General features: G+C 42.9%; 7 protein-coding genes across 11 annotated transcripts; 3 read left to right on the top strand and 4 right to left on the bottom strand.

Annotated features, from left to right (window-relative positions):
- Window positions 1-2,412: 2,412 nt before the first annotated feature.
- KLHL33 (kelch like family member 33) lies at window positions 2,413-10,725 on the bottom strand. Its single transcript, XM_057721362.1, has 4 exons — window positions 9,969-10,725; window positions 5,349-6,273; window positions 5,066-5,233; window positions 2,413-4,960 (listed from the first exon to the last, which is right to left on the bottom strand). Exons 1-4 carry the CDS (start codon window positions 10,723-10,725, stop codon window positions 4,408-4,410), a joined length of 2,403 nt encoding a protein of 800 aa, XP_057577345.1. The 3' UTR covers window positions 2,413-4,407.
- Window positions 10,709-28,121, bottom strand: OSGEP (O-sialoglycoprotein endopeptidase). Of its 3 annotated transcripts, XR_009051295.1 has the most exons (13): window positions 27,858-28,121; window positions 26,452-26,571; window positions 26,095-26,270; window positions 22,723-22,818; window positions 22,538-22,587; window positions 22,316-22,394; window positions 21,668-21,733; window positions 21,466-21,556; window positions 21,154-21,229; window positions 20,957-21,055; window positions 20,757-20,800; window positions 14,364-14,453; window positions 10,709-10,745 (listed from the first exon to the last, which is right to left on the bottom strand). XR_009051295.1 is itself a non-coding variant. In XM_057721366.1 (12 exons), the coding sequence occupies exons 1-11, from the start codon at window positions 27,970-27,972 to the stop codon at window positions 20,761-20,763; spliced, it is 1,008 nt and encodes a 335-aa protein (XP_057577349.1). In that variant the 5' UTR covers window positions 27,973-28,121; the 3' UTR covers window positions 15,320-15,360; window positions 20,757-20,760. The 3 variants fall into 3 exon arrangements, 2 of the variants coding, with proteins under 2 accessions (XP_057577349.1, XP_057577347.1); XM_057721366.1 differs by lacking the exons at window positions 10,709-10,745; window positions 14,364-14,453 and adding an exon at window positions 15,320-15,360; XM_057721364.1 differs by lacking the exons at window positions 10,709-10,745; window positions 14,364-14,453 and having other exon boundaries at window positions 20,600-20,800.
- Window positions 28,122-28,460: 339 nt separating this feature from the next.
- APEX1 (apurinic/apyrimidinic endodeoxyribonuclease 1) lies at window positions 28,461-31,204 on the top strand. Of its 2 annotated transcripts, none has more exons than XM_057721367.1 (5): window positions 28,461-28,582; window positions 28,887-29,012; window positions 29,353-29,540; window positions 30,090-30,282; window positions 30,425-31,204. In XM_057721367.1, the coding sequence occupies exons 2-5, from the start codon at window positions 28,955-28,957 to the stop codon at window positions 30,940-30,942; spliced, it is 957 nt and encodes a 318-aa protein (XP_057577350.1). In that variant the 5' UTR covers window positions 28,461-28,582; window positions 28,887-28,954; the 3' UTR covers window positions 30,943-31,204. The 2 variants fall into 2 exon arrangements, with proteins under 2 accessions (XP_057577350.1, XP_057577351.1); XM_057721368.1 differs by having other exon boundaries at window positions 28,490-28,594.
- Window positions 31,205-31,291: 87 nt separating this feature from the next.
- On the bottom strand, window positions 31,292-35,027 carry PIP4P1 (phosphatidylinositol-4,5-bisphosphate 4-phosphatase 1). The gene is given in 9 exon segments (XM_057721363.1): window positions 31,292-32,131; window positions 32,627-32,717; window positions 32,815-32,867; window positions 33,071-33,176; window positions 33,619-33,725; window positions 34,097-34,287; window positions 34,629-34,896; window positions 34,898-34,933; window positions 34,935-35,027. Coding segments are annotated over 9 exon segments (1,089 nt in total). The 3' UTR covers window positions 31,292-31,987.
- A 9,760-nt stretch (window positions 35,028-44,787) lies between these two features.
- Window positions 44,788-51,613, top strand: PNP (purine nucleoside phosphorylase). The gene is made up of 6 exons (XM_057719817.1): window positions 44,788-44,945; window positions 46,773-46,942; window positions 49,608-49,711; window positions 49,915-50,090; window positions 50,204-50,394; window positions 50,967-51,613. The coding sequence occupies exons 1-6, from the start codon at window positions 44,890-44,892 to the stop codon at window positions 51,182-51,184; spliced, it is 915 nt and encodes a 304-aa protein (XP_057575800.1). The 5' UTR covers window positions 44,788-44,889; the 3' UTR covers window positions 51,185-51,613.
- A 41,149-nt stretch (window positions 51,614-92,762) lies between these two features.
- Window positions 92,763-97,415, top strand: RNASE10 (ribonuclease A family member 10 (inactive)). Of its 2 annotated transcripts, none has more exons than XM_057723040.1 (2): window positions 92,763-92,861; window positions 94,520-97,415. In XM_057723040.1, the coding sequence occupies exon 2, from the start codon at window positions 94,525-94,527 to the stop codon at window positions 95,164-95,166; it is 642 nt and encodes a 213-aa protein (XP_057579023.1). In that variant the 5' UTR covers window positions 92,763-92,861; window positions 94,520-94,524; the 3' UTR covers window positions 95,167-97,415. The 2 variants fall into 2 exon arrangements, with proteins under 2 accessions (XP_057579023.1, XP_057579022.1); XM_057723039.1 differs by having other exon boundaries at window positions 92,764-92,853.
- A 21,668-nt stretch (window positions 97,416-119,083) lies between these two features.
- Window positions 119,084-119,705, bottom strand: RNASE9 (ribonuclease A family member 9 (inactive)). Its single transcript, XM_057720768.1, has one exon. The coding sequence runs from the start codon at window positions 119,687-119,689 to the stop codon at window positions 119,084-119,086; it is 606 nt and encodes a 201-aa protein (XP_057576751.1). The 5' UTR covers window positions 119,690-119,705.
- Window positions 119,706-123,917: the final 4,212 nt, after the last annotated feature.

Raw genomic sequence — 123,917 nt, 5'->3', positions numbered from 1 at the left:
CAACATGTATGGACCTAGAGATTATCATCCTAAGTGAAGTAAATCAGACCTCTAGCCCCCTAAATGCCTCAGCTGAAGTCCAGATGAATCCACATCCCTATCTCAGGAGCAGTGTTAGTCTGGAGTAGCTGGGGATAAACCTGTAACCGTCTGTGTGGCACTCACGGTCTCATAGGTGCTACAGCACGCTGGCCACCTTGTTTGGCATCATCTAGCTCACTAATCTAAAAAGATGTAGCCTAGAAACTTAATTTCAGAGTACCAGATACAATTTTTGATATGTGTGTAGAGGACTATCCCAAGTTCTGGAGCTAGTGACTATAATAACACTGAGGTTGATAGTACTGGTATTATCTCTATTTTATGGATTAAGATACTGGCATTCAAGGTGATTAAGAGACATACTCATGATTACCAAAACAGCAATTGATTTGGGGCTTGAGCCCAAGATATTGATTCTAATTCAGTATACTCTCAAGCTATACTTTTTTCACTATTCTAATCAGAAATACAGATTATTGTATCTTGAATATCAACCATAATAATAATACTGTAAACATCTATCTCTCAGAGAAAAAAAGACTATAATCTCATCACTAATGACATATACATGTATTCATGCTTGTATATGTGCATACATATGTATATATGTAATGTATGTATTTTTTTGTAGTTGTATTAGCAGGAGTTCTGGTAAGTTCACACTTTTCCACCTGTGATCCCTTGATCCCAAGAGTTAGCTAGGATTTGAAGTGTAGTCTGTGGCCCTGGCAGAGTAATTATGACTGTCCTGCCTGTAGACCTAACCTGTGATGCTTGTCCCAGTCAGTCTCTTGGTCCTGATGTTATATCACCTGGAGACTGCTCTCATTGAAAAGCCTTTCTCTTCATTATTCAGACTGTGCCACCTGCCTTGGCTTCCTACATTGTGTAAAGAAGGATTTGAATTACACTATCTCCAAAATCTCTTCATTCCGTGGTTCTATTAAACAATCTTTCTATGCAGTTTTTCACTCTTTTGGTTGGACATTGTTGCTTCTACATCCTGGACTGTCAGTCTGGATAAATAATGGCACTTAGTTTTACAGCTAGTAGGATTTTTATGTGGTTTTTACCCTTTTATATTTTTTTCATTTTTTAACCTTTTCTGTTATCAAGTTTCCAGATGTCCAGGGCATAATACATATAGTGTATTTGACAGGGGAAATATTGGGAGAAGAGACCAGTAAAGCTTCTATTTCAGTAGTTCAGAATTACACGACGAGTCAAATGAAGAAAAAGATACAAGGAGAACAAGCACAAGATAATTACAAAGCTTTGTGTCTAGGAAAAAGGAAAAATGATGGTGCCAACAAAGCATGATGAGTGAACTGATGACAGTCGTAAATCCAAGTGGAGGTTAGGGCTGCTTAAAAAAAAAAGAAAAAGTCCGACTAGAACCCAGGTGAGTCATTAAGACTTGGGATAGAGGAGAGGTGAGCTTTCTGAAGAGGAGCATGCAGCAATGCAAGAGAGCATGGACAACCTTAGCATAGGAGACTCATATAGTTCAACACACTTGCTGTTACTGAACCTGCACCCCCAGTCCTATCTTTGGAAAGATGAGAGCAAGTGTGTAAATTCCACCCTCACCCACAAAGGAGGTTGAAGGAAGAGTGAGGGGGCAGCTAGCAGAGGAGTATCTACAACACCTTAGCTCGTTATCTGATTTACCAAAGATAAGAATCCTGCACTCTAGGGATTCACCAGACTGTAGCCTAATCCCTGGATTGCCATGATTGCCTGCTCTGTAGGAATGATTTCTGTCCCAATTCCTGATTCTCACTCCACTTCCCTTCTGGGGTCAAAATACTACCCTGAATCTCAGTGTGCTTGCCCAGGGCCCCAACTGGTTGCCTGGCCTATGTCAGGCCCCTCTCACTGAAGAGTGGTCCAAGAGCAGGACCATTGTCCTGCTTCACATCAGAAACCTCCTCCTCTTTTCCCATGCTAAGCACAATTTAAAAACTAAGTAATGAAAGCTAGAGCCTTCTGCAACTAACTCCCCCCATTTACGTACTTTCCAACCCTTGGCTGTCAGCTTCACCTGGGATGGCACGATGCCCTCTTGGACACTATGATTTGACTTTCTGCCACCTTTTTGGATTGGAGAAGTAAGAGCAGGAGATTGTGCCGTCTCTGGAGCCAGGGAAGGAGAAATGTTTAGGGTAAAAGCCAATTTTCAAGGCAGTCAATTCCTGCAGAAAGATGAAGGAAAATGAGGATGCCTTAGATTGTTTCATTTGGTGAGAAGTAGGTCATGGTGACAATGAAGGAGGATGGTTTCAGTCCTGTGGTGGAGACAGAAACCAAATTACAAGGGATATTGAATGTTTTTTTTATAATAGAGAAACTCAGACAAGAATGATTCAATCATGGGGAAACCTTTATTTAAGCCTGTCTTTGCATACAAATCACCAAGAATGTGTTCTCAGAACTTCACCCTAAAGACTCAATCCTCATAGTTTCTCAGTGCTTCCAATTTCCTTCTTCCCTGTCTTCTTCAATCTTTCTTCTCTGTTCTCTTATATATCCTACTTACCCCTCCTCATTTTCAACTATGTTCCTAAACAGATATACAAAAAAACTTAACAAAATATTGAAATCTCCAAACAATGAACAAAAACACGTTAAGTTGCTCTTGGCCAGGATGAAGAAAAATGCAAGGGAGCCTCCCTCATCTCACCCTTAGCAGCGTAAGAATCTTAATAAGCAAGGGTAAGAGAAAATTGACCTATACGAAGAAGTGGCCCTTCTCTGCCCTAAGCTGCTCAGGGGTCAGAAGTGGAAACATCAGACAGGAAAGAGGTAGGGGAGTTGTAGAGGAAGAGAACATACAATTGTTAAGTGAAAGCCATTGTCTTCAGGAAGGCTCCAGGGAAAAGAGTAGGCTGGAACAGCCGCAGAATTCTCTGAAGAATCCCTGGAATACTGACTTCCCCTTTGCTAGGGAGACACAGGGCACCCCATGCCCGACTTGCTTCTCTCCTCTGCCTGGAATGCCTCCCTCCTTCTCTGACCGGTGAGCTCCCAGGAAGCCTTCAAGATCCAGTTCAATCTACACCCATCTGATGATGCCTTCCTAATAGAAGCCTTCCGTGGGCAGAGTTCCCTCCTCCATCCTCAGGACTCTCATACCTTCAGGACTCACAACTACGAGGCATGTGATGTACGTGGCTCCCGTCAGAGCTGTGAGGCAAGTGTCCATACCTCTAAGTCCACCGTAAAATTGTATTTGCTTACACGTCTGTGTGCTGGTCAGGAGCTCCCTGACCTTGGAATCCTTAGTGGCTCACATTGTACCTGGCACACAGTAGATAATAAATAACTGTGACGGAGACAGGAGAAGAGAGGAGAAAAGGGGAAGGAAAAGCAGGGTGGAGGAAAAGAGAGAGGAAACATCTGACTCAACTTTCCCTGGCCAAGAAAAAGGGAAATGGATTCAAAAACCTCTGGAGGGACAGAGGAAGAAACCAGTTTTCTGGGTCTTCTCTGCCTCTCACTCTTCTCTCGCTCCTTCCTCTCACAACTTAGGACCTCACACCACAACTGTACTGTTTTCCCTCCTGAGCCCTCGACCCACCCCAAAGGGAAGGACAGAAGCCACTCAGACTCCTGACTTCTCCCACCCCGTGCCATCAAATCCTGTTTTATCCCTTTGCCACCATGGGCGCCGCCCTCCTTCGCCTCCTCATCTTCCCCACCTGCAGCACTCCCGCCTCGTCGGCCTGGCCCCTGGGGCCCCTGGGCTGTGTCGGGTCCAGACGGGAACTTCTTCCTCAGACTGAAAACCAAGAGGCTCTTGGGGCAGCCTGCGGTGTGCAGCTGAGGAAACGCTAGACTCGGTCTACAAGTTACCTGAGAAAGAACATTGTCAGGAGGGTTTGGGTGTCCCAGGGACTGGAGAGTTAAGAGAAGCAGCAATTACAGTCCTTCCCCCACACGCCTCAACTCTTTCACAGATGGCCCTTCCACATTTTTCTCCTTCATTCATTGGTCAGAATCATCATTTTCCCGACAGCCCTCTCATGGCCCCTACGCCCGGGCTACTGATGCTTCTTGACTGTCTTCCCAGCCAGATGCACTTTCCCCACCAAGAATAGTTCCAGGGTCCATAAACCTTGTAGAGTTGCCCCTGGGTGTCCTCTTCTTACCTAGGTATTCAGCTGCCTCTCCTTTCCCAGTGCTTTTTCCCTAGGAATTCCCAAACCACCTTTTCCCCAATGCAGATCACATATACAAAAGCGATTTATGAGTTTTAAAGCACTGTGCTAGAATGAATGAATCCTATCATAAATAAAGCCTTCTCTCTCGCCCTGCCCCCATCACCTCTATCCTCTCTCATCCCTTCCTCTGCTCACCCTCCCCTCATCCAGCAGGTTTAGCTTGGCACCATGCGGGAACCAAAGCTACGTGCTGCACAGCGGGCAGTGTCAGGATGCAGGCAGGCATCTCCGCCCGGGGCCTCGGCAGAGTTCCCAGGCACAGCCATCGGCCCAGGTCAGGGCAGTAGGCGTGGATCAGGTGGGAGGGGGCATAAGTACGGTGACTGTAGCCACCCAGCACCAGTAGCTCTCCCTGCAGCACGGCACCTGCAGCCCCCACGTGGGGGGAGGGCAGGGGGGTCAGGTGAGTCCAGCTGTCCGTACTTGGTTCATAGGCCTCAAAGCTCAGCAGGTCCCCAGTCTCACCTAGCCCACCTGCTACGTACAGCCGCCCACCCAGAGCAGCCATCACATGGCCAGCCCGAGGTACCCCCATTGGGCTCAGAAGTGTCCCTGGCTTCTCAAGTTTGGGGTCATAGTGCAGCAACGAGGCCAGGCACTGGCCAGTCCCGCTGCAGCCACCGCTCACGTACAGCCGGCCCTCCAAAACAGTAGCTGCGTGGGCAAAGCATGGTGCTGGAAGGGCAGGTGCTGGCCTGTGGGAGAACAGAGCACATGATCAGGCAAGAGTCATCTTCGGTTCTCCTCCTCCAAGACCCCTAGCCTCTCCCTGGTGCCTGAAACACCCCTTCCCTGCTCACCTCCAGATATTGAGTTCAGGGCTATAAGACTCCACAGAGCTGAGGGCAACACCATTGTCTCGTCCACCCAGGGCATAAAGCAGTCCATCCAGCGCCACCAGGGGGAAAAAGCTCCGAGCCTGGCACAAAGGTGCCATCTCCTCCCAGTCCTCTTGACTAGGGTCCCACCTGGACACAGTGGGACAAGAGATGGGAAGAGTGACTCTGGGAGTCTGTGGTTGGCTGGGCCAGCAACCTCCCGCAGCTGCCCGCCTTGGGACCTGCCACTCTTGGGGGCCCATACCTGAGAGTTGAAGCCAGGGTGTTAAAGTGGCCGTAGAAATCCTGTCCCCCACACACGTAGAGCTCACTTCCTGCTAGACTCGCAGCCCCGTGCCGGAAGCGCCCAGGGGCAGGCAGGGCAGGCAGCCGCCCCCACTCCACAGTCCGAACCAGTCCTATGCCGCAACGAAAGGCCCGGGCCCACCACACTCCTCGGGATGGCTGTCTCATGGCCATGTCTGATCTGAGCCCGTCCCCGCCAATCACTACCAGCGCCTGGTCAGGCTCCCTCCGCCTCTCTTGTCCTGGAACCTCAGCCTCCACCAGCAGCTGATGCAGCAAGTCCGGGCTCAAGGGTGGAGGCAGCCCGGCCGCCCGCACCCTCCTCAGCTCCCTGGTGGACATACGGCCAAAGCGGATGCATCGAAGCAGGGCCTTGGCCTCCGACTCCTGGGTGTCAGGGTTGGCCGCTAGCCAACGCCGTGCAGCCACAAAGGCCTCGAACTCCTCCTGCAAGTGTAGCTCATCGCTGTCCAGGAGCTCAGCCAGGCAGGCAACCGGTAAAGAAGGGAAAGTGGAGCACAAAGCCACAGCAGGCAGGTGGGTGAGGAGGTAGTGACGTGCTTTGCTCCAGAGCCTCTCCAACCCAGGGGCTTCAGCCATGGGGATCAGGGCCAGGCAACGGGCAGGGTTGAGGCCTCGTGCCAAGGCTCTCTGGCACAGAGCCAGGCAGGAAGAGCTCTGGTACTGCAGAGCAGCCTGGGCAGCTCTCAGCAGTCCTGGCCACCTGGCCCGCACAACCCCAGAGTAGGCAAAAGAGACGAGGAGTCGCAGGTCCTGGGCAGAGATGGTGTGCAGAGACACCTCTGTGCCCTGGGATTCCCTCATCCCACTCAGGAGCATGGCCCCAAAGAACTCACTGCCACAGGCGAGGGCTGCTCGGTGCACTGCAGGAGGGAGAAGCAGAGGGGGATCCAGAGTGTCGCAGACTGCTAGGCACTCTCCCGTCTTCACAGCCCCAGCTTTGGGCCAACCACCCAAGACCACAGGCCAGGCTGTGGTATATGCACCAGCACACCATGGGGTGCTTGTTACAATGAAGGTTTCACGCACCCACCCCCAGAGATTCTGATTCAGTAGCTCTAGACGGAGACCCTAGGAATTTGTGTTTTAATATGTTCAAACACCCTGCATGATTCTCATGTCAGTGGCCTGAAGACACTTTGAAAAACATTGCTGTAGTCTTTTTGATGCAGGCCAATTAGAAAAAGGGTCTTGATCGATCAACTAGAGAATACGCTACAGAGAACATTTACTAAGATAGGGTACAAAACAGACTGCAAAGACCAATGTGCGACTTATATAGGTCTTTCCGTATTGTGCACAGAATAAAGTTCTTTCCTCTATGACTATAAGAGACACTGACATCAGCCATTCTGCTAGTCAATTTTACTCAAAAAGTGGTACTACACTCAGGAATGGCTGTGACCCAACCTCATCTAACTGCCATCTCCTCTTACCCAAGACAGTGCTTGTAAACTGGAAACCTACAAAATCACCTACTTCAATTGCTCCTTTTATGATAAGGAAACTGAGTCCTAGAGAAAGGGAGTGATTTATTTTCTATCTCCATGCAGTGGCTGTCTGGGCAGATCGCTGTGACATGTCAGGCTGCAATGAGCATACTTGTGTATCAGTTCCCTGCTTATCTGCATGGCACTCGTGACACTGAAAATGTCCTATTAAAAAATATCATTAAATAATTAGACCTCATATGCTCCCTAATGTAACTCAGTTTGAGGTAGCTGGCATCAAGTATGGAGTATCCTGACCAAAATATTTAACCTAAGTGTAATCAAACCTTTAGATCTAAATTCAAGTTTATAGGAAATTTAGAATAAGTTGGGCTTCCCTGGTGGCACAGTGGTTAAAATCCACCTGCTGGGGCTTCCCTGGTGGCTCAGTGGTTAAGAATCCACCTGCCAATGCAGGGGACATGGGTTCGAGCCCTGCTCCAGGAAGATTCCACATGCCTCAGAGTAACTAAGCCCATGTGCCACAACTACGGAATCTGCACTCTAGAGCCTGTGAGCCTTGAGCCCACGTGCCGCAACTACTGAAGCCCACGCGCCTAGAGCCTGTGCTCCACAAGAGAAGCCACTACAAAGAGAAGCCTGAGCACCACAATGAAGAGTAGCTCCTGCTTGCCATAACTAGGGAAAACCTGCAAGCAGCAACAAAAACTAAACACAGCCAAAAAAAAAAAAAAAAGAACAAGTTAAACAAAACCATGAGGGAAAATGCTTACAAATCTAGAACATGGAGCATTGAATAGGACAACTAATCTTGTTTCTTCAATAAGTCATAAAAAAAGGGAGAGAGGACTGTATAAGAGTAAAGGAAGCTTAAGAGACATATATCTGAGTTTAGTATAAACCTTGATTGGCTCCTGTGTTGGACAAAGCAGCTCTAAAAGACACTTTTTTGGACAAGTGGGAAAATTTCAATGTGGACTAGGCAATATTAAGAAATCATTATTAATTTTGTTAGATATGATAAAGATACTGTGGTTATATGAGAAAATGTCCTCTTTTAGAGAGACACATACCCAAGTATTTGTGAGTGAAATGTCTGAGATTTACTTTAAGCTTCAGCAAAAAATAAATAAAATAAATGAAACAAATATAGTAAAATGTTAACTGTTAAGTCTGGGTGATGGGTGTTTGAGTGTTCATCTTAATATTCTCTTTTCTTTGCTTCGTGTTTGAAATGCTTCATAATGGAAAAGAGGGGAAATGCTGCTAGAAGTTCTCTCAGGCAGGTCCACGACATGACCTCCCAGTGAGGCTTATGAACCTCAGACTGCTTTAATCCGTTGTAGCATGTTCATTTCTCTCAAAGGGCAGGTGATGTCGGCATGGCTTTCCACTGTCTTTTTAACAGTAGGCAGTAGCACAGTGCTTCCCAAGCAGTAAACACTAGTGACAGCTTTCATGTATATATTGCCTGAGAAAATCTGCATTCCTTAAAGCAGGTGAGCCACCTCATCTTCCATATCATCGATCAGCCTATAGCTCAGAGCCGTGGACAAAGGATTCACAACCACTTGTATTTTGTGTCCCTTTTTACTCATCATTATTCCCTAGAATTTTAAGGGACAGGTTGTTTGTTAAGCTGGAATGTTTGTTAAGGAAGTGAAAGCACTGATATTGAATACAAGTATGTTTAAATTCCAAATCCTAGTGAGAATTTTATAACTATGAAATTTTAAATTCCCCCTCCATCTAGTGCTATCGGAAATGATAACAGACACTTTGGAAGTCTGTTATGGACAGAATGTTTGTGTCCCCCTACCCCAATTCATATGTTGAAGCCCTAATCTCCAACGTGATGGTATCTGCAGGTGGGTCCTTTGGGAGGTAATTACATATAAGAGTAGAACCCTCATCAATGGGATTAGTGCCCTTCTAAGAGGAGACATGAGAGAGATGACCAGAAAGAGGGCCCTAACCAGAATCTGACTACCTTGGCACCCTGATCCAGCCTCCGGAACCATGAGAAATAAATTTCTATTGTTAAACCACCCAGTCTACGGTATTTTTGTTATAGCAGCCCAAGCTGACTAAGATAGGATGCTTTTCCTTCTGGGAGTCCCAGAAGCACTTTGGGTCCCAGTCATTCCTCTAATGAGCAGTAGCTGTATAGCAAATGGAGAAGTCTTAAAGTCTGATTTCCTTATCAATAAAGTGTAAGAGCTGAACTAGATAATATCTAAACTAATCCCTTTTCATTTTAATGGGTCTGCACTCTGACTCCATTTGCCAGGTACTATGAGTCTTTGGTTTGGCTGCATAGGAGGCAATGCATGGCCTAGTGAGAGCAGACTGGGCTAGTGGATGTAGACTTGTATCCTGGTTTTCACCAGTTAACATCTCTGAGTCTAATATTTTTTATCTGCACCTAGGGATAATGATATCTAACTCACTAGTTTTCACTGAGATTAAAAGAGATGGCACGTGTAAAACAAATTCCTGGTACCCAGTACCTTACTAAATGTTAGTAGAATCTGAATAAATCTCAACTTATTCAACCCTCTTTAGCTTTCCTGGTGATCAGCAGAGTTAACTTCAAAGTGCCATGACCTGGTAGCCTTAAGATTCTGGCCAAACCATACCAGACCTTGCTCATTAGCGATAGGGTCAGCGGCTGCCATGGTGTCAAGCTCACTTAGGGGAAAGGAAACACTGTGAATTTTTCCACCGTGTTCCTCTGGCTTTTCCTGTGTCCTAAATAGAAGACGCCAACAAGGGCCTTTGGTTAATCTCTCTCTGAGTCAATCACCTCCTGCTTGTCCTACTGGCATGGACTATACCTTAGCTCCAGCCAGCTGACTGGAAATTTCTTGTTTCTGGGCACAGGAAAAGCCGCCACATAAATCTGTCAGTGTGCCTAGGAAAACAACTCAACTGCGCATGCCCCATTCTCTGTGGGTCAGGAGAGGCGCCAAAGGCCACCCCAGGGAAATTCTGCCTGCAGCAGGGAACAAAACCATTATGGTAGGGATGGAACCACCTGCTGCTTGCACACACCATTCCGCGTGGCATCTGCACCTGCGTTAACGTAATGCCCCATAGGCTCTCACCCCGCAGCCGGCAGCCGCCTGCCTCCAGCTCCAGGTCACACCCGATGCCTTCTTGGTACAGGAGCTCGATGCTGCGCAGGTTCTCTCTCAGTGCTTCTGCGTGGCTGGGCTGCTTTTCATCTTTGCGGCCGTTTCCAGCCCCCTTGCGTCCCCACTGGGCCGCGGCCTTCACCCGGGGTGCTCCCAGGGCATGGGCCGCGACCAGCACATCCCCCCGCGGGGCGGGTCCCAGCACCCCCTCATAGGCAAAGGTCAGCACGGCCTCCCAGGCCCCAGGGGTTACGTCCAGGATGAGGGGGGGCTGCGGGCCTCTGCCACCCAGCAGCCTGCCTCTGAAGAGGCTGCTAATTGCGGCCAAGATCACCCGATGCACCCCGTATACTCGCCCCCCGACTGACACCTCTTCGTCCAGCAACAGCCTCTGCTCTCGCAGCCGCTGTGCTTCCGCGAAAAACTGGCTGGGATGCTCCTCGCTGCACAGCCCCTCGGGCTCCTCTGCGTCTTCTCCATCCTCATCCTCTTCCTCCTCCTCTTCTTCCTCTAGGGACAAGGCTGGAGAGGGCAGGCTCCCTGGGGCCATGGGCCTGGGGCCAGGTTCTTCCAGAGGAAAGGGGGGCAAACCACGATCCTCGTCCGGGGATGGAGGCCAGGAGGAGATTCTCTGGGCGGGCAAAGGGAGGCCAAGGTCGTCCTTCTGGACAGGAAGAGAGACAGCTTCTGGGTCCGAGGGACGGTGTGCCGAGTCTGAGACGCTCATGGCCCAAGTTTGCTGGATTGCTGCAGGTAAGCAGAGGAAAAAGAAGAGAGGGTGAGAGCTGGACCCACAGAAGCCAGGGGAAGCCCTGCCTCCAGTCTGGTGATATGTCAGTCCCTTTTCCTACTTCAACCCCCTCCCCTCATCCCAGGGTTGGAGCATCTAGGCTACACTGCACAACTGTGAGGTTCCCCAGGTGCAGCAAACCGCACCAGAATCATGTGTAAAGATCCAGTACCCGGAACTGTGCCCTGCCTGTCTTGCCCCCATCCCAGTAGTCACCCTCCTAAGACACCAGCGTTCAGCTTGCCCTCTCACTTGAGCCTGCTCTACTTCTGATAGCATGGCAGAGGGAATGACACCCCCAAGCCCTGTCAGTGGGTGCACCCTGCTAATTATAGCTGGCGCTGGCAGGCTAAGGCTGGTCTCCAGGTGGCCAAACTCCTGACACCCAATCCCTTAGGCCCGACCCGAGATGACCTCCTTCCCCCTTCCACTTGTAGGTCATGTCCTGGTGCTGAGTGAAGCAAATTCGGAAGCCAGGGAGGATGCAGGGATCTGGTGGAGTAAGCCAGGCCAGACAGGCTTGCTTCACTGGACTAGGCTGGAGAGGATGGGTGAAGAAAGTCTAGACTCTGCATACCCACGGGAAAGTGGGGAGAAAGAGTAAAGCATGTGTTTGGGGTCGGTCCTGGCCTTTATTGATTTTTCTGAGCATGATAAAGCTGGGACCCTGGAGCAAACAATACTGGCGTGAAACTCAAATATAACCCATCTGGTCCAAGGGCAAAGGGGTGGGGGATGTGAAGGGGCATGGACCAGGGGGGAGGTGAAGGGGCATGGATCAGGGCTATCGACCATGGGTGACCCACCCTTAGCGAGGGGTTTCCTCCCTGTCCTAAAGTGGAGTTGGTGGTGAGAGAGCCAACCCCAACCCTCGTGCTGCACTGCCCCTAATAGGTCTACAGAGAGGCAGCCCGTGGCTGTCCTGGCCTGTGAAATGGGCAATAGTGACCATCCTCTGCATGGATCCTCTTATGGCCTCCTCTTCGCAAGACAAGGTGGCCAACACCTTGGGCCCCCATCAAGAAGAGGAGGAACTGCTATCTGGCAGAGACAAACCCCAGGTCCGTCTCTGCCCTCCCCCTGCTGACAAGGACAAGGACACTGGGCCCCGATCTGCGTTCTTTGCCAACCCATGGACGTGGGTCAGCTTCACCGCAGCCATGTGTCTCTGGAGGCTTTGCTCAGCTCCGCCAGGGTGAGACCCATACCCCACAGCGAATCCCCAAAAGTTGGATGAAACCTGCTCTTCTGGACCATCACCCACCCTCTATTAAACACCTTGGGACTGACTTCGCCCCATAGCACCTCCGGGTCCATTAGCCATCCTTCTTGGTGCTGACGTGCTGACTGGGGCGGGGCCTTGGCATCTCAGTCAGCAGACAATATTATTTCCATTTCTGTTCAGGATCCCCATGTGGAGCCACACGCTCAAGAAGGCGATTTGGAGAATTTGGGGGCCAATGCACTTTAGCTGGGTCATAGGAATTATGGTCAGAGATTGGTGCCCAGGGTTCGCAAAGGGTGGGGATGAAAGCAGGGAAAGAGAACTTCACTCAAGAGGAGAGTCTCAAGGGTACCTCTGAGGGTGAAAGGAGAGGGCTGAGGGTGACCTTGACTCCTCCCTCCCTCCCCTGCTCCCCCAGATCTGCTACATGCCGGACATCTGGGGCATTATCCTCTACCTGCAGCTGTCTTGGATCAGTGCTCAGGCAGGCACAGGTATGGGCTCCGCACTCTGCTGGATAGTAGGAAGGGATCTGGGCCTCGACCTGGGGGAACTGAAGGAGCCCCATTCCCATCCCACTCCAGGGCTCAAATAGCTCATTATCCTGCTCTCGGCTTCAGTCACTGCTGTCGCCAGCCTATCTCCGCCATCTCCACCAACAGCAAAGTCAAGGCTGGTGAGTCTGTTGTGACTCCACAACCTCTTAGGGCCCACTCTCCTGTCAGGAATTGCTGAGACCAACTGACTCTTCTTTCCTCTCCTCTCAGGTGGAATCTACTTCCTCGTCTTGCACAGCCTGGGTCCAGAGCTTGGCAGTTCCAGTGGAATCATCTCTGCTTTCTCCAGTGCGGTAGCCATGGCTCTGTATATGGTGGGCTTCCCAGAGACCCTTTCGGACCTGCTCTGGGTAATGCCCATTCCCTTCCCTGGTGTGCCCTTTTTTCAAGTCAGCTGTCCACCTAGCATGCACTTTTGTGGCTCCAGCCCGGGCAAGTCATTTTAAGAATCAGATGAATGCATGAAATCAGCTGATAAAGTTTTTGTGACCCCTACCTCCGTGTTCTGCCCTTCTAGGAGCAGGGGATGCAGCTACTGGACATGGGTCCTGAAAATGAGTTTCAGGTGGCGGCCCTGGTGACTGTGACTATCCTTCTGGGTGTGGCACTGGCAGGCATGGAGTGGGAGCCCAAGGCAGGTGAGGGGGGATTGAGTTGGGAGTGGAAAGACTAAGGGGATGGCGGTGAGAGACGGACAGATCAGGAAGGGGCAAAATGTGGGGAAATGTGGAATTTTGTGTGTGTATACGTGTGTGTAGTTGACAGAGCAGATTTCCAGGGACTGAGACCTGAAACTAGCTAGTTTTGCTGGGAGAGACTCCACATGACAGTTCTTAAAGGGAAAAGTAAGGAGGACTTCCTCTGAGGATCTGTTGGGATGAGCACTAGACAAGGACTATCAGATGAGAAATGCCCTGTTTCTTGCTCCCAGGTATTTACAACCTTGAGCTTCACCCCTCTAGCATGGGAAAGGACATTTTGCAGTTTGAGGCAACAAGGAAAAGAACTACCTATTTAGCCACATTGTTTTATGGAAAGAGGTTGTAGAAAAGGGAACAAGAGGGTTGGAGGGAAGAGTGAAGATGAGATAAGGAGAGAGGAGGGAAGGAGTTACTCCTTCCCTCCTCTCTCTCTCTCCCCCCTTATCTCTCTCTCCCTCCCTTCCTCTGTCTTTCTCTCTCTCTCTCTTTTTCTGGGGACACTCCTCCCCACAAACCCCAGCCAACAAGCCACTGGCTTCTTTGGGTACCAAGGTGAGACAGTGGGAAGCTGACTGAGAAATGTGTCCTCCTCAGAAAAGAACCCTCGATTTCTTATTCTGTATGTCATTCACAAGTTGTCCATCAGACCATTCAGAGTCCTGTAAATCCCTGGGCCAAAATTCTCTTATGCTTCCCAGCCTAACCCAAGTCACTGACCCTAAACTGGGTAGAGGGGTAAAACTTTGGGCTCAACGACAGAAGCCAGGGGGTGCTCCTCAAAACCTCATCTTTTCTCTCTGTTCCTTTATACAGGAAGCATTTTCTTGGAAAATGTGGTCCCACAGTGGTGGGCATGGTCCAGAGGGCAGTTTCCTTGGTATGTTTTCCATCTTCTTTTCCTCAGCCACTGGGGTAGTCACCAGGACCAATATCTCTGGGGACCTCAAGGTGAGAAGGATGTCCAGGCACAGAGCATACTCTCTATCGCTCCTCTTCTCTCTCCACTAATGGTTCAACTTTTGTTCCCAGGACCTTGCTACAACTATCCCCAAAGGAACCGTCCTTGCCATTACGTGGACCACATTTTCCTACCTGCGCATCTCTGCCACAATTGGGGAGGCCCTCCACTCCTGCCTTCAGTGCTGAATGACCTGGAACCCTGGTTTCTCCTTCTCTGAGGGGCTAGGTGATGAAATGAGCAAGAGGCATTCATCAATTATATTAAAAGTAGTTTGTATGCAGGTAGGCCCCCATCCCTTCCTTCACCAGTTCTCCCCACCCCTCATTTCACTAATGAATTGCATGGTGTTCTTTGATTATCGAATTTGGTCGTCCCCCCAACCCCATGCACACAGACTTCCGTTTCCCCCTTTGGCACTGGTGGTACCTAGACAGTCCTACTGCTTTGGGTTGGGGTTCTATCCCCATGGAATGTGTCTTAAATCTCATTTCCAGGCTCGTGTATGACTTGAGATATTTTAGGAAATAAGACTGACATGGGTGTGCAGAGTGGGAGCTGCCTAGGGTCAGAGTGCCAGGATGGCTGGTATCTTGGCAGATGTCAACAGCCAGGGTCTTGCCTCCATGGACTCTCTGATTACTACCAGGTGAGTGAACCAGAGGGGAAGATTAAGAGAGATAAATCTTACCTAGCCCATTGCCTGGCATAGAATAGATGCTCAAAAATCAGTAATGACTTAAGTGGATTCATGTTGGAGGAGCTGAAATCTGATGGAAGAGGAGTTTCTGCGGTGGGGGGTATTGGCTGTGGGATAACAGTGGCTATAGTCTCTACCTACATCTGAACAGATTTATGGTTACCAGTTTGCAAGAAATGCCAGTTAGGCAGCAAAACAGAAAAACTGAAAAGTGAAGAAGCCCTATTATCCCTAAATCCCCAAGGACAGAAATTTCAGAGGATGACATACTCTCTGTTCCCTGCTGAATCTGGGGTTTCCTTTCTCTGTAGCCTAAAGGCTTTTGAAGACTTGGTGGCCTTATATACGTGCAGAAGCCACCACCAAAGGGGGACCTGGCATCTAGCTCTCTCAACACTCTTGCTCCTTCAGGCTACATCTCTGAGCAGGACCTGCAAACAAACCGAAAGCAGGTAGGTACACAGGAAGAGGGCCATTAAAGTGGGGCAGGGTACAAACCGACATTGGCGCTCACCCTGTCACTACTCGTTTTTCCTGACCATGCAGTCAGAGTGGCGTGTGTGCCTTTATGAAGTCCTATGGCTGCCCTCACAATCACGAGTCTGGAAAGATTCCAAACTGCAGGAGCATAGGACTAGTCCAATGGCTAGAGAAGCTGAGGAACAGGTTCCATTTCTCACATTGCCTTCCATAATTGGAGCCTACCTGTGATCCCGCAGTCAGCCTGCCCCAGGGCCCTATACATGGCTGGAGATGCTGTCCAGGGGTCTGACATCGATCATTGCCTTCATTTGCTGAAATCAGCAGTACACACTGACCCTATACTGCTGATAAGAGACTTAGGAGGACAGCCAGCTAGGAAGAGGAGTACATAATTTAGGACTCAAGGAGCCATGATTTTAATCTCCTGGCTCCACAAACTTTGGGTCTATCCTTGGGCAGCCCAAAGCTTTGGACACACAAGGGTTTTACAACAGCCCAAAGCTTCCTAAGGAGAGATCACCCCTACTAAGCCATACGAACTGCGGCTATAGTGCCAAAGAAGGTCCTCGCTCCACAATCCATTCCACCCCATGATATTAATAAAAACTTACAAATAAACACCTGAGGCTAATGTGTAATAACATACTGGAAAACTCCCCAAGCCTAGAAAAACAGATCATTCCTGTTCTTGAATATATTCAAGAATTTATTTTCTAAATTCCACCCCAAAGTTTCCACTTTAAACCTCCATGCCTTAATGCATTTCAACCCATTTATGTCTGTCCTTTGTGAAAGAAAAAAAAAGTATTTATCATCACTTTCTATTTAGTAAATAATCAGAAATTTACTCTTTCCCAAGCTCATGTAATCCCAATTTTTAAAATCTTTTGGCCCAAGTCTTATTTTATAGTCCTTTATTTCTTTGGTTTAGTTCCCCATCAACTTATTCATTCATTCAGCAAATACTAATTGAATGTCCACCATGTGCCAGACCCTATTTTAAGTACTGGGAGATGACACGCCAATGAATAAAACAAGATACTCCTTCCCTCAGGGAGTTTATATTTCAATAAGAGGAGACAAACAATGCAAATAAGAAATACAACTATTAGATTACAAGTGTTAGGTAGAGAAATGAAGCAGGGAAGTGGGCTAGAAAGCACCAGAGGAGTACAAGTTTTTAAAAAATTTTTGCTCTTTTTATTTTCATTAATTTTTATTTTTTTTTGTTTTTATTTTTGGCTGCATTGGGTCTTCACTGCTGTGCACAGGCTTTCTCTAGCTGTGGCGAGCAAGGGCTACTCTGTTGTGATGCATAGGCTTCTCACTGCAGTGGATTCTCTTGTTGCAGAGCATGGGCTCTAGGTGCACGGGCTTTAGTAGCTGTGGCACGTGGGCCCAGTAGTTGTGGCACATGGGCTCAGTAGCTGTGGCACACGGGTTTAGTTGCTCCCTGGCATGTGGGATCTTCCTGAACCAGGGCTCAAAATCGTGTCCCCTGAATTGGCAGGCAGATTCTTAACCACTGCGCCAGCAAGGAAGCCTCCAGGAGTAATTTTAAGTACGGTTGTGAGGAAGTCCTCCCTAAAAAATGTTGAGCAAAAACTTAAAGACTATACCTCCGCGAAGAGCTTTGCAAGCAGAGGGAACAACAAGTATAAAGACCTCGAGGGGCAGTATACTTCCATTGTTTAAGGAAGAACAAAAGGCTGATGTTGCTGGAGCAGAGTGAACAATAAGTAGCAGGAAGTGAGGTCAAAGCAGTAAGTAGGGCAGGTTATGGAGGCTTTCACAGGCCTTTAAAGGACTCTGGTTTTTATTCTGAGGTAGGAGAACACAGAGGGTTTTACAAAGAGTGACATAATCTGGCTTCCATGTTAACACTATTCACTCTGGCTGCTGTGCTGAGAATTGACTGTAAGAGGGAAATAGTGGAAGCAGGTAGACCAGCTACTGCAATAATCTTGGAGACAGATAATTCTGCCTTGGGCTAGGGTGGCAGCAGTTGAAGTGAGAAACTGGATTATGGATATATTCTGAAGGTAAAGTCAATGTGATGTGATGAACTGGAGGAGACGAAAAAGAGGTGTCAAAGATAATACCAAAGCACTTTACCATGAACAACTAGAAGGATGCAGCTGTCATTAACTGAAATAGGAAAGACCACAGCAATAAGCTGGGGAGAAAATAACTTCAATTTTGTATATGTTAAATGTGAGATGCCTATTAAGCATCCAAGTCGAGATGCCAAGGGCAACTAGATATTCAGGACAGAAGTCCAGACTGGAGCTAAACAATAGGGAGTCATCCCGTTGAAATGCTTTAATGTATAACACTGGATGAAATCACTCCAGGTATGTATGTAAATAGAAAAGCAGTCCAAGGACTAAACCCTAGAGAGCTACTGAGATGAGGAGAAATCAGCAAAGGAGACTAAGAGTACTTGGTAAACTAGGAGGCAAACCAGAGAATATGTCCTAAAGCCAAGTAAAGACAATGTTTCAAAGAGGGGGTGTCAAATGCTACCGACAGCCTGTGTAAGATGAAGCAGAAGATGCCATTAGATTTAGGTGTGTGCATGATGGTGACCAGGATGAGAACAGTCGTGGTGCAGTGGACTTAATAGGGAATTGGTGGAGAGAAAGTGGAGAAGACTCTTTTAAGATGTCCTGCTATAAAACAGAGCAGAATAAATAAACTACAAGGATGTATTGTACAGCACAAGGAATACAGCGAATATTTTATAACTCTAACTGGCACATAACCTATAAAAATACTGAATCACTATGTTGTACCTCTGAAACTAATACTGTAAATCAACTATACTTCAACTTAAAAAATAGTCAACAGAATGTTTTTTAAAAATTGAGCAGGAAGGGACTTCCCTGGTGGTGCAGTGGTTGAGAATCGGCCTGCCAAGGCAGGGGACACGGGTTCAACCCCTGGTCTGGGAGCATCCCACATGCTGCGGGGCAACTAAGCCCGTGTGCCACAACTACTGAGCCTGTGCTCTAGAGCCCGTGAGCCACAACTACTGAAGCTCACGTGCCTGGAGCCCGTGCTCTGCAACAAGAGAAGCCACTGCAATGAGAAGCCCAAGTACCACAACGAAGAATAGCCCCCGCTTGCCACAACTAAAGAAAGCCCATGCACAGCAACGAAGACCCAACACAGCCAATGAATGAATGAATGAATGAATGAATGAATAAATAAATAAATAAAATTGAGCAGGAAAACTGGAAGCAATTGGAAGGGGAAATGGGATCAAGAGAGGCTTATGTCTTTGTAAGATGAGAAAAATGATAGCGTATTTGTGTGCTGATAGAATGCTCCTGGAGAGAAAGGGAAATACTGACCCTACAGAAAAGGAGGGAGAACTGTTGAGAGATGTCCTTGAAAGCTAGAGGGTGGGACTGGCTGCCCAAGGATTTGGATGGGAGCCTGGACAGTTTGTTTAGAGCAGCATTTCTCAACCTTGACACCAATGATATTTAAGCCCAGATATTTCTGTTGTGGGGGGCTGTTCTGTGCATTGTAGGCTATTTTGCAGCTTCCCTGGCCTCTATCCAGTAGCACCACCTCCCAGTTGTGACAACCAAATGTCCTCTGGGAGCAAACTCGGTCCCAGTTGAGAACCACTGGTATACTGTAACAGGAGAAAGCAGAGCTTACAGGTGTAAATACTGGAAGGTATGTAGGTATAGTGGTAGGAACTTGTGACCCTTTTCTGATTGTTTCTATTTTCTACCAAAGTAAAAGTGAAAGTGAGAGGGATGCTGGAGATTTGAGGGATCAGAAAGGAGGGCAAGTGGGGAATTCCCTGGTGGTCCGGTGGTTAGGACTCCGATTTCACAAGTCATGCACCACGGCCAAAAAAAAAAGGGGAGGGTAAGTGAAAGGACTAGGGAATACTGCTAGAGCATAAAGGACCCACTTAAGTTTCATGGTAATGAATTTAAAGACAAGTCAACCTGGATGTTTCTTCCTAGCCCTTTCAGCTGCATGGGTCTAGGAGTAAAGTCGGTGAAGAGCAGAGTACGACAAAAGCAAGAGAGAAACAAGAGAGATAAGGTGTTTACAACGAACTGCTCATGACTGGAATTTAGTTGGAGGAGGGAAATGAAGGCATGTGGAATAAACTGGAAAAATAGGAAGTAATGGTGGGAGAGTGGGATGTTTGAGATTGAGATATGGAGTAGTGGCAGGTCTAGAATATGACCAAGGGAATGAGTAGCTGAAGTGGGGTGGAGGACAAGATCACTGGAGGAGCAGAGAACTGAGACCAGAGTGTTAGAAAGATAATCTACATGGATATTTAAATCACCAAGATTTATGACAGGTATTGACTTGTGTTTCAAAGCTGAGGTATGTTAGAGATGAGAGAGAACAGTCTAAAATTAGTGTGAGAAAAAATGAGGACACCTACACTGCCTCCAGGCCCAGTGGTACAATGGGCGTGAGGGAAACCACCACCACTGCAGGTGGTAGAAGAAGCAGAATCCTCAGGAGAAACCAGGGCTCAGAGCAGGACTATGTAAAGGGAACATTCAAGAAGAGGTTGAGGATGCATGGGATTTTTGCTAATGACTGGCTGTGAACTTCAGAGGTCACAAAAAGAATTTCAAGAGTTAAGAGTGGGGTATGTGGGGACAAAAAGGGGAGTGGAGAGTGATAGTTATCTGAGTTTAGAAGATGAGAGGTGACTGACATAAACAAGGTAAAGCACATGATGAGATCGGTTCTGGTGGTTGTGGCAGGGAGGATGTGTGCCCGGCGCCCCCCTCAAGCCTGCCGGTGGAAGTGTCTGTAGGCCCAAGTGTGTGGAGGAGGCATAGTTTTACTTGTGAGTTATGAATCAGCATGAAACTCTGCCTGGCTCCAGGCTATTTTCAGGGAAATCCTGAGTACCTATACATCCAAGAATTTAAACGAGATGATGAATGCAAAGTGATCAGCGTAGGATCTGATGCTACAATCATATCCATGATAACAGCACTGCTGAAAGGAGGTTAGAATATCTAAGAGATTCCCTTCAATTTTAGCTCTAGAGCAGCAGCGCCAAGGCTACCTGCACAGTTGGCCAGGGTGCTGCTCTGACCCCTGCCTCCTTACCCATCACCCCATCAACAAGAATTTATCCAGTGACAACTGTGTCACCTTCCTGAACACAAGTTGATTGCCAACATATAAAACCAAAAATACTTTAATGCTGAGTCATCTTGAGTTTCAAATGATAGGAAAGAGGAGTCCATAGCCTTGCCAGGATTCTTATGTCATGACAGAAATTAAGGCCCAGGGTCCCTTGGGCTCCACTTAGGGCACCATCTACTCCAATTCAGTTAACCTTGTTAGTCCCTCCAGGTCACTTCTACTTCATCTGTCCGATACCTGTAAAAAAAAAAAAAAAAGGAAAAACTTGGTGACAGTTATCCCTTAGCATCTTCCATTCTTCTCTGCCCTCATGATTCTGGATCCTCTTCCCTGCTGATGATTTTTGCCTACCTCCCATTTAATCCTGTCTACCTCCTCCAAGGGGCTACTCACCTCTGTGTGACCCCAGATTCACTGAGAGGAGTCCTGTGTCCAGCCCGAAACATCTCCCAGCCAGCCTGGGCTATCATGGCTCCATTGTCAATGCAGAATCTGGGAAGGAAAAGAGGTATGAAGTTCATGACCGAAGGGTAGAAAAGCACAGTAATTGGAGGGGAAAATAATAATAAAGAAAGGGAAAGGGCCTTTACCTCTCATCTGTGGCAAAAAGCCGGGCTCCGCGCTCCTGGCACATCGTCCCCATCATTTCCTGTAACCTCATATTACCTACAGAGGTATAGGTATGGTTAGCTTATATTTAGCCACTTCTCCACAGTCTAGCTGTACACCTCATGTGCACTGACTTAGGAAAATGAAGTAGTGGTTCTGGGGACAAGGATTGGGAAGCACAGGACAAGAGATAAAATGAGTAATTTCCCCAAACTCTTAGAGACTTAGAGTATCAGGAGGAAGATGCACGTGCCCCAAAATAGGAAAGAGAAGCACAGTACAAGGATACATACACCCCACACCTCCCACGATGAGGGCCTCCTGGGAGCCACAATGTGCCATGGCTCGCTCTGTGATCTCTACCAGCATTGCAAACACAGTTTCCTATGGGGACAGACAAAGTGAAAACATCACAGGCCATCCCAGCTTAGTTCTGTCTACTATATAAAAGCTCTTCCAGTTCCAACTTTTTGTCCCAGCTTTTTCCTCCATTACCTGCAGGGAGAAACATAGATCCTCAGGAGTACACTCGCCTGTGGCCAGCATCCGCTGGGCTACATCCTGTAGTTAAAGGGGAAAACAGATAAAACAATGACTTGCGGTTTGGGGATGACATACAAGCAAAAAATGAGTGCATGTGGAGGATCACAGCGTTTCACTACAATTCAGCTCACCAGGACATCCCATATGACACCTTGCCCTTCACTAGCACTGAGCTATACAAAACCAGCAGCATTCTTTCAAGATTCAATAATTATGAACGTCTGCCCTGGCAGACATCCTCTATCCCAGTTAATTTTTCTCCAGAGCACCTGTCCCCATCTGACCCTTTTTATTTTATTATTTCCCCTAATTTCTTTTTTTTTTTTTTTTGGTTTCTTTTCCTGTCTCCCACCCCCACCCTATGAAATGCAAGCTCCAAGTAAACAGGGATTCGTTTTTTGCTCCATCTTGTATCACTATTGCCTCGAACAGCACCTGGCACACAAAAGATGTTCAATAAATATTTGCTGAACGAATTTATTCAGCATCTAACATGGGCCAGTACTATGCTATAATGCAGAAAATACAATGGTGAATAAAACACATATGCCTCATTAAAAAGCATGAAAGTGCCCATCTCCTCACCTCTCCCACACTCACCTCAATGAAAGACAAGATTCCCGAGAATGAGACGTCCATCCCCTTTACAGTGTACGGCAGCTCAACTAGCTTCTTGCCTCTATGTGGGAGTATATGAGGCACTTAAGCCTGTAGTCAGCTGGCTGCTCACCCTCCAAAGCCCTCCCAAACCTCATTAATACATGTACAGGGAAATCCCTGGCTCCCCACCAGTCAGCCTCCTTCCACCTTATTCCCCCTTACCGCTTTGCCATCTGTTCAATGTTATAGCCTGGACTTGGGTCATTGGAAATCTAGCAGAAGGAAAAAGACGATGAATCAGATATCCAGGAAGCCTAAGAAGCTAATTTAGTACTTTTCCCCTCCTTTTCCATGGCTCCCCGAAAATTCACTGACATCCTTTGTTCTCTGTAGCCTCAATGGCTTACCTTCAGCACTCGAGCAAAACGATCCAGACAATTACCCACTGCAATGTCGATGGTTTCCCCAAAGATGCGGTAACGATGTTCTGAATATGCAATCACCTAAGGGTGATGAGGATGTCCATGAAACCTCAAGTCTGTAAAGAGGAGCATTTGGCTTTGGGGAAGAACATAGCAGAGGATCAACATGGTCACTAGAGCTTCCAGTAAGCAAAGGGGAAAAAGTACTTTCCCAAACCCTCAATGGGTACTTTTTAATAGCGCTTATCTGAGAAGTCTACATATACCCCAGGGATTCCCAGAGCAGATTTCTAGTCTACAGAAGGTTGTCTAGGTCAGGGAAGAAGCAAATTATCATTGTGAATACATTTTTGTAGTTTGGAGGTTCCTGATATTCCTTTAAAAGCAGGACAGACAGTGTGGACTAGAGAAGGCTTTCCTTCTTGGAGACAGGGAACCAGAGTCCTTCTAGATTATCCTACCAGGGTGGTGGTGTTTGGTGGTGTTTTTAACTCACCAAGACAGAATTTAAAAAACTCATAAATCCCAGGGAATTCCCTGGTGGTCCAATGTTTAGGACTCCAGGCTTTCACTGCCGAGGGTGCACATTCAATCCCTGGTCCCCTGGTCAGGGAACTAAGATCCCACAACCCATGCAGTGTGGCCAAATAAATAAATAAATAAATAAAACACCAAAAAAAAAAGAAACACCTCAAAAAAAACCCAAAACTCAAAAATCACATACTGACTAATGACCCATCCAACTCAGCACTGACAACCAACTTATGTCCATTCTTCATATGTGACCAGCTTCTGGCACAGAGAGCAATCACCCACTGACACATGCGCTCCATACTTCTGACAGTGAGTACTTCTTAAGGCCCATAAGTCCCTTGTCCCTTCTGGTGCTGCTAGGAATTTTCTGCATTCTGATGTAGCCCTTATTTTACTGTCAAAAGCTGGTAACAAGAGGAAAGAAAAAATTCTGCCTTTCTACTCTGTCATCCACCCTTCCCTACCCAATCATCTTCTGTTTTTTTACACCTAAGCAGGCTTCAAACGGGAGGAGGAAGAGAGAAAATTCCATCATTGCTATCTCCATTAACTCTTGTAAGCTTCCATTGCTACTTTCCACACCCCAAGTCCCTAACCTGGTATGATATCCTTCAGGCCTCAACCAGCTACCTTTCCTCTACCCATTAAAGTTCCCATATCACTTTCACAAGCATGTGTGCTTCATCTTTAATAACTACTTTACAGAATGAAGTTTTAGAACATAACCCTTTCATAAGCAGGAGACAATGACCATTCCTGACAAAAATCCCATCAGGTGTTAGGTGGGAAAGGCGGGAGTTCTCCAATCCCAACCTAAAAAGATCTCATAAGGTATCCCAAACAACTCTGGCTTCACCTATGAATTTAAAATATCTTCTACCATTCATAAAATGTTTTTTAAATTACTTATATTTTCACACTCTTAGAGTAAAAACTTCCATATATTTACCACCAGTAACTAAAAAAAAACATGCAGTTATCGTAAAGAAACAAATGGGGGGCTTCCCTGGTGACACAGTGGTTAAGAATCTGCCTGCCAATGCAGGGGACACGAGTTTGATCCCTGGGCGCAGAAGATACCACATGCCATGGAACAACTAAGTCCATGCGCCACAACTACTGAGCACGTGACACAACTACTGAAGCCTGCGCACCTAGAGACTCAGCTCCGCAAGGGGAAGCCACAGCAAGGAGAAGCCCACACACTGCAACAAAAGTAGCCCCCGCTTGCCACAACTAGAGAAAGCTCGTGTGCCGCAACAAAGACCTAAGGCAGCCAAAAAAATAAATAAATAATAATAAAAAAAAAAACTAAGGGGCTTTTTAATTAATTTATTTATTGGCTCCGTTGGGTTTTCGTTGCTGTGCATGGGTTTCTCAGTGCGATGGCTTCTCTTGTTGCAGAGCTCCTCTTGTTGTGGAGCTCAGGCTCTAGGCATGCGGGCTTCAGTAGCTGTGGCACACGGGCTCAGCAGTTGTCGCACACGGGCTTAGCTGCTCCACAGCATGCAGGATCTCCCCGGACCAGGGATCGAACCCATGTCCCCTGTACTGGCAGGTGGATTCTTAACCATGCGCCACCTGGGAAGTCCTGCCCCTTAGTTTTAATTGCTAAGATACATAGAAAAAATAAGCTTCAAAATAATGAAAATGAAAATTCTTTATTTTGAATACTTCAATCCTTACCATTCTTTCCTTCTCTAAACTGGAAATTCCTCATCCCTATAGTCACATATATAAAGGTCACCTAATGTTCTAATCAGATTGCCCAAATATGCAGTATTACAAACTCTGTTGTGGGTTTTCTAGTGTATCACATTTTAGGTTCAGGTGAGCCCAGCTTTCCTCTTGCAGTTCCCACCACTCAGGTAGAACATGAAAGTTCTCGGCACAGTGCCTTAGAATTTAAGAAGGAATGGTGGAGCTTTGCTGCTGTTGTCCTGAGTGGTTTCTGTCAAAATGGGCAAGTTCATGAAACTTGGAAAGGTAGTGCTGCTCCTAGCCAGTCATCATGAAGAACACCGATGATGGCATCTCACTATTCCTGCAAAGTGATAGCTACCACAGGCAAGAAGAACACCACCAGGAGGTCAGAAATCGAGTCTTTTGTGAAAGTTTTTAACGATAATCACCTCATGCCCACATGGTACTCTGTGGATAGCCCCTTGGAAAAAACTGTTGTCAACAGGGATGGCTTCAGAGACCCTGCTCTTTTCTTTTTTTTTTGATTTTTTTTAATTTAAGTATAGTTGATTTACAATGTTGTGTTAGTTTCTGGTACACAGCAAAGTGATTCAGTTACATATCTGTGTGTATATATTTTCTTTTTTTTAGCGTTATTTGCGTGTATCTTTTTGTTTTTATTTTTTTATTTTTTTTACAATAAACTGCATATATTTAGAGTGTACAACTTGGTATCCCAACCTCCCAAAGTCATTCCCCCCCAACCCTCCTCGCTTTCCCCACTTGGTGTCCATATGTTTGTTCTCTACGTCTGTGTCTCTATTTCTGCCTTGCAAACTGGTTGATTTGTACCATTTTTCTATATTCCACATATATGTGTTAATATATGATATTTGTTTTTCTCTTTCTGACTCACTTCACTCTGTATGACAGTCTCTAGGTCCATCCATGAGAGACCCTGCTCTTAAACGCATGGCCCAACAAGAGGCCAAGGTCAAGTTTGAGGAGAGATACAAGACCAGCAAGAACAAATAGTTCTTCCAGAAGCTGTGGTTTTAGACCTGTTTTGTTTCAGTCATTAAAAATACCCAAAAACCTGAGGGGGGAAAGAAAGAAAGAATGGTGAAGTACTCTAAATACCTGTGTATTTCCTCCACTGACATATAGCACAGTTGGGCTGGTGGCTCCGGTGATGAGGCGGCCCATCTCAATGTGGCCGATACAGTGGTTAACACCCAACAATGGCTTATTCCACAACTGGGCCACAGTACGGGCCACAACAGCCACAGAAACCAGTGGGGCACCCATGCCAGGACCTACAGGGATAGAAATGGAAGTTAGAATCCTAAAGAGATTGGGAAAAACAGAGCTGGAGGAAGCAGGCAATGTCAAGGTCAGGTGAAGGTAGTGGTGGTAGCAGAGATGAGCTTCAGACTATTTTGACCTAGCCAGGCTCCAGGTATATTCTTCCATTGTTGCCCACTCTCCCAGCCGTACCTTTGGTGTATGCAATGCAATCAATATCCTTGGAGGTTAATCCAGCCTCTGTTAGTGCCTCCTGCAGCAGGTCCAGGATAACAGCTCGGTGGTGCCTGGCAGTATCACCTGGAAGGAATCCTAGGAGAGGGACACCAGTCAGAGATCATAGAGTTTTTCTATAGAAAGGTAGGTAGAAGTCAAAACAGACTTTTTAGTAGGGCAGGAAGAGTTCCTTTCTCTTTCCTCAAGCATCCTGTCTTCTACATCTTCAGATACAGTCTTTCCATCCTGTTCAGCTAGGTTAAACAGTTCTCAGAAATGCTCTTCTTCAAACAAAAGACCCATGAGTTTATTGTCCAAGGTGGGGGGAGTGGCATAATACTTCATTTTTTATATTAGGAAAGTAATTGATTTTCATTGTAGATAATTTGCTTTTTCTAACAATAAAAACAAATAGTTCAAAAAAAGAAAAAAAAGAAAGAAATGCCCTTCTTCACACCCAACTCCTACTCAGCACTCAATTCAAGTCATACCTATCTCACACTCTCTGGTGAACTTCTATGACCCTACAAACACCGTGCATGATAACACTACTGAATTTAACACACTATATGTAACATAAAATGACAGCATTATAATTATCCATACTTTTCTCAGTTTAACCAGGACCACCTCAAAGCATTGGCTATTTTATTTATCTTTGTAGTCTTGGTGCCAAAATGACAAGAGTGAGTGCTAAACATACATATACATTTCTATACGTATGTTCGTCACAACATCACCTGTTCAGGGAGGCTTTTCAGGTATATGCAAGTCAGTTGCCTTCTCCTATGTAAGCAGGTGTTTGGGGGCAGGGTAGGCAAGTTACAATATAACTTACAAATAACATTTACTAAAAATGGTAATGTGTCTGGTACTTTTAATTCTCAAGACCCAGTGACGAAGGTATTACCATTCCCATTTCAATAAGGAGCAGAAGTCCAAAAACAGCTACTGAATATTGCAAAGCCAGCCAGTTGTCTGACACCTAAGCTGGGAGCCTTCACACTCCTTCGCATTCTAGAATATTTTGATTGCATCTACGTTACACTATTTATCACACTGTAATGTAAAGTTCTGTTTACATGTCCAGCTCCATAGCACCCTAATACATCTATTTTCATATCCAGCAGCCAACTGACGATTAGCACATAAAAGATGCTCGATAAAGACTGAATGAGCTCAGAAGATCCAGATCCAAGTGCCTGTGACTCTTCTATCCATCAGCCTCGTGATGATAACACTGTCACATAATCTCAGAGACTCGGATCAAAAACTATGAGGGGACAACGCGTCCACGCCTTTCTTCACTAACGTTTAGGAAGATGGCAGGTGATGCGGTGCGGAGAAGTGCGCCGCGAACTATAAGTTCTCTACCCCCGTACCTGTGCCGGGAGGCGTGACGTAGGTCCGCCGCGGATTCGCCAGCACTATGCCATCCCGCACCACTCCCACGCCAACCTTGTTGGCGCTGCCTTCAAAACCCAGCACCGCCGGCATGGCTCCTGACTACCCCTGGAGCCGTTCAGCCCTCACCAGTCCGCACGGGGACGCAGACTCTGGGTCGCAGAGGAGGAGGACGAGCCCGTGGCTGCTAAGTAACAGCGCGCACTGGGACAGATACCAAAGAATTCCCCAAGGAAGCGCGCGGGCGCTGGCCCCAACACCTGTCGTCACGACGACCCATCAAGGCCCCTTCGAGGGCCTGTTCTCTTAACTGCCAGGAACGCTGAGCCGGCATCCGCTCCTTAAATTCCTATCTGTTCGTCTGCCTCTCTCCCATGGTCCAGCGCAGCCTTCTCCACTGATTTTGTTTTCTCTCATACAGCTTTGGGCTCTCCGGTCAGGGTTGCCTAAGGAGCAGTGAATCTGGCATATCGATAAACAGCCCAAGAATGGAGGGGTGGGGCCTTCAGTATCCCCGAGTCACGGACAGGGGCCGGAAGGCTGAGCTTTCCGTCACGTGGTACAAACAGACCAACCACCCACATTCCTCCGCCACTAGACGCGCATCTCAGATCACGTGACCAAGCCAGTTACCCACGTGGGGGCATAGCGTGCTCCATTCTTTGTGCTGGGTTGAAGAGGAGTCAGACTGGGACCCGAGCAGGTCAGCTACAAGGTTGCTGTTGTTTTGCCCATCGTAGGGGCTTCTCTGGACTTCCGATCCGCAAGGCTAAGTTGGGACTCGTAATTAAGTCCCTCGATTGGGCGGAGGGCCGATCTCGCGAGGAGGCAGTACTGTGAATTGATCTAGTCTTGAGGGTGAGGGGATGAAAGGCCGTTGGTGCACGGAGGCGGGGAAAGAATTCAGAGATAATACGGCTTGAAAGGCGGGACTTGGTGCGTGGGCGCTGGAGGCGGGGAAGTCTTCCCCAGCCCTAAGCGGTTTCATGACTTCTTTGCGTCTGTAGGGAACGCGATAAAAATACTGCTTCGGTGGACGACGTGGAACTGGTGCAGAAAGGCGTTCGTTACAGTGATGCCGAAACGTGGAAAAAAGGGAGCGGTGGCAGAAGACGGGGAAGAGCCCAAGATTGGTAAGAGAATGAAATGGGCTCCTCTACCTAGAAGCTGCGATGGGGATGTCTGTAATTCCCTCCATGAATTGGAAGTACTGACCGACTGTATACTTTTTTTTTTTTTTGGCCGTACACTGCGGCACGTGGGGTCTTAGTTCCGTCTGTGGAACCCTTGCCTCCTGCATTGGAAGGCGGAGTCTTAACCAGTGGACCGCGGGGAAGTCCCCTGTGTACTCATTTTTGCATTTTGTGAAGAAGTCACGGCAACTGCAGGCTCGCAGTGGGTCTATAGTTAACTCCGAATCAAAGTTGGATACTGCCAACTTTCATTACCACTATGTGTTTACTTATTTTATAGAGCCAGAAGCCAAGAAGAGTAAGGCGGGAGCGAAAAAAAACGAAAAAGAGGCAGCAGGAGAGGGGGCAGTCCTGTATGAGGACCCTCCGGATCAGAAAACCTCAACTAGTGGCAAATCAGCCACACTAAAGATCTGCTCCTGGAATGTGGATGGCCTTCGAGCCTGGATTAAAAAGAAAGGTTTAGATGTGAGTGGAATTAACGGGGGGGGGGGGGGGGGGGGACGGGGCTGGGCAGGGGCTGGGCAGGGGCCGATCTTGGGGGTTAACTACCTTTTCCCATTTTAGTCCCTAGCACTGTAGTTTTCTTGTGGAAGAGGTATAAGATTTTCACCAAATCATACCATTTGTATTTCTTAAGTGCCATTCGAATAGTTCCACTGCTATTATCTTATCTATTGTCCTCATCTCTTCCCGGAATGTGGGAAAAACCTTGTTACTGGACTTGTTCCATTTTATCTCCTGCGTATCCAACATTTAAATGACTGCTGCTTTAAAAAATCTTAACTGGCGATCCACTGCCTATAGAAAAAAAAACAATCTTCTCAATGTTACACGTAACACTTTTTCTTGCCTCCCTGCCACTTACCTAGTTTATAACTGTTTAAATATTGTGCTGCTAGATTTATACCTTTCTGCAGAGACTGTCTTACCTGTGTAGCTCTAGTACTTAGCATGTAGATTCTTCACTAAATGTCTGCTGAATGGATAGTACTGTTTCTTTCATTTCACTCACAGTGGGTAAAGGAAGAAGCACCAGATATCCTGTGCCTCCAAGAGACCAAATGTTCAGAGAACAAACTACCAGCTGAACTTCAAGAGCTGTCTGGATTATCCCATCAGTACTGGTCAGCTCCTTCAGACAAGGAAGGGTACAGTGGTGTGGGCCTACTCTCCCGCCAGTGCCCACTCAAAGTTTCCTATGGCATTGGTGAGACCCTATTGATTCCTAAAGCCCAACTCTTCCAAACCAATCGCTGTTACTCGCCTCCAGCCCCAATTCTTGATTCCATTATTCTTTGCTTTCTCTTTTCTTAAGCTTCTTTTTGCTGATTGTTTCATCATTTCTGTAGGTGAGGAGGAACATGATCAGGAAGGCCGAGTGATTGTGGCTGAATATGATGCATTTGTGCTGGTGACAGCCTATGTACCTAATGCAGGCCGAGGTCTGGTGCGCTTGGAGTACCGGCAGCGCTGGGATGAAGCCTTTCGCAAATTCCTGAAAGGTTTGGCTTCCCGCAAGCCCCTTGTGCTGTGTGGGGACCTCAATGTAGCTCATGAAGAAATTGACCTTCGCAACCCAAAGGGAAACAAAAAGAATGCTGGCTTCACTCCACAAGAGCGTCAGGGCTTTGGGGAATTGCTGCAGGCTGTGCCACTGACTGACAGTTTCCGACACCTCTATCCCAACACTGCCTATGCCTACACCTTTTGGACATACATGATGAATGCACGATCCAAAAATGTTGGTTGGCGCCTTGATTATTTTTTGTTGTCTCACTCACTGTTGCCTGCTTTGTGTGACAGCAAGATCCGTTCCAAGGCTCTGGGCAGTGACCACTGTCCCATCACCCTTTACCTAGCACTGTGACACCTCCCCCAAATCGCTTTGAGCCTGCGAAATAAGCCCACCAAACTAGCTTTAAACTTCTTAACCTCAAACTTCTTAAAAAACTGCTCTCTAAAGAAATCTGCACTGTATGTCCCTTCTAAACTATGAATCTTTTAACCAGGCTCTAGTAACAGATTTAAGTTCGCAAGGATTGGGGGGCGGGTTCATTTTTTACATTAAACAAAAGCTACTGATGACTTCCTTTGAACTGTCCGTGTGAAAATAAAGAGCCATAGTTTCACCTTCACTGTCTTTGTATTCTACCCCTTTGTGGGGCTACAAATTCCCCTCATCCTTTCATACACACAGATTAACAACTGGAAAAGAGTAGAGTCATGACCTTATTTATTTACAAGCAGAGGATGAGTCCCTAACCTCCCCCATGACAGAGCAACCCTACGCAGCCCAGTTAAATACTGCAACTGGGGGGTAAAGTTGAAAAGGAGGAATTATGCGAAATACAGGACTAGGGGACCGTACCCCACATTAAATAGTTATATACATCAGTTCCTGTGGTTCTGTACAGAGCAGCGGCTGACCCCACCCCCACAGGACACGGAATGGGGGGAGAGGAGACTGAGGGTGCTGAGACCAGAGCCAGCCCCTGGTGAAGTGCAATAGCAGCAGCAAGGTCCTAATGGTGCACAGGAGGGAGGGAGACCCCCAGGGCTACCCACCCCCACCCTGCCCTGGAATGTGTTAGGGACAGGAATGGCTCTCAGGGAGCACGTAGGAAGGGCAAGGCTAGAACCGTCTTTTAGGACCCAGGTTTAGGGGCAACTTTTCACCTACTTCACCCTAAACAGCAACTGTTGGAGGAAAGCAGATGGCCAGCAGTGGTCTTACCTATCCCTCCAAACCTACGTGAGGGCCTGGTTCCTTCCTGCCTCTCCACAGGGAAAAGGAAGGCAGCTGCTTGGCTCCCCTTATAGAAGCCCAGGGAGCCTTTTACCACCACTCCCTATATAGCGTCACTGTCCCCACCAGGGAGGAGCCAGGCACAGTCTGTGGCTCATTGTGAGGCTCAGGAGAAGTTCTGGACAGGGTGGCTGACCTTCATACAAGCCCAATAGAGGGCCCGGCCCAAACACAGCACAGCTAACAGGATGACAAATGCCCAGGCTGCATAGATGCCTCCATATCGCTGTGCATGCTTCCATGTGCCAAACTGATGGGAAGATAAAGAAGAAAAAGACAGAGGGGGTTACTGCTGATCTCTCACCACTTTCTAGGAGCCCTAGTAACAGTAACACGGAAATTCAGTCTCTGTCCCCAGTCCACATGTAGCCACCTTCAGGGACCTTTTAAAAGGCCCAGTTGTCCAGCTCCCTTCCACTAGGCAGGAACATACTCAAACAATCCCTGACATCTTGGTTTTTCTTCATGTCTGACAACTGAGCCAGGTTTCCTAATAGCAACTCAATCTAAGCCACTTCTCCACTGTTCTATCTTCTGCCTAAAGAAGATAGCTGTTTTTTCACTTTGAGAGTAACAATGAAGACTGTTTGTCAGTCTCCTTCAACTTCAGTTTACCTACATGTTAAAACAAGACAAACAAAAACCCTCAGTTTCTTTCACTTCTTTTTAGGATAGCCATTTCCCCAATCTTAGCCTATGGAGATGAAGCTGCAGAATGAAAGGGACTGGATCACAGGTTACTCACAGCAAGGCCAGTGGCAGTGACTGCCAAGAGTAAGCCAAGCAAGAAGCAGCAGATACATCTCTTTCGTGGATATCTGCGCCCAATAGATGACCTGTGGGGAGGCAAATAAAAATGGATACTTGCAATGGCCCTGTAGCTTTTACTCTATTAATTACCCAGCTCAATGATGCCGCTCTCTAAACACTCACACTTTCCTGCAGTGAGGGCAACGGGCCAAGGTTCGGTCTGTGAACTCTGTCCACTATGGAGAAAGGAAAAGAAAGAAACCAATGAACAGCAGAAGCAGGGTCATCTCCAGTGAGAGCCCTGGGGCAGTGGAAGGTGTGAAATGGGTCCTCATAAAACAAACCTTTTCAGGATTCATTACCATAACTCAGAAACATATTCATGACAACTTCTCCTCTATGCCAACCCACCCCAGGGCTTCCCAATACCTCTCCTCACCAGAAAAGTATTCTTGCAGTGTCCACAGATGACCCTGACACCCACAGGCTGTGGTTCTGGACTCAAAGGTCCCGGATGCACAGGCCCCAGGTTGATGATTCTTTTGCTGTACAGGAGAAAAAGACTATGCGTAAAAGTTTTTAATCCTAAGCATCTCTACATTATTCCTCCTTCACATCCCCCTGCCTCTCTAAGTCCCTCTACTTCTCTGTATGTTTAAGATACTCTGCCCTCGCACCCAGCCCTACCCCAGAGAATCCTCGAGGAAGAGCGTCGCTTAAATTGCAGGTCTCTAATTTCTGTTTTACCTCAGGATAATTCACCCAGTCTCTGCAACTCTCCATCTTCCTACAGGACACCACTTTTAACCCAATCTTTTTATTGAGAGATGAGAAAGATGGCTATAACACTCCAGAGGCACAAGTTCTTAGCTTTTTCTCCTTCTAAATAAGCAGGATCTCTCACCTTTACATTCTTGATAAACATTCATCCTTTTTCTGCTTTCCAATTTTCCCCACTAATTCCCTTCCCCAAATTATCCCTCTCACCAGTACGGCCGAGGGCAGGCAATCCGCTGGGAAGTCACTTTGCAGATAAGAAGACAGTTGCAGGGGCATCGAACATATTTTTTCCCTGGGGGTGCATTCTTGATTGGCTAGAGAATATTGGGGACATTGGTAAGCAAACCTCTAATCCCAATCCCTTCCACTTCCTCAAAAAACACCTTCTGAGGAGAGATCAGAGAGATAAAACCTTAGCCAGGACAGAGAAACGAAAGGCATATAACATGCGACGTGCAAGTGAAAACTAAGCTTAAGTATCCAAGATAGCTATGAAGGTGAGGGATGGTACATATTAGCTTCGGTGAGTGGCTTCTGGGGAAATGGCTGTGTGAGACTCCTGGAACTGAAACCTGGGTTTCGTGAAGAGCACTTGGCTAACACCTGAAGGTCAGGGCCTAGAATCAAGGAATCAGAAAGAGGATCCAGGAAACAGGGGCCCATTTTACAGATCTGTATAACTCACAGTGGCTTCATTGCAGACGCCACATTTGACTACATGCTGATGCATCTTGCCTTCCACGTTGATGAGAGACTGGCAGACTCGGCAGGTGATCATGGGAGCACTCCCACTGTCAGGGCTGGTCAGGGGTGAATAGGGGGGTGGGTCCTCCCCAGGCAACACTGCCGGGTGTCCCTCGGGGAACGGGGGAAATGCTGGAGAGGAAGGTAAAAAGAAGGGCTGGCATCACTTGCAGACACCCCCAGTGATGCTACACGGAGTAAGGCAACTCTTTCTGGTCCTCAACCCTTCTGACATGCTCAACGGGATTCTTCTGATCAGTACTTCTATCAGATTCCTCAGAACCCCCTTCCTCTCCCAAGCTCCTGTCGCGACTGCGGAGGGAAGCACACCTCACCCGGTCAAAGGTGCAACAGCTCCGCACCTGGCGCTTGGGCCCCGCCCCCGCCCTCGGCCCCGCCCCCTCCGTCTCTCAGAGCACCCCGGGGGACACCTCGGACCCGCCCCGGCTTACCCTGGGGCGGGGCATGTTTACCGGCTCCGTACGGTGGTGCGGAGGGGGTCAGGCCTCCCCCGGGCCCAGCCCCACTCCCGCCCGGCCCCACTAATCCGTTGCCGCCAGCGCCACCGTCGATGGGCTCGGAGAGCAGCGGCGATCGCTCTCCATCTGCCGCCATGGCCGCCACCGCCGCCTCCGGCTTCGGCCAAGGATCCGGCTCTCCGCCGCTGCCGTCGCCGCAGCCACCGCCGCCGCCGCCGCTACCGGGTCCCCAGGGCGCCTGCGCGCCGCGCGCCCAGCTCGCCCCGCAACCAGTAGCCTGCCCCGCCCCGTTCCGCCCCGCAGCACGTGATAGTCTATCCCCGCCCCCGCCGTGATATTATTCGCGGAGACAAACAGATTTCTGGTCCCGTAAAGGCAGCTCTTAGTTTCCATTGGGGAGCGCAGCGCTAACGTCAACTGTCACATGACTTCCAGGACGCCGCTGGGCCTCCGAAAACTGCACGTGACGAGAAGATCTTCGAGCCATTGGAAGCATGGCCCATCGCGCTACCTCCAGACCAGGAGGTGGGGCGGGGTTGCTTCACTGGTCACGTGTTGCAGGAAGCCGCCCGTCCTGTGTCAGTCTCCCGGAGCTGGGGCATGATCATTGTTCCTCATTGGCCCCAAAGACTTTTTTACTCTTTGCGGTTATAATTGGCCTCTCGTTGGCTGTAGGCTTCCCTTCCCTGGTCCTTCCATCCTTGGGGCGCACCTTTATTGGCCGGAACTTGGAGCCAGAACCCGGGGGCGTGGCTCAAGGAATAAAAGCGGGAGGGAGTTTGGGCTATTGTAAATACCAGGAGTAGGAACGGTAGGCAACAGCCGCTCTACTCAAAGGTGTGCCTGTAAAAAGTCAGAGTGAAGATGTGTCATGGAGGGAATGGATTAAAACGTTATCACCCCAGCCTTTCTCGGTGAAGTCACTTCTGGAACAGGACACAAGACCGGCTTCTCCAGGAAGCTGCCTTGCAGACCAGCCGCCCACCATCCCTGGTTAAGTTATGAAAATGTTTTTGTATTGAGTCTGTCTCTATCACTACAAGGATGTCTCATCGTTTTACTCAATTTTGTGACCTCCCTCCCCCCCCCCCCCAGTTGTAAAAATTCATGCATGATAAGAGTTTTTGGACGGAGTTAACTAATTAAGTCCAAAAATAGTTGTCACTTTGTTTGGTATGAGAGGCAGCCTTGTCTCAACTTTGCCCCCAGCCACGAGACTGCTAATGGAGGTTATTCTGACAAGTATTGGAAAAGATTTTAAGCAGCTCAGACATTTAAATATGCAGCTAACCCACCTATCCACTCTCCTGTTCACCCATATTCATCCATACTCGACTTGCATAGCAGATGAGACTACTTTTCAGATCTGTCAAGGTGATCTACTAAATGGGTACCCAGACAGAAATGAAATGTGTAGGGTTCCCTCCAGTGGCTGAATTTTTTTCTTTGTTATTTCAACATTGTTGGGTGTTCCAGGATAGAGCAGAGACAGACGGACAAAGTTATTATGCAATGATTTAGAAGGATTTCTTTACCCTGGGATTAACGATGGATAGAGTAAAATTGAGTCACCTTACAGAGATCTTTGTTTTACAGTTTCACTGAAGTAACTTCCTTTAGGTAAGCAAGTACAAGAATGGAAGGGCCTCGTCATAGAAGGGAGTATCCAGAGGTCAAAAGAAGTTGGTTCCAGCTCATGCTCTTGGAAACTATCTGACTGCTATGAGTGGGAACATTTTAGCTCTGGTCTATTAAATATAGGGGCTCCTTGACTAAGAATAATCCTGGAATGGCTGCCTTTTCCTGAAGAACCCCTCAGATGAGGGTTCTACCTTATCCTTTCCTAGAAACCAAAGGAGAACCCTAAAGGTCTATCAGACCTCTGAACCCAACCTTTGGGTGCCAGCCTCCTTCTCCAACCTCATGTGATCTTTACAGGAGTCTAAACTACCCTGTACTTGGGTTTTCCCCATGTCATAGGCCAAGCTGTGACTGTCTTACATCTGTGAGGCAACAAGGAATTAAAAAAACAACTCTGAGGACCATGACTAGTTAAGCTAGAAGCCTCTCTACTGAGCCTAACATTAGGAAAGTGTGGCCTGCCCCAAATATTTAATAACGAAAGAACCGCTGCTTTCCTAGCACTTGTAGCTGCTAAAGGGGCTGGAGACTTCATCTGGGTTCTGATTTTTAGATAGTTTTTCCAGGCTGGGTAGGTCCCACAGACACTTCAGAACTAAGGAACTTGTGGATACAAAATGGGGAAGGGGTAGTAGCTCTGCAGGGGGATAGGCCAGTCTGCTGTTTGTCCTGATGTTTCTGGCACACAGATGCTCAAGTGTTTAGGGTGAGTAGGGTTCATTATTTGCACCCTTGGTTACACATTCTGTTTCCTGTCCTTTTGTGACTCTCCTCACTGTCACCAAAGCCATATTTGATGTTCATTTCATCTAGTTTTATAAAAATGTGGGTGAAATGGAGAACTGGATACAGTAACAAGGATCCTAGAGGGATGGATGAGTAGAATGGCTTATTTTTTTTAGTAGTTTGGTCTCTTGGTGATGTTTTCATTGTAGGTTAAATATAGGGATGTGTGGCTGGAGAAATAAACAGAAAAGCAAATGTTAACCAACAGGAAGAATGTTCTCTCAGACTCATGTGTGAGGCACGGAAGGAAAGGTGTGATGGAATCATCCTGTTACGGATCCCTTTTAACGTCAGACTAGCCTCCACCCATGTAGGTGTGAGACAGAGTTAGGGGAACTACAGTGGCTCTCTAAGTGCTCTCATATGAAACTGCCTTATAATAAATTCCTTTGGGACTTGAGTTCCAAGACTCTCTTGGAAGGAGCCATTATGTACTCTGCAAATGGACTCAGCCCCAACCACCTACAGTTCCAGGCACAGTACTTTAGGAGAAATCTAAGATGAATAAATTGTCTCACCCTCAGAGACATTACTATCTGTTAGTGGTCAGAAGATAAGTGATCGTAGCAAGTCATAAAGCCTGCCCAGATTCAAGGTGTGGGGAAATGGACTTCAATTCTTGATGGGAGGAGCTGCAAAATGTTATGGCTGTGTTTTTCAACCTACTACAAACAGTAGAAGTTCAGAAATCAATACACCTATACACATTTGTTATGTCTTTGTGAAAGACAAGTCTTAAGAACTTAAACTCTGGGTAGGGAGGCATAATAATGTGAAAATTCACAGTATAAAACATCAACACTAGGGAATTCCCAGGCGGTCCAGTGGTTAGGACTCCACGATTTCACTGTCTAGGATGCAGGTTTGATCCTTTGTCCGGTAAATTAAAATCCCACAAGCCGTGTGGTGCAGCGAAAAAAAAAGAGAGAGAGAGAGGATAAAATAAAATATCAACACTAGTAATCTTTTATTACATGAAAAAAATCAATGCTAGAAATTCATGGTGCAACACGTTTCATAGGCAATGAATTAAACAGTGTACAAATTCAAGGAAAGAGGAAATCACTTCCAGCCAGAGCAGCAGAAAAAACTTTAAAAACATAAAGGATTATTATTTTATTGTGTATGGATAACTTGGATTTGAACTGTCTTGAGTAGGTCAATAGGCAGAGAAATGCAAAAAGTAATGATGGTAATATTGGTAATTTGCTCACAGTTAATAAGGCACTTTTATGTCTGTATTCATTTGATTTCAAAACCCACTGTGAGATGATTTCCCCAATGGTCCAGTGACTGTAGGCAGCAAGGGTTTGATACCTGCTGGGGGAACTAAGATCCCACATTGCGGGGGGCTGGGCTAGTGCAGAACAAACAAAAACTCGCTATGAGGTGGACAGGGAGGGCAAGACTATTTTTATTTTGCAGAATGGAAATTGAGGCTCTGTAAACTACAGTCACTTAAGTTAAGGGAGAGATTGAAATGGGATTAAAAGTCCAGGTCTTAAAAACAAGATCACTCCACAATCATGTCTGAACACAGTCATAACAGGAACATTCTCCAAGACACAAAAATCCCCAGTATCCTCCTCCCCCAGTTAACATGAATGACTGCTACTTCTTTACGTATTGGAACTTTAGCCTCTGTCTAGTCTTCTCTCCTTCTAGATAAACTATATTAGATACCCATAGAATTAGCCGACTTCCTGACAGCATCCAATCCAGAGTAAAATCCCACTTCCTTAAACCCCTTCAAAATCTCTTAACACACGCCCAATTCTATAATAAATTCCTTCTAGCACCCTCTTGCTGACAACACCTCAATTCTTCATGGCTTGTGCTTTCCCCTCAAATAGTAAACCAATTAAAAAAAAAATTCAGGTCTTCTAACTTGTAATTTGGGTTTTGTTTGTTTGTTTGTTTTTGGCTGCACTGTGCAGCATGTAGGATCTTAGTTCCTCAACCAGGGATCAAACCTCTGCCCCCTGCATTTAGAACATGGAGTCTTAACCACTGGACCACTAGGCAGATTGAAAAGGGCAGAAGTGCAGAGTTGGTAGAATGCGTGATATCTGGGATGGGGCCCTTTTGCTGCTCAGTGCCTGGCGCATAGAAGTTTCTTAATAAATGACAAGTTAATTACTTTATTACCTTAAGCCCTATCTTGAGGGACATTTGTGTGCTAAGCAATACTGTAGTCCTAAGCAGGGTGGATATTCAGCTGGGACACTTCATTGTGGCTGGTATCAATTGTTTATGGCTGGCATTGGTTCTGATTGGTTGGTTCCTGTACTATACAGGTAAATATTTTCAATATTACCCCCAGTACCAGCTATCTTACTTATGGGATGGGGGGCTTCTCACTTAGATAGAGAAAAATCAGGCTATGGAGATGTGTTTGTTTGCTAGGACTGCCATAATAAAATGTCACAGACTGGGTGGCTTGAACAATAAAATTTATTTTCTCACAATTCTGGAGCCTTGACGCCCAAGATCAAGGTGTCAGCGGATTGCAGATAGCTGCCTGTCCTTGGTTTGCAGATAACCGCCTTCTCTACTCTGTCCTCACAGGGCCTTTCCTCTGTGCGCAGATCCCTGCTGTCTCTTCCTCTTCTTAAAAGGAATTAGGGCCCTTTATGACCTCATTTAACCTAACTACTTCTTTAAAGACCCTATATCCAAATATAGTCACTTTGGGGTTTGGGGGTTAGGGGTTCAACATATATGAGTTTTGAGATAGTCCCTAACAGGAGGCTGTGAAGAAAGAAACAGCAAAGATTTGGAAGGGTTTTATCTTCAGGCTTCCAACCAAGTGGTAACTATCACACTGTGTAGATGGCAGAGAATGGGGCTGGAGACATCTGCTGGGCTTCTGCCGCCCAGTGTCCCAATTTGCTTTCTCTTTTCCACATACCCTATTTCTTCTTTACCCTTTCTTAAAGTGGTAGTTTACCACCCCTGTGAAACCAACACAGTTCTTTACTCCATTTCCAGGGCAAAGAATGTTTTTGGTAATATTCAGAGTGAATTAACCAAGATGGGGTGTTGGATGGAGTGGGGTAGGGTGTGGTCTAGTTTTAAGGGATTATTTCTCTTTATCATTCTGCACCTTTGTTCCCTTCTGTTCCAGGTTCTTGCCATACCCCAGTGCTTTGCCCCTTCCTTTAGGGTGTAGTCAGCTTCCTTATCTGGGAATTGAGGATATTAGGTCAGTCTGTTTATCTTCACTCTGTTCCTGCACTGAATGAGTCAAAGATAGGGCTGTCACACAGAGAAGAGAGATGAAAGTGATCCTTTTACCAAGGGGGAAAAAACTAAACTAAAATAATATTTTAATTTCAGGAATTGGAGAAAATGGAAGGTCAAGATTCTTGGTGATGGTGGAGTAGGTAGGGGAACATCTATCTTGTGGTCTGGAGAGAATGAGAAATTTCAGTCAAGAGGGCAGGAATAAAATAAACCTATTTTATTAAACCTGCCTAAAGAAACCCTGAGAGACTGAGCCTTATTCTATAAATGTTGCCATTGGGAGTCACTATTTCAAGAGATCTTTCTACTCCATAAGCCAATACTTGGTGACTTAGAACCTGCCGCTTCCATTCTTTAGTTTCTTTGATTTTGAGTGTGGAAGATGAGTATGTTACTGCATGTATGCCTGGATGTGGGAGTCCCTCAGAATTCAAAGAGGGGTGAGAAGAAGATAGAAAAAGGGTAATAAGGCAGTAATTAGCTGCAATCACGCTAAAGTTGATAATTATTTGGTTCCTGACTACAGGAACCCTACAAGTACAGAATAAATCATAGTTCCAGCTTTTAAAAATGTGGATACTGGGTAGCAGTGACTAGAAAAGATAAGAACAGCGTTGTGCAGTAGAGTTTTCTGTGATGATTGAAATGTTTCTGTGCTATGCAATGTGGTAGCCACTAGCCACATGTGGCTTTTGAGGGTTGAGGTGTAGTTAGTATAACTAAGAATTGAATTTTTATTTTTTATTTTATCTTTTAATTTTCTTAAATTTAAATAGCCACATTTGGTTAGTGGCTACTCTTTTAAACAATGCAGGATTAGAGTTGCTGTTGATGTGCTGGGCATAGCGCTAGTTTTTGTTCTGATCCAATTCGTGGTCAGGTGATTCTAGAGAAATCAAAAAGAAAAAGAGACAAAGGGGAAAAATAATAATAGTCAATATTTTCTGTATGCTTAATGTAATTCCAGGCACTTATCTAAACATTTAACTAGCATTTTATATAATCCTTGCAACAAGAGTGAGTACCATTATTATCACCATTTTACAGATGCGAAAACTGAGGTATGATGAGTTTTTTTACCTGTTTTGGATCACACAGCTGGTAGGTAAGGGGTGGAGATGGAATTCATTCACAGGTAGTTTGATTAGCACAACACAGATTCAGGAATGGTGTGGCAAAGAGTGCCTGGGGCCACAGTTCCCAAACTCTGTGCCAAGGGGCAAATTCACAGGGGTACCGTGGGATATTTAAAAATTTTAAGGGAAACAGCAATATTTGACATATCTTCTATACTATGCAAACTGCTAGCTCAAGGTAGTTCACAATTTGAACATTAGATTGTGCTACATTTGTTTAATGACAAAATATCTCTGCAAAGCTGGGTTTTAGGAGGTCCCTATGATAAAAAAAAGTAAGTACTGTGTGAAAATCAGCATGGAACAGGAAATGAGGGTAGCAGTGCTGGGTTCCAAGGTCTGAGAAGTTGGGCAGTGCCCAACAGGCACACACATTCCATTAGTAACTATTTTTGTGCTTATCTAACAAAAAAACAAAGAATATTTTTTCTTTCAACTTGTGTATGTTATTTTTTTTCAAATGTTTACTAAGTTGTTAGGCACCAACCACCTAAAAAGCAAAACTCTTAGGTAGTTCTTTGACCTAGGGGTGCTGTGAAAAAATTGCTGAGTTCCTAAGTGCCCTGTAAACTGAGAAACTGGGAACCTCTGGACTGAAGTATTGAAAACAGATCAAAATGGAGTACGGAGACTTGGCTTGAGATGGATTAAAGAGAAATAATAGACGTTTAGTAGACATTTCATAAAATGATCATTAAGTATTTGCTGTATGCCAGTGTTCACAGTGCCCCAGATAAACACACACACAGAGAACGCCTAAATGCATACCCTTTAAAGGTAAAAATCCTGTGAGGAAAGCAATGAGAGATGTAAACAAACCAAGGTTAGGGGTAGGATGGGACCCAAGGTAGGGCTTGATGCGATCTGGAGCCTGGGCCCTGTGTTGGACAGACCATGAAGATGTGTTCTGAGGAGGCCTGCTGGGCCTCATTGGGTAGCTCCTCATTGGGCCATTGGTGAATCCGAGATTAAAAAGATTGGGGGTCTAAATGATTGTGCAGAAGCTTGGTTGCTGAATTTGAATTCAGAATAAATTATATTGTGTGGTTCTGAAGGTTATGTGACCCTTGCCAAGGTGCAATCTGGTAAAGTGTCCTTGCCTTTCATATAAAAGTACATTTCTTTGGTGCCCAGAATGTTTATATAAATGGTAGACTCTTCCCCACATGACACGGGAGAAATGCTATGGAAGATTGAGCCTTGTTCCCCAGCTTTCCTTTTGTAGATTTATTGCAGGTTATCTACACTTACTTTAGACAGAGTCCATTAAAACTAATTAAGGGAATTCCCTGGTGGTCCCGGGGTTAGGACTTGGTGCTTTCACTGCCGAGGGCCTGGTTCAACCCCTGGCCAGGGAGCTAGGATTCCACAAGCCTCGCAGCATGACACTGCCCACCCCCCCAAAATTAATTAAGTTTGTGCTTTCTGAGATGTAATTATGTTCTACTTTTTCCTTTTTTAAGTTTAGTGGGTTTATTTTGGGGTGTTTTGGGGGGGGCTGGCCATGCAGCATGCTGAATCTTCCCCCCGGGGGTAGGGGTTGAACCCATGCCCCCTGCAGTGGAAGCACAGTCTTAACCGCTGGACCACCAGGGGAATCCTGTTCTACTCTTGTTTTTTGTGTAAACTGGATTGGATTTAGGGTGTTTAAAAAGAACCTTTCAGCAACATAATATTGATAGATATTACCCTTGGGCTGATTTATTACTTATGACTGAACTTATCCATCATTCAAAATCATGCTTTCAGTGTCTCAGTTGAACAGAGTCACATTACTAAGGTGAAACTTCACCTTTGTTCACCCTATTGTTACCTTTGCAAAAACTACTGGATGAATAAGGAGAATAATAATAATAATAATAATCCAATAATAACAATAGAATAAAGCATTCATTTGGCACTGCACTCAGTTCTTTATATATATGTTATATGTTATTTTTGTCATTACGTATATTGTCATTATTCGTAGGTCCCTAACACTTGAACAGTTCTGGTACATAGTTGATGCTCAATAAGTTATTTGTTACATGAATGAGATAGAAACAGGGCTGGGAAACTGGTTTGGGCCATGGTGTTGGGTAACACAGCAAGCAGGGAAGGTTAGAGTTCAGGAGGGTGGAAATAGGTGGAGGATTCCAATAGCTAAGCAAGGACCATTGGTTTGTGATTTGATGTGAATTTTGTTAAACTTGTAAAAGTGGGGGCAGAAAATAGCTAAATTCTTACAAAGACATTATGCTGTGTAATTCTTTCACAGGACTTTTCATTTTGGGGAAGAGTCCTTCTGTAATTACCTGAATTCCTTGGATCAAATATTGTGTAAATCAAGGAACTGTCTGCATTTCCCCATCCCATCCCCACCCTATCCCCATCCTTTGTCTGTGTCAAGGATCTAGGAAGTGTGTGTGTGTGTGTGTGTGTGTGTGTGTGTGTGTGTGTGTGCGCGCGCGCGCGCTTTTTTTTCCAATAAAACTTTTATTTACCAAAACAGACTGCAGACTGGATTTGGCTTGCTATTGGAATACTACCCAATAATGCTCACTGACATTCTCCAGCATGTGAATATCTGTTATAGGCTACAATTCTTTGTAAATACTGTTAGGTTTATTTCTTATTTATTTAACAGTTTTTTAGATATCCAAAATAATGAGTAAAGAATGTATAGAAGTAAGTATTCTATAAATAACATAATTTGGGGAATACTGGGGAAATTCCTGGAAATTCCTATTTCTCATTCCCAAATCCCAAAGCTTAATGTCTATAGGGAATTTGGAAACACCTGGAGAAGGGGATTTGCTGCATCCCCCTGCGAGGATCCGGAAATTCTTGCCTCTAGAACTTTTTCTTCTCCTCATCTGGGCCTGGATTTAGACCCCTGATATGTTCTCCTGAATCCTGTAACCTCCAGATCAGCATTATTGCTAGAGTCGACCCTTTTTCCCTATGCCCAGGAAGCAACTCAGACAGAGGCTCACTTAATTTCATTCTGGATTTGCACCACCTAAGGTTTAAATTTTTCGCTTTTCAAATCTGCTACGATTTGCTGTAGACATAACCAGATGGGGTTGCAGGTAGATGGTTCGGGGGCTCTCCTCCAGACTTCTACCCTCTTCCCGCACACGGTTCCGTGCCGGAAACTCCGGACCTGCAGTAAGGAATGGGTGCAGAGACGACTGGCTGGATGCTCCCACCCCTCCCCCACGGAGGGTAAGGTGAAGCTGGAGAAAGGTACTGCAGCTGGGAAGAACTCACGTTAGGTTTACAGCCTAGCCTCTGGCGTTTGAGTCGTGGCGTGTCACCATGGAGACGGGGCCGGCCGCGTACTCGCCTGCCATTGGCTGGGGAACTTCCCGAGCTGGGGATATAAGCCAGTGCGTCGCGAACAATGCACTAACTGTACGGAGCGCACCCGGCGACCGACGGTAGCTCGGCTCAGCTGAGGAGATATGAGCGGAGAAGGGCAAACTCATCGAGAGGGCGTCGGCGGGACCGTGGACAACGGGTGAGAAGGGCAGCAGGCCCAGGGAACCCCGCAGGCCCCTGGGGAGGGGAAATGGCTGTTATCGAGACCTGGAAACCCAGCACTCTGGGCCCCGAGGGGGCCAGGAGAGGAAGCGAGTGCCCCAGAGATGCAGAGAGGCCTGGCGCGGAGCCCGGTGTCAGGGGCAAGGCGGCAGAGCAGTGGGGCGGGGAGCTCTGTCAGGGGCGCGCGCGGGAATCGAGCAGGGGTGGCGCCACCAGAGCAGGAAGGGGACAGGTTAGTAGACCGTAGACAACTCGCAAAAGGAGCCGATGTGTGTGTGTGTGTGTGTGTGCGCGCGCTGCGGTGTGAGTGTAGAGGGAGCGCACTCCCCGACCCCCATGCAGGGAAGAGGTCTTCTCAACCCACGTGCTCGTCACAGAGCCCCATTCTAGAGTCTAGGTAAAGCCACGAGGTATTTTGCGTGCCCATATCTAGAGTTCCTCCTTCAGAGGAGAGATTGCTCACGTCCTCGCCAACAACTCTCTTCCCTCCAAGTTGGAAGTCCAATTAAATTGGGGATGGCGTATCCAAGGAGAGAAGGAAATTCTTATTCATTGAACTGAGCAACAGATCCTGCTCCTCCCCCCACCTCACCTTTGAAAACCCTTATTTCTGCTTTGGTCCTTGAAATCCCAGCCCAAGTCTCCAGCATTAGAAATCACACTGGCTTTTGGGTGCCCAGGGGTTCAGGACGTTCTTGGGAGACTGAGGGCCAGTGAGGAAGTCCTGTAAGCTGTGGCTAGATGTGCTGGGTGGCCAGGGTTTCACACGTATTTCCTTTGCACCTCTTGGGGATGCTATTTGATTAACTTTTACCACCTCACTGCTTCTCTCTTCTCCATCATCCTGTGACCCCAGTTTTATTGCCCCCACCCCATCCCTTACCCGCTACTTCCCTGAGGGTAGCCCGGTGTATTATAGAGTCATCTGGTTTCATAGGCAGCACTTTTGAAGAAAAAGATTTCTTCTGGAGGCTTGGTTAGCTGTGTTCAGCTCTGTCACACCTCAGTGTTCCGCCCCCCCCACCCCCACCCCCACCCCGGCATCCCTTATCCTTGTTTTTTCCATAGGTATGAGAGAATTGGACTGGAATTGTGAGAAAAATTCCCAGTTGATTCTTGGGGATGTCTGGGTTCTGAGTAAGGTCTCTGAAGGGCAAAGGACCTTGGACCTTGGTGAAGACAAGGAAAGGAGAAGACAGAGGTCGGGGAGGGGGGGGAGTTGTGAAAGAGGTTCAAGTTCTGTGGACCTGAACCATGATTTATGGAGTCAAAGGCCTTTGGAGCTTGTTAGCAAGTTTTTAATTCATTTTCAAACTAAGCCTATAGGATAGGTGAAGCTGATTACATTCCTTTGCTATACACTAGAGGAAAGAATTTGAAGCACAAGTTACTTGCCCAAAAAGACAAAATTAGGACTAGAATCCAGGTTGAGTTTTGCTTCCTCTAGACCAGAATTCTGAAACCTGGTCTTTGAATCAGAATTACCTGAGGTACCTTTGTAAGAAATAGAGATCCTGGGGCCTCTCTCCAGAATTTTCATTCTGTAGGGGTGGGCGCCAGAGTCTGTATTTTACACAAGCTGCTGCTGAGAAACTTATGCCGTCAGTTCTGCTCTAGCTGTTGACAAGCAGAATTGTGGCCTGGGTTTGCTTTTTTGTATAGTAGCTTGTCTAGCTCCTTGGCCAACTTCTCTGTCCCCTGTCACCTTGGTACCCCTGCCAGCCTTTCTGCACTGAAGGTCATTAGTTTATGATATCCTTGGGATGAGAGTGAAACTCACCTTGGTTTTCCTTTTTTTCCCCAGATTCACATATGAAGATTATCAGAACACTGCAGAATGGCTTTTGTCTCACACCAAACACAGACCTCAAGTGGCGGTGATCTGTGGTTCTGGGTTAGGAGGTCTGACTGACAGATTAACTCAGGCCCAGATCTTTGACTACAGGGAAATACCGAACTTTCCCCAAAGTACAGGTACTGGCAAGGGGGAGGAAGGATGGAACTGAGGGATACTGATGGGATTCTGATGGGAGGACAGTGCTTCTACACCTGATCCTGGCTATCCTCTGTAGCATTTGACTGGAGACAACTGTTGTAACAGAGGGAAAAACCCATCAGGAATCAGAATGACTTTAGAAGGAAATTCCCGCAGTAGAAATGTTTTAATAGACAGGGCTTGTGTGTGTCAGTGGTACTGTATGATGACATATTTCCTATGCTCTAATGACTCAACTCCTTAAAGCTTTACAACACTTCCCCTACACACTTTCCCCATACACATCATGGTCACCACATCCTCACACAGCTCTCTCATTTCTTTCAGTCTGCAGCCTAAGTGGAAAAAGCAGTGCCTGTAACCTCCCAGGACAAAATCAGGCCTCCCCTATCCTATGTGTTCCTGCTATTCCCAATTTCCCCAGCTGTAGCTCCAGTCCTAGGATAAGGGGCACGCTGGTGCACAGCAATAAATGAACACATAGACTGCCATGTTCTTGCAGACAGATACCTAGATGATACATGAATACCAAAACTTGATTCACATTGACCCTATGGAGGGGGAAAGGGCCCACTGTGCACAGTGGAGTTCTGAGGGATCTGAAGATAGCGTTTCTAGCATGCTAATAGCAGCCAAAAGCTCTGAGGCTGGGCTTCCCTGGTGGTCCAGTGGCTAAGACTCGGTGTTTTCACTGCAGGGGCGTGGGTTCAGTCCCTAGTCAGGGAAGTTCCACATGCTGAGGATGAGGCTTAGGGACTGGCCAGGTGAAATAGGGCCAAGTAAAGGACAAGGGTAGTTTATTTGGCTTACTTATTAATTTCTCAGATAACTGAGAAACTTCTGCTGGTTTAGTTATTAATTTTTCAGATTCTACTTTCCTTCCTTTTTTCCCTGGAGAGTTAAGACTTTTAACAGATATTTTTCATACCTTTTGGAGCAAGACTGGGAGACCAGAGCAGGGAGGAGAGGGAATGGGATTGGAGAAGAAAATATTAAAAAGAGAGAGTGCAAAGTTTTCTAAGGGAGATAGTAGTGACATTGGCTCCACCTGCCACTCCTACCCACAGTGAGAAGGGCACTGCACTAACTGATAAGTGGATTAATTTTTTTAAACTTTGCAACTTATTTTTTATACCCTGTTTGGGTTTCCCTAGCTGTGTCACCTCTGCTCTATTACTGTTAATTAACTAATTTATATATTTATTTATTTATTGGCTGTGTTGGGTCTTCGTTGCTGTGCGTGGTGGGCTTTCTCTAGTTGTGGTGGGCTTTCTCTAGTTGTGGGCTTTCTCAAGTTGCGGTGGGCTTTCTCTAGTTGCAGTGGGCTGTGGTGGCTTCTCTTGTTGGGGAGCATGGGCTCTAGGCACGAGGGCTTCCGTAACCGTGGCACTTGGGCTCAGTAGTTGTGGTACATGGGTTTAGTTGCTCCAAGGCATGTGGGATCTTCCCTGACCAGGAATTGAACGCGTGTCCCCTGCATTGGCAGGCAGATTCCTAACCACTGCACCACCAGGGAAGTCCTGGTAATTTTTTTTTTTAACAGACAGTAAACTGCATATATTTAGAGTGTACAATTTGGTATTTTTTTTCTTATTAGTAATGTATATATGGCAACCCCAATCTCCCAATTCATTGCCCCCCAACCCTCCCCACTTTCCCCACTTGGTGTTCATATGTTTGTTCTCTACATCTGTGTCTCTATTTCTGCCTTGCAAACTGGTTGATTTATACCATTTTTCTGTATTCCACATATATGTGTTAATATACGATATTTGTTTTTCTCTGACTCACTTCCCCTGCATTGGCAGGTGGATTCCAACCACTGCACCACCAGGGAGTCCCAGTAATTTTTTTTTTTTAATAAGCTTCTCAATCTCCGAGTATCCCTTAATTCTCCCTCTTGGTTTAGTCCCTCTCCCGGACCATCCATTCCCTAAGGGATAGGTTGGTCATGTCCATTAAAGGAGAAATGTTACTTGACAGAAATGGTAATAATGGTTACTATGTCTGTGTGGAGAGTTATCTCTGCACTCTCACGCCCCTGCATGCCTCATCCAGGGCATGTATTCCCACAGGACCATTTTGTGGGTCACAAGGGAGACTTGTATGGGTCCAACCTCAGTCCCTTTCCTTGTTTCTAGTCTCTTCAGGAAGCTAGAATATACCATGAGCTCCCTTTCAGGAGGGAGGAAGCATAAAGTTTAGCTAGGGTAATAAGAACATATTTTGAAAGTTTTGAAAACTTTGGAGAAGAGGTCTGTAATTATGACATTCACTGCATTCATTATTACCCACTTATTCTGTTTTTTACTTTTTTTTTTTTTTTTTTTTTACTTTTTTGTTCTCTTACAGTATGGCTTTCTCATTCTTTTGAAATTTCTTTGAAAAGAAGCTGATGTATGTTCACACTGAGCATCCTCACCCCCGTAGCTCTAATCTCAGCATGTACTTATATCTATGATTAATTTCTGTCTCTCCCGCCAGACTTAAACTTTCTGAGAGTGGAGATGATAATGTTCTCTTTTGGTTAATTATACCCTCACCTGTTGAGCACAGTGAGTTGGCTCAAGAGTAGGTGCTCAGTGGATATATGTGTTGTATGAAAGCATCATTCCATTCATTTCCCTTTCTTTTTGTATACAGTGCCAGGTCATGCGGGTCGACTGGTGTTTGGGATCTTGAATGGCAGAGCCTGTGTGATGATGCAGGGCAGGTTCCACTTGTATGAAGGCTACCCGCTCTGGAAGGTAAATGAGGGGCAGAAGCCTGATTGGGTCTGAAAGAAGGGGGAGAGAGCTCTTTATCCTATTTTATTACCTAGTTACCTAGGCAAGGTAGATTTTTCGTCCCCTTCTTACTCTTCTTTCCTGAGTATATCATGTTTATCTGCATGGGTGAATTGGTGACATTTTAAAGAACACTCTCTGATCTTTTGTGTTTTGCTTCTAAGGTGACATTCCCAGTGAGGGTCTTCCAGCTTCTGGGTGTGGACACGCTCGTGGTCACCAATGCAGCTGGAGGGCTCAACCCCAAATTTGAGGTTGGAGATATCATGCTGATCCGTGATCACATCAACCTACCTGGTTTATGCGGTGAGAACCCTCTCAGAGGACCCAATGATGAAAGGTACCTATCCTGCTCCTTTTTGTGTGGGTGGGTAGGCTCTAAGGACTTATATGGGAGTTAGGAGAGAACTCACTGTATACCATTAATCTGAGATAATCCAACCTGTGCCCTAGGTTTGGAGTTCGTTTCCCTGCCATGTCTGATGCCTATGACCGGGATATGAGGCAGAAGGCTCACAGTACCTGGAAACAAATGGGAGAGCAGAGAGAGCTACAGGAAGGCACCTACGTGATGGTGGCGGGCCCCAGCTTTGAGACTGTGGCAGAGTGTCGTCTGCTGCAGAAGCTGGGGGGGGATGCTGTTGGTGAGAAGGGGAACTTGGCTGGAGGCGTGAAGAGGAGGGTTCTGATGAAACAGGATGGAAAAGAGTAAAAGATTGTAGACCTAGATGATAAACTGGAAGAGGGTCTGACAAGGGAAGATTGAATGAAACTGACTTTAAAGGTGGTGGGAGGTTTGCATTGCAGCATCAACACCCCACCCAGCACCAAGGGCTGTAACCACTGTAATGCTAACGGCCTGACCGTAATCTGATGACTGTTTCTGATTATCTTAACAACTGTTATAGCCACCTTCTGTACCTCTGGCTGGAAGATAGAATTGCATCCTTAGAACTGACTTTAGAATGACCACAAACAGAGATAGAAATAAAGCATTGCAATCGTAATATTCATAAGAAATGTGTAAGGCCCTCTGAGGCCCGACGCTTTTAGGCAACATGGAACAGCCTAAGCTTGACACTAATTTAGCTGCTTCTTTGGATGTTTTCTTGATGCTAAATTGTCAATGAGGTGATTAATGGAGGTGAGGCTACAGGGTGAGGAAAAGAGTCATTTGTGGATCCTGACCGTTGGTTTCCCTCTTTCTCCACATCAGGTATGAGCACCGTACCAGAAGTTATAGTTGCAAAGCACTGTGGACTTCGAGTCTTTGGCTTCTCCCTCATCACCAACAAGGTCATCTCTGATTATGAAAGCCGTAGGAGGGCCAATCATGAGGAAGTACTAGAGGCCGGGAAGCAAGCTGCACAGAAATTGGAACAGTTTGTCTCCATTCTTATGGCTAGCATTCCACTGCCTGACGAGGCCAATTAACCAGCCCTGGAGTGGTCTGACCTCTCCTTTATGGGATCCAAGGAGATGCCACCTACTTTGGTCTCTTGCTAGAGTCACGTGCCTCTGCCCCTATTGTAGTGGCAGAAAGGAGTGTCACCTTCCATACTTCTCCCACCAGACCTTTCTGGTGCTGAGTCCTCTTCTGCTCAGTTGTCATCACAAAATGATTTCCGCCCCTATGCCTCTTCAAGAGCCGAAGCCCTACCACACATTCAAGGATCTGCCCAGAATTTGACTTGGGCTGTCGAAATTAGCACAGTAGCTACTGCTGGCTTTTTAAGATGATCCTCTCACATTCCTGGGGGCTCAGCTCTGCCTCCTCAAAGTGCTGAAGACCACACAAGGAACAGCCTATTCCTTTTGGGCTTTTATACTATCATATTTTGAGAATAAAGAGAAACATGAAATAATTTCTTCATTTTTGTGTAATTTGGGGTAAGGGTGGGTCACAGGCCAAGACTGGCATGAAACCAATCATGAGACCACATGCTTTGTTTGACTTTCTGCTTCTCAGACAGCTAAGAATTGAGATAGATGGTAGGTGAATGAAGGAAAGGCAAAGAGGTGAAAGAGTGTTAGAAGATAAGGAAGGACTAATTTCTGGCACATGGTGGCTACGTCCCTTAGATCAGTCTTGCTTCTGTCCCTTTGCTTTCTGGTTGGGAGAGAAACATCTCTCTCTATTTGCTCTCATGAATATCTGAGTTAGTTCACTGATTTCAGCTTCTGTTTCATAGTTGCCACATCTTTGTTTAGCCTAATTGTATTTCCTGTTGGTTTCTTTCGGATTCCCCCACCCTAACGTCTGCCATAATTTGTGGCAGCCATAACACTTCGCTCCATTCTGACAGTGCAGTGGCAGATACCCCTTTCTCTGCTGCCAGCAACTCAACCGCCCTGCTGATTAGAGTCCTGCCAGCGCCTGTGATGTTGAGTCAGTCTCTGGCCTCTTCTCTTGGAGCACCGCCTTCCCTCCACCTGCTTTCTTCCTGGGCCTTAGCCTCTTTCCACTGTTCTTGGTCAGAACCTCCCTGTGACGTGAGTCCAGGCATTATGCTGTGCTGGCTCACTGCACTATTTGTGCTTATCAACTTGCTTTCAGCTGGCTGGCATATTTGAAAATCATACTACCCCCACCCCCTCAGGCCTGTTTGCCTTTTGGGAGAGGATAGAGCTGGATGAGCCTCCAATACTGGTAACATTTCAATTAGTAGTATAACATGGAAGAGGCATTTTGGCAGAAAAGCTTTTGAAAACTCTTTCAAATCATCCTTTGTTTGATAACTGACCTGCTTAGCTGAGCCCAGCACAAAGAAAAAGCATCCTGGAATGGCCCTGTAACTACTCTTCCTTTCATCTGTTCTTTGTACCTTCACCCGCCTCTAAAACCCTACCTGGCAGTCTGCTAGCATCTGTCATTTGTCTCAGAGAGCTGGTGTAGGGTGAAGGCATGTGCATCCTTTAGATACATACACACAACTGTAACTTGTTCATCTGATGAGATGCTTATAGACATTTTTAAAAATTTGTTTTTAATTGAAATATAGTTGATGTACAAGATTATATGTTATAGATGTATAATATAGTGATTCATAGTTACATTTCTTAACATTCAAAAATCAAGTTTTGAATAGCTGTATAACACTCTTAGCTAAGAAAATGTTAAATTGAGAAAATAAAAATGGTCTTTTCCTCTCAAGTGCCCTACAGTCTTAAGAGATGCACATTTGTACAGCTATTGACTGTTCATATAAGGCAGTATAAAATAGGTACAAGTCACATGTTATGGAGCCCAAAGGACAAACTGATTATAAATATACACTGGACTGTGTGAGATTGGTTATTGAGAGAAAGGTTGGTTAATTTTGAGATTAGTCTTCAAGGATGAAAGGGAGGAAGAGGATTTGACATCATGGTGAGCCAAAGCACAGAGCAATGAAAAGCACTAGGCATGTTCATGGGTCCTTGTCACAACAGCTGTGACTAGAATAGAAGACACGGAGACATAGCAATTGGGTACTTGGAGGTTAGAGGAGGGCTGCATTTGGTGCTTGGCTTTCTTACCCTGTATCTGCCTTTTGGTGAGATAGATCAGGAACCAGAAAGGTGCCTTCTGAAAAATATGTTCCAGAGAGACTTGAGTGGAATATTTAAGGGTATTTCTAGCTTTTTAGATTTAGAAGGTGTCATGTATTTCATAATAGAATACTAGATTAATGAAGAAGATTGTGCATTTGATGTCCTAATTCAAGAGTCTAATTCCTTAGATCTAAGCATAAAAAGTGACTTACCTACTTTATATGAGTATATATTACTATATTCATGTTAGGACATTAAAAATACCCCCCATGGTGACAGAAAAAAATTATATATTCTTTACAGTACAAACTAAGCTATGACAAGGAAAGTAGCTACAGGCAAGTAATAGTCCTTTTAAAAATAATAATTATTTATTTATTTGGCTGAGCCAGGTCTTAGTTGCTGCGTGTGGGATCTTTGTCACAGCATGTGGGATCTTTAGTTGCACTATGCATGCAGAATCTAGTTCCCTGACCAGGGATCGAACCCGGGCCCCCTGCATTGGGAATGTGGAGTGTTAACCACTGGACCACCAGGGAAGTCCCTAGTCATTTAATTATACGTAACAATTATTAATTCTAAATTCACTAGAATTCTAGGTTCAAGGGGGTATGAGTTGGGGAGGAAAAACATGACCACAAAGTGTCTTCAATTTTTTTACAAAACAGCTTTACTGAGATATAATTCACATACAATAAAATTCATCCATTTAAAGTGTATAATTCAATGATTTTTAGTATATTCACAGATGAGTACAATCAATCAGCATCAGGGTCAATTTTAGAACACTTTCATCACCTCAAAAGGAAACCTGTACCTTTTAGCTGTCATTCTGTACTCCACCCCTACCCCTACCCTCCTTAGCCCCAAACAACCACTAATCTACTTTCTGCTCTGTAGACTGAACTATTTTGGACTTTCATATGAATAGAGTCATATATGGAATCATGTGGAATTTGTGACTGGCTTCTTTCACTTAGCAAAATGTTCTCAAGTTTCATCTAAGTTGTAACATGTATCAGTACTTCATTCCTTTTTATAACCAAATAATATTCCATTGTGTGGCTATACCACATTGGGTTTATCAAGTGTTTTCAATTTCAAAATGCCAACCAACCCAGCTCAAAATGAATGTGTCAATTGAGGTGAGCAAAAGAATAAAAGCACAAAGTCAGGGAGTTGGGTCTCAGGGGGCCACCTAGAGAAGGGTAGCTCTTGAAAAAAACTCTCCAGAAGGGCCTACAGAATGTCTAAAAACTGGGTTCAGTTTCTTGAGTCTCATAATATGTCTCAAAACACATACCCCACCAAGTCAAGTTCTCTTCCCTGACCCTATCATGGTCATCTTTACCTGCACCAATAATGTTATTAATCATGTACTTTGTATAGAACATTGTCTTAAAAACCATAATATAAATTGGTAATAAGACAAAATGCTTGCAATCTAGACAGGGGACAGGATGTATGCATAAAAAAGGAAAAACAAGGCTGAATTAGTTGTACCCTCTAGCCTACTTTTAGTCTTTTTGTGTTATATTGTAATTGTTTAGAAAAATTATTTCTGAAAGAGGAATACAATAATGTGTGAAAAATAGCATATGCTGAATGCCAGTGATAACATGTGCTACAGAGGATGGGGAGTGGGAAAAGGATTGGTACAACTCGAGTTAGGCTTTACAGGGAAGATAGGTGAGGAGCATGTAGCTGAAGGCACTACATGCAGGCAAATTCAGGAATGTCTAATTTAACAGACTGGAATGATTAAAGTGAAGAAATCATGAATGGGGGCAGTTGAGATAAGGTGGAGAGGGGCTAGATCGTTTAGGGCTCTGATTTCAGGCTGAGGAGTAAGAACTTTATTCTCTAGGCAAATAGCCAGCCGTTGAAGGCTTTTTGACTAAGGACTGATGGGTGAAAAATCACACTGTAGTAAATATTTTGATGAACTAAAGCCTAACTGGAGGACTTCCTTGGTGGCGCTGTGGTTAAGAATCCCCCTGCCAATGTAGGGAACATGGGTTTGAGCCCTGGTTTGGGAAAATCCCACACGTTGTGGAGCAGCTAAGCCCATGCGCCACAACTACTGAGCCTGCACTCTAGAACCCATAAGCCACAACTACTGAAGCCCTTGTGCCTAGAACTGTGCTCCACAACAAGAGAAGCCACCACAATGAGAAGCCCTCGCACTGCAATGAAGAGTAGCCCCCACTCTCTGCAACTAGAGAAAACCCACGCACAGCAACAAAGACCCAATGCAGCCAATAAATAAATAAATAATTTATTTTAAAAAAATAAAAAAAATAAAGCCTGACTAGAACCACAGAGGCTTTCTTTTTTTAAAAGTTTAGGTAGTTGGTTCTTTGTTGGCTGTGTTGAGTCTTCGTTGCTGCACATGGGCTTTCTCTAGTTGCGGGGAGCAGGGGCTACTCTTCATTGTGGTGCGTGGGCTCCTCATTGCTGTGGCTTCTCTTGTTGCGGAGCATGGGCTCTAGGCACGTGGTCTTCAGTAGTTGCGGCACACGGGCTCAATAGGTATGGCTCACACACTTAGTTGCTCCGCGGCATGTGGGATCTTCCTGGAGCAGGGATCGAACATGTGTTCCCTGCATTGGCAGGCAGATTCCTAACCACTGCGCCACCTAGGAAGTCCCACGGAGGCTTTTTTGATGGTAGAATTAATTTCACCTCAAATTAGCTGTGTAGAATACCATAATTAATGGTGTGAAGCATTTAATTTTTAATCTGGTGGAGATCTTTTGTAGGGTTTGAAGGAAAATGCTGTTATAAAATGAAACATAAAGGCAACTGTGTAAGCAATTTAGAAATGAAAGTATACACAAAAATATGTATTTTTATTTTTTCCTCCTATTATTATACACAGAGGTTAACATGTTATATGCATTGTTCTGCCCTTTGCTATTTTATTTTATCTTAATATGTCTTGGAGATCTTTTCACGTCAGTAAATTAGTATGCTTATTTGATGAATTAGGTCAGTGTTGTCAAGAATACATCTGGGGGACTTCCCTGGTGGCACAGTGGTTAAGAATCCACCTGCCAATTCAGGGGACACAATCCCTGGTCCAGGAAGATATCACATGCCTCGGAGCAACTAAGCCCGTGAGCCACAGCTACTGAGCCCAGGTGCTGCAACTACTGAAGCCCAAGCACCTAAAGCCCATGCTCCACAAGAGAAGCCACCACAAGGAGAAGCCCACACACCGCAATGAAGAGTAGCCCCTGCTCTCCACAAGTAGAGAAAGACCGAGAGCGCAGCAACAAACATTTAACACAGCCAAAAAAAAAAAAAAATACGTCTTTCACCTCAAATTTTTTAGAAGCAAAGGAAGAATATGCTTGGGGTTTTTTGGTTTTTGTTTCTTTTTAGCTATTTCCCAGTTCGCTTATTGATTACTGTTTAGGAATAGATACAAAGGGATAATGCCACCTACTGCCCCTTTAAAACAAAAAAGTGAAGGAGAGTGGAACTGTTTCATCTGTGCTGTGCCTTGCATCTGAATTTGATTTGGCTTAGATTTGCATTGCTCTCTTCCTCGTAATAGGCCTCTGCTTTTCATAATTATGTTTTGCTTTTAAGTGATGCCTTTTGAATAAACCCTTCCTATCTGCCTTGTTTTTCTGGTATTGTAAATTTGGATTTTAGTAAAAAATGAAAAATTTCCTGTCTTTAATCTTTTTGCCAGCGTTTTAGCCTTGGCCTAAATTAGATTTGATGCTGTTTGGGATTAGCTGGACTTTGTTCTCTTGTTTTGGGGTCAGAGACACCCCCCCACCCCCGCCCTTTGTTTTCATTTGCATTTGCATTTGCATCCTGAGTTTGTTCATTTAGGAGGCTTACTTTAGCTCCTTGCAAATAGCTTTTTTTTTTCTTGTTCTCTTTCCCTTCTCTCTTTTATTCATTTTAAAAAATGCCATTCTGTTTGTCAGCCAGCTATTTGGTTTCAGCCTTTGTCTTTCCTTTTCCTATTTTATTTTGAGCTGTTTATACTGGAGCTTCAGCTCTAATTTTATAATAAAAGATTAGTAGGAATATAGTACTACTTTATATGTAGCTTGACGTGTTCTTGTTCTATCCAGTATTCTTTTTACCCATCAAAGACTGACTCAGGTCAATTCCAGTTCACGCTATTAATCTCCTGCTCCCTCCAAATAATACTGTAGAGCTACTACCATTGTTAGTATCCCACCCACTCCATCAAAGTATGAAAATAATTGCCATCAAGGAATAAAGCTGATATTTGGCACAGTGGTTGTTTTTGATATGCTTGTTTTGGATGTGGGACGGTTCTCACTCTGGATATCCATTGATAGACCTGCAAGATTATGAATTTGGGGGGACAGAAGAAAGTCATTAGGTTTCCTTGCTGCTTCCCCTTCCAAATCACCCTCCTCCACAAATGGATAGGAACCACCAATGTTTAAAAAACAAATATGGAATTATGGTAAGGATAATTTTGGATATTTTCTGCCATTCTTAATGGGTATCCAGCTTCTAAAATATTTCCTACCTACTGACTCGTTACTCCAGGATAGCTCTATGGTTGGTCTAAAGGCTTGTTAGCAGGACTCCCAAAGATCTAGAAAACTGACCCCTGGTAAGCTTACACAATACTGGATTCAGGAATGTTCTCAGACCAGAATGTACTAGCCTAAAGAGTCTGAGAAAGGTGCCTTAAAGAACCAAACTGTACCCTGCAATAGGGCTGCACAAACCAGGCACATGAGGTGCTTCTTTTTTTTTTGTTCTTTGTTTTGTTTTTTTTTTTTGGCCACGCAGCACAGCATGTGGGGTCTTAGTTCCCAGACCTGGGGATTGAACCCACGCCTCCTGCATTGGAAGGCAGAGTCTTAACCACTGGACCACATGGGAAGTCCCACAGGATGAGCTTCTACCCGAGGAGGGACTCTGGGCACATCCACACTTGCTTGTGAGTACAAGTGGGCTAGACTGAGAAATACTGTTAAATTTCCATAGAGTCTAATATGATTCTCACTTCTGTTAGAGTTTTCAGTAATAATACACCCTCTGATAAAGTTGTTGGAGTCAAGATGTTTGTACTTTTCTTTTTTTTAAGAACTTTTATTGAGATACAGTTAACATACAATAAACTGCATATATTTAGAGTGTACTATTTGATATCCCAACCTCCCAATTCATTCCACCCCAACCCTCCCCGCTTTCCCCACTTGGTGTCCATATATTTGTTCTCTACATCTGTGTCTCTATTTCTGCCTTGCAAACTGGTTGATTTGTACCATCTTTCTAGAGTCTGCGTATATGTGTTAATATACAATATTTGTTTTTCTCTTTCTGACTTTCACTCTGTATGACAATCTCTAGGTCCATCCATGTCTCTACAAATGTCCCAGTTTCATTGCTTTCTACAGCTGAGTAATATTCCATTGTATATATGTACCACACCTTCTTTATACATTCATCTGTTGATGGAAATTTTGGTTGCTTCCATATCCTGGCTATTGTAAGTAGTGCTGCAATGAACATGGGAGTGCATGTGTCTTTTTGAATTATGGAGTTCTCTGAGTATATGCCCAGCAGTGGGATTGCTGGGTCATATGGTAGTTCTATTTTTATTTTGCGAGGAACCTCCATACTGTTCTCCACAGTGGCTGTTTCAATTTACATTCCCACCAACAGTGCAAGACCGTTCCCTTTTCTCCACACCCTCTCCAGCATTTACTCTTTGTAGATTTTCTGATGATGCCCATTCTAACCGGTGTGAGGTGATACCTCACTGTAGTTTTGATTTGCATTTCTCTAATAATTAGTGATGTTGAGCAGCTTTTCATGTGCCTCTTAGCCATCCGTATGTCTTCTCTGGAGAAATGCCTATTTAGGTCTTCTGCCCATTTTTTGATTGGATTGTTTGTTTTTTTGATATTGAGCTGCATGTACTGTTTATATTTTTTAGAGGTTAATCCTTTGTCTGTTGATTCGTTTGCAAGTATTTTCTCCCATTCTGAGGGTTGTCTTTTCGTCTTGCTTATAGTTCCCTTTGCTGTGCAGAAGCTTTGAAGTTTCATTAGGTCCCACTTATTTATTTCTGTTTTTATTTCCATTACTCTAGGGGGTGGATCAAAAAAGATCTTGCTGTTATTTATGTCGAAGAGTGTTCTTCCTATGTTTTCCTCTACGAGTTTTATAGTGTCTGGCCTTCCATTTAGGTCTTTAATCCATTTTGAGTTCATTTTTGCATATGGTGTTGAAGAGTGTTCTAATTTCATTCTTTTACATGTAGCTGTCCGATTTTCCCAGCACCACTTATTGAAGAGGCTGTCTTTTCTCCATTGTATATCCTTGCCTCCTTTGTCATAGATTAGTTGACCATAGTTTATCTCCAGGCTTTCTATCCTGTTCCATTGATCTATATTTCTGTTTCTATGCCAGGACCATAATGTCTTGATCACTGTAGCCGTGTAGTATAGCCTGAAATCGGGAAGCCTGATTCCACCAACTCCTTCTTTCCTTCTCAAGATTGCTTTGGCTATTTGGGGTCTTTTGCATTTCCATAGAAATCGTAAAATTTCTTGTTCTAGTTCTGTGAAAAATGCCATTGGTAATTTGATCAGGATTGCATTGAATCTGTAAATTGCTTTGGGTAATATAGTCATTTTCACAATGTTGATTCTTCCAATCCAAGACCATGGTATGTCCCTCCATCCGTTTGTGTGGTCTTTGATTTCTTTCATTAGTGTCTTATAGTTTTCTGAGTACAGGTCTTTTACCTCCTTGGTTAGGTTTATTCCTAGGTATTTTACTCTTTTTCTTGCAATGGTGAATGGGATTGTTTCCTTAATTTCTCTTTCTGGTCTTTCATTTTTAGTGTATAGAATTGCAAGAGATTTCTGTGTGTTAATTTTGTATCCTGCAACTTTCCCAAATTCATTGATTAGCTCAAGTAGTTTTCTGGTGGCATCTTTAAGATTTTCTATATGTAGTATCATGTCATCTGTGAACAGTAACAGTTTTACTTCTTTTCCAATTTGGATTCCTTTTAGTTCTTCTTCTTCTCTGATTGCTGTGGAAAGGACTTCCAAAACTATGTTGAATAGGAGTGGCGAGAGTGGACATCCTTGTCTTGTTCCTGATCTTAGAGGGAATGCTTTCACTTTTTCACCATTGAGAATGATGTTTGCTGTGGGTTTGTCGTATATGGCCTTTATTATGTTGAGGTAGGTTCCCTCTATGCCCACCTTCTGGAGAGTTTTTATCATAAATGGGTGTTGAATTTTGTCAAAAGCTTTTTCTATATCTATTGAGATGATCATGTGGTTTTTATCCTTCAATTTGTTAATATGGTGTATCACATTGATTGATTTGCCTGTAATGAAGAATCCTTGCATTCCAGGGATAAACCCCACTTGATCATGATGTATAATCCTTTTAATGTGTTGTTGGATTCTGTTGGCTAGTATTTTGTTGAGGATTTTTGCATCTAAATTCATCAGTGATATTGGTCTGTAGTTTTCCTTTTTTATAGTATCTTTGTCTGGTTTTGGTATCAGGGTGATGGTGGCCTCATAGAATGAGTTTGGGAGCATTCCTTCCTCTGCAATTTTTTGGAAGAGTTTGAGAAGGATAGGTGTTAGCTCTTCTCTAAATGTTTGATAAAATTCACCTGTGAATCCATCTGGTCCTGGACTTTTGTTGGTTGGGAGATTGTTAATCACAGTTTCAATTTGATTACTTGTGATTGGTCTGTTCATATTTTACATGTCTTCCTGATTCCGTCTTGGAAGGTTATAGTTTTCTGAGAATCTGTCCATTTCATCCAGATTGCCCATTTTATTGGCATATAGTTGCTTGTAGTAATCTCTTATGGTGCTTTTTACTTCTGTGGTGTCTGTTGTAACTTCTTCTGATTCCTTTCTAATTTTATTGATTTGAGTCCTCCCCCTCTTTTTCTTGATGAGTCTTGCTAGAGGTTTATCAAATTTATTTATCTTCTCAAAGAACCAGCCTTTATTTTTATTGATTTTTTAAAATTAATTTATTTATTTTTCTTATTGGCTGTGTTGGGTCTTCATTGCTGCACAAGGGCTTTCTCTAGTTGTGGTAAGTGGTGGCTACTCTTTGTTGTGGTGCACAGGCTCCTCATCGTGGTGGCCTCTCTTGCTGCAGAGCATAGGCTCTAGGTACATGGGCTTCAGTAGTGGTGGCACATAGGCTCAATAGTGTGGCTCATGGGCTCTAGAGCTCAGGCTCAGCAGTTGTGGTGCACGGGCTTAACTGCTCCGTGGCATGTGGTATCTTCCTGGGGCAGGGATCGAACCCATATCCCCTGCATTGGCAGGCAGATTCTTACCCACTGTGTCACCTAGGAAGTCCAGTTTTATTGATTTTTGCTGTTGTTTTCTTTGTTTCTATTTCATTTATTTCTGCTCTGATCCTTATGATTTCTCTCCTTCTACTAACTTTGGGTTTTGTTTGCTCTTATTTCTCTAGTTTCTTTAGGAGTAAGGTTAGATTGTTTATTTGGGATTTTTCTTGTTTCTTGAGGTAGGGTTGTATTGCTATAAACTTCCCTCTTAGAACTGCTTTTGCTGCACATCCCATAGATTTTGGATCGTTGCGTTTTTGTTGTAATTTGTCTCTAGGTATTTTTTGATTTCCTCTTTGATTTCTTCAGTGATCTCTTGGTTGTTTAGTAGAGTATTGTTTAGCCTCCATGTGTTTGTGTTTTTTACAGTTTTTTTCCTGTAATTGATTTCTAATCTCATAGCGTTGTGGTCTGAAAAGATGCTTGATACGATTTCAGCTTTCTTAAATTTACCAAGGCTTGATTTGTGACCCAAAATGTGATCTATCCTGGAGAATGTTCCATGTGCACTTGAGAAGAAAGTGTTATCTGCTGTTTTTGGATGTAATGTCCTATATATATCTATTAAATCTAGCTGGTCTTTTGTGTCATTTAAAGCTTGTGTTTCCTTATTAATTTTCTGTCTGGATGATCTACCCATTGGTGTGAGTGAGGTATTAAAGTCCCCCACTATGATTGTGTTACTGTCGATTTCCTTTTTCATAGTTGTTAGCATTTGCCTTATGTATTGAGGTGCTCCTATATTGGGTGCATATATATTTATAATTGTTATCTCTTCTTCTTGGATTGATCCCTCAATCTTTATGTAGTGTCCTTTCTTGTCTCTTGTAACATTTTTTATTTTAAAGTCTATTTTATCTGATATGAGTATCACTACTCCAGGTTTCTTTAGATTTCCATTTGCATGGAATATCTTTTTCCATCCCCTCACTTTCTGTCTGTATGTGTCCCTAGGTTTGAAGTGGGTGTCTTGGAGACAGCATATATATGGGTCTTGCTTTTGTATCCATTCAGCCAGTCTGTGTCTTTTGGTTGGTGCATTTAGTCCATTTACATTCAAGGTAAGTATTGATATATATGTTCCTATTTCCATTTTCTTAATTGTTTTGTTTTTGTTTTTGTAGGTCCTTTTCTTCTCTTGTTTCCTGCTTAGAGAAGTTCCTTCAGCATTTGTTGTAGGGCTGGTTTGGTGGTGCTGAATTCTCTTAGCTTTTGCTTGTCTGTAAAGCTTTTGATTTCTCCATCGAATCTGAATGAGATCTTTGCTGGGTAGAGTATTCTTGGTTGTAGTTTCTCCCCTTTCATCACTTTAAATATATCGTGCCACTCCCTTGTGACTTGCAGAGTTTCTGCTGAGAAATCAGCTGTTAACCTTATGGGAGTTCCCTTGTACTTCTTTTTGTTTGTTTAAAATTTTTATTGGAGTATAGTTAATTTACAATGCTGTGTTAGTTTCAGGTGTATAGCAAAGTGAATCAGTTATATATATACATATATCTACTTTTATTTAGATTCTTTTCCCATATAGGTCATTACAGAGTATTGAGTGGAGTTCCCTGTGCTGTACTTATTAGTTATCTATTTTATATATAGTAGTGTGTATATGTCAATCCCAATCTCCCAATTTATTTCCCTACCTTTCCCACCAGTAACCATAAGTTTGTTTTCTAAGATGTTTGTACTTCTGTCTGAATGGAAACATTTCTTCATCTCTCTGACTGAGCTGACTTTATTCTGTGCCCTTTGGATAAATAACCCTGTTTGATTTGTTCAAGTGATGTTTGTGTCAGGTCTTATCATCAGCTTTACCCAGTACTGACATTTTTCAACATAATGGTCACTCAGATAATTGTAACATTTACTTGACAACACTGTATTGCATTGATGTTTGTTCACTTTTTCCACATTTATTTTGAACTGTGTACTTTTTTAAAAAAATTAATTAATTGATAATTTAGGCTGTGCTGCATCTTAGTTGGGCTTCTTAACCACAGCATATGAACTCTTAGTTGCGGCACGCACGTGGGATCCCCAACCAGGGATCGAACCCGGGCCCTCTGCATTGGGAGTGAGGATTCTTACCCACTGGACCACCAGAGAAGTCCCTGAATTGTGTACTTTTGATAATCAGGCTTATATAGAAATACCGAAGGGTGTGTGTGTGTGTTTGTGTGTATATACAAGTGCATATATACACACATATATAGCATGCATATATGTATGCTAACCCCCCAAATTATCAACTTATAAACTGTTGTCTGACCATGAAACCTTGAGGAAGCTTGAAGCTTTTCCATGTCCTGGACAAGGGACTTGTTGAGTGCACCTTTGTAGGCTGCTGAGCAGAGAGAAAGATGATGAGCATGTGAGGAGGGTAGGCTTAACCATTGACTCAACAAATGTTCTAGGTATTGGGGAAACAGAGAAGAACAAGACAATATTCTTGATTTCAAGGCACTCATATTTAACTGGGGAGTCAGACTACAAATAAATATAAATGTAAAAAAAAAAACTAAGGTAACTAAGAAAAGATAATCAAAGTAAGGGGATGGAAAGTAATAGAGGAAGGAAAGGCAAGTTAAAACTACAATGAGATACCATTTCACACTCACTGTTATGTCTATAATAGATAAGACAGACATTAACAAGTGTTGGCAGGATGCAGAGAAACAAAAAGCCTTATACATTGCTGCTGGGAATGTAAAATGGTGTAGCCACTTTGGATAAACAGTTTGGCAGTTTCTCAAGAAGTTAGGTATAAAACTACTATATGACCCAGCAATTACACTTCTAGGTATCTACTCAAGAGAAATAAAAACACATCCACACAGACTTAACACGCAAATGTTTACAGCAACATTTACTAATGATGGAAACTGGAAACAACTGGCAAATGGATAGATAAAACATATGGCCATACCATGGAATACTATTCAACAATAAAAAAGGACAAACTATTGCCATATGCTACTGTAACCAAGCAGGACCCTGTAGGGCCTTCCTGGGACAGGCCTCCCCTCATATCCTCTGCTTTAGCTCCTCTCTGAAGTACCTAGATAATAGTATTTGATGCACATTTCCTGAGTTCTTTTGCAGATGTGAACCCCACCCCTCTCCAAATGGGAGAACTATTTGATGACCATGAACACATAGCCCCAGGCCTCCTGGAGCCTAAGGGCTAAAAATGTTAACCCCTGTGGCACAACAGGCTGCCTCACCATCAGCCAATCAGAGAACTGTGCACAAGCTGATCAGGTATCCTACCATCCCCCTCCCTCTCCCGGCCTTTAAAAATGCTTTGCAGAAACCGTTTGGGAAGCTCAAGTCTTTTCAGGATATGAGTCACGTTGTCTCCTTGCATAGCCCTGCAGTAAACCTTTCTCTGCTCCAAGCTCCGGCATTTCAGTTTGTTTGGCCTCACTGTGCATTGGGCACACGATCTTGCATTAACCTTAAGTCATGGATGAGCCTCAAAAACATCCTGAGTTAAACAAAAGAATGTGTATCCTATGATTCTGTTTATATGAAAAGATAAACTTATAGAGACAGAAAGTAGATTAATGGTTTCCTGGGGCTCAGAGTAGAAAGGGAGATTAATGTAAGTCGGCATAAGGGATCTTATTTAGAGAGTAAACTTTCCAAAACTGATTTATGGTGGTGGTTGCACTACTGAGTAAAGTTACTAAAAAATCATTGAATTGTATGCTTGAAATGGGTGAATATACCTCAGTAAGGCTATTAAGAAAAAGAGGGCATTCCCTGGTGGTTCCAGTGGTTGGGACTTCGAGATTTCACTGCAAGGGCCTGGATTCAATCCCTGGTTGGGAACAGATCCTGCAAGCCATGCAGCATAGCCAAGGGAAAGAGAGAGAGAGAGAAAGTAATAAAGAAGCAAGCAATGCCAAATAAGCTAGTGCTTGAAAGGTTTCCCTGTGGAGCTGGCATTTGCACAGACGCCTGAATAGAAGAGGGAGTGAGCAATAGAATGACTAGTGAAGAGTGTTCAAGCAGCTAGCATAAAGGTTTTGAGGGAACGTAGCAATTTAGCAACAGCAAGAAGGCCAGTATTATTAGAGTACAGTGCACAATGGAAATAGTGGTGGGAATAACAAGGTTGGAGATGTGGGCAGGTGTTGTAGGTCACGGTAAGAAGTTTTGACTTTATTTTGAGCATGAAAAGAGGCTAATGAAAGACTTTTTAAAACTGACTTACCCGAAACCACAGCAATAACAAACAACTCACTGCCTGCTTTGTAGAAAATCCATGGTATGGGGCAAAAATTGAAGTAGGGAGATCAGATAAGAGACCACTGCAGTAGGCCAGGTTAAAAGTTGGTTTGCATCAGTAATGCTGATGGAGGTGGTAAGAAGAGGTCAAATTCTGGAGATATTTTGAAGACAGAGCAGGCAGAACTTCCTGATATATTGGGAAAAGGTATGAGAAGAAGAGAGGAATCAAGAATTGCTCCTAAATTTTTGCCCCAATAGATTAGGTGAATGGAGCTGCCATTTACTGAGATGAGACTCTTAGGGAGGATCAGTTTGCTTTAATAGCTGATAAGTTTCAAAGGTCTAGACCCCCAGGTGGACATGTGGGGTATGCATTTGGATAAATGAGTCTGGACTCAAAGAAAGGAGATTTAAGCTAGGTATATAAATTTGGAAGTCTTTAGCAAAAAATGGGGTTAAAGCAGACAATGTAAGTGATACTATGCTAGGGGACAGAAATCAGGATGTGAGGAATGATACAGCAAAGGAGTCTGAGAATGACCCATTAGTGAGGTAAGAGGAAAATCAGAAAATAGGATGTCTTTGAGGACAAGTGAAGAGAGCAGTCAAGGTCACTTACTGCTTACCTTGACAAGTAGTCTTATTGGAGCAACAAGAATGACACTGATACCAAGCAGCACCCTGTGGAGCTCCTGCGCACAAAAACCTTTCTGTGTCCCCACTTCTTTTTTGTTTATTGGCCGCACCTTGCAGCATGCAGGATCTTAGTTCCCTGACCAGGGGTCAAACCCGTGTGCGCTGCAGTGGAAGCACAGAGTCCTAACCACTGGACCTCCAGGGAATCCCCACCCCCCAACTTCTTGATTACGGGAAATAGACTTTATTCAGCCTCCTGACCTTCCCTGAGTTCCAACGGGCAGGTTCAAACAGTTGCTAATTTGGGAAGGGAGGGGATGCTGAGACAAGGGAGGAGCAGTCAAGAAACAATAGTGCAGCCTTGGGGCAGAGTCCTGGTTCCACCCCTCAAAGGATATACATAAGGATAACTTTGAGCTGTTTCTGCAGATATTGAAACTCCCACTTAGTAAGAGAAGTTAAAGGTATGCTGCCCACAAGCATGTAGACCCCAGACTGGTTGGAACCAGAAGGCTGATGATGTTGTCTCCCACTTACCTCAACACCAACCCATCAGAAGAATGTCCAGGAGCTGATCATGCCCTCTTTGAACCATTACTATAAAACTCCTAACAACCCTCTCCAGCTTGCCTCAAAACACAGCTTTGAGACCATTAACCCTCTGTGGCCCTCTTTGCCTGGCAAAGCAATAAAGCTGTTCTTTGCTACTTCCCCCAAAACTCTCTCTGAGATTTAATTCGGTGTTGGGGTACAGAGGCTGGATTCAGCTTCAACACATTGATTAGCCTGGACACTAGACAGAATGAGAGATGAAGAAGTAGAGACAGCATACACAAACTACTCCGTTTGAGAAATTTGGCTACATAGGGAAGCAGAGGCTGGAGGAAAGATGTGAGGTCAGGGAAAGAGGCTTGAGCATTTTTTTTTTTTTAATTTTTTACTGACATCTTAAAATAGAGAGACCCCAAGAGGGACTTGTCTATGATATGAGGGAGAGACAAGATGGGAGTTGTCTTTGGGAGTTATATGGGACTTTTAATTGATTATTGATGCAGTACTCTATGACTTGTTTATAGTACAGTTACAACTGTGCCTTGCTTGCAATAGGGACTCTTGATAATGGAAAGAAATGAGTCCACACTGATAGCTTTGACTTTGACTTGATAGCTGTCCATAAGAGGGCAGCAGAGAAAGAGGTTGTCCCTGTAATGTTATATACACTTCAAAGACATTAGAGGGACTTGAACTCTTCCTTCCCAGAACCTCAATGCTAAAATTCAGCTTGGAGACCCCAAAGCCTCCAGACTTTGGGATATTCTTGGATAGTGTGGCCAGGCTTTGAGATCTGGAAGTAAGGAAACAGGTAAGGAAGCAATTTTAAAGCTGATTGAATGTAGAGGAATGACTAGTAAGGAGGGAAGTTGCAGCTATTTTGTGGAAGCATTTTTTAAAAGAATGAGAGTAGACCATTGTTATTATAAATAAATTGATTCCGGGAGAATAATCATGGCCACAATCATTCCAAAGGACCCACTGATGCTGAATCTCAAAATGTGTGGTCAAAATTTACAAAAACAAAAAAAAAGAAGAGGAAGAAGAAGCCAAAAAAAGCCAAGTAGAGAAGGATTTACTCTATAAGGGGGTGGGGGTTGGGGGGAGAGAGGAAGACATTCCTGTTGTAATTGAATCTTTAATGTGAATAACCAAAGCATGTAACATGTACAGAGTGCTTTACAGTCTACAAAAGATTTTACATTCTTTGTCCTTTTTTAAAAAAATTAATTAATTTATTTTTATTGGCTATGTTGGGTCTTCATTGTTGCATGTGGGCTTTCTCTAGTTGTGGCAAGCAGGGGCTACTCTCCATGTGGTTCTCGGGCTCCTCATTGCAGTGGCTTCTCTTGTTGCAGAGGATGGGCTCTAGGCACTCAGGCTTCAGTAGTTGCAGCACATGAGCTTAATAGTTGTGGCTCGAGGGCTCGATAGTTGTGGCTCAAGGGCTCGATAGTTGTGGCTCGAGGGCGTGGGATCTTCCTGGACAAGGGATCGAATCTGTGTTCTCTGCATTGGCAGGCAGATTCTTAACCACCGTGCCACCAGGGAAGTCCCTCTTTGTCCTTTTTAGTTTTGATATTTATGGAGACTATTGAGTGAGTATTATTAATATTTTCATTTTTCAGATGAAAAAAGAAAGGCTTAAAGAAAAGTGACCTGACTTTTCCACCATCACACAGCAAAGGAATGATTAAGCCAGGACTCATATTTACAACTTTTGCTTCCAAATCTTTGAATCTACAGAGAGTGATGTGGGTGGGTAATGTGTGGAAACACGTATTGAGGCTGAATATGAAAGTTCCAATGGAGTTACCCTTGGTGGCAAACTGGAGATGAATCAGAGTAGTGAGGAACTGTCTCCTATCATTTTAAAAGATTGTTGATGTAAAAGAAGAATTAAATTTATTTTGTGCAACTTTGGTGAGTTAAGATTAGACCAGAAGACAGGTTCCACTCAATTTGTGAAGAGCTCCACAAAAAAGAAATTGTTAAGTTCTTGAAGTGTGGAAGCAGGGGCTAGATGAATATTTGGCAAAGCCGTAGAGGGAAATCTTTGACCTTACCACCTGTAAAATTCTATTCAAATTAAGTAGCTTGAAACATTAGAACATGTTTGCAAGAGCCTGAATAACAAAGATAGACTTCTAGAACTGTGCACCTCAGGTTGGGACTTGAACCCACAGGCCAGGACTCAACCCAGCCAAAACTCACGGTCTTCCAACTAAGATCACACATCTGGTTTCAGGAGTTAATGAAGCTCAGATTCTTGATGTTGCATTGAAGAAAGAATTCAGTGAGAGACAAAGTGATAGGTAAGAAATGGATTTATTTAGAGAGAAACACACTCCACAGACAGAGTGTGGGCCCTCTCAGAAGGCAAGAAAGGCAGCAGGGTATGGGGTTGTCAGTTTTTACAGGGGTGGATAATTTCATAACCTAATGAGTGGGAGGAGTATTCCAGCTTTTTCGGGAAGGGGCTGGGATTTCCAGGAGTTGGGGCACTGCCCACTTTTTGATCCTTATGGTCTGCCTGAGAACTGTTTTGGCACCTGTGGATGTGTCATTTAGCTTGCTGATGTGTTACAGTGAGCTTATACTGAAAGGTCTAGTGGAAGTCACTTGTCCGCCATCTTGGACCCATTTGATCCTAATCAGTTTATGTCATGTCCTCCAGCTTTGTCATTCTTTCAAAAATTGTGCCCTGCCCACTTCCTTTCTGTTTCACTTCCCCAATCCTTATGTTAAAGGGAAGAAATGTTAGATGTTACAGTGTACATTCATGTTGCAAAATTTAGGTGTTTATGCATGTCCACTTCTTCTTGACAGGCTGTAGGGTGAGAGGTGAGGAGTTGGGAAGCTAGATTAGGAAGAGTTGGGAGCTGTGACTGCTCCCAGATCAAAGTGGAAGCAATTCACTACTTCATCAGACAGGAAACTCAGCAAGTGAGAAATCTTTAGCAGCACAGTTGGAGGAATTCACCAGCAGACTGAGGCAGTGACTCGGAAGGGATAAGTAGTAGAAGGATTCCACAGGAACTTTGAGGAAGGAGTGATTTATCAGTGGAAGCCTTACACAGAAGTGCAATCAGTGGTGAAGAAAGTCATTTGTTTCAGGAGAGCAGTTTAGGAGGCGCATGTTTTGTGTGAGCACTAGTTCATGCGGAAAGTGTTTGTGGGGAAGGGAAATATAGAGCTAGTAACATGCATGAAAGCACTTGTCAAGAAATATGGTTTGTAGAGGGTTTATATTGTTTGGGCTGTGAGTGGGGCAGGAGTTTGGTGCAGAAAGAGGCCACAGGGGCAGAAGAAAAAGTCCTTGCTGTGGCCTTTAAAGAATATATGCGTATACATATTTAAAAAATGAAATAAAAATCTTATATGATTACAAAAACAGTATGTGTTAATGTAGAACAACTGAACTATATAAAGAACAAAAAAGAACACCTATGTCGCCTCAGCCAAGATAAGCACTGTTAGCGGTTTCATGTACTTACTGTGGATTTTAAATTTTTTTGGAAAAAATTTTTAAGGTATAGTTCATTTACAATATTGTGTTAATTTCAGGTGTACAGCAAAGTGATTTGGTTATACATATACGTGTGTATATATCTGTATCTTTTTAAAAAAAAATTCTTTTCCATTATATGTTATTACAAGATATTGAATGTAGTTCCCCGTGCTATATAGTAAATCCATGTTGTTTATTTTGGAAATTTTTAATGTCCATTTTTGCCCCAACTGTTTACTTTGAAAATCTTCAAGCCTCTAGGAAAGTGGAAGGAATAGGGCAATGAACACACGTATACCTTCCACCTGTGGACTAAGAAAAATATTCAGAACCTAAACGTCGAGACTTCTGTTTTATTTGGCAGTAGTTTTTAGGACTTCAAGCCCAGGAGGCAGCATCTCAAGTAACCGTGAGAGCACTGCTACAGGGGGAGGTGAGAGGAGCTGAGATCAATAAGAGTTTTGCAACAAAGGGCAGGTAGCCTGCACGTCAAAAGAGTATTGTTAATTAAAAAAAAAGCAGATATGTCAAGTTAAACATGTCTTTTCTATGTATGGGAAGATGCAAGAGTCGGGGCTCACTGAAGCCATTCCTTTGATATGCACCTCAGCTGTCTGGGGCCAGCATCCTGTGTTTTCATATCCTGAGTTTCCTCAGGGCTCACCGAGGGGAGTGGCTGCTAGATGGCAGATATTCTTTCCTTCCTGAGTTCCCTTAGGGCTCACCAGCTCACCATCTGCTGTGACTGCAGTCGCTGATGAAGTGTGACCTCCTTTGTTTACTGATATGTCAGGCAATATTCCATTGATCACACTTAATTCATCAATTGTTAACGCTTAGCCACATATACACTTCCTTTTTTTCCTGAGCCATTTGAAAGTAAATTGTTGCAGACATCATGTCAGTTCTCTTATAAACACATTGGCATGCATATCTAAGAATAAGCATATTCTCTTAAATGATAACATTACCATTATCTCACCGAAGATCAACATTAATTCAGTAAGGTCTGCATATGTCTTCCTTATGATATGTTTTGCTACAGATCAGATTATAAATTCTTTCCCTTTTCTTATTTCTGTGTGGACTGAAAAAAATGCACAAATGCAGAATGAGATTTATGTTTTATTCAGCAGACTTACTGAGGACTGACGCCTGGAAAACAGCCTTTCAGATAAACTCTGAGGGACTGTCCTGAAGACGTAAGGGAGGAGCCAGGATATAGAGGAGTTTTTGCAACATAAACCAGGTAGTTGGAACATCAAAAGATTACTGTTAATTAAAGAAAACCAAGGACTTCCCTGGTGGCCCAGTGGCTAAGACTCCTTTGCTCTCAATGCAGGGGCCCAGGTTCAATCCCTGGTCAGGGAAATAGATCCCGCATGCCGCAACGAAGATCCTGAATGCCGCAGATAAGACCCGACACAGCCAAATAATAAATAGATAAAAATATTAAACAAGAAAAAAAAAAAAACAGACACCTCAAGTTAATGAATTTAGTGCTTTTCTATGTATGGGAAGATACAAGAGTCTGAGGCTAATTGAAATTGTTCCTTAGATATGCATCTTAATTATCTGGGGCCAGTTATCCTATTCTTTCCTATCCTCAATCCTCTCAGGGTGCACCTTTGGGAGCATGCCTGCAATGGCTGACCAATTGATTGTGGGCAGCCTGCTTGTCTCTATTTTGGGTTCCCTCAGGGTTCACAGTCAGGGGCAGCTGTAGTGGCTGATGGCTTGATGACCCCAACATCCTTTGTTTACTGATATGGCAGGTGACATTCTTAGTTCATCTTTAAAGGCAGAACTGCAACCACTTACCTGGTCAGCTGGACCAAAGCAACTGTATACTGGGGGAGGTAAGAAAGAGACTCTCCAAGAGCACGGGAACCTGGAAGCCTGTCAGAAGGGCATCTCTGGGAGGAGTCCAGGATGCTTCCTCTCCCCTGATCTCACCTCCACAGCTCTCCTCCAGGTTGTGGGCTAGAGCTTTGCTTTGGGCTCCCTCCCTCCCTTCCTCTCTGCTTCACCAAGCCTTACCTTGCACCTGTTCTGTGCTACCTTCTGCACCAGAATCTGCCCACCCAAGTGAACTTGGTCTCTGATCTCAAGAAAGTACAGAAAAGGCAGACTTTCTCCTCAATGAGTAGTTTCTGTCCTTGGTCTGTAACTTGTCATTTAGGGACAGAGTAAAGGGACAAAGTGGGTGATTAAATAGTTAATCCCACTAGGGAATTATAAGTAGAAAATATATGGGAGACCCCTGTAAGTTAATGATTACTCAAGAAAGCAAGTTTGCTTAACCACAAAACCAAGCAGGCTTGCTTAGCAACAAAACCGTGTGACAGAAGCATGAGGCACACCCCAAAACATTAAAACAATGGTGGCATGAGACCCACATCCTGCCCAGTGAGCTCAGTAAGTTAATGATCTCTAGGACGTGCTCACTGCACGCATAAAAACAATAATTTCCATGGTGCCATGACAGGCCTGGCCTGGCCTGACCGTGTAAGGACAAGAAAACTCCCCTGCCCAACCTGGAGGAGGAGCTAATGATGGAAGCGTGATGTCTACTCAAGAAAGACAAAGAAGACCTTTTTCCCCTCCCCACCTTCCCTTTGATTATAAAACTGTAGCACACTAAGTCCTTGGGGCAGGGCACCCTCTGGCCCACGCACTTGAAAGCCTCACAAGCATCCTATTCTAAAAAACCACTTCTTATCTATCACTTTGCCTCTTGCTGAATTCTTTCTGTGCTGAGGCAAAGGACCGGGCTCCTCGGACCCCCTGAAACCACACCTATCAGTTTTAATAGGACTGTCTTACCCGTCTGCTGACCTTACCAGGGTATATGAGGAGCTTCATGTAGAAAAAAGCCTGCGTTTCTTGATGAAAATCATTACCTGACCAGAGCACCAAACACAGCTTCATGAAGAGAAAGCAAGCCCCTTTACCCTGAAATTTTAGCTGAGTTGCTCTCCCCTGGGAATAATTCTTTGTGCATGAGGGAATATCTGATTTGCAAATTGCAGGGCACCTGTGATTACTTTGTTGGCTTGGGCTTTTTTGTTTGTTTGTTTATTTGTTATTGGATATAGTTGTTGGCTGTCCTTACAAGATTATCCTAGGTATAAGAAGGTAAACATGAAGGTCTGTGAACTAATTTTAACATTTCAGAAATCTTAATAAAGGCCACAAATTTACTCTAAATAAGACCACAACATGCTAACAAAAACTAAGTTTATTTGAATGATATCCATCCATGACGGCAACCCTGGTTATCTCTTTCTTATCAAAAATTTTCTGGTAAGGTTTTTTTTTTTTTTCATTAATACAAATGGAAAAATTAAATTGCAGTGATTCATAAGTATAACAGCAAACTTTCCTCAAAACTTGAAAATAAAGAAAAACAAAAAAACAAAAACCTTGAAATTTTTGATGCCATCTGAGAATTAAATTGGTTTAGATCAGCAGTTGGTAAATAGTAGCCACTGTGGACAAAGACTGTTGCTTGCCATTCCAGTAAACAGCAAATGTTGCCCACCACCAAGCCATCAGTCAGTGCAGCCTCCCTGATAGTACGCCCTGACTGTACACCCTGAGGGGAATTCAAGATAGAGAAAAGCAGGATACTGGCCCTAGATAGTTAAGATGCATATCTAAGGAACAACTTCAGTGAGCCCCAGACTTTTGTATCTTCCCATACATAGAAAAGAACTAAAATCATTAAATTGAAATGTCTGTTTTTTGTGATTAGCAATAATCTTTTGATGTCTGACTGCATTTTTCTTCTCCCAGCAAAAACTTCTATATGTCCTGGCTCCTCCCTTACTTCTTCTTTTTTTTTTTTTAATAAATTTATTTATTTATTGGCTGCGTTGTGTCTTCGTTGCTGCACAATGGGCTTTCTCTATTTGTGGAGACTGGGGGCTACTCTTCATTGTGTTGTGTGGGCTCCTCAGTACACGGGCTCAATAATTGTGGCTCACGGGCTTAGTTGCTCCAAGGCATGTGGGATCTTCCTAGAGCAGGGATTGAACCCTGGTCCCCTGCATTGGCAGGCAGATTCTTAACCACTGCACAAGCTAGAAAACCCCCCTCCCTTAAAACAGTTCTGCAGAGCTATTTGAGAGGCTGTCTCCTAGGCTATAGTCTTAAGTAGTGTCAGTGAATAAAACATAAGTCACAACTTTTAGGTTGTGTGTTTTTCTTCAGTCGACACTACAATTTATAAAATCAAACCACTGAAATTCCTAATCTGTCAGTGGAATAGTGGTGGCCGCTAAGAACCCAGAGATTCGAGTTTGGGGACCAAAACGCAGGCTTAGGGAAGTACAGTGATTTTAGCCTCCTTACAGATAAAATGCAATCAATCAAAATGTATCTTGCCTTTTTTCTCTAACCTGAATTTGATTTGTGTTTTCATTTTATTGTAGACAGTTTTGCAAGCTGCCTTTAATCCTATCTTGGAATAGGTGGAGTATAAAAGTACAAACCAACAAGCATGCTAATGTATTTTAAGGAGGAGATTGGGAAGCCTGGAGATTAGAATGGGAAATTCTAACTTTGGGAATTGCCTCCTTGTGAACCACCACTCCTCAGGGGTAAGATGCTGCCTCAGTCCTTTCTGAGTCAGAAGTGTTTCCCCACCCTTGCCCTGGCCTGAAAGAACCTCAACACTACTATCTGTCTTGCTCACCAAACATCTGTTCATGGTTTGCTCTCCCACTTAAGTCTGGGAGAAAATATTGGGCCATGTTTATTTTTCACTGCACAAATTTTTCAGTGTAGCTCTTGTTTATTGTTTTATTTTGGGATTGGTTGGTGTGAGTCAATCCTGTGAGACTGAAAACTTCCAGAGGCACAGATAAAATCAGACATGGACCTGTGAGCTGAGGCCAGACCCAGTGTGGCTGGGGTTCTTGTGCTGCCTTCACCGCCTGAAGCCGTGCCTGTGTGGCTTTGCTGGATGCCTTTGTTATCTCACCTCAGTCTATGCAAGAGAATCATTGTAGCTTAACAAATGTAGGTTATCAGGAACCAAGAGGTCTGGGAATAATAAAATTGTCTTTCCTGATTAAAAGATTAGAAGCCACCAGTTTTTGTTTTTTGTTTTTGTTTTTTGGTGGCTGTACCACATAGCATGCAGGATCTTAGTACCTCAACTAAGGAGTGAACCCCTGCCCCCTGCATCAGAAGCACAGAGTCTTTACCACTAGACCGCCAGGGAAGTCCTAGAAGCCACCAGTTTAACTGGTGTATCTTCTTTTGACTTCAGAGGCTTTTTGCCACTTGAATGAAATGTGATTGCACTCAAACTTGTTTGACCACTGCCTCAAGTTGAAATACCACACAGTGACATTTGTTTGAAGTTTGATCCTTTCTCTGTGAAGTTTACTGTCTCAGTGTTTTGTGGCCATTCTAAATTATGATTACCTTTCAGCCGTCTTACAAATTGTCATCTTCCACTCCAAGAGACACACACTCACACATTCACACATTTCTTTACTAGTGTTCTTTCTTTCTCACCCTTAGTGTCTAATACCATTATGCACCTCAGGAATTGCCAAGAATCCCTTGCTGACCTGACGATCTAGCTCCATACTTCTTCCTATCCATACTAGAACTTCCAAGAACACAGATTTTTGGTCAGACCGATGGTTCAAATGCAGCTCTTGTCATTTACCAGCTCTATGATCTTGGGTATTTTACTAAGGTTCCTAATGCTTCGTTTTCACCTTTGTAAAATGGGCATATAGTATCAGTTACTTCACAATATTAGATGAGAGACTGTAAAGTGCTTAATACCATTCCCTGGCACTTAATCAGCACTTTATAAATGCTACTTATTATTTCTCTTCATCTCCTTGTGTCAATGCATCCCATTAACAGGAAATCACACTAAGTTGATATTGACTTTATTTTTATTTTTTAATTAATTTTTATTGCAGTATAGTTGATTTACTATGTTGCATTAGCTGTTGATATTGACTTTAAACCCGATTAAATGTGTCAACATTTTTTTCGGGGGGGGGGGCGTCATTTCATTCAAAAAAAAAGGCAGGGAAAGAAGATGAATGTCATTTTTATTCCGTGTTCATCAATAACTCTGGCTCTATGCACAGCCATGGAGATCTCAAGATGATCTGAAGGAACGTTGGTAGTCTAACGCAAGTGATGAACGTCCATTCTTTCTCTTGCTTTCTTTCTCCCAGGACTGCACTTGCTCCGGATTCCCTCCAAAGTCAGTGTTGGGGGCAGAGAATGACAAACAGAGGGCGCAGTGCTCTTCCCACCTTCCTCCTGCCTGTGCCCTGATCTCTAGCATTCAGCACTTCCTCCCCAAACTCACTTTTCCCTGAAACCTCTGATGTTTTGCATATCTTCTCTCTGAGCAGTCAGCTGGGGAAAGCAGAGGTGAGTCAGGGAGTACTTGCTTGAATTACTAGTCACGCAGTTTGAATTACTACGTGCAAAGTCCTCCAGAGGAAACAGAAAAAACTTCCTGAGCTCACTCATCCCTCACTTCCTCCCACACAAAGCCCTCAGACTTCCTTTTTGTACTTTCCATCCTCTTCAATGTGATTGAAAAAAACTTTTTATTATGAAAATTTTCAAACATGCACTGAAGCAGAAAGAAGAGTATGATTAGTTTCCAAGTGCCTACCACGTGCAATTTCAACAACAATCAAAGCTTTGCCTATCTTGTTTCGTTTCTTCTTCTTATTTTATTTCACCTGTGCTCATTTATTTCTGGAGTATTTTTAAAGCTAATTATGATTTATTTATTTATTTATTTATTTATTTGCTGCCCCAGTCAGCGTGTAGGATCTTAGAGTTCTCCGACCAGAGATCGAACCAGCACCTCCCCCATTGGAAGTGTGAAGTCTTAACCACTGGACCACCAGGGAAGTCCCTAATGAGTTTAATTTTAATGACTGTCCTTCTGCCTGAGTTAAAGCTGGGATTTGGGCAGAGGCAAGCAAGCGTGATGAGTTCAGCCCCTCACCCTGCCTCCCCAGCTCTCCTCACTGCCTCATAGTCAGAAACAGGTGCAAATACAATTTCATAACCTGATATTGATTTTTCTAATAAATAATGTTATTTACTTTCTTTATGCCAGACAATGGGGTAAACACTGAGAATAGAAGAGAGATAGGATAAGGAACTCTCAGTTCTGTGAGAAAGAAAAAAGCAAAAGGGCAAGACTTTTGGTTTGGCTGGATTATTCTTGCAGGTGCAGCAAGAGTGTTAATTTCCCATATAGGCTCCTTAAGTCTTCTCTGTAAATCTAGAGCCATATTTATTTATTTATTTATTTATTTATTTACTTGGCTGCATTGGGTCTTTGTTGCTGCACACTTGGGCTTTCTCTAGCTGGTGGCGAGTAGGGGCTACTCTTCATTTCGGTGCGCAGCATTCTCATTGCAGTGGCTTCTCTTGTTGCAAACCACAGGCTCTAGGCACTCAGGCTTCAGTAGGTGCAGCACATGAGCTCAGTAGTTGTGGCTCACAGGCTTTAGAGTGCAGGCTTAATAGTTTTGGCACACAGGCTTAATTGCCCCATGGCAAGTGGGATCTTCCCGGCCTAGGGCTCAAAGCCATGTCCCCTGCATTGGCAGGTGGATTCTTAACCATTGTGCCATCAGGGAAGTCCTGCACCATATTTATTGAGAAGGCCACAAAAGTAACTTCTTTCTGGAAGTTTCCTTAAGGAATTTCAGATTGGACTTTTAAAAACCTCTATCATTTGCTATCTTGAGTTTGGAAAAACCAAGCCCAAGAAACACTTTCCACCAGACTTCACCCTTAGTACATATAAATTTGGGTGAATCTCTTTCTTCTCAAGGTTCTTACAATTTCTTAAAGTTCTTAGCCTGCCGGGAAGTGATCTTCCTTACTACCTGCAAACCTGCGACCCGATAAGCCAGGTCCTGAGATGTTTCCCTGAGAAGACTTTGTAAGTATTGATTCATCACACTAGATTAAATGAGCATCATCCTCAAAAATGATATCTGGGTAAAGCCTTGGTTGCATAACTGATTTTTCCATTATATCTTAGTAAGAGGAGAACAGATTCTTACTGAACCTATGCAAATAGCTATATTGCCATGAAAAGTAAGGAGATTTGGTAAATTTATGGGTCAAGTGTGTGGGTCAGTGAGAATCAAATATCATCTTTAAATGTTGAAAAAGCAGGGTCTAGGGATTTCCTTGGTGGTCCAGTGGTTAAGACTCTATGCTTCCACTGTAAGCGGTGCAGGTTCCATCCCTGGTGGGGAACTGAGATCCTGCATGCCACGTGGTGCGGCAGAGAAAAAAAGAAAAAGAAAAAAACCACAAAATCCCCCCCAGAGTCTAGTAATTTTTTATGGATTACAGAAAGTTTAAGAAGAAAGAAAGAAGTCTTATTATATATTCAGAATAGAACATTAAAACAACATTAACATTAAGGTAGAACATTAAAACAATATTCCTAACAAATAACCACAACTGTTCCTTATTACTTCATTCAGTCTTATGTAACTAATTCTTGTTCTGCTGGATTTTGAGTCCACAGTCTCAGAAGCTGTCTGCTTTTTGGCCAGAAAGAAATCTAGAAATCTTGACTCAGTTCACTGGTTTGGTATGAAAGATGTCTAAGTTATATTAATTCAAAATCCTGTGCAATTATCTCTAGGTATCCACAGGGGATTTGTTCCAGGACCCCCGGGAGTATCTAAATCTGAGGATGCTTAAGTCCCTTGTATGCATAGAATCACACTGTACAATTGGCCTTCTGTATTTTTGGGTTCCACACCTGCAGATATGGAGGGCACACTGTACTTAAGAGAGTTTATGCCTTAAAGTGTCAATGGCTTGAAGTGTCTGGTACAGTCCTTGTTCATGAGGTTGTCTTTTTTTTTTTTTTTTTTTTCAGGCCATGCTGCATAGCTTGTGGGATCTTAGTTCCCCAACCAGGGATTGAACCCCCACCCTCAGCAGTGAAAGCTCGGAGTTCCACTGGACTGCCAGGGAATTCCCAAGATTGTCTTTTTTTTATTTTTATTGAAGCTGCAAATTCTGGCCTGTAGGTTATGGGGGAGGCTTCAGGCAAGCATTAAAGTAAAACAGAAACTATCTGTAGGTGACAGAGCCTTAAAATGCCTGTGATTTCTTCATAGCTGATAATTTTCATAATAAGAATAGTGTAACTTACAGGGAAATGTGTATGCTTCTTTGGTATGCAAAACCAGTTAATAAAGTCACATCAAAAAATTTTCTAGACAAAATGTCCCTAAAGATAGTTGTTAAGCCTATTTCAAAGAAGTCAGTGAATGTTATGTTGATTGATAAAAATGGATGAACATAATTTTTATAGAGAATACAACCTGGAATGTCAGTGAGCTGGCATATTTCCTAGAAAAGGTATAGGCTGTGAGAAGACAGAGAACTTGGATAGAGGAGTTGAAGATTGGATGTGATCTGGGGGAGCGCCTTCTTTAGACTTTGTTGGTTCTAAAAGTTCCTGTTGCATCAGAGTAGGGTGGTTGTGGTTATTTTCATTGATCATATGTTATTAACAAAACTCCTGCAACATCACAAAGCTGCCAAAATCACTCATTTAGAAAGAACAAGGCATAACATCCCCATAGGATCATCTACCAAATGGACCCAGGGCTACACAGGACCTGAAAATGTAAAAGCCCAAATCAGGAAAATTGCAGTGATTAGAGAGGGGATAAAAGGATTTGATTATAAGAGTGAAAGATCTGGCAGAGGTTAGAAGGGCTGGGTTCTACAGATTGTGAAAGCCTGTGTATTACATTTTACAAATGTGATTTGTTATGATTCTCAGTAATAACTGAAAATATCTATCTTACATATGCAAGATTGTTTTGGGCATCAATGGTAACCGATTGTTCTCTAGATCCATGAGGAAATGACTTTAACTGGAACAAACTATCAGGAGCAAGGTGGATAGTGTAAGAGAAGGAACAATCCATGGGAGTAGGTAGATCAGGGTCCCATTCCTGTTCTGCCACCCTTATCTCTGTGGCCTCAGTTTAATTGTAAAAAAGGAGAAATAATTCTAATGTTTCTTACTTTCTGGAGAAGTTGTAAGTGTCATATGAGGTCATTTCTGAGAAAATGAACCAAAACACAAAGCCATCTATTTAGGTCCCTAGAAAACCTAAACACATCTTTGCATGGATTGGAAGAAAAGCCCCTTGCTCTGGGGAAGTCAGCTCTGTGCCAGTTTGTACAGTTTGCTGAGCAGAGCACAAATTAGGCTTCACTCTCTGCTTGCCTCCCTGGCTGGCCACCCTTGAGCAGAGCGTAACCTTTAGAATGGTTTCTCTAAGAAGAACTACATTACATACTATCATAAGGAAGCATTCACCAGCAAGATATTTGCTGAATAACATTAATAGACTAGACCTCACTGTGTTTGATGGGTCAGGGTAAAATGATGCCAGGTTCTGTACACAACTAAGCACTCTGGGATCTAACAAAGGTCAGTGTTTAGATATCAGATCATCTCAAATAATGTGTCTAGCTCTGAAAAAATGACCCCCGTCAACCCTGGAGTTTTGTGTATCCAGAGGGCATGTGAGTGACAAAAACCCTGGGAAAAAAGCTAATGGCTTATTTGGGACACAAGCAGTGTTGGATTCCTTATTAGTAAGACATTGTTCAGCATTCTTACCCTTCTTTTGTTTCCATGTCTCCCATCCTAAGAAACTCCTCACAGCCGGAGAGCTTCCAGCCCAAGGCTGACCTGGATTCTTCTATCCAGTCAACTGTCACTAAGCAGTAACACTTGGTACTGCAGAAGGAGGGAAAAGATCCCCAGTCCACAGTGTAACAAGACCCCTGATCATTACTAATTCTTTTAAACCAGTGTTCTCAACCATGTCACCAGATCCAGCCTTTTATAGCAGACATGTTGAGAGTTCTGGGGGATGACTCAGCCAGGGGGAAGGGTGGTAGAACTTGAAAAACATGGCTGACTGTGATTAATCTTTCTAAACCCTAAGGATTCTGTCTTGTGACTACAGCAAAGGAACTGGGACAACGATTAACTGAAATGGATCATTGAGTAATGAAAGTCTTTGTTCTGATAATTATCAATAATTGTAAATTCCTAAGGAAACAGTAAATTTTAGGCAAAGCCCGATGCTATAATTAACTCTGCTCTGAAGGTATATAACCTACTCATGTAAGACCCCTTCTCAGGTCTCTCCACCCCTTTCTGGTGTCTGTGCCAGAAGCTGTTGTGCTTTCTTCTTAATAAACTGTTATTCTGTGACTTAAACCTGAGTGACATCTTGTTATTGATCCCGAGGAGAAATTCTTTTCCTTCGGAGATCACGAATCCACTCCCTAGACGGATTCTACAGCAACATTTTGGGGGCTCATCTGGGATGGATGACAAGGTAAGGTCACTCAGGCTTTTCTGATTTCTGCCTTCTCCTGTCTCTACTAACCCGTCCACTACAGCATGAGTGGTTGAGAGAGCGAGACCTCCAATTAAGGACGGAGCAAGTGTGGCGTCCCACTCCGTGGTTCTGTGAGTGTTTTCATATGGCTAAGGGCAGCCCGTAAGGGAAACTGTCAGGGGCTTATACTGACCTGCCAATGCTAAGAAACACTCCATGTCCCTGAGAGGGGAGCGGCCAGACGCAGACAAACCATTCAGGTCAGTTTTTCCTCCACATCTCTTCCTTTCTTTCCTGGCCTCTTTGAGCACTTTTCTGTGACCTGGGGAAATTATGGAACTAACTAACACTTAGGCTGTGTAAGACCCAAGGCATTTGCTCTCCTTGTTGTTATTGTTGTTTTTTGTTGGTCCCTATTTCTGAACAACATTACTGGAGTACTCGGCCTCATCCCCATAGAGATGCTAGTCTACATTTGAGCTGGGTTTTGACCCACTGCCAACAGAGACATATTAAGGAATTGGGTGGGACTCTAGCACCAGGTACCACTTTGAGGCTAGAAATCACGCTATTAGCAGCTAGCAGCCGAGCTAAGCCAAGGAAAGACTGTTTGCTTCAGTGGTTAGGTCTTGAAATCTTACGGATAGAGACTCTTATGACTTGTATGAATTTCCTTAAAAACCTGAATGGGAACCCCTCCATGTGGGCAGATTGGTAATGTAGTGGGGTCCTTCCTTTAATTTCAATGTTCCGCAGCGGACCTCCTTATGTGCTTAAAGAATTGTTGAGGAAATTGCTACAATACTGCTTTTGTTCTATTTACTGCATACGAATGAGTGCCTTTGAGGATCCTTTGGTATGTCCCAGCCCTAAGTGGCCATCCCTACACCATTTCTTTTGTTATCACCTTCCTTGGCGTGCAAACCCCAGGGTATGGCATTATGGAATTCAAAATCGACCCATTAAGGTATATCTCTTCCACAGAGATTTCCCACCTCCACTTGCTTCAGCAATTAGCACGGGAAGCCTACTGACGAACTACCCTATTACATCCAGAATGGCATGTTAAGTGGAGAGGGAATCCTATAAAGATATTGGTGGTGAGGAACTGGCAATGAATTTGGGATGATGCTGGATCTACCTCCAGCTCATCTCTGCCCCTACTTGTGGTGGAGTGTGTGGGGATGAGGGGCACCTGCGTCGATAAAAATGGGCAGAATAAATCGGACCAGAGGGAGAAGCAAGCTTTAGGTGGAAGTCAGCCTCCACCCCCATTTGTGATTAGGAGGGATGCCTCTTGGAGGAAATTTGGCACTGGATGCCATATTTTTGTGTTGCAGATGGGAGCTTTACAAAGTTCCAGTCCCACCCCTTCGGACTGCATCCTGGAGAACTGGGACAAGTTCGATCTGCAGAGCCTAAAAAAGAAGCGCTTGATTTTCTTTTGTAATACCGCCTGGCCACAATACCCTCTGGGGGATGGTGAATGATGGCCCCAGGGAGGGACAGTTAATTTTAACTCCATTCTCCAACTTGATTTGTTTTGCAGAAGACAAGGGAAATGGGTAAAAGTTCCTTATATAGTGCTGTTTTTTGCCTTAAGGGATAGACCAGAGATGTGTGCCAAGAAAAATATCATGGTGATGACTCCCCCTCTTTCCCAGTTACCCCCATATTCTGACTCCCCTGAGTGAATTAAGCAGATGCCTCAATCACCCTCGGCTCCCCTGGAGTCAGACCAGGAGTTAAAGCCTACTCAAGGAGGAAATAATAAGTTACCTGTTAAGACTTCTCTCAAGTCCGAACCTCCTAAAATGATGCCTCTTCAAGAAGTGGCTAATGGGGAGTTTGGACCCACAAAATTCAAAGACCCTTTTCTCACCAGGAGGTACAAAGGGTGAAAGGGGACTTGGGAGATTACTTGGAAGACCCTAATAAATATCTAAAGACTTTTATGACTCTTAGCCACTTATATGATTTAACTTGGAAAGATGTGATGACATTATTAAGTCAAACTTTAACCCAGGATTCTCAGGATCGAGTCTTATCTGAGGCTCAAAATTGTAGAGATGAATGGTATGAATTAAATGCTAGGGGGAAATCTGAGGAAGAGGTTAAGACACTTCCCACTGGAGTACAAGGTGTGCCCCCGACTGAGCCTGACTGGAATTTTGATACCGAGAGGGGTGAATGGTATAGAAATCATTTTATCACATGTATTCTTGTGGAATTCTGAAAAGCAATAGCTAAGCCCCTCAATTTTTCCAAATAGCCAATATAAAACAAGGAGAGAGGGAGTCTCCTGGCAGATTTTTGGAAAGTCTGAGAGAAGCTCTACAAAACTTTACTGGCCTAGATCCAGAGGGACCAGAGGGAAAAGTTATTCTAAAAGATAAATTCCTTACTCAATCAGCCCCAGATATTCGAAGGAAATTACAAAAACATGCTTTTGGACCAGACCAGCCTTTAGACAGGCTGTTACAATTGGCGCAAACAGTTTATTATAGTCGAGATGCCGAGGAGGAAAAACGTAAGCAAAGGAGAACAAAGGAAAAGCTGAAGCCTTGGTAATGACAGTCCAGGCTGTGATGAAACAACCCGGAGCCCCAGGAGGTTCCTCAAATCAGGGCTTCCCTGGCAAGGCACTAACTTGCTTTTTATGTGGAAAGGAGGGGCATTTCAGATGAGAGTGTCCCCGGGCAATGAAGCCGCCCCCAGCTCCTTGTCCCGTCTGCAAAGGACCACACTGGAGGAGAAACCGCCCCCAGAGGCGAAGGTCTCAGGCATCAGAACTTCCAGAAACCCAAGACTGATGGGGCCCGGGGGTCCCCACACAAGTCCCTGTCATAATAACATCTGAGGAACCTGGGTGCAAATAACAGTGGGCGGCCAATCTATCAACTTCTTATTAGATACCAGGGCAAATTTCTCTGTTCTTGCTGACACCCCTGGTCCACTTTCCTCTCATTCTATGACCGTAAGGGGACTGTCTGATCAAACAAAATGATATTACTTTAGTCAGCCTTTCAGCTGTAATTGGGACTCTGTCCTTTTTTCTCATGCCTTTCTGATAGTGCCTGAGACTCCATCTCCCCTATTAGGATGAGATATATTAATGAAAGTTCAAGCATCAGTGCATATGAATATCGAGGCCTCTCCTCCTCGATGTCTTCCTCTGGTAGAAACCCAAGTAGATCCTGAAGTATGGGCTGAAGGAGGAAAAATTAGAAAGGCTAGATATGCAAAACCTGGGGTAGTCAAACTCAAAGATTCTAGTCCTTTTCCTCAACAAAAACAATATCCTTTGAGACCAGAAGTTAAAGAGGGATTAAAGCCAATCATAGAAAATCTAAAACGGCAGGGACTACTAATACCCTAACAGTCCTTGCAGTACTCCAATCTTGGGAATTAAGAAACCCAATGGGCAGTGGCGGTTAGTGCAGGACTTGAGAATTATTAATGAGGCTGTAATTCCTTTGCATCCTGTAGTCCCTAACCCTTATTCCTTGCTCTCCAACATATCAGAAAATGCCGCCTGGCTTACTGTTGTAGATTTAAAAGATGCTTTCTTTTGTATTTCACTGGAAGCTGAAAGTCAATTTCTGTTTGCCTTTGAGGACCCTAGCCAACCAGCTGTCCACTCACTTGGACAGTGCTGCCCCAAGGCTTTCAAGATAGCCCTCATTTGTTTGGACAAGCTGTATCTCAGAATTTACAAAGATTCTCAGACCCTAGAGCAGTTGTTCTACAATATGTAGATGACACTCTGATTTGTGCAGATACCGAAAAACACTGCTCAAATATTACTGAAGGTCTATTAAATTTCTTGACAGACTATGATTATCGGGTTTCAAAAACCAAAGCTCAATTATGCAAATCTTCTGTTAAGGGTCTGGGTCTTATAATTTCTCAAGGCTCAAGGGCTTTAGAGCCTGAGAGAATAGAGCCAATTCTCAGACATCCTTTACCTGCCACTTTGAGTCAGCTGAGAGGGTTTTTGGGTCTTACTGGCTATTGTAGGATCTGGATTCCTGGGTATGGGGAATTAGCCAAACCTCTATATCAGTTCTTGACTGAAACCCAGGAGGCTAACACAGATCAGATACTATGGACACCTGAAGCCCAAAACACCTTCAAGGCTTTACAACAGGCCTTAATGCAGGCTCCAGTTCTTAGCCTCCCGACCAGACAAGAATTCAATCTGCATACTATTGAAAGGAAATAACATTAGGGGTCATGACCCAATCTAAAGGACCCCAACAACAACCGGTGGCTTATTTAAGTAAATGTAGTGGCACAGGGATGGCCTCACTGTCTGAGGTTAGTGGCCACTATTTCTTTGCTTGTACCTAAAGGGCTCAAATTTGCTAGTGGTTGAAACCTAACAGTCCTTACTTACTGTGATGTATCTGGCCCCTGACCAATGAATTCTTACCATTAATGTAACTTATGATTCTAATGCCACTACATTGTGGCCTGGGACTGATTGGAAATTTAACCAGGGTTGGAGATGGGTGGCTCCAAATGAAACCCACTGGGTCTATGGAACAAATTTATGGCCCTGGCTGGATGGGACGATGTACTTTTGCTCAGTGCAGAATCGTAACCGAATTAACAGAGGCACCCGCTAATCTGCGTTACTTGCAGACTCGCTGGACTTGATCCGTTTTTCATTGGTATAATTACTTGGCTGTTATATTTGTGCCCTCCTTAGGTACTACTGATATCATGATTAGAGTAGAAGCATTGACCAACTTTACTCAGAAAGCTTTAAATGATAGCCTTAAAACCATGAAGGCCCTTCATACAGAACTTATTCAAATGTGAAAAACAGTGTTACAAAATAGGATGGCCTTAGATATAATAAAAGCAGCCCGAGCAGGAACCTGTACAATCATTCACACTGAATGTTGCACTTATATTCCAGATGAGTTCACTAATATAACCTGCTACACCAACCACATGAGTCAGATGATAAAATCTTTAAACTCACCTGAGATCTCTCTTTGGGATAATTTCAGGTCCTGGACTACTGGATTATCATGGGGTAAAATGTTATTATCTGCTACTATATGTATTATTTTATTCTTGCTGTTTACTCCTTGTCTTTTTAACTATATAGGAAAAATAATATCCAGTCAGCTGCAAGACTTTAATTTACAAATCTTTGTAGAATGTTCTTCCATCCACCCTCTGGCCTATTCAAGATATTATTTAGGTGCCCTGGATCTGGGGTCCCCTACTGCTTTCCCCTAAATAACGATGCTCATTTCAGCAGGAAGTAGCTAGAAGATTACGGTATCCTTTTTCCCAGAAGCATTAATTTCCATCTCAGAGAGGGGGGATTATGAAAGTTCTGGGGGATGACTCAGCCAGGGGAAGGGTGGTAGAACTCGAAAAACATGGATGACTATGATTAATCTTTCTAAACCCTAAGGATTCTGTCTTGTGACTACAGCAAAGGAACTGGGACAATGATTAACTGAAATGGATCATTAATGGAAGTCTTTGTTCTGATAATTATCAATAATTGTAAATTCCTAAGGAAATGGTAAACTTTAGGGAAAAGTAGATGCTATAACTAACTCTGCTCTGAAGATATATATTCTACCCATGTAAGACCCCTTCTCTGGTCTCTCCACCCCTTTCTGGTGTCTGTGCCAGAAGCTGTTGTGCTCTCTTCTTAATAAACTGTTATTCTGTGACTTAAACCTGAGTGACATCTTGTTATTGATCCTGAGGAAAAATTCTTTTCCTTCGGAGATCACGAATCCACTCCCTAGATGGATTTTATGGCAGCAATGTTGTATGTCCCTTTCACTATCCTGTAGTGTAATTCATAGATAAAATAGCACATTACACTCGTAAATCCAGGCAATGCATCTTCAGAGTCTGAGCTCTCAGAATCATTGCTTTAACAACTCTTTCCTTTCTCTCCTGCCTTATCAGTTTTCCCTCTCTATTTGGTCTTTATTATTAATAATCAAGCCGTTATTTTTCCCATCTTAAAAAAAAGTAAAACACTAACCTTCTCTTGACACTCAGTCTTCTCCAGACTTGTAACTTTATGTACCTAGTCCTATGCCAATATCTCCTAAATTTATATCTCCAGCTCAGACTCCTTTGACTCGACTCCTGTATTCACTCTGTTCAACTGCCATTTGACATCTTGACATATAATTTTAATCTACATGTTGAACTTAGCATCAACACAGGGTTAGGTGGGGTGGGAGGAGACTACAAGGATGTACACTGAAATGTAGATGACAGTCTTGTTGAGTATCTTGTATGTGTGTTTCTCTATATTATGTAAAACCTTTATAATAAGCATTAACATTTAAAGAAATATTTTTCTTTTCTCAGATTTGAAGACTGTGTTTATAAACCAGAAAAAAGGGAGCAAAGAAATTTTACAAACTGACAAGAAAAAGATAAATGATCCAATAGAAATATTGGCAATTTATTCAAGAGCAATTCCAAAGAACCAAAAGATATGAAAAATCACTAGCAGTTAGCAAAGTAGTTAAATCAGCCTGAAAAAAAATGAAAAGGATTGGTATTACCTACTGCTTGTGAACTGACAGAGAAAGGGGTATTCACATATGTTGTTAGTGGAAATGTTAATTTTTATAGCCTTTCTAAAAAATCAATCTGGCAGCAATTAAAATTATTATATAAAATTAACAATTTGGTATATTATAACTTGTATAAATTATATGTATATAAATATATTTTGACTGCCAATCTATTTTTTATCATCTGTCCTCAAATATCTGTACAAGATGATAATTGTTGCCGCATTGTCCATAGTGTCCAAAAATTGGCATCAAAGTGAATGTCCATTGATAAGTTAAGTTAGGGTGCATCCATCGCTAGGAATGTTGTATAGCCAAAAGAATGAAATAGAGAAATCCTGTGATAAATTTTTATTAGACATTGCTGAATAAGAAAAGCAAGATGAAGAAAAGCGTTTATATTATTTAGGGAAAACAATGATTTAAAAACCTAGGTATATACATATATATGTATATATATTTATATTTGTTTTCGTTCTTCAAGAATCCGTCACCAAAATAGGATGTTAGACTTCAAGTTTATTGGGAAAAACTCCCGTGAGTGAAAAAGGGGAGTTTGCCGGAGGAGGCTGGAAGAATGCAGTTCTACAAAAGTTTCAGCAACTCAGATGGGGTGTTCCTGAATCAAAGTTCCAGGTTCCTGGATTCCAGTTTCCTGGGAACAGTCCTGGCTTAATGTACCTTCAAAGACACTATACAGAGATCCTATATACCCTTCACTTGGTTTCCCCTAGTGATTACATGTTACCTATCTATAGTGTAATATCCAAACCAGGAAACTGACATTAGCATAATGTGTGTGTGTGTGTGTGTGTGTGTGTGTGTGTGTGTGTAGTTCTCTGTCATTTTATTTCATGTATAAACTCATGTAACCACCACTGCAATCAAGATACAGAAATATTTCAACACCACAAAGGTCTCCCTTGTGGTACCTCTTTATAGTCACACCTGTATTCCTATCCTACAATCCTAACCCTTGGCAAACACTATTATATTCTCCATGTTATATAAATGAGTTATACAGTAATGACCATTTGATATTATTAGTTTTTCACTCAGTATAATGTGTTGAGCTCTATGCAGGTTGTCAGGTGTATAGGTATTCCATGGGATACAAGTACCACCGTTTGTTCACCTCTTAAAAGGTAATTGAGCTACTTCCAGTTTTTGGCTAATATGAACAAAACTGCTGTGAACATTAATGTACAGGTTTTGTGTGGGCATGTATTTTTGTTTCTCTAGGATAAGTGCCCAGGTGTGTGATTGCTGGGTTGTATAATTGTAGGTTTAATATTTTAGGAATCTATCAAACTATTTTCTAGCATCATTGTATCATTTTAAATTCCCACCAGCAATGTATGAGAGATCCAGTTCCACTGCATCTTTATTGGTGTTTGGTATTATCACTACTTTGTGTGTGTGTGTGTTTGTGTGTGTGTATTTACTGAAGCATAGTTGTTTTACAATGTTTTGCCTATCTCTGCTGTACAACAGAGTGACTCAGTTATACACATGTAGACATTCTTTTTTTTTTAAATATTCTTTTCCATTATGGTTTATCACAGGATATTGAATATAGTTCCCCATGCTACACAGTAGGACCATGTTGTTACTACTTTTTAATTTTAGGCATTCTGGTAGAAATGTAGTGATATCTCTCTACCGTGGCTCTCTGGAGTTCTTTCTCTGCAGTCCTGTCCCCTGTGGTACTCTGCAGTGAACTCTAGTTGCCTTGGTTTCCTTGGATTTCTAATTCCATCTCCTCAACTCAGAGAGACTGATAGACCCTGACTGGGTTCCCCCTCTCTGAGCCATGTGGCCTAGAAACTCTCTGCAGGGGATTAGCTCATCTCATTTGTTTCCCACATCTCAGTGATCACTGCCCTTCACTGCCTGTTGTCCAATGCCTTGAAAATCTATTGTTTCATGTAATTTGCTCATTTTTTCCAAGAGTTTCAGGCAAAATCCAATCACTGCTATTCCATTTTGACCACAGTGGAAGTCCATATTTTAGATTAATTTACAATAAGTAATAGCTCTTATACTTAGAATCTAGGTCTTAGATGGATTCATTGTCAATTTTCTATTACAGTATCAGTTTTATCTCTCTCTCTATTCTCTGTCTCTCTAGTGGGTAGTATGTATCTACCCACTATCTATCTATCTATGTATCTATCTATCATAAATTTTGCTTAACTAGATGCCAAGAGTTCTAACACCAGAACTGCCATTACTTATTTGTAGCTTCTGAGACATTAACCTTTTCGAGTCACTTTCTTTATTTGTAAAATGAAGCATCGATCTATATGAGCCTTAATTCCTTGAGATTCTAGGTTATTGTTTGACTTCTTCTAGGAGAAACAATAGGTAGTGTTGGTAGCTGTAGTCCTTAGTATGCTATTTCTTTTTTTTTTAAGTGAAGTATAATTGATGTACAATATTATATATTACAGGTGTACAATATAATGATCCACAATTTTGAAAGGTTATATTCCATTTATAGTTATGATAAAATATTGTCTCTATTCCCTGTGTTGTATTTACAGTATATCCTTGTGGCTTATTTTATACATGATAGTTTGTATCTCTTAATCTTGCCCCTCCACTGTCCCCTGTCCCCACTGGTAACCACTAGTTTGTTCTCTACATCTGTGAATCTGTTTCTTTTTGTTATATTCACTAGTTTGTTTTATTTTTAGATTTTACATATAAGTGACATCATTTAGCATGCTACTCCTAAATAGGAAAACAGCATTGATCAGGAAATAAGCACCTGTTGGTAATTGTTATGTAATATTAATAACGATAACAATACATTTATCCTGTTACTTGCGGTGTGTTATATAATATTCACAGCATCCCTATGAAGTAAGAGCTTCTATTATTCAAATTCAGAAGACAAAATTGTAGCCTAGAAAAGGAAAAAACAAGAATAAAAACCTGTCCAGTTTAAAGGTTATACTTAGATCATAGACGTACGTCCTTTCTTCATATTTAATCAAGTGTTAATTTCAAACAATCCCTAATAGTAACCAATTATAGAGATGCTGGTGGTGTATATAGTTGGATATATTATCCCTGTTGACTCCGGACAGCTACTGGGTTCAGCCGAGACCCCTTCACTCCACTTTCATGTTGCATACAGACCTCTTCAGAATGAATGGGCAGAACAGACACCAAAGAGGGATAGCACGAGCAAATTGTTAGGGTGAAATGCAATACATGCCCAGCAAGAAGTAAGTGCTCAATAATGGTTAGTTGTTGTTACTATTATTATTGTAAATCATCAAGATCAGCGCTGTAGAATTCAGCCTGATAGATTTTGCGGATCACAGAAGCTGTTTCCAGACCACCGTTTGGAAACTCCTACCTGAACGGCAAAGCAAATCACCCTCCTAAAGGCCTCTGTTTATGTCTAGAGAAGGTTTTCATACTGCTTTAATAATCTCCAGGGTGCTTTAAAATATTATTTGATGATGTCACTCTCAGCTAAAGAAGTGAGTAGATCAGCATTATAACCTCCTGATTTTACTCACCCAGGCTATAGGGACTGATAGCTGCTTTGGATGTTCTCTTATCTAGGACTAAATTATCAGATTTCCAAAACCTGATATGCAATTATTGGCTGAGGGTTGGAAAGAAGGAGTGGAGAATGGAGGCTGGGATAGGCTTCATAGGTAAAGACATGTAAAAATTCATCATTGACTCAGATACACCAAATCTTTCTAATGAAGTCATCATACAGTTCTAAAATGCAAAAAGCAAAATAACCATGTTAGAGGGATAACCCAAATACAGGCCAAAGAGCTTGACATTTCAGAAATGACAGGGAAGGTTTAAAGAAAGTACATGCGGAGAATATAAGGAAATAACTTTGTTTGAAATTTGTGGGCAAGGTTAGGCTGCTATAAACCACAGGATGGTGGGTGTGACTCAGGAGTGGGACAATTGATTGGGAAAACAAAACTGTCCGCAGTTTCCCAGACTGGAGACATTTCCTGTCTTGAATGTCTGGATCTGTTTCAATGTCCAAGCAGCCTTACTTCAAAGTGTTCATGGGAGCAGAAAGGACAATTGGTTGAGTGTGTTTATTCAGTGCTGGGTAGGGGAGTGGGAGTGGAAATGGGCGTAGGAAGTAAGTCTGGGTTTAAGAGCACATGGACCACAAGGGGATAACCATTTTTCCGCACACCTGCATCCAGGGTACTTCTCAGAGAGAAGGGAAACCTGGGAGGCAAGAACTTGGAAAGCAGGAGGACACAAGCAGCTTTGAAGTTATTTAGGTATGTAGGTAAGTCACACTGGTGTTGGGCACTCCAGGGAACAACATGGGGAATCCTCATTTTTAAAAATCAAAAAAATTTGAGGGAATCCCCTGGTGGTCCAGTGGATAGGACTCCGTGCTTTCACTGAAGAGGGCCCGGGTTCAATCTCTGGTGGGGGAACTAAGATCCTACAAGCTGTGCAGTGTGGACAAAAAAAAAAATTTTTTTGAATATTTTCAACTTTAAAGAAAAGTTACCACAATACTACAAGGAACTCCGAAATATCTTTCATCCAGTCACAATATTTAAACATTTTCTTTCCCTTATTAATTTTTTTCTTTCTCTGTAAACACACATGTACATACATACATACGATCTACACTTTTTTTCTTTTTTTTGGTGCACTGCCTGACTTGTGATATCTTAGTTCCCTCCACTGGGGATTGAACCCTGGCCCTTGGCAGTCAGAGTATGGAGTCCTAACCACTGGACTGCCAGTGAATTCCCCATATAATCTTTATTTTGAACCTAGGAGAGTAAGTTGCCTAATCATGCCCATTTGCACCTTAATATTTCAGGGTTCACTTTCTAAGAACACATATATTCTCATAAACAATTGTAGTCCAAGTTTCAAATTCTGTATATTAAACACTGACATAACATTCCTATCTATAATAATAATAGATATAGGAATTCTATAAGAATATAGAATATTTTAGAATAATATTCTCATACTATCAATTGTCTCAAGAATGTTCTTTATAGCAATATTTTTTTCTGGTAGGGAAGGTCTCTCTTTGATATGGGCATGAGGCTGGCATAGCAGGACAAAATTGCATGCTCCTTCTCTCAGTTTCCTTAGGAACCTCCGCAGGACAGTTGTTCAGTTGTTTGGTTTTTCTTTGGTTTCATTCTTATTCCATGTCCTCCCTAAAAGTACAAAAACTGATCATCAGGAAATACCCTAGTGCTAAGAGATCTATAGTAGTAGAAGGAGTCTGGTGTGACAAGATGTAGTTTTAGCAAGATGAAATTGGGCATCCTCCTCCGTCTCCCTCCCCCTGTCAGCTTCAGCTTAGGAGGGAGAATGGACTATAGTACTTTTCCTATTTCTTTTGATCTTTTTGGGGAGGGTAGGTAGTAGGAAGAATAATAAATACTTGAATGAATAAATACTTGAATAATAAATACTTGAATAATAAATACTTGAATGAACTTAAATTTGGGAAAGAAATATGGAGACGGCCTCCTATGTTAATTCTAGTCCTTTACAGAGAAGACTTTCCATAAGAATTTCTCTCAAGGAAGGTGTGACACTGTACTTGTTTGTCTTCTAACCTGTTCTTTTTGGTGATTTGGAACTAATTTCTGCATAAGAGTCAATTGATGTCAACTTTCCCCACTGATTCTGCATGTGTGAACCAATTGCAGAACTGCTTCCCTGGTCATCTTCCAGTTCTGTAGGATCTACATGTTATGCCACAGCAAAAGGGAATGTGGTGGGGAGGGACAGGAGAAATGGGTAGAGTGAGAAAGGATCTCTGCCTTGGGTAGGGGATGGGGTAATGTGGAGAAGAGAGAGGAGACCCCAAAGACTACGCTGTCGGGATTTAGGGGAGTCTAGGATCTCTACTGGAGCCAAGTTTCATTTCAGTCAGTCCTCTGTTTCCCTCCTCCCCTCTAGGCCAAATGAAGCTGACTCTGGTGCAGATCTTTTTTATGATGTTGCTGCTGCTGCTGGGCCTGGGGGTGGGCCTGGGGTTGGGACTTCAGATGGCCGCAGCAGTCCTGGAGGAAGGTGATCAGCTACTGAATGAGTTTCAGTCCAGTGACTCACAGGACAACGTTGAGGCCACTAAGATGGGAGCAGGCACCCAAAGCATACACACCCTGCTACTTAACAACAAAGAAATGTTGCAACTGGAAGAGACCATCATCAGTGAAGATGAAGTTGGAGAAAGCAAGATGCTCAGAGCTGAGGTTCTCTTTCAGAGCAACAAAGAGTATCTCAGATCTGACCTGATGGACAGGGAATGCAATGCTCTAATGGCACAGAAGATGAAGTCACTCAACCACACATGTGTACCCCAGTACATATTCATCCATGAGGAACCAGATGCAGTCAAAGCTGTCTGCAAGGGTCCTGTCATTGCCTGCGACCTCAAGGGAGGCAAGTGTCACAAAAGCTCCCGTCCTTTTGATTTGACATTCTGCAAGTTATCCAAACAGGGCCAAGTCACTCCTCACTGTAATTATGTAACTTTCATTCTTGAAAAGTACATTTTTATATCCTGTAGTGACATGAAAGTCCAGGTAACATCTGGACCATGAAGCAACTTCTTTTCTTCATCTTCTCATCTTTGTCTTCCTTTCCACTTCTTTTTCATGCTGTTTTCATCCTCAGGTATTCTGCAAAAAAGGGAAAAGAGGCTGGTCTACCCTTTATCATATATGAAAATATAAATCTTCTTTGCCCTAGGGTTCACCCAACTTGCATTTTGTTCCTGGGATCAGAGGTGGCAGAATAGGGTGATGATGTCCAATCTCCGTAGGTTCTCTGTCCCTTGGAGTCTATCTCTTGCCCTGGAAAGAGACAAGTGAAGGACTGCTCTAGTCTCTCCTGTGATCCTGGTCATCAGTCTGTTCCCTGGTCTAGAGGCCTTCAGGTGTGCATTGCAAGAGTTTAATGCATCCTTTATCCATGTCCTTCCCTGCTACCCACCATGAGCATCTAGGGCAATCACATAAGCCTCCTGGGCTTTCCATGTAGCACTTCTCTGCTACAGATGCAAATTAAAGTGATTCTATCTGTGAGGGTATCTGGAGAACCCTGTGGATCAGGTTTATTTTCCTGATCCCTGGGGGTAGGGGTCTGCTAGTAAGATGCTTTGGTGGTGCAGACTGAGATAGATAGAATATGTCCTAAGGCAAAGACAGCAGACATTTTCTTGACCCTTCTTAACCCTTTTCTTTTTCCTCCCATTTTTTACTACCTGCCATTTTGCATATTCTTTTCCCTCACTTTGTTTCTCCTCCCCACCCCCTAAACCCACATCTTTCTCCTGGTCTCCTTTTCCTCTTCTCTTTGGGGTCTCCCTGTTCTTTCTCTGAATTCTTTTAGAAATTCATTCAGCCAACACTGATCTCATACAACATGCCAAGTAAGAAGATGTTGGTCCTATAAAGAGTCTGGCATAGGGACTTAGAGTGAGGATGGGTCAATCAAGAGAGTGATGGGAAGAGAGAGAAACAGAGTTATTTTTAAAAATTATGTCCAATAAGTAGAATAATGGTCACGTTAGGTGCTCAATAGATGTAGAATGAATGGGATTGAAGGGAATTTTATTCTCACTCAGCACCTCTTTTCTTCTTTTGCTCTGAAAAACAAGAAAGTTGGTGAAAGAATATTTTCAGCAGAAAAGGGATTGGATCTACTCAAAGAGGAGAAAAGCTATGAGGTTGAATAAATAGAAGATGTAAGTGGTTGCCCTCAGCCTATTTCCTCTGAATTCAAATCTATCAAGAAATAGTTTAATTAGATATGCATGGCCACAGGAAAGGATCTTAGAAAATGGCGTTAAGAATTCACTATGTGACTTGATTTTGAGATTTCCTCTTCCTAGGGTTTTTATCTGTTTCAATCTCTTAGATGGTCATACCCTCAAGAGTCAGGGACAACCATAAATGGGAGATTGGGGGAAGGAAAGATTTGCCTTACTCTGACCTGGCTTTTACTTTCCTATTCTTTCTTTCTTTAGTCCCTAATTTCCCTTATCCTTCCTGTTCTTGCAGGCAGGCAATCACTGAAATGATTTGCCTCTAGTCTCCTCTCAGTCTCCCCTGTTTCAACATTTCCCTCTATACCTTTGACGTAGGAGATAGATGGGCTCCAGGCTAGGCATTTACAACTGGCTTCCTGTTCATACCTCCTGGGGTGAGAAGACGATGAGCTCTAGGCCAGACAGTCATTACCAGCTCCTGTTTACATTTTCTGAGGCATGAGACAAACAGGCTCCAGGACTACATATTTATGGCTGGAGTTCTGTTTATATTTTGATATCTGCACTTCGATATAAGAAACAGCAAAAGGAATAGGGTAGATAACTGGGCACTGGACACTTTTATGGCAGGGACAGAGAGGGGCTAACCCTGTTAAGAGATCAAGAGGTCATACACTCCCCATCCTTGGGGCAAGAGAGACATGGCACATGCTCAGAAAGTCTCAATGGGGGTCAAAAAAAGAGGGGGCACCACCTTATAATACGTGATGCTAAGACCTCCCATAGACCTCTGAGCTGAAATCCATCTTGGAAAAAAGTTGTGCACGCATGATGGGGAGGGTCCTAGGGCAGGTCAGGTGTGGAGAAAGAAATCAGGTGATCGGCCAAAAATAAACAAAGACCTGGAAGAATTGTCCTATATAAGTGACTTAACCGCCTCTTTACTGCCTCATTAGGGAGGACGCCCACAATCTTCCTCTCTGCGTGTGTATCTCTGCCTTGCTTCTATCTTAACTAAGCAAGCTGTTTCCCTGTGTGCTCTCCCACCTGTACAGACATATCTCTAATAATAAACTTTGTATCTGCTTTTACAGTTTTTGCCTCTGTGAGAAATGCATTTTACACTCTGGGCAAGATCCAGGGAAAAATAGCTTCTAGCCTCTAGTCCTTGCAGGTCTGGTGGCTAGGACTCCTGGTTTTCATCCAGGCTACCCAGGTTCAGCTCCTGGGCAGGGAATTAAGGTCTCACTTCATACCACTGTTCACTGCTGCCTCTCTGAGGTCACTTTGACTCACCTCTCCTGGCAATGACCTCTCAGGAATAGCGTTGTTGGGCAGGAGGTGTGTCTGCATTTGTGGACAGCCCTGACATTTTAGAGGTGGGTGGAGGAGTGGCAGGAGGTGAAGCTCTGGACAAGGCAGATTCCCACTCTTCTTGATGGGGGATCCCTTTCAGGGGAAATAGACAAAAGATGAACTAAGACAAGGGAGAAAAAAAGAAGTGAGGTGTGAGAGAGGAAAGAAGAGTGGGTGTCAGAGAAAATCAGCTGTGTTAAGAATTTGTCCAGTAGATAAACCAAAGGCATTGAATATTGGGAATGGGATGGGAACGTTTCCAAGTTTGACTTCTTGACCAAAAAACAAAGGATCCATTGTGTGGGGTTAGCACGGAATGGAAGCCCATGTGCTTTCATTCACAGATAAGAACACATCCTCTCATAGGTTCCCACCAGCTTCTCTCCTTTAGGGTCCCCACACTCTAACGACTACTGCTATCACCTTCATCTGGTCTCCACTTTGGACAAATATTAGTGGTCAGGCTTTTTTTTCATCCGACTGTGGAGACTATCTCAGGAAAGCAATTTACAAAGCACTCTGTGGGCTCCTAGTGGCTCAAGCAGGAAAACACAGCTTGATAGGTGTAACAGCTGACAAGATGTGGGAACTTCACTCACCAGGGATAGAAAATTAACTCATTATAGCTAAAATGATGCCTGCTTCATAAAACTTTCACGAACTCTTTTAGCTCCAGTGTAGCTCCCTCTTTGCACTTCCAGTGTATATGCTTAGCCCATAAGCAGGTCCTCAATCCTTTACCCAAATGTTCCTAAATCCCCAAAGCTCTGAAAACTGAAAGGTTTTCTTTCAAAGTGGCTCCCAAGCTCAGTGAGATGCAAAATCTGACCGAATTGACTATGCAAGTCTATTTATTATCTTTATTTATGCTATCAAACTATTATACGTTTCACTGAGGAAATATCAATATGTCTGATGATGAATACTGCCTCAGATAAACTCTTCTAGGGATGCATAAATAATACATCACTTACACGCATACAATGTTGCTTTTTAAAATCCTAAAAGTTCTGTTTCATGATGCATTGGCCCTAAAAGTTTCAGGTAAGGACTGAGACCTATATATACTATTTAATTAACCCTTAATTAATTTGAGTATATAATATGACCTCAGTGACACCATAAGCATTTTTGTGAAGGCAACTCTATTATAAATTTCTCCTGTATTCTTTAACACATTTATTGATCAATGATTACCTGCTTATTGATTATCCAGTACCTCCTCAGAAGTTATAGAAATTGTATGAAACAGAATCATTTAAGAGAAGCAAATTTCCTGACTTCTATCAAATACTGCATAGTCAAATAAAAAGAACTGAGGAGCTTAATTCATGTTTCTGAGGGTTCTTTATGAATTCTTTTCTTTTTAAGACAAGCAGGAAGGAAACTACCATTGTATGCTGGGCACTCTATACTAGGTGCTGTCCGTATTTGGTTTTATGTAGTCCCTGTAAGGAGGTGATATGATATTAGTCCCATTTTGCAGGTAATAAGTAACAGGCTCAGAGAGGCCAAGTTTACCTAGACCAAGATCACCCAGCTCATAAATGGCTGATCTGTAATTGGAATGGAGGGTTCTTGCCTGATAACAGAGCTGTTGAAATGATTTGGGAGAAGCTGGGTTAAACAGAGTTGATAGTTTTATTTTATGCAGATGGTTTAGCCTTTACTATTAACATGGTTTGTGACTATCTAATAGGCAGAGATCATATTCAACATTTCTAAAGTTTTTTCACCATGAAATTCCTCCCTTCTCTCTTTAATTGTTTAATAACATTTCCTAGAACGAGTGTTTCTAGATGGGAAAAGTTGTTGTAGACTTTTCTAAGCCCTTCACCTGACTTTGTCCATCTAATACAGTTATCATGGGGCCTACCCTAGAGATTAACACCTAGGTAAGATTATAATCTGCTCAGATTATTAACTAATCTCATGTAGTATGCTATGGGAGAAAAGAGCAAGTTCTTGGGACTCAGATAGACATGGGATAAAGTTGAAGCTCTGCTACTTACAAGCAGTTGTGACCACAGATAATAGCTCTCAGTTCTCAGAACTTCGGGTTCCTTATTTATAAAATGAGATCACAATAGTACCTACTTCAGGGTTGTTATGAGAAGGATATGAGATGAAATGGCCCATAGGAAGGCTCAGTGAATGGCGGTTGTGTTTGGTGATGATGTTGCTGGGCTCACTGCCCCTAGAAAGCATATACGTATTTTGACAGCCTTCTTCTGGAAGCAGTGTTGTGATACAATGTGCAACACCATTCGCTCGGTTTCAGTTTTTATCACATTGGCTCATATGTGAATATGTGGGGTCTTGCAGAACTCCTCAAATTCCGTCACTTAGATGGCCACAAAATTTATACTTGAGGCCAATGCAGTCCCTAGGTGTGAGCAAGCAGGACTGCTGACCTGGAAGCTAGCCCCTCAGGAGTCCCCTACATTTTGGAGTGCCTTTTACCTAGAAAGACCCCTCTGGTGTCTGGGACTAACTGAGGCCAGCAGTACCATCTGAGTCAGGTACCCTGAGCTTGGACTCAGACTTCTGTGGGCCTGAGTTGCATTTCTCCCCTTCAGGGCACTGCTCCCCTATCCCATGCGTGGGGCCAACCAGCTGCCCCCGCAAAGTTCTAAGACTTGCACCTACGAGGTTGTCCTAGGGCCCTGAAACCAGGCCCTGTTTCTAGGAGGGTGGCCTGGCAAGTGGATAGTTGCCTCTGGCTGGTGTGGTATTTCTTTTGTGGGATCACACAGCAGTGGGTCACCAGAATGGTGCTGACAAATTGATTTTGCGTGACTCAAACGTATCCTGGACACAGAATGAATTTAGGACTCTGGGTCACCAATGACTTGAGTGCACATGTAGGAGGCTTTCACCCACCCGTGTTCCTACTGCTCTGCTACTTCTGGTCTATAGCACCTGAGGGGCAGGGGCAATAGCACGTGTCCCTTACTTTGAGCTCCCTACTGCTGGCAGCCAGGATGGACCCACCCCTTTGCAGTCTCCACACCATGTGAGGTATGATGGGCTGCTCCTGTCTCCTGTAAAGACTTTTTATTTATTTATTGGCTGCATTAGGTCTTCATTGCTGCATGCAGGCTTTTTCTAGTTGCGGCAAGCAGAGGCTACTCTTCGTTGCGGTGTGCAGGCTTCTTTTTGCAGTGGCTTCTCTTGTTGCAGAGCATGGGCTCTAGGTGCGTGGGCTTCAGTAGTTGTGGCTCTTGGGCTCTAGAGCACAGGCTCAGTATTTGTGGCACCTGGGCTTAGTTGCGGTGTGGCATGTGGGATCCTCCCCGACCAGGGATCGAACCTGTGTCCCTGGCATTGGCAGGCAGATTCTTAACCACTGTGCCCCAGGGAAGTCCCTCCTGTAAAGACTTTTGAGACCATCGCTCTGCAGTATCAGTGGGGCACTTTGGATCAATGCCCTCTCTTGCCTCGGATTGACAAGTGATGACACGCTCTCTTAATCTGTGCAAGGTGAAGGATGGTCATTCCTTGCACGAATGCGATTACTCTTCTGCTTTGCCCATGGACCCCTTGCCTATCCTCCTCGATGGTGGCAATGTGTGTAAGGCAGCAGTGTGGTGCAGTCAATTTTATAAAAGAGGTGGCCTTCTAGGAATGAGGTGATTATGGCTTAAGGGGTTCAAAAGAATTGTACGCCTGAAACTAATATAATAGTGTAAGTCAATTATGCTTCAGTTAAGAAAAAGAACAAAAAAGGAAAAAAAGCAAACTTCAGAAATTCTCAAGTCAGTTCTCAAAAAAAAAAAGAGTTCAGGAGAAGATATGGTTGGAAGATGTGTTGTTTTATGTTTACGCTATAAAACTCTAAATGGCAAATTTCACCTGGCCAGAAATGATCATTCTCATTTTGTGTGTGTGTGTGTGTACTCTGGGTGCTATGGTCTGAATATGTATCCCCTCCAAAATCATATGTTGGAATCCTACGGCCCAACAGGATGGTGTGAGAAGGTGGGACCTTTGGGAGGGAATTAGGTCATGGAGCCCTTAGGAATGAGATTACTGCTTCTACAAAAGAGATCCCCCGGAGCTCCCTTGCCACTTCTGTCCTGTGAGGACCCTACCTGACCATGCTGGCACCCTGATCTAGGACTTCCGGCCTCCAGGACTGTGAGAAATAAATTTTTATTGTTTATAAGATACCCAGTCTGTGGTATTTCGTTGTAACAACATGAGCTGGGCGAAGTAAGACACTGCTTGTGCTTCTGGCCATCATCCACAGCGTAAAGTAGCAGAGCACGCTTTGAGAGCATCATTGGAAGCTGGTATCCACAGGCAGCACAGTGGATGACAGTGCCGTGACTCATGATACAGCTGGCATTAAATAAACAGCACCAGGAGACTGCAGAAACAAGAAGACCTATACAGTTCTAATCAGACAGGCTTTGAAGAGCCATGACATTGTGCTACCTTTCCCACGTGGTGGGAGATAGTGAAATTATCCGGGAATAATACATCTGACAATAAAGAACATGAAGAAATGGCTCCTAGATCTAACAGGAAGAGACGGTGCCTAGACAGTACAAAAAGTCTGCATGTGCACTGATTGGACCAGAAGCAAATATGTGTGAGTATCTGTCCTCTACCCATATTTCTAAATCTTCATCAGTAAGTCACTATACTTCACTTGGGCCTATGACTTTTAAAATATATTTAAAAATCAAACTGTTTATATAGATAGATAGGGGCCGCATTCCCCATCTCTACCTGCAAAAAAAGAAAAAAAGAAATTGGCCAGGGACACCTTAGAGGCAGCTCTGCCTGTCCTTGCTGGACTCTTGATTTGAACTCTCCCCCTCAGATCCCTACAGGGCTCACTCTTGCAGGCAGAGTGGACTGAGCTGGCTCTCTCCACCCCTTCTCCTTCCCAAGGTGGCAAAGTTATATTATCTGGTAGAGACTCATTCTTGGTGGGATGAAAAGGGACTGCAGAGGACAGAGTTGCCGTTTTCACAGTACTTGGACTTAGCAGGTAATCTATTGATGTTTCTGCCTCTGTACCTTGGATCCTACCATAGGCCTGCCCTCTCCTCTTCACATTTACAGACTGGGCTTCACTCACTTTCCAGAAAGTGATTCTAATGACAGAGGTGCCCCCTCCAGGAGCAGCAGGGCTGGCCCTTCATAGAATCTTTATTCAGGAGCCAGGTAAAAGTTGGAAGAATATGGGAAAAGAGGAAGATGGCTAAGCAGAAGGAACATTTAGGGAAATGCGAGTGTACATAACGAGGCATCATGGCCCTTTACCCACTGATATGATTTCACTGAGATATCCCACTGAAAATGTCAGCTCTCCAGTATTAGCACAAAGCTAATGTGTGGAATTATATCCACATAAACTTATTGTGTATCCCTATACACAGCATGTAAAATTTTTAACTTCAAAAAATGGGTGAGATTTTCAGCATTTTTATGAGGTGACAACAAGAAAAGCAAAAGGCAAAACAGCACTTGTTCTGTGAAGGCTTTTGCGTGAGTTTGGCAATGTGCTAGTTACTAGTTTTACCATCATTAAAAAATAAAAAAAAAAGTAAAATCAGGCATGGTACCTGCCATGGTAAGACATCCACAGATGAGACCCATAGGGGATAGGATGGGAAGAAAGAAGGTGATAGGATTAAACCAGCCCTCAGCATTGCCCTGGAAAGCTGGTCTGGCTAAGGACCAACACAGAGCAAGCAACTGCATTAGGAGACTGGGGTTAGAAGAATATATTTCCAAGGTGAGGGAAAGGCTATCCAAAGGGTCAATGGATAAAGATAGACATTCTTTACCAGGAAGGTGCAGCCAACTCCCAGCTTCTGTGAGTGTTACTTGCCAAGAATTTACAGGTGTACTCTTCTCTGGAAGAGAAAGAGTTACATAATCTGACCCAGAATTAGTCAGTGGAAGCCCTTCTAATCTGGCTTCTGTGTGCTTTTGACATGTCTGCATCATTCTTTAGGCACTTCCTTGCTCTGAGAAACAACAAGATGGTCTAAGCTCATCTTATATTTTCCTCGCCCTGGAACCAGTCATTTCTCTAGAGAGACACAGTTGTTTTAGTGGAGAACAGTATTTTAAAACCTAGATCCAGATGCTAGATGTGTGTTCATTTTTGTCGTAAGAGAGTTCCAAGGGTCCCTCAGAGGACAGAGCTTGGGAATATAGCAAAAAGATGCAATTACACACACACACACACACACACACACACACACACATTTTATTTACATATTTACATTGAAAACCATGATTCACACCGATATCTCCAGTTCCAATCCAACCCCATAGGCTCATATTAGTTTTCTCCCTTTCCATATTTGTATCTCCATCTCCATGTTTATAACCCCCCTTCTACTATATTTTCTTCAATATATTGACTTGTTCGATCAATCTCTGTGTATGTAACTAAATCTTCTGTTTCTGCCCCTGTCCCCCTTCCATGTGGATGCCCTCTGCCCACACTGACTCTGACACTTTGTGCCAGGCTCTTCCCCTACATGGATGCTCCCCTTTCGGGTGTTCCTACCCCACACCAGGCTCCCCTCTGAGTGGATCCCTCCTCTCCCTGCTAAGGCTCTGACCCTACATGCTGGATTTCCCCCTTATGCCTCACCCCTACTCCCCCTCATCCCCCACGTGGACGCCCTTTTCTCTTCTCTTGGGCTCTGGCTTCCTGTTCCCCACAATGGGCCGATCCTCCTTTTTGATGCCCACCTGGCTTTGCCCCATCCAATGGTTCCAGAACTAAATTGTTTACGTAGGGAAGAAAAGGAAAAGAACGGAAGGGAATAGGAAATAAACGAAATAGAAGGGTAGGGGAAATAAGCCAATGAAAGGGAAGAGGTATTATATCCTTTTTTTTTCATTTATTTTTGGCTGCGTTGGGTCTTGGTTGCTATGCATGGGCTTTCTCTAGTTGCGGCGAGAGGGGGCTACTCTTCATTGAAGCACATGGGCGTCTCTCTAGTTGTGGCATGCAAGCTCCAGAGTGCATAGGCTCTGTAGTTATGGCTTGCGTACTCAGTAGTTGTGGCACACGGGCTTAGTTGACCCTCAGCATGTGGGATCGAGCCCTCGTCCCCCGCATTGGAAGGTGGATTCTTAAACAGTGGACCACGAGGGAAGTCCTCTTCATTAAATTTTCAATTTTCCTTTCTCTTTGTCCTCTCTTTCTGGAACTCTATGAGTCAAATATTGGATCTTTTGGATTTTCTTCTCCCTTCTACTTTTTTCTCATACTTTTTTTTCACTCATTGGAATGAATTCCTTGAAAATTTCTTTAACTTTATCTTTTTGACCCTAATACTGATTCTTTTGTTCCTCCTGACACTAATATGTTTATTTTTCAAATGTATACTCTTTTTCTGTTATTACTTTTTCAAAGCTTTATGGTTTTGTTTCATAAAAACAACAGCTCTCAAATAACTCAAAATTCACTAACTCGAGGTCTTACCCTCTAATTAGTAATTGCTAAGGCTTTATCCTCTAGTTTCTACTTTGTGACTTTTCCTTTATTTCATGTGTTGTGAGTGCAGTCTCCACAGAGATGTGGAGGCAATTCAGTGTGTGAAAAGAATGAATTTTACAAACAAATAGAACTAATTCTGTAGCCTTGGGCAAGTAAATTTATTTTTAAAATAAAGGTAATTCAATGTTGCTAAAAGGATATATTATATATATATATATATATGTTAACAGTGAAATGGTAGGGTCTAATTTTTCCTCCTATATGTATTCACTTCTGGAAAACAGCGAAACCCCCCGCATCTACAACACGTGCGAGGTGTGCCACCAGATGGCGCCAGTGCACTAGTCTCATGATCAGGATCTGTAAAGTGGGTGCTTGGCTTTCACAAGTGTCTCAATTTTTCTTAATAAATTTGAGTACTCGGGGCACTTACTTTATGGAATAAAATCTGGGAAACTATAAACCAATATATGAATCATAATTTTCTGTGGACGAATATGATTAATTTTTGAATAGTACTCTTTTCTTAGTCTTTACCAATTAACATGCATTATACTAGTGGTAAAAATCAAAATGATGGGGGTAAGACTCTGCCCTCCCAATGCAGGGGACCTGGGTTCCATCCCTGGTCGGGGAACTAGATCCCACATGTATGCCGCAACTAAGAGGTCACATGCTGCAACCAAGATCTGGCACAACAAAAATAAGTAAATAAATAAATAAATAGAAAAAAAAAATCAATACAATGCATCACTGTAAAACAGTTAAATTTCAACATTAGATGTTATATAGCTCTTAATATTTGGGAGAGAAAGAAGTTAATGTATAGGTACAAATTGGTGACTCATTAATTTTCTTCCTGTTTCTATTATAAATTATTATTCCAAAGCTAATCTCATGAACAGACTCATTAGAATGTTTCTTTTCATTTAATACCATTAAAAAAAATTAAAGTCACTCCTTTCTCCTCCATTTCCGGTCTCCGCATTTAAGAACTCCATATAATGTCTCTTCGATTCCTTTTTAAAAATGATAAGTCAAACATATAGAAAAGAATAAAAAATAATTACATATTTACATCAATATTTTTTAAATGTTAGTATAAAGCCTTATTTGGTTCAGATTATTAAAATTATTTTTAAAAAAAGAATTAAAGGGTTGCAGATGCAGCTAACACTACTCCTCCATTATTTTCACCTCATTTTCCAGAATTAACACCAAAGGGATGTTGGGGACTATTCTTCCCACGGCTGTTTTTATGCTTTTATTAGCTATGCATGTACCATAAACAATATATATGCATGTAGTATAATATTTTGTTTTCAAAATGCATGTAAATTATGTTATGCATATCCCTTTGCTACTTGCAATTAACAATCAACATTGTTACTGAGATTATCAACACTAATATATGTGGATCCTGTTCATTAATTTTTTTTAATAAATTTTCATTTATTTATTTTATTTATTTATTGGCTGCATTGGGTCTTCGTTGCTGCACACGGGCTTTCTCTAGTTGCTGCGAGCGGGGGCTGCTCTTCATTGTAGTGTGCAGGCTCCTCATTGTAATGGCTTCTCTTGCTGTGGAGCACGGGCCCTAGGCGTGTGGGCTTCAGTAGCTGCAGCACATGGGCTCAGTAGTTGTGGCTCACGGGCTCTAGAGCACAGGCTCAATTGTTGTGGCGCACGGGCTTAGTTGCTCCGTGGCATGTGGAATCTTCCCAGGGCAGGGCTCGAACCCATGTTTCCTGCACTGGCAGGCGGATTCTTTACCACTGCGCCACCTAGGAAGTCCCTGTTCATTAATTTTTACTATTACATTCTATGAGTATACTGGGAGGTTTATTTTTCCTTTATATTGTAAATGGACATTTAATTTTCTGAATACTTATTATATAATAACACTTTAATGAACTTTCTTGTGCATCTTCCTTTGCCTACACATGTGTTTCTCTACACAAGGAAGAAGAATTCCAAATTATGATACGTATGCAATTATATCTCACTGGCATAATAGTTCACATTTCCCATATCACCAGTGAGATTGAACATCTTTTCAAGTGCTTGATGACCATTCACATTACTGCAACTGCCACTTCTGAGAATTGCTAGTTCATGTCAGACTTAGAGAAAGCATGTAAAAATAGTAAAAACAAAAACAAAAAACAGGACTTCCTAGGTGGTGCAGTGGTTAAGAATCCGCCTGCCGATTGCAGGGGACCCAGGTTTGAGATGCAGGGGACCCAGGTTTGAGCCCTGCTCCAGGAAGATTCCACATGCCTCGGGGCAACTAAGCCCGTGTGCCACAACTATTGAGCCCGTGTGCCACAGCTACTGAAGCCCACGTGCCTAGAGCCCATGCACCGCAACAAGAGAAGCCACGGCCCGCGCACCACAACGAAGAGTAGCCCCTGCTCGCTGCAACTAGGGAAAGCCTATGTGCAGCAGCAAAGACCCAACACAGCCAATAAATAAATAAATAATTTATATAAAACAAACCCCCCCCCAAAAAAAACCCCAAAACACTCCTATATACCTCTCGCCAATTGTTAACATTTTACAACTTTTTTTTTTAACAGTTCTACCTATCATTTTGGGGGGAACTATTTGAAAGAAAGTTTCAGACATGATGCCTCTCTATTATTAATAAATGCTTCCGTGAATTTCCTAGGGCAAAGACTTTCACTTAAACATCCATAATTATCAAAATCAGGAAATTAACATGCTATAATAATATTGTCTAAGCTAAAGAAATTATTCACAATTTACTGTCTCAATACTGTTATTTTTGATTTTCTAAATGTCCTTTCTGGAAATTACCAGTGCAATTGATTCTTTTAATAGAAGTAAAGTTCACATAACATACTATTAACATTCCTTTTTTAATAAATTTATTTATTTATTGGCTGTGTTGGGTCTTTGTTGCTGCACACGGGCTTTCTCTAGTTGCGGTGGCACAGGGCCTCAATAGTTTTGGCTCACGGTAAGTTGCTCCACAGCATGTGGGATCCTCCTGGAGCAGGGATCAAATCTGTGTCCCCTGCATTGGCAGGCAGATTCTCAACCACTCCGCCACTTACAAAGCCCCACTATTAACATTTAAAAGTGTATAATTCAGTGGTATTTAGTACATTCACAATGTTACGTAACCACTAGGTGGATCCCAAACATTTCACGAAACAAAAGAAAATCTTGTATCCATTAAGTAGTCACTCCTGATTCTTTCCTCACCCCCTGTTAATACCAAACTGCTTTCTGTGCCTACAGATTTACCTATTCTGGATATTTCACATAAATGGAATCATACAATCTTGACAGTTTGTCTCTGCCTTCTTTCACTTAACATAATGTTTCCAGGTTTTTCCACATTGTGACATGTATCAGTACTTCTTTTACTTTTATGGCTGCCTAATATTCCACTGCGTGCATATCCCACAATTTGTTTTTCCATCACTGAAAATCTGTGAAAATGGTAAGTGTTATTGAGAATGTGGAGAAATTGGAACCCTCCTACACGGCAGAGTCCAGTGTGTCTATCTGCTTTCAAACATATGCATTGAGTTTTTTTTATTTCAGTGATAGTTTTTAGTTCTGGCATTCCATTTATTTCTTTGACATTGATTTTTGCTGCCTGCCAAAATTCTCAATATTGTTGTATTGATTTTTTTTTTTTTTTTTTTTTTTTTGCTGTATAACAAATTATCACAAATGTGGTAAAGCAATACTATTTATGAGGAGTTCACAGTTCTGCAGGTCTGAATTTTGGCTCAGCTGTGTTCTCTGCCCAATGTCTCACTGCAGAAGTCATCTAGTTACCTTCTTATTTGGAGGCTTTGGGAAAGAATTTACTTACTTCCAAAGTCATCCAGGTAGTCAGCTGAATTTGTTTCCTTTTGGTTGTAGGACTGAGATCCTTGTCTTTTAGCTGGTTGTTGGCCAGGAGTCATTCACAGAGACCTGAGGCTACTGCTCTTCCTTGCCATGGTCCCCTTCCATCGTATAGCCAGCAATGGAGAATCCCCTCACATCAAACTCCTCCCAAGTTTCAAATCTCCTCTTTTAGAAGATCCCAGGACACCTAAACAAATCAGGCCCAACAAGGATGATCTCCCTTTCTTAAAGTCAACTGCTCCATAAACCATAACATCATGAAGTGACTCTCCCACCATATTCACAAGTCCTACACACTCAGGCGGAGCAGATCATGTAGGGCATGCACAACAGGAAGGGTCTATCACACTGCATTTGTGTATGGACACATTTTTATGTATTTGGACATATTAGTAATTTTAAAATTCTTGTCTAATGACTCTGTGTTCTGGATTATGTAGATATCATCTGTTTTCTCAGTCTTTTGTTCTTGGCTTTCATGATCAAGATGTCTTCTTGTATATTAGTTATTTTTCATGGTATGTTGAATATGACATATGAAAAATTGTGAAGATAACTTTGAGGTCTGGAAGATATTATTTTCCTCCATGAGGCTTTCCTTTGCATTCTTGCAAGAAGTAAGGTTTGGACCATTAGCAATCCTAGTTAAATTTATTCATCAGGGTTTTAAGTGCTTCAAGGCTCGGATTTAGCTACTGTGAGGGTAGGTCTATTTCTGGTTCATTCTTACTCCTAGGATATCTCAACATTTTAACTAAAAGCCTTAGCTATTAACAGGTGTCTCCTTATTCTGAGGTCTTAAATTTTAATTTTTGTTCCCTCAGGCCTGTGATTCTGAGTAAATCTCTTCTTGGTTTTCATATGCCACTTTTGAAATTGGCATTGCCTTGGGAGGCAAAGTGACCCAGGTCACTGAAACTTGGTGCCACAATTCATCACTAACTTTACACTCTCTGATGCCCTCAAAGAGATCTACAAACTTATTTTTTCAGCTCTTCCAGTTATTATAGCAAAAGGCTGGTGTGAAACTGAAACTGCAGAAATGCATCTGGTGGGGGGCGGCGGTGGCGGGGGTGGTGTGTGGCCTGCGAGGAGCTCCAGATCTTCATGTCTCGGTGCAGAAAGAATTCAGTGAGAGGCAAAGTGACAAAATTGATGCTTGTGAGGTTTACAAGTGGGTAGGCGAGAGGGTGCCACGCCCCGAGAACATAGTGGGCTACAGTTTTATAATCGAAGGAAAAATGGGGAGGGGAGAAGACCGCCTTCTTCCTTGTTCTTCGAGGCTTCCATCACCTCATCCTACATGTTGGGTGGGGGTGTTTTTGACCCTATATGGCACATCAGGAACTGTCATGGCACTATGGAAAAATCATTTCAGTTCTCAGTATAATGAGGGTCTTTCACTTTGAAATGTCACCTGGTAAATGGAATATTTATAAATGGAGTATATCCTGCTATATCAAACAAAGGATGTCACAGTCATCAATGATTGCAGCTCTCCAACCTGAGCTGGTAAGCCCTGAGGAAATGTAGGGCTGAAAAGAATACCTGGCATCTAGCAGCCATTAGACTAGGCACTCCCTGAAGCAAGCCCTGAGGAAACTCAGGATGTGAAAATACAGGATACTGGCCCCAGACAGCTGAGGTGCATATCAAAGGAATGATTTGAGTGAGCCCAGACTCTTGCATCTTCCCATACATAGCAAAGCCTAAATTCCTTAACTTGAGATATCTGGGTTTATTTAACAACAATCTTTTGACATCCCCAGTTACCTGCCCTTTGTTGCAAAACTCCTATATATCCTGGCTCCTCCCCTGCTCCTCCTGGGAGTGGTTTCTCAGAGCTATCTGAAACTCTGTCTCCTGGACTGCAGTCCTCATTTAGCCCCAAGTAAAATTTAACTTGAAACACTCACGTTGTGCATATATTTTTCAAGTCATCACACCTTACCCTAAATTATTGTTTTTGTGTGTGCAGAGAGCATGTCCTAGGGGTTATTAACTTGTTTTCATCACTGGGCAGGATGTAGGCCTTATTCCACTCTTGTTTTATTGTTTTGGGGGCATGTCTCATGCTTCTGTTGCATGATTTTGTTGCTAAGCAAGGCTGCTTGGTTTTGTAGTTAAGCAAAACTGCTTTCTTTTCTTTATTTTTATTTAAAAAAATTTTTTTTCAAGCTCTTTATTGGAGTGTAATTGCTTTACAATGTTATGCCAGTTTCTGCTGTACAACGCAGTGAATCAGCTGTATTTATACATATATCCACATATCCCCTCCCTCCCAGGACTCCTTTCCACCCTCCTTATCCCACCCCTCTAAGTCATCACCCATTATTGAGTTGCTCTCCCTGTGTTATGCAGCAGCTTCCCACTAGCTATCTAGTTTACATTTGGTAGTGTATATATGTCAATGCTACTCTCTCACTTCATCCCAGCTTCCCCTTCGCCCCTCTCCCCCATATCCTCAAGTCCATTCTCTACAGCTGCATCTTTTTTTAAAAAAAAATTTATTTATTGGCTGTGTTGGGTCTTCGTTGTTGCGCACGGGCTTTCTCTAGTTGTGGCAAGTCGGGGCTACTCTTCGTTGTGGTACTCAGGCTTCTTATTGCAGTGGCTTCTCTTGTTGCAGAGCATGGGCTCTAGGTGCACAGGTTTCAGTAGTTGTGGTGCATGGACTTAGTTGTTCCATGGCATGTGGAATCTTCCTGACAGAGGGCTCAAACCCGTGTCACCAGCATTGGCAGGCAGGTTCTTAACAACTGCACCACCAGGGAAGCTCTACACCTGCATCTTTATGCTTGCCCTGTCAATGTGTTCATCAGTACCATTTTTTTTAGACTCTATATATGTGAGTTAGCATACCATATTTGTTTTTCTCTTTCTGGCTTATTTCACTCCGTATGACAGATTCTGGGTCCATCTACCTCACTACGAATAACTCAATTTCATTCCTTTTTATGGCTGCATAATATTCCATTGTACATATGTGCCACATCTTCTTTATCTGTTGATGGGCATATAGGTTGCTTCCACGTCCTGGCTATTGTAAATAGTGCTGCAATGAACATTGGGGTATGTGTTTCTTTTTGGATTATGGTTTTCTCTGGGTATATGCCCAGTAGTGGGATTGCTGGGTCATATGGTAGTTCTATTTTAAGTTTTTTGAGGAAACTCCATACTGTTTTCCATAGCGACTGTACCAATTTGCATTCTCACCAACAGTGCAGGAGGGTTCCCTTTTCTCCACACCCTCTCCAACATTTGTTGTTTGTAGATTTTTTGATGATGGCCATTCTGACCAGTGTGAGGTGATACCTCACTGTGGCTTTGACTTGCATTTCTCTAATGATGAGTGATGTTGAGCGTCTTTTCATGTGTTTGTTAGCCATCTGCATGTCTTCTTTGGAGAAATGTCTCTTTAGGTCTTCTGCCCATTTTTGGATTGGGTTCTTTACTTTTTTGATATTGAGCTGCATGAGCTGCTTGTATATTTTGGAGATTAATCCTTTGTCCGTTGCTTCATTGGCAAATATTTTCTTCCATTCTGAGAGTTGTCTTCCTATCTTGTTTATGGTTTCTTTTGCTGTGCAAGAGCTCTTAAGTTTCGCTAGGTCCCATTTGTTTATTCTTGATTTTATTTCCATGATTCTAGGAGGCGGGTCAAAAAGGATCTTGCTTTGATATATGTCATAGAGTGTTCTGCCTATGTTTTCCTCTAAGAGTTTCATAGTGTCTGGCCTTACATTTAGCTCTTTAATCCATTTTGAGTTTCGTTTTGTGTATGGTGTTAGGAAGTGTTCTAATTTCATTCTTTTACATATAGCTGTCCAATTTCCCCAGCACCACTTATTGAAGAGGCTGACTTTTCTCCATTGTATATTCTTGCCTCCTTTCTCAAAGATAAGGTGTCCGTATGTGTGTGGGTTTATCTCTGGGCTCTCTATTGTGTTCCATTGATCTATATTTCTGTTTTTGTACCTTACTGTCTTGATCACTGTAGCCTTGTAGTATAGTTTGAAGTCAGGGAGTCTGATTCCTCCAGCTCCATCTTTCCTTCTCAAGATTGCTTTGGCTGTTTGGGATCTTTCGCATTTCCATACACAAATCATAAAATTTCTTGTACTAGTTCTGTGAAAAATGTTATCGGTAATTTGATAGGGATTGCATTGAATCTGTAAATTGCTTTGGGTAGTATAGTCATTTTCACAATGTTGATTCTTCCAGTCCAAGAACATGGTATGTCCCCCCATCTGTTTGTATCATCTTTGATTTCTTTCATCAGTGTCTTATAGTTTTCTGCATATAGATCTTTTCCCTCCTTAGGCAGTTTTATTCCTAGGTATTTTATTCTTTTTGTTGCAATGGTAAACAGGAGTGTTTCCTTAATTCTGCTCTTTCATTGTTAGTGTATAGGAATGCAAGAGATTTCTGTGCATTAATTTTATATCCTGCTACTTTACTAAATTCATCCATTAGTGCTAGCAGTTTTCTGGTAGCATCTTTAGGGTTTTCTATGTATATATCATGTCATCTGCAAAGAGTGACAATTTTACTTCCTCTTTTCCAACTTGGATTCCTTTTACTTCTTTTTCTTCTCTGATTGCTGTGGCTAAATCTTCCAAAACTATGTTGAATAATAATGTTGAGAGTGGGCACTCTTGTCTTATTCCTGTTCTTAGAGGGAATGCTTTCAGTTTTTCACCATTTAGAATGATGTTGGCTGTTGGTTTGTCATATATGGCTTTTCTTATGTTGAGATAATTTCCTTCTATGCCCCCTTTCTGGAGAGTTTTTATCATAAATGGATGTAAAATTTTGTCAAAAGCTTTTTATGCATCTATTGAGATTATCATATGGTTTTTATCCTTCAATTTGTTAATATGGTGTATCAGAAACCTGCTTTCTTGAGTGCTCATTAACTTACAGGGGTCTCCCATACTTTTATCTCTACCCACTGTTAACTTAAAAAATATATGCACAAAGTGAGAGCTGCAAATTAAGTTTTATTTGAGGCAAAATTAGAACTGCAGCCCAGGAGGCAGCATCTCAGATAGCTCTGAGAAACTGCTCCAAGGAGGTGAGGGCAGGAGCCAGGATATATAGAGGTTTTGCAACAAAGGACAGGAACTCAAGAGATTATTGTTAATTAAAGGAAACCAGATACCTCAAGTTAGGAATTTAGTGCTTTTCTATGTATGGGAAGAAAGCAAGAGTCTGCTCACTGAAATCATTCCTTTGATATGCATCTCGGCTAGCTGGGGCCAGTGTCCCATGTTTTCATATCCTGCATTTCCTCAGAGCTCTCGGCAGGGAATGACTGGAGTGACTGGCAGTCTGATGGCAGGTATTCATATCAGCAAGGGCTGCAATCCTTGATGATGGTAACATCCTTTGTTTATTGATATGGCAGGAAATATTCTATTTATAAACATTGCATTCATCACTACAATCTCCTAGTGGGATTAACTATTTAATCATGTATTTTGTCCCTTTACTCTCTCCCTAACAAAACCATGCATTCAACCATGCCAGAAGCTGAAATAATGGAATCTCATACTAGTAAAGACACATCGGACTATCTTTTTAAAAAAAAAAATTATTTATTTGTTTTTATTCATTTTGGCTGCACCAGGTCTTAGTTGCAGCTCATGGGATTTCTGTTGCGGCACGTGGGATCTTTTAGTTGCGGCTGTGGCCTTCTTATTTTTGGCATGCACTGGGATCTTGTTCCCCTACCATTGATAGAACCTGGGCCCCTGCATTGGGAGCCCAGAGTCTCACCCACTGGACCACCAGAGAAGTCCTTCGACTATCTTTTGAGAATTAGTAGAGTTGGATTTCTGCCTTGCATCATACACTAAAAATAATTTCATATGAATTAAATATTTTAAATGTAAGATGTTTAAGAATCACAGATTAAAAGCAAAGCAGAAAATACAGGAAAATGTGTTTATAATGTTAAAGGAGGTGCAAACTATCAGTCATAATTCAGTGTATAAATTTTAAGACCTCTGGATGAGAACAGATATCACAAACATATTTGTAAAATAAATATCCAAATAGAAAAATTATTTGCAGCATATGCTAGAAGAAGGATGAGAAATAAAATACTGCCTGCCATATCAGTAAACAAAGGATGTCACAGTCATCAGAGATTGCAGCCCTCCTATGGTGAGCCAATGAACCCTGAGAAAACTCAGGATGAGATAACACAGGATACTGGCCCCAGATAGCTGAGGTGCATATCAAAGGAATGATTTCAGTGAGCCCAGACTCTTGCATCTCCCTGTATATAGAAAAGCACTAAATTCCTTAATTTGAGAATATCTAGTTTCCTTTATTAGCAGTAATGTTTTGTTCTGGTAAATGGAATATTGCCTGCTATATCAGTAAACAAAGGATGTCACAGTTCATTAGCGATTGCAGTCACAGTTGATGGTGAGCTGGTGGGCCCTGAGGGAACTCAGGAAGGGAAAGAATACCTGCCATCTAGCAGCAGTCAGACTGCAACCATTCCCCTGGGTGGGCCCTGAGGAAACTCAGGATATGAAAACACAGGATACTGGCCCCAGACAGCTGAGGTGCATATCAAAGGAATGATTTCAGTGAGCCCAGACTCTTGCTTCTTCCATACATAGAAAAGTGCTAAATTCTTTAACTTGAGATAACTGGTTTTCTTTAGTTAACAATAATCTTTTGATGTTCAGACTACCTGCCCTTTGTTGCAAAATTCCTATATATCCTCACTCCCCCAGTCACATCCTAGGAGCAGTTTTCTCAGAATTACTTGAAATGTTGCCTCCCAGGCTCAAAGTCCTCAGTATACCTGCTGAATAAAACATAACTCTCCACTTTTAGATTGTGCATTTATTTTTTAGTCGACAAGGATTAGTGCCCATTGTATGTAAAGTACTCCTAAAATCAATAAATAAACATAAATAACCCAGTAGAAACATATGCAAAGTGTATGAATAGGAAATTCACACACAAAAAGAATAAATTGCCAATAAGCATTTGAGATATTTAATTTCATCAATGACCAGACAAACAATTTTTTATCTGTTAGATTGGGATATAATATATTTGAGAACAATGTTAGAAAGATTTGGAGAAACTTTTTTGTGAGAGTTTGTATTGATATAGCTTTGGGGGAGAAAACTTGGAGAGAAAGACCCAATATATTGTTTTAAATGTAATTTCACTTTGATTCAGAAAAAAATTGAACATATAAAACTGAAGTATAACACAAAGAAAAGTGCACAAAACATAAATGTACCTCTTAGTAACAATGACAAATCAAATACTCATGTAACCCACGAAGTTTACTTCTAGGACTCTGCCCTCTGGAAATATCCCCAAAGGCAAACTCAGAGTTTATACAAGGATATTAACATCTGCATATTTTCTTATTATTTGTATTTTTAAAAATTTCCCGGCTTCCCTGGTGGTTTAGTGGTTAAGAATCCTCCTGCCAATGCAGGGGACACACGTTCGAGCCCTGGGCAGGGAAGATCCCACGTGCCCTCGCCTTGGAGCAACTAAGCCCGTGAGCCACAACTACTGAGCCTGTGCTCTCGAGCCCTCGAGTCACAACTATTGAGCCCATGTGCCACAACTACTGAAGCCCGTGTGCCTAGAGCCCATGCTCCGCAACAAAAGAAGTCATAGCAATGAGAAGCCCGCTCACCACAATGAAGAGTAGCCCCCGTTCGCTACAACTAGAGAAAACCCGTGCACAGCAATGAAGACCCAATGCAGCCAATAAATAAATAAATAAAATTTAAAAAAATTTCCATTTTCTTCAAATTTAATTTTGAATACATTTCTATCTTATCATAGCTCTGCTCTGGATAATGAAGGGAAAGACATCCCTAAAAGTAAAGAGGAAGCAGTGCTCTTTCCCCTGAAGCTGGGGCAATGTTGGTAGCAGCATCACAGTTGTGAAGACAGGTCCATGACGTCCTTAGACAGGATAGTTAGTGGATACGACCCATCTAGAGAGAGCAGTGGGAAGGACCTGAAGGAATTCTGAGGATGTATGAAGTCAGCACCATCTGGGGGTTCAGAAGTTACCCAAGGACATTAAGGGAAGATTATATTCCTGTCTGGGAACATGGGAGTCTGAAATCTTTACAATTTGTTTTTCAGTGGAAGTGTAACCTTATTTAATACTTATAGGTATTGAAGGCTGGATATGTTGCTTCATGATTTTTATCAGTACCTGTCCCATACCTACTTAGGGAGAATAGTTGACCTCTATATATGTTGAAAAATGAGTCAAAAGAAGTCAGTGTGTGCATGGAATACAATACTAGAGTACTCCGTATCTCCTGCATTATGTTTTTTTAAACTGTCGGTCATTTGGTCATGCCCAGCTGTGCCCCAGGGGTTTCTCAAGGTCTCCCAGTAAAGCCTGGACTCATTATTCTACTTTCCAGGTCCTCAGCAGAAACAGAGGGCCTAGGGCAGCACCCCAGGGCATGCTGATGGTATCAGGCTATTGAGGAACAGAAACTGTAAGGGTTGCTGTGAGAGTTTTGGTGCACTTAAAGCAATTTTTCCAGAACACCTATTAAGAAGTTTATTTAGGTTTTAACAATGAGAATTAAGTTGGTTCGGATAAAAATTTAAAATTCACAATTCTGGGCAGCGGTCCCCAACCCCCAGGCTGTGGACTGGTAGAGGTCTGCAGCCAGTTAGCAACTGGGCCGAAGCTTCATCTGCTGCTCCCCATCACTCCCCATTGCTCACATTACCTCCTGAACCTCCCTCATCCATGGAAAAATTGTCTTCCACAAAACCGGTTCCTGGTGCCAAAAAGTTTGGGGAACGCTGAGTTACAGGGAATAACGATCAAAATATATTAAAGAATTTTACAAAGAGAGAGAAGTTATAGACAGATAGATAGATTTCTTTTCTCATGCTGGATCTGCAGCCTCCTTTGGAAGTGGAAAGCACAGCTACTGGAAGGTGAGGAAAAGGAATGGTGAATAAATGTGACTATGTCAGAAAGTGAGGAATTGTGTGTAGTTTCAACAGTGATGTCTAAGCTAAAACAAAGATGTGGGAGGGATAAATTTGAAGATTGGGATTGACATATACACACTACTATATATAAAACAGATAACAAAAAAGGATCTATAGCACAAGGAATTCTACTCAATACTCTGTTATGGCCTATATGGGAAAAGAATCTTAAAAAAACTGGATATATGTAAAAGTATAATAGATTCACTTTACTGTACACCTGAAACTAACACAACATTGTAAATTGACTATACTGCAATAAAATTTTAAAAAGAAAAGAAAATAAAAAAGAAAACAAAGATGTGGGAATCCAAAAAGCAGCATTGGACAATTTAAAAGTATTTGGGGGACTTTGCTATTCTGAATATTTAGGTTTTTATCCTGAGATGACTCCTATTAGAATCTACACTTTCTTGTTCCCATGAGGATTGTGTTGTATGGAAAGAAGAGAACAAGTGGAAATTCTACAAATATAGCATTAGGAAGATGAATTGTACAATTTCTCAGGGGGCTCCCAATTCTTTTTGTTGCAAATTCTGTCACAGAGAAAGAATAGTGCAAACCCAGAAACCCCACATAAGCATACCAGAGCCACCTTGCTACGTCAATGCACTTTATTATTTCTACTGAACCAGAGATTCACATGAATACAACTTTGGAGCACACTGCAGGCAACCACTTCCTGTTCCTCTTGCTGTTGGTCATCCTTTCCCTGCAGGCATTCATCCTCATAACACATTCAAAATGTGCTAAACTGTATGACGTGTTTGAAACCACATCTGAGGGCACCATCTGGTTAACATCCAGCCACCTTGCTTTTGCCTGGTGTAAGGGGAAAAAGGGCAGGTGGTGGGTGATTCAAATGAATGGGACCAAAATTCCCATTGTCAAGTTTGACTTGTAAGGATCAGTAAGGATAGGATTCTCTCTTCTTGCTCTACTGTCTTAGAGAATATGCTTCTAGAACGGTGGGAGGAAGCTACCTTATTGGTAGCTAACACTTTATCGTTACAATGCCATTTACAGAATCAGGAATAATTTGTCCGATATCATTTTGCCATCGACAAGTGACAAGGACGAATCCTTCCTTGCGAGAAGATTCGTATTTACAGGATGGCATCTTGTCCCCACTGGTTAAAACACAGTGCACACCTTCTATCACTTTCCAGCTCCTGTGACATTTCCTAATTCCATTGCTGCATTGCACAAACATGTGGAAACAAAGCTCTTGAATGTCCTCATATGATGCTAGGAGGAAGAAATGTTCTTTAACACAAAATAACTTATTGTGAACATTTTTCATCCTTATTTCTTCAGTACAGTATTCTGGATCAGTTAATGGTCTTTCAGCATCAATAATGACACGCTTTTTAAATGTATCTTTGCTAGGTGGTTTGGTAGGCCCTGTACTAAGTAAGTCCTCCATATAATCTTCGAATTCTTCTTGTTTTTCAGGTGAGAAATTATAGTCATTTATCCCTACGAACTGGAGTGGCTTCAGCAGCAGGAACAGCAGAAATAGAGCCTTTGTGTTGATCAGAGTCCCCATATTTTCCTGAAGGGAATACAAGAGAAAAGGAGCTATGTTCCACTGTGACATTGGGCCTTCTGTTCCTGTGTAGGGCCCATTTCTACCACCTACTACTGTTCTGAGCTCTAAGACTATGCACGATTTTAAAATTGAGAATGCATAATCTATTTCAATACCTGTAAAATATTGACTATAAAGTGACCTTACAAGACCTGCAGTCAATCTAGAAAACTGTGGAAAGGGGAGAGACAAAGGTGAGAAGAGAGAGAGGAGGAAACAAGGAAGAATGAGGAAGAGAGCAAGAGAGAGATGAAGGGCAGGGGGGATGGGTAAAGGAGGACAGGAGGTCAAGACAGTAGTGGGGAGAGAGGCAGAGAGAAGGCTCACATGCTCCCTCTGTGAATGGACTGTAAAATTTGCACTTCAAACAAATTCACAAGGTGAGTCTTAGCCCACTAACGTTTGAGAAGCATTTTCTCACTATACATAAAAATGTACTTATGATCAAGAAAACATCCCCCCAAAGTGGGGAAAGTGTTAGTCCCTTTCAGTAACTTTTCTGGAAAGAGACTGAGATGAGCTGCTTTCACCTTTTGGCTGCTGTGAATTACACTGCTTTGAACATGGGTGTACAGATTTCTGTCTGGGTCCTACTTTTCCTCTCTGCTTTTAAACTTGCTTGGGAGGGTTAAGGCAGCTTAGATTTATAGGCTGGGAAGGACCTGAGAGAGCTTGTCTGTCTAGAGTCTCTCCTCCTAAAATGCACGTTCTGAGCCCCAGGTCAGGGCTCTGTATTTATCCACAATTTAAAAACAAATTGAGATGAGTCAACGGCTCCTCAGGTTTGTAAATATATCTCTCAGAGGGATTCTTAGGTGGTGTTTTAAAGTAAATGACTTTTAAAAAAGGAAAAGCAGGGTTTTTAAATAGATCTTACAATGAGGCATCAAAGGACAATGATCATGTAATAATGACACAGCCTCAATCACAAAAGAAAAACTAAATTTGTATCTTTCAAATTGGTAATAATTATGATACTTTCCCAACTCGCTGCTGGGAGAATGTGAGAAGGTGGGCAGTCCTGTATTTCTGGTGACAATGAAACCCTTGGTAAGTGTAATAAACAGCTTTAAAAAGCTGATTCTCCTCCCACCCCGCCCCAGTTTTAATAGCTAGAATTCTAAGCAGTAATGATTTATGTGGCAATATAGCCAGCACATTTTACTTCATAGGGACAAAAAGTTGAAATTTGAAAATATAAATGCCCCACAATTTAGGAAAAGTTTAATTTGAGGCTAACGTGTTCATAGAAATGACAAAAGCACCACCACAATAATAACCATAAGAGCTAATCTTTGACATAATCAGTGTTCTGTATTCACAGAATTATATGTTCTTAGAATGGATTGTTTTCCGGAATATACAAATATATTAATCAATGAAATTTTACAGGTACAGAATATTTGCAATATTACAGTAATGGGAATATGTGGTTACAAGTGACAGGAGTACCACACAAATTAACTTCAACCCAGGAGGACCTGTACTGACTCACAGAGACAGACGTCCGGGATGCACAGCAGGGTGAAGAAATCAAATCCTTCACTAGACTCTTGTTTTCTCTCTCACTCCACTCTGCTTTCTATGCTAACTTCATGCTTAGGCAGGGACTCTCCATGGAATGGCAGGGAAAATCATTATCACCTTTATAGACACTATTTAGGGTCAGTGTAAGAAGTGCCGTCCTCGCCCACGTTCATCCAGCATAGAAAACAACCTTTCTGATTGGCCTTGTTTCTGTCACACAAGTAACTCCAGGAATGTGAGCTCCTCTGATTGCTCAACCTGAAGCTCATGTCCTTCTTTGAGAAGTAAAGGCAAAATCACACAGTTACAACCGCAGCAGAATTCCAATTGCTGATAGAAGGATTGTTCCCCTACAACAAAACAAAGGCAAGGACACCAAAAACAACAGTAGCTAATGTCCATTAGAAAAGGCTGGGGAAAATCAGAACACTCAACTATATCTGCCATGGGGTCCCAATTGATGGAAACAAAGATTACATATTGAGGGAGGGGGAGCTCAAAACAAAAGCTTTTTAAACTGTTATTTCTGAATGATTTATTTTTTATGGTTATCATGAAAGTTGTCAACATCTCAAAGTTAAAATAAATAACTCTAAGGGAGTGTCATTGAAGAAACGGCCTTTGAAGAGCTGGTTTGGGCGTCTTCCTAAATACTCAGTGCCAATTTCTCAGAATGCCTCATTTTGATATCAGTAAACTTCCACGTTTTATCAGCATCAGGAAACGTCAGTTCCTTAGTTTGAGTGGCTGAGCAAAGAGAGAGTCTAAACATTCAGTACTTAGGATTAGATTTACCTTTGTGAGTAAATCCCAGAGTATTCTCTTCATTAAATTCAGGAAGAAACAACTGGGCTTTAGCCAGCTTTAAATTTCTATTTTTCACAAACATATAGAGGCAATATTTATGCTTCAGACCTTCACACCCATAACCAAACCGAGAATGGTGTCAGTTTGAGAAAAGCTGGAGGAAAATGTCATCCTTATGGATCATAAGTTCAGTGGGTTCGCTGAAACTCACACTCATTGCTCAATTCAAGACTCGTCTTCCCCTCAGGGTCACTGTGAAGATGTGAGTATTTGATCTTACAGAGGTGCACAGCGTAGACAGACACAAAGTAGGAGTTCCTCAGTAATTGAAAATCAAGCTTCAGAGCATCACAAATATAGAGTAATTTTGACACATTATTTTGCAAAAATGGAATCAAAACCAGATCTTGGATGACAGTGATCTCTCTCAGTTGGTTTCAGGCTTCTGCAAATTTATACTTGCTTAGTTTTTTATTGTATGATTCTACAAAAGATTTTAAAGATTTATTGCACTGATGTCTCCCATTTTTTTCTGTCATATCAAAGTGAGCTTATAAGGTATAGACCAAGATTTGGCCATTGGTTTGTTTTGATTTCATAATTTACTCCTGAGAGATTAGGAATAGCACGAATATGGAAGTATGGAATATGTTAGGATAGAGTATCTCACAGATTTTCTTGGGAAAAGGAAAATCATTCCATTGAGACAATGGGCTGTATATCAAGAAAAAATAACATAGATTCCAGTGTTCATTCCATACACCGCGAGCGTGCGCGCGCGCACACACACACACACACTCCACAATGTGTGGTGGACTAGAGATCAAAATAATATTTAGAAAACAACATCAAGGGTATTGATACAATTATATTAGAGTATTTTTCATAATTTTGGAATTAGTAAGGAATGTCTTTATTAAACAAAACAGGAGCACGTGCATAAAGAAAATGATTGAAAGACTTGATTACACACCCTTAGGCTGAATTACATACCCATATACACAAGTACACAGAAAACCTTACATGAAATAAATTACATAATAATAATCTATAATGGCAAAAGACACCCAAAATGAATTTAAAAAACCAACAACAGAAAAAATAATTTTAAAATATGAACAGTATGAAATTGCTTCTCAAACTCAGGTGGAAGAAAAGAATGAATTTCTTTTCTAAATTCAACACATCTGCATCAAAACTTCAACTCTCAATGGTGGCAGCAAAATTTACCTCAGTTCTTATTTTAGGTGTCTTCCACCCTTTTTACAAAATTAGAAAAATCAAATTATCTGAATTTGTCCTAAAACAGAAAACTTAGGTTTTTTTTTTTTTTTTTTAATGTTGGTGTTGCTTGATATTATCACAGTTTATCTCTCTGTTAAAAATTATCTGAAAGAAATTGTTATCAAGCTAAAAGAAGTATGCCCCAAACCATAAAGATGGCATAGTGTTAGCCTGTGAAAATTTTATTTTGGTTTATTAACCACATGATATGACTGCTTTATCATTAAATTCTCTGTAGAAATGAAAAAAAATTCTGAATATTGAATATAGTGTTGTTTTGTTCTCACCTTTCAGAGAGCTAAAGAATTTAAAATTGAATACAGGGGCTTCCCTGGTGGTCCAGCGGCTAAGACTTCAGGCTCTCAGTGTAGGGGGCCCAGGTTCAATCCCTTGTCAGGGAACTAGATCCCACAGGGTGTAAATAAGTTCCCATGCTGCATGGCACAACAAAGAGATCCTGCATGGCACAACAAAGATTCCGTGTGCCACAGCCAAATTAATTAATTAATTAATTAAGAAAATAAACTTGAATACAAAAGCCATTAACATACCTTTTAACCATTAAGATCCTGAAAGTCTCATGTTAGAGACACCATCTTGTGTTACAGAAATAAGGACT

The sequence above is a fragment of the Hippopotamus amphibius genome, chromosome 2 (genome assembly GCF_030028045.1).
Source record: "Hippopotamus amphibius kiboko isolate mHipAmp2 chromosome 2, mHipAmp2.hap2, whole genome shotgun sequence".
Taxonomy (NCBI): domain Eukaryota; kingdom Metazoa; phylum Chordata; class Mammalia; order Artiodactyla; family Hippopotamidae; genus Hippopotamus; species Hippopotamus amphibius.
This window is presented reverse-complemented; position numbering and strand designations above follow the sequence as displayed.

Coding starts and splice junctions, on each gene's coding strand:
- RNASE10 (XM_057723040.1), top strand. CDS start 94,525: ATGAAGCTGACTCTGGTGCAGATCTTTTTTATGATGTTGCTGCTGCTG.
- KLHL33 (XM_057721362.1), bottom strand. CDS start 10,725: ATGAGCGTCTCAGACTCGGCACACCGTCCCTCGGACCCAGAAGCTGTC. Junction 5,234..5,348: donor ACCCTGGCTTCAACTCTCAG/GTATGGGCCCCC, acceptor CACTGTGTCCAG/GTGGGACCCTAGTCAAGAGG. Junction 4,961..5,065: donor CCTGAACTCAATATCTGGAG/GTGAGCAGGGAA, acceptor GTTCTCCCACAG/GCCAGCACCTGCCCTTCCAG.
- OSGEP (XM_057721366.1), bottom strand. CDS start 27,972: ATGCCGGCGGTGCTGGGTTTTGAAGGCAGCGCCAACAAGGTTGGCGTG. Junction 22,819..26,094: donor TCAGTGGAGGAAATACACAG/GTATTTAGAGTA, acceptor CATCACCCTTAG/GTGATTGCATATTCAGAACA. Junction 22,588..22,722: donor GTTTTGCTCGAGTGCTGAAG/GTAAGCCATTGA, acceptor TCCTTCTGCTAG/ATTTCCAATGACCCAAGTCC.
- APEX1 (XM_057721367.1), top strand. CDS start 28,955: ATGCCGAAACGTGGAAAAAAGGGAGCGGTGGCAGAAGACGGGGAAGAG. Junction 29,013..29,352: donor CGGGGAAGAGCCCAAGATTG/GTAAGAGAATGA, acceptor CTTATTTTATAG/AGCCAGAAGCCAAGAAGAGT. Junction 29,541..30,089: donor TTAAAAAGAAAGGTTTAGAT/GTGAGTGGAATT, acceptor TTTCACTCACAG/TGGGTAAAGGAAGAAGCACC.
- RNASE9 (XM_057720768.1), bottom strand. CDS start 119,689: ATGTCACAGTGGAACATAGCTCCTTTTCTCTTGTATTCCCTTCAGGAA.
- PNP (XM_057719817.1), top strand. CDS start 44,890: ATGAGCGGAGAAGGGCAAACTCATCGAGAGGGCGTCGGCGGGACCGTG. Junction 44,946..46,772: donor GGCGGGACCGTGGACAACGG/GTGAGAAGGGCA, acceptor TTTTTTCCCCAG/ATTCACATATGAAGATTATC. Junction 49,712..49,914: donor AAGGCTACCCGCTCTGGAAG/GTAAATGAGGGG, acceptor TTTGCTTCTAAG/GTGACATTCCCAGTGAGGGT.